The 121,896-nt window shown below is 38.5% G+C and overlaps 4 protein-coding genes across 10 annotated transcripts; 3 read left to right on the plus strand and 1 right to left on the minus strand.

Moving 5' to 3' along the window:
• Positions 1-2,029: 2,029 nt before the first annotated feature.
• On the plus strand, positions 2,030-50,902 carry Ikbkb (inhibitor of nuclear factor kappa B kinase subunit beta). Of its 5 annotated transcripts, none has more exons than XM_078031274.1 (22): positions 2,030-2,052; positions 3,119-3,241; positions 13,175-13,269; positions 14,270-14,387; positions 17,017-17,086; positions 26,470-26,558; positions 27,567-27,656; positions 29,761-29,885; positions 33,690-33,797; positions 35,145-35,274; positions 35,717-35,911; positions 37,403-37,517; positions 38,562-38,685; positions 39,268-39,419; positions 39,614-39,675; positions 40,710-40,819; positions 41,952-42,001; positions 42,105-42,204; positions 42,403-42,550; positions 45,693-45,820; positions 48,472-48,562; positions 49,571-50,902. In XM_078031274.1, the coding sequence occupies exons 2-22, from the start codon at positions 3,137-3,139 to the stop codon at positions 49,634-49,636; spliced, it is 2,271 nt and encodes a 756-aa protein (XP_077887400.1). In that variant the 5' UTR covers positions 2,030-2,052; positions 3,119-3,136; the 3' UTR covers positions 49,637-50,902. The 5 variants fall into 5 exon arrangements, with proteins under 5 accessions (XP_077887400.1, XP_005340364.2, XP_040124323.2 ...); XM_005340307.5 differs by lacking the exon at positions 2,030-2,052 and adding an exon at positions 2,359-2,516; XM_040268389.2 differs by lacking the exon at positions 2,030-2,052 and adding an exon at positions 2,696-2,717.
• A 7,804-nt stretch (positions 50,903-58,706) lies between these two features.
• On the plus strand, positions 58,707-84,568 carry Polb (DNA polymerase beta). The gene is made up of 14 exons (XM_078031276.1): positions 58,707-58,972; positions 59,322-59,379; positions 61,998-62,064; positions 65,811-65,885; positions 66,911-66,969; positions 69,083-69,132; positions 71,220-71,271; positions 73,031-73,085; positions 73,183-73,255; positions 76,959-77,029; positions 78,665-78,751; positions 82,676-82,740; positions 83,240-83,379; positions 84,326-84,568. The coding sequence occupies exons 1-14, from the start codon at positions 58,912-58,914 to the stop codon at positions 84,418-84,420; spliced, it is 1,008 nt and encodes a 335-aa protein (XP_077887402.1). The 5' UTR covers positions 58,707-58,911; the 3' UTR covers positions 84,421-84,568.
• A 1,194-nt stretch (positions 84,569-85,762) lies between these two features.
• On the minus strand, positions 85,763-90,572 carry Dkk4 (dickkopf Wnt signaling pathway inhibitor 4). The gene is made up of 4 exons (XM_005340306.4): positions 89,629-90,572; positions 88,088-88,238; positions 87,475-87,627; positions 85,763-86,428 (listed from the first exon to the last, which is right to left on the minus strand). Exons 1-4 carry the CDS (start codon positions 89,737-89,739, stop codon positions 86,178-86,180), a joined length of 666 nt encoding a protein of 221 aa, XP_005340363.1. The 5' UTR covers positions 89,740-90,572; the 3' UTR covers positions 85,763-86,177.
• Positions 90,573-100,955: 10,383 nt separating this feature from the next.
• Positions 100,956-114,224, plus strand: Vdac3 (voltage dependent anion channel 3). 3 transcript variants are annotated; one of them, XM_078031279.1, is made up of 9 exons: positions 100,956-101,179; positions 103,934-104,002; positions 104,558-104,607; positions 107,828-107,980; positions 108,935-108,987; positions 110,304-110,531; positions 112,108-112,258; positions 113,072-113,133; positions 113,696-114,224. In XM_078031279.1, exons 2-9 carry the CDS (start codon positions 103,936-103,938, stop codon positions 113,772-113,774), a joined length of 843 nt encoding a protein of 280 aa, XP_077887405.1. In that variant the 5' UTR covers positions 100,956-101,179; positions 103,934-103,935; the 3' UTR covers positions 113,775-114,224. The 3 variants fall into 3 exon arrangements, with proteins under 3 accessions (XP_077887405.1, XP_005340362.1, XP_013220653.1); XM_005340305.4 differs by having other exon boundaries at positions 100,962-101,179; positions 113,072-113,129; XM_013365199.4 differs by lacking the exon at positions 100,956-101,179 and adding an exon at positions 101,315-101,482 and having other exon boundaries at positions 113,072-113,129.
• Positions 114,225-121,896: the final 7,672 nt, after the last annotated feature.

Consider the following 121,896-nt stretch of genomic DNA (forward strand, 5'->3'; position numbering starts at 1 on the left):
ATGGCCTGATCCTCATCTCCCCACAATGGATGGCTGTCTGTGGGTCTAGTAACTCCAGGAAGATTCTGAATGCCTCTGATGCAAATTATACTGCTGGGGTCCCCTGGGGGTACACGATGCCTACAGCTGTCCCATGCTGTTCAGTGTTTCATGATAACTCTTTAGTCACAGCTAAATAGTACACTCAGATTCAAAGCATGAAGAGAAAGGAACATTTTTCTGCTGCATCTGAAAAATATCTGTCAACAGTCTGCTCACATCACCAGAGCAAGATAGAGACAAGATGCAGGCAGTGATCTGGACATGGTCTTATCTGGAGGGAAAATAGGGCTTAACATGATAAATATCTTGGAACATGATAAGTTGCAGAGGCCCCTTCCCGGCACATCATTTATTTAAAAGAAAAAAAACAAACCCAAACCTATTAATATATGACTTTATCAGAACGATTTACGTACAGCTAAAAACAAAGCTATTTTGAGCTGAACAAAATGAGAACTCTTTAATTTCAGTGATGTAGAGTAAACCTTTGGCATATTAGTAAATGTCCTGATAAGTTTCTTAGGGACACCAATTTTCAGAGATGATAGGACTAAAGAGAAACCATTTATGACATCATACAGGAAAAAGACTGCATAGTACCCAGCACACATAGGTGCTAAGTTAATATGTTTTATTTCTAAAAGTTATTTATTAAACAAATGCTATGCACTAGACTTTGCCAGGCACTACCCAAAGTGCTTTATGTCTATTAACTCCTATTTCTTCTTACTTTGAAGTTGAGTATGTAATTCACATGTGACTATAGGGTAATCAAGAAATATTATAGCTTAGTGATATAGCACATGCTTAGCCTGTATGAGATACCACAAAAGAAGAAAATAAATAAATAAACAAAAGAGCAGTCCAAGAGCCTAGCACAGCCCTAGGCACCGTCAACTCATATTTTTGAGTTAAGAAATGTTCCTATGAATTAACTTCAAGCCCTGGGCTCTATTCAGTCAGGAGAGTCCCCTGTATCAAGTGTTGCTTTTACTATTACCTCATTTCTTCCTCACAACTCTTCTGGTGCCTCTTTTTACAATTTATGTGCCCTTCAGTACTGCTGCTATTAGGCTGAACCAGATGAAATTGCTGATCTTTGTTACTGATGTCTTGATCTCTTTTTAAAGAAAAGGCAATTTCATGTAACTCAGCCTAATAATGCCTGTATTTTATTTTAAGAATGTAGGAGTGGCTAAGTAACTTGCCCTAACATCAGAGGTCATCCATAGCATTATGTAGATTCAAATTTCAGTTTTCTGCCTTCTGAATTTTTTGGCATGTTACTTTCAACCAAATATTAAAGAACATGCACCCAGAACATGCAAGCTCCTTGGGTTTGAGATTCAGTCTCAATTAGGAGCTCTGTGACTTTGGGATAAAGACTTTTTCCTGTTCCTCAGTTTTCTCAATGGCAAAATGGGGATAATAATATTAATATTATATTTTCTATTTGTAGGGTTGACTTGCAGATTAAGGAAATCTAAGTACAGAGTTTAGGATAGTGCCTGGCACAAGGTAAGCACTCTGAAAATGTCAAGTATTATCATCAGGTTTCTTTTAATATGGTTTTCCCTGCTTGAGTAAAATGTGCCAACACACACACTGCCTTTGACTGCTAATACAATGCCACAGAACGGAGAAACTCAATGGTAGAAGACCTTGTTACAATTTTAAGTAGGTAGGTGATGAACATGAATCTCAAGGCTTGAGAGTTTCCCATAATTTCCCCCGCTTTACTGAAGATGAAAATCCAAGTTAGTTTAACACTACTCGATTCTCTTTGTCTGGGACTCTTTGAGGGGGTGTCACTTTGAGGAGTACCGCTCTTATTTATCATTCTTGACATCCAGCCAAGTAGCTGCCAAACAAGGGGAGCGCTGTGGGAGGACAGGCAGGCAATTCTTGTAAACAGTCCCTAAATCAATCCCAGCGGGGGGCGGGGGCGCGGGAAATTCCACCTAGTTAAAAGCCTAGGAAGCGGTGTCAAGTTCACCCTAGGAGTGCCAGGTAAGGAAATCCCCAAGCCCCTGTCGCAGAAACCGCTGCAGGTAGAAGTCGCTCGTCTAAGAACACGGGCATATCAGTTCATTTTAGGGCCATTCTTTCATCTTAGTGAGCAGTCTCCCCGATTTCCTCCAGAGCTGTCTGGAAGCCACCTTCAAGCCCTCTCCCTGAGCCCTGGGAGTCACCTGGGCAGGGTTCTTGGGGCTGGGTAGGCTCGTGCTGCTCGGCTCGCTGGCACCGTGGCGGCCTGCCTCGCAGCCCCGCAGCCCCGCGCGGTTCCTTTAAGAGCCGGCCAGGGCCCACGTGATCGTGACGTCAGAGCAGGAAGTGTTTGAGGAAGTCGCTGGTTTAAGATTCCAACATTTTAATGTCTTCAGGGGGGTGTCAGAGCCCCCAGCTTTGCCACCCCAGCCCCTGTCTCCCCCGCCCCCGGGAGCCTGTCCCCTGTCCCGCGTCCCCGCCGACAGGTGAGTCCCTTGGGCGGGCCGGGGGCTCCAGGTGCCACCTACAACCTGGTGTCCCCTCTGCCCGGGGCGGGCTTGCCCCCGTCCCGTTTTCCTGTCCCCTCACTTCAGGCTTTGAAGACATTTCTGTGGAGTTTAAAAACCGGGGTTTTCCGGGCGCGGGAGCGTTTCTCTCTGCCCTGGCCAGGATGGCCCCAGCCCCAGGTGGGTGGTTTGGGAGACAGCCGTGATTCATTGACTTGTAAAGACACCTGTGACCGTGGGGAGGCTCAGAATGTTCTGTCTCTGCTCCCTTGGGCAGAAGGCGGGCAAGTCCAGGCGCCCCTCGCAGGAGTCAGGTGGGGGATCCCCTTTCTAGGTCGTAGCGTGTGGGGCAGCATCTCCCTGCTGGCTTCCTCGAAGACAAGGTGGGGGAAGGCGAGAAAGCCCCAAGTTGGCCACCCCAAACCAACCCCACACACTGGCTGACTTACAAACGGATTCAGTTTTTTCTTCTCTCACATGGAAAGCAGTAGTATCTCATTACTTTCTCCATCTCCTTGAGCTCACTTTTTTCACCTGAACCTTAACCTTAACTTTTGTCCTCCACCCCAAATTGCTTACAGAATTAGCAGGGCATCAATATGAGCTGGTCACCTTCCTTGCCAACCCAGACATGTGGGGCCTGGGAAATGAAAGAACGACTTGGGACAGGGGGATTTGGAAACGTCATCCGATGGCACAATCAGGTAGGGGCTTTCTGCAGCCTGAGCAGAGGTAGGGGAGGAGAGTGGGAAGATGGCCCCCTTTCTTTTTTTTTTTTTTTTCCTTCTGTTCTCACTGTTCTGAGTGGACAGAAGACCTCCCCTTTGGTGTGGTCATATGGGAGACTGAGAAAGGGGCCATGGGAGGGGGCTGCTAAGCTGACTCTCAAACCTCTGTTAACTGTATTACTTAAATAGTACAAAAAAATTAAGCGCTTAACCTCCTTTACGTATTTTACATTATATGTCTCTGAGAATATTCAAATATCAGGCACTAATCCATAACATGCTGATAAATGTTATAAGATGGACAAATTGAAAGGATGAGAATAATGAAATTTTTAATATCTTAAAAATTAAAATATTTTAAATATTTGCTAATTGTGATGTCTCTCCAGTATTATTTATAGCACAAAATACACAGACCTGCTTGAACATGAGGATGGCATATTACTGAGGGTAATGGATGAAAGTCCATATTTCAGATAATTTTTAGTTATTTGAGCTTATATCTTTTTGAATATGATAAGATCCTCATTATGTTTAGTCCTTCTAACATTAGAACTGTCAGTTCTCCCACATTTGTGTTTGTGCAGATGTTACATGCACTGAAATTTTCTGTAGGACTCTCTTTAAGCTGCTTGTTCACTGTATGAGATTTATTTTACCAAAATTGCATAATAAAATCAATAATTCTGCCCAAGTGGGGCTGTAACCTGCCCTTGTCCACCCTCCTGTTCATGGAACACCTACTTGTGTACTTTCCTGTGGTTATCTCCAGTGTCAGACATAGCACAATAAATTATCTGCGAAGAGTGCTGTGTGCAGAAGCTCAATTTTATTTTTCATTTTTTTTTAGATTTCAGTCTTGGGTAAAACTTGGAGAACATATATCCAATTTGGAGACCATTTCTCTAGGGAATCCTCATTCACCAAATAACTGAAATTAAGTTCCTGACCCCCAAATCAGACCCACTGAAATCCTTGAAGGACTGTTTTTTAGTTAATGGCTATTGAGGATCTTTTGTGACAATAGGGGATAGGAAACTACCAACCACTTCCCAGGATCCTGGCTGCAGTGAGTGAGAGGGTCATCAAGTTTGCTAGCCAGCTATGTCAGAAGGTCATTACAGATGGTCACTCTCCTGTATCATTAGTTGGAAAGCATTCCAGGCCATGCCCTGAGTCCTGTCAACTTTGAGCCAGTGGAAGGACCCCCAAGGAATGTGGGTGTCAGAGCTAGAGAGCAGAGTATTATTCCACAGGTGATAATATTCACACATCCAACTTGGAAACTAGGATTTCAGCAAACCCTATGGATAAGGGGCCCTTAGAAATATAACTGTCTCAAGTCTGGCATGGTGGCACACACTTGTAATCCCAGTGACCAGAGAGACTGAGGCAGAAGGATCAGCAGCTTAAGGCCAACCTTTTCAACTTAGACCTAAGTCTCATGCCTAGTCTGAAAATAAAAAGAGTTTTGGGGGTGGCGGTGGCTCGGTGGTAGAGGGCCTCTGGGTTCAATCCCTAGTACCAAAAAAAGGAAAAAGAAAAAGAAAGAAAGATATACAACTACCTCATATTTGTCCTGGTCAGTATAGCCAGGAGCTAGCATTAAAACAAAAGAGCCAGATCATTCTGCAGTCACATAAACCTTGACTATGTTACTTTTTTTACACAGCCTAGTACTTCTAGAGTCAGCTTAACTGGAGATATCCTGGTTTCCTTCAAAAAAAAGTTCTGTCATAATGTGCCCTGAGTCTCTTATCTCTAGCCCGGTATGACCTCTGTCTGCTCTCTGGACTTGAAAAGCTTTTGCCAGATGGAATTTATTTTTGGCTTTATAGATATGGACCTGAGAGAGAGAGAGAGAGAGAAAGAGAGAGAGAGAGAGAGAGAATACACACTCGTGCGTATTCTCTAGTATTACTGCTTCCCAGTACTTACCCTTTTCAAAAGCCTTATTTCTTTCTTTCTTTCTTTAAAAGAAAAAAAAAAAGTCTAGTCAGGTGATGTGGTGCACACTTGTAATCCCAGTGTCCCAGGAGGCTGAGATAGAAGGATTGCAAGTTCAAAGCCAGCCTCAGAAACAGCAAGACACTAAGCAACTCAGTGAGACCCTGTCTCTAAATAAAATACAAAATAGGGCTGGGGATGTGGCTCAGTAGTTGAATGCCCCTGAGTTCAATCCCTGGTACTGCCTCCAAAAAAAAAAACAAAAAAAAAAAAAACACAGAAGCTGACTCCTATTCTTGTTGTTTGAGGTTCCTCCACAGCCTGTGTACCTTGCCTTCTAGCACCTTGGCTTCCAACAGGTTAATCTGTGAGCCCTGTCTCTGGGACAAGCCTCCCTTTCCTCCTTTACATAAATTCTGCCTATTCCTCCAGGAGCAACTGTAGGCCACCTCCATCAACCCTTTTTCACAGGCTGCTTCATTCCTTGGGAATTCATTCTTCCATTGAATTCCTTATCTCCACTCATTTGGCATGCCTCTCATAGACTGACTTTTTGTCTGTGTGTAGGAGTGCCATGTCAAGATGGGTCAGTTCTGGATTTCTTTAGATTTCAGCATAGTGAAGATCTTATATATGTATTAGGTGCACAAAATCATTCACTCAGTTCATCTTTAAGTATTTATTGAATATGTGTTATGGCTTAAATGGTGGTTAAAACAGACTTTTTAAGAGAAAAAAAGAGCCGTTAATCAACTAATTATAAATGTGTATTCCTGATTGTTATAAGTGAGTCTGAAGACCCCTCATGCACTGATACCTTATACATAGGTAGGATCAGTCAGGAGGTCAGAGGGGGGCATCCCCAAGGAAATGGTGCTTCAAGTGAGTGGGACTGCAAGACCAGTGGGACTGGAAGAGGAACTTGGAGAGCAAGGTGTGCAGCAGGTAGGCAGCTAAAGGTAGAAGGTGAGAGTCAGACCCTGCAGAGATTCATAGGAAATTTAAGCCGAGAAGGTTTACTTTTGATCCAAAGTGGGGGAGAAGGACCATGGTATTGGAGGCTTATTCTGACTGTAAGGGCACATTGGATGGGATCCAGGCAGTCAGTAGTGTGCTGGGAAATTTTGTCAGTCATCAGAACAACAAAAAAACAACAAAACAAACAACAGCAACAACAAAGAAGAAAAATAAATATTCTGGTTTTTAGTGTTAACAACCATTTCGATGGGGTTACTTACTCCCAGCATGACTAATTTCAAGCCACCAACAGTTGAACACCACTGTAATAAGGTGGAGAGACCAGTTAGGAAGTCTTTGGAGTAGCCCAAGTGAGAGGTTGGACTGACTGATAGTGGTGGAGATGATGGTAAGTGGGTACATTTAACTGATATTTTAGGGGTAAAATGGACCAAACTTGGTGGTGGGACAGTGGAAGGGGTTGAGAGAGAGGGAGGAGCCAAATGTTAACAGACTTTTAGTGATGCTCACTGATGAACCTGCTCAGCCCAGAAAGCTTTCTGTCATCCTTGTGGGTGATTCCTCAGTTTGGGAAGCCCTGAGGGGCTTCAGGGTGCTCATGGGAGGCCTTCAACCACCATCTAAGATCAGAATGTGAGGAGCTGCTCTCTGTAGGATATGCTTCTATTCAAAGCCTCTTAAACAGGGTAGCTGAAACATGAGTATTGGTTATTTAACTCCAGTCAAGTATAATGCTTAACGATGTTCATTTTCCAATACTCTTGTGGTTTATGAATTGGTACTCATAGTCAGAGAAATGATGCCTGTTCATCAGGCCCACTGTTTATTGAGAATCCATCATATGCTAGCATTAGGGTAGGTATCATACATGCTTTTTTTTTGGTGGTACTGGAGATGGAACACAGGGCCTCATGCACGCCAATCGAGTGCTCTACCATTGACCCACACTCCCAGCCTTATCTCACCTGCTTTATCTCTAGTCTTCACAATAACTCTCACAGGAAGTACTACTGTCTATTGTCATTTTTAAGGCTGAGTAAACTAAAATACAGTGTGGTTAGGCTAGGCTAGTAAGTAAAGGAGCTGGAAGGTATACAGCTATTCAAATACCCGACTTTCACCACTATGGTTTCTCCAGGTAGAGCCCATGAATAGAGACACCCTGGGACCTTCCCACTATTTCATTCCTAGTACTCCTTTATTCTTCACACTCAATTCAAACCATTTTAAAGCATTAGGGGAAACACTCTTTGAAGGACAAAATATGTAAATCTTTCTGGTTAAACCAAGAGCTCCCAAAAGAGTTAAGATTGAGCAATTAAGATTGAGTATTCTTAATCCAAAATGCTCCAAGATCTAAAACATTCTGAGCACCCATATGACACCACAAGTGGAATATTCCATACCTGGTCTTGCAACAGGTCACAGTCAAAATGCAGCTGAATGCACTGAGGTTGTGGCTCAGCAGTGGAGCACTCGCCTAATGCGTGGGAGGCCCTAGGTTTGATCCTCAGCACCACATAAAAATAAATAAATAAAATGCAGCTGCCCTTAAAATACTGTATAAAGTTACCTTGAGGCTGTGTGGAAGAAGTGCATGTGAAACAAGTGGATTTGCATCCCATCCCCAGTATATCTCATTATATATATGCAGATATTTCAAAATCAGAAAAAAAATTCAAAATCTGAAACATTCTGGTCCCAAGTGTTTCAGAAAAGGGACATTCAACAGTATATCCCAATGAGGAAGGATAATAAATATCCCACCCCTGGTCTCCCAGTTTCACTGATTTTCCTACAAAGTGTGGGCCTTGATGTTCCTTGCTGTCAGTCTGCTCTTAAATCTTCAATCCAATGCTCAGCATAAACCATTTAGCAGTGTAGTTTAGATAGCCCAATAGTTCCAGTAAGACCTATTTAGCATTCAAAGGAAAAAGAAAATGCGGTAACTCTAGTAACTTCAACCTGCTGTACCTTTTGGGAAAAAGCATTCAAGAAAAAAAAGTGGCTTATAATCATATAGATATTGCTTCAAATCCTGACCCCGAAGTGTCACAGTCTTGGCTTTGGGTCACAAGTTCCCATATGCATTATGAGGTTTCTGAGATACTGATTCCCTCAGCTTTGGATCCCCAACACAGTCAGCAGGATATGGGGCAACTGCCCTCTGGGAGAATCTGAAAACATCCCAGGAAGCCTTGAAATATATTCTGTGTATACTTTGATGTAAAAGAGGCTGGGAATACTCCCTGGGGTCCTATGGGATGCTTGTGAGGATGGAAGTAATGCACTGGCTATTTGAAGGCAATAATATTAATTATCCTTCCTGTGAAATAGCACTATCCTACACTGGATAATACAGCTCACTTCTGCTTGTCTGTGTGATTTAAAGTCCTGAAGACTGATTTGGTTAGTGAGTTCACTATGAATTTACTGGGTGGGTCTAAGCTACATCAGGGATGTGGGAGCAAAAATAGATGACCCTGTCCTTGATGTTCTTATAATTGAGGTAATAAAATTGGAATATATTGAGTAAGTCTAAATACAAGCACAAAATATTGTGGAAATAATAATGACTACCATTTATCAAATGGCATGTGCCACCTGTGCTAGATGCTCTATCCACTTGTGTCTTTTGAATGCTCAGAGGCAAGGGATGACTTCTTCAAGGAAATGGAGCTTCAGCAAGATCTTGAAAGGAGGTAGATAGCCTGACAGGAAAAGAGAAGACCTTTCAAGTGAGTAGAGCAACATTTACATTGGACCAGAGAAAGGAACTGATAGTGCTATAGTTAATCCAAAGCTTACTAGGGATCAGATGCTACAGTTCCATTTAATTGGCAGCACTGGAAGGGGTACAGTCATGAATAAAAGGTAGAATCACTTATGGATAAGTAACCAGATACTTAAGTAATAGGCTCAACCATTTTTGCCTGGTGAAGGAGGAAGGAGTTACACATTTGTCTCCTGAGCCCGTGTTTCTGGCTCCTATGGGTAAGATTGGAGTCCATTGTGTCCATTAGGTGTGTCTGCTCTGCTTTAAGTACAATTGAAGGATCAAAGTCTCTGATCAATGCTGAGGAAAGAATGTTTCCCTCATCTGTTAAGTTAGAGATGAAGCTGCAGCCGGACTCTGGACCTTTTGACTCCCCAGCTTTGGTCCTGTCCACATAATCTCTCTGGGCCCAGATTTGCACCTTCTTTCCAAAACATTCATCTTGAGAGTCAGGGTCTGAGAAGGAATGAGGAGATTATTACTAATTGTCACTGTGGCCTGGTTTCATGGTTGCCATGAAAACAAGCAATGGCTTTTCTGGGCTAAGGGTCTAAATGGAGCTCTGGTTTCCTGTGAGTTTCCCCTGAGTCATTAAGGGGCTAGCTTAGAGAAGCTGGGCTAGCCCCTTTTGTTTCCTATGTAAAACTGACCTTCTGGCTCACTTCTGCTGAAGCACCTTTTGGTGGCCATCAGGTCTGTGGATGTGTCTCCCTTCACCCTTACCTTTTTTGAACTTTATATTGCACATTTATATACAATTTTTATTTTTTATTTGTTTTTTATTCCAATTAGTCAACTTTTATATTTTCATGCATTAAAGACAAAGAATTGCAAACTGTGAGGGCCTTAAAAACCAACCACATTCAATATAGATAATACTTTTGGCCCTTTTATTTATTCAGAATACAGCCAATTTTAAATTTTGTCCCACATGAGGAATCCGCTTACTAGAGAGTTTGATACTGAGATGGTTTAGGGCAAGTCTGGACTTCATAGAACTGAACTAAGACTCCATGGGTTCAAGCAAAATACAGTAAGTCATTGACTACTATCAGAATTTCCCTGCTAAGAAACAATAAACTCTCCAGGGTTTCAAAACCAGTATTCATAGTCTGTTTCTGTACCATATAATTGAATTTTGCTTTCTAGAGCAGGTATATTTTTAGTAACAAAATCATTCTGTTTGGGTTTCTGTTTTGAATGAATCATTAATCAGAAAAATGGGAATGTTTTAGAGTACTACCTAGAACCAGTGAGGGCCACTGTGTTAGGAAAAGTTTATGTATCTATTGCAGACATTCCTAGGCCTAGGAAGTTAGGATTTCCCCTACAACTGTAGGGCTAAACTGAGCTATCCATAAGTAGAAAGTTATTTTTCAACTCTGCTGTTATTCCAAGACTTGTTAGTTCACTCTTTTTAGTTTGAGTTTGGAGATTGAAGGGCAGAATCTAATCCTCAGTCTTTAATATCAACCATCATTATAAAAATCTATTCTCGGAATAGAGGTACTTTGGATTAGACAAAGGGGAATGAAGGGAAGGGAGGGGGGTTGGAAACAGGAGTGGAATGAATCTGACAAAATTTTCCTATGTTCATAAATGAATACATAACCAGTGAAACTCACCATCATGTATGTCCCCAATAAATTAACTAAAAAAAAAAAAAAAAAACTATGGATAAATGGCAGAAAGATCAATAGAGGGAAGGGAGCAGGGATTGAGGGGAGAAAGAGGTACTGGGAACTGAATTAGAACAAGATATATTTTGTGCTTTTATAATTATGTCCAAATGGATTCTACTGTCATGTATAACTAAAAAGAACCAATAAAATAAATTTTAATTCAAAAATTTAAAAAATCTTTTCTTGGCTTTAGGATTGTGCAGGTGATGTCTCTGTGTTAGATACAATGTTTATGTTTAGCAAAAGACCACAATTTTCCAATTTGTAGACTGACATATTGAATTAATTATATCTCAGTAGAACTGTTTAAAAATTAGAGTAGGTGTGGGAGATGTAGCTAAGTGGTAGAGCACTTACTTGCCTATTTTTTGTGAGGCCCTGGGTTCAATTCCCAGTACTGAAAAAACAAAAATCAAAATAGAAAGACATATAACTGCTCAGAGAGCTTGAGCAAAGCAATTTTGGACTTTATTAAAAGCAGCTTCTGAAAGAGTGCTAGAGGTGTTGTAAATATCTGTTCTTTGGCAGTGGAGCTGTAATGGTCAAATGATGTTTCCACCTTATTTCTGAAGCTTTGAGTTCTTGAATGCCAGTTTTAGAATTGGCTTATTGATTGGTGATTTAGTGATCTTTATTAGACAACTTCTGATTGTGTTTGGAGATTTGAGTGGTTCCTTTTCTTATTATTTGGCTTCTTAGTCCTGCCGAGGATCTTGGCCAGTCTGGTAAATGTGAGGTTGTGATGCAATTCAGGAATAGCAGCATGCACACTGGAAGACTTGCCACAATCCTGTGCATGTCTTTAAGTCCCCTTCAGTGCCATATGAATGTTACACTTAGAACATTTAGGATTCCTTAGTGTGCATTTTCATAAAATGAGAAACTTAGGAAAATGGTCTGACAAGACCTCCAGGATATCCTTCAAAGGGGCCAACAGTATTATCTATATAGATGTAGTTGCTTTTGAAGATCTTTATAGTTTGCAATTCTTTGCCCTTTTTACATGGAAATAAAGCTTTACATAAATAGGGTGTATTATAAAACACAAAATTTGTAGAATTTGGGTATAGTTTTGAAATATTTCCTTATTGTCACATTTATTCCACCATCCTGCAAGGCCATTGCTCCTCTCTAGGTGTGTGCTGAGAGTGAGGTTTTTGAGGGAGGTTTTTGCTGCAGATGCACAGAATGCACAGGACACTGACACAGGTCAGTTGTTCACTGGTAGTTGGATTAGCTTCCAGTCTGATGCCACTGGAGTTGCAACTGGAGACACTGCTGTCCCTTAACCATCCTGGAGGCCCCCTGGTGGAGGCCACAGCTGCTGCCAGCTCTGCAGTCTCAGAGCCCTTACTCATATGTGCCCCGCTTGGCTTTTTGGTACACCAGTGATGAGAGATGAGTTAATCCTTAGGATTAATTCCTAATCCTTAGGAACCAACCATTCAGTTGATTAGTCCCACACACACAAAATATATTGATTGCCCTCTCTTCCACTTAAGAAACCACAGTAGAGGACATTGTGCTAGTTACTAGTATAGAGGCTAAAGCCCACAGACATGGATAAGCCTATAATTTAACAAAGAAAAGAGAAAAAGCCCCATTTCCCTATATAAAATAGCTCATTAATAGATGTATGCAGCAAAGGAATTACCTGTTATAAGAATTCAGAGGAAGACAAGGTCTTCTCTGTCAGGGGCTAGCATTGCCTGTACTGTGTGATCAAGAGCACAGACGTGGAAAGCACAGACCAGGACAGGTGGTATAATTTAGCTACAATTTTGGAAGCCTGAACCATTGGAGAGTGTCAGGGTAAGCAAGTTGGAGTCAAACTTCAGAGGTTTTAAAATGAAGGAGTACCTACATTGTGATAAGTTGTCCTCTTAGTAGGGTCTTCAAACATCTCCCAGGGACAGGACACTGCTCATCTTCATGACAGCCCTGGAAGGTGGGTATCATTATTTCCATTTTATAAAGGAAGATATTGAGTCATAGCAAGTAGTGACCCCCAGGTCACATAGGTGGTAAAGACAGGTGGAATTTGGGCTGGCCTGTATCCCATCTCTTATACTCTGCTTGTATTCTCTCTGAATAGACAAAACTCTTACATGAAACAATGATAACACCCAATATGGCATGAAGTATTGGGTTGAACCAGTATGAGAGTACCATTTTTGTAGGTCAGAGTTGTCATATATTAACAGTATCACCTGGTTCAACCTATTATAGAAGCAGTCTCCAAACAGAGTTTGGAGAGAGAAATAGAAGTTTATCTGGGCAGGAATGGTCAGCAGAGATACCATAGAGGAGGTGGGAATGGAGCAAGGTCTTAAAGGGTTTGTAGATTCTACATGTAGAAGTGATGTGGGAGAAGGGCAGGCTGAAAAGTGGGAGTGGTGAGGAGAGCAGCCAGATTGAGAGGGTACCTTGAGCACTCTCCCCTGAGAGACTGTGTGGTCTCTGAGCCCCAAGAGGTAACCACATTTGGTAGTTCATTCTTCTATCCCCACTCTGCTCTTCCTATAGGAAACAGGTGAGCAGATCGCGATCAAGCAGTGCCGGCAGGAGCTCAGCCCACGGAACAGAGACCGCTGGTGCCTGGAAATCCAGATCATGAGAAGGTGAGGGTCTGGGCATTTTGAGCTGTGGGAGCTGCTACCATGGCCATGGGATGCTGAAATGAAATCTGCAGCAATGGCCATGCCTGCTGCATCTTGAAAAGAGAATCATATCTCCCTCTGTTGGGACACCTGCCAGGCTGTCCAAATAAATGACTCTCCTCTTCTAGAGACTTCTAGAGAAGTAACATATAAAGACTACTTTGGGCCTTGTGGCCAGTTTTATTTGTTACATTAAATAACTTTATATGGTTATGAAAGCATACCTGTAGTCCTAGCTGTTTGGGAGGCTGAAGTGGTAGAATCACTTGAGCCTACAAATTCACAACCAGCCTAGGCAACACAGCAAGACCCCATCTCAATAAATAAATAGCTATCATGGTGAATTTTCCTTTGTTAGCAAAAATTTCCTTCCCCTGTATTTCCAATTCTAAGGTGGCATGAGACTCTCTACTGTTGTGAGCCTACTGCTGATATTTATTCCTCCATTGTGGAGCCAGGGTCTATCACTTGCCAGGTGGATGCTGTCCCCTGAGGTAGGAAAGCATGGAGGTAGTACTGTCAGCCTGGAAGACAGCAAACAGGTGCTCCCTCTGCCAACCTTTCAAATAAAGGAAAAGGAGCAGGTGTCCACCTTGATTGTGTGCTCACATGCATGCACATGTCATCCTCTTGAATGAGCTTGAAGTCCTTCTGTTTTCTCTGCTTTTAGAAGCAGTTTTGTAATACAGTAAGGACTAGAAATGGGGCCCTCTAAAGAAAATTAAGTGACACATGATGTACTCACAGGGTGCTTGAGTTTAGGGTGCTGGAAGTAGAGCTGGGTGGATGCTAATTGACCTAGTGACTGAGGTAAGTTGCTTGTTCCTGGGTCCTTCCTCTATTTGTTTCTGAGGACCCTTGGTTACTCCAGGTCTTGGTTGGAAGGTTGATACATGGAGAGGGGAAATGGATTTGAGCTGAAGCTCAGGTTCTGCCCTCATTGTTTTCTCCTCCTTCTTAGACTGAATCACCCCAATGTGGTGGCTGCCCGTGATGTCCCTGAGGGGATGCAGAACTTGGCACCCAATGACTTGCCCCTGCTGGCCATGGAATACTGCCAAGGAGGAGATCTCCGAAAGGTGAGACTTTGAGGGTAGTGAGGTACAGAGCTCATCAAGGCAGAGCTGGGACACAGGAAAGGGAGAGAAAGGGGGACCTCTGACCAAAGTCATTACCAGGAAGCTCAAGGAGCCATGATGATTTCATTGAACTTTTTGTCCTTCTCAAATCCCCTCTCCGTGCCCACTTTGGCTGGTGTTATATGTATGTATGTGTGTGAATCAAGAGACTGAATCAGAAGCCCTTATGAGACAGTCAGGGAAGGGCCTTCTGTACATTCTTCACCGTGATTATTAAAGTAACAAGGAAAACTCATCATTAGGTCTGGAGCATGGGGAGAGACTGGATGAGTTCCAACACAAACTTTTCTTCCCTTGCATGTTAGGGCCACTTCAGTCCTTTAGGGTCAGTGTTGCTGCCAATCTTAGGAGGAGGACTCTTCTCCACAGATATGACACCACTGCACAGAGTCACAGAGCATATCAGGAAGGGTACTGGCTTAGTCATTGGGGCACTTGGTTGTGGTTCCAGACCTACTGCTGACTCACCTGCTGGGCTTTGCCTTCTTCCTTCTCTGTCCCAGAACCTACACCCGAAGGTGGATGTTGGCACCTCTTCCTCATCTCAGGGACGGTTCCATGTGTTCTATAGAACAGCACTACACAACCTGCTTTAACATGGTACCTGTTTATGGTTTTCAACAGCCTTATGATGTTTGTGCACAAGTAGGATTTCTGTGGTATAGATGGATATTATAGACCAGAGAGGTCAGGTCATCTCAGGCCTCAGGAGTGCAAGAGCTGAGCTGGGGTCACACTGCTATGAACCCAACCACAAGCTCCTCCTCATCTGTGAAACTGAGAAGTGCCTCTTAGGAAAAATAAAAGCTTGGATCTGTTCTTAGTATAGTTCTTCTCAACTCTTCACTCTAGAAAGTCCATGATTTGTGGGGATCAGAGGAAGGGTTGCACATTCATGTGGCAGTTTCCCAGACTCACATCATGTGCTATTCTCATTCTTCTGGGCATTTCTGCCTTATTTTTTTTTTAAAGGAAAGTTTCCATGAGGGTTGATCTATGTGAGGAACTTTCTCCAGCCATGGGAAGTGGGCATGCCCTGGGAATGGTGAACTGTCTGGCAGGATGTGAATACAGTCACTGGCATGGTCCAGGAGTGGCCAGTGAGAAATAGGGATGTGACAGTACTTTGATTTTTCCACCCTGTTTTTCTAACCTTTTGACAATCATCCAGTTACTAACTGCAGCTGTGTGGAGATAAAACCTTGTTGTTATAATTGAATAGAGAATTCCTAGCGGAGCTGTGGGCAGTAGGTGACTATGGCCAGATTACCAAGGACTCTTGAAGTGGAGCAGGGTATTTTTCACTGGTCTTCTAGGCAACAAAGAGCCAATGAAGGAAGAAGATGATGAAAATTCCAATATGACTCCCCTGGGTTGCAGGATGATCTCTAGGGAGGCAGAGGCCTCAGTTCTTGCTGTTACCTGGAGTGTGGCACTGTGGGGAGGGCACTGTTGCTTAGAGTTCTTGTCATCTGTTATTTCTTTTGTTCTCCAAATAAGAGCCTGTCTTTCCCTCCTCTAAAAAGTTCAAAATCTACATTCATGGACACAAACAAACTTGGACAGCCATGCCAAAGTCAGAATTGATTTAACAAGTTAAGTCAGCCAGGCATAGTGATGCACACCTGTAGTCCCAGCTAATTTAGAGGCTGAGGCAGGAGGATTACTGAGCTCAGGAGTTCCAGACCAGCCTGGGCAATATAGCAAGATTCTGCCTCAAAAAACAAAGCAAACAAACAACAACAACAACAACAAAAAAAACCCAGAAGAGTAAAGACTGTATGCCATATAGGTAAATAGTCCTTGGAATATTCAGGAATATTAATATTAATTAGTGACCATACTCCCTAGTTGGGAGGTTACTTTCTCCATTGTTTTCATTTGAGACCAACTTCCAACACACATGGAGCCCCTTGATAAGTCAAGTGGCCAGTTGGGCAAAGGGTAAGTGCTCAGGCTCAAGCACCAGGTGGCTTGCCTGCGCCTTCTAGCCCTGCCCTCTGATAGCTGCCTGAACTGATGGATATTGGAATCCTTTAGTCTCAGTGTCCTCATCTCTGAAATGGAAACTCTAGTAGTGCTTACCTAAGCAGAAGCTGTGAGGATTCAATGAGATAATGCAGGTAAAGCCTTAATGAGCTCATGTAGTAAGTGCACATTAACTATTCCCTGCTGTCGTCACCGTGTGGCAAGGCAATGTCAGGGAAGTGGTCAGAGGGTGGTTTTCAGTGAATGCCTTCCCAGCCTGGCCAGCTGAGCTGAGCTTAAATTCTGGCCTGCTTCCCTCAGGACTACAGCAACAGGTGAGACCAAAAGTTCCTCATCTTAGAATGACTCAGACACCCCACCCCACCCCCATCAGGGCCAGTGCTGTGTATGCACGAGAGCCTCTGGGGGTGTTGCCTCCTCCAGCTCCTCCTTGGACCATTCTGCCAACTTTGCTGCTCAGCCTCCCTCAAAAGCAGGTCCCCAAAGCCAAGGGCCTGGCTTTGACACTGGTATGCTACTGTGGGGCTGATTGGTAATTTGTGACCACTCACACTGACACTGCTTCTCAACTTCTTGGCAGTACCTGAACCAATTCGAGAACTGCTGTGGCCTGCGAGAAGGAGCCATCCTCACCCTGCTGAGTGACATTGGTAAATCCCTTCCCTGGAAGTCAGGCTGAGGCCTTCAGGTAGAATGTAGTACCTCTGTGAGTCCTTGCAGAGCACAGAGGGGAGACATTTCAGTTCTTTGGTTTTGATAGAGGGTTGGATGGGGTCATGGTGGGGCCCCAGTGGAATGAGGAGGTCAACAGGGACTAGTCAGGCAGGCACTGAACTCAAATAGATTTCCCTTCCTTCCTGACTAAGTCATGAAGTGAATTATGATGCATATAGAGCAACAGATTTCCTTTCCCATTAAAAAACTCCACTCCCTACTTTCCTGGAATGGTAAGGGATGGAATACGTTGTCATTTGAATGAATTTCATCCGTTGGCAATGAATTTTTCCACTCCCACATTGATAGTTTTTTGCCAGCCGCTGGCATTGGAAAAACTACCCTTGTTTAATCGTTTGGTACTGTCAGTGTCCTCAGATGAGGGTGTCTGTGGCATTCTCTGAGAAGTCCAGGCTGGCTTTGGAGACAACAGTCACCTCAGCCTGCAGAGGTCACATGCCGTCTCCCACGCCTTGGCTCTGGCCTAGGAAAACAGGCACCAGAAGTGCCACAGAGACTTTCTCAGGTCCTTTTTTAAAAATTAAAAAAAAAATTCCAACAATATCCAAGGTTGTTAGTACATATTGATAGTTTGAGATCCTAAGGATCAGAATCTATTTTTGAATATGACTTCATTTTAATTCCCCCTTTATCTCAACCTTTTGAAGCTGTAATTTTATTTGTTTTTTTTTTCTTGCAAATTGTCAAAAAAAAGAAAAGTTACAAGAGTAGTGTAGTGAAATTCACACACCCTTTCCTAGATTCACCCATCATCAGCATTTTGCCACATTGGTGAAGCTGTGTTCTTCAACCCTTGAGCTGGCTTCTTGAGCTGGCCTCTAGTCTCTATCAGTCACTTGGCCTTGCTAGTGTGAGTCCACCTCCCTTACTCTGCTTCTTTGGATAGAGGGTGAAGGGACAGTGGGGAATCAATTAATGAAGTCTGAGATCCAATAATCTGAATCCTTCTCCCTCTATATGTGGTGTCTTTTCCCTTTGGGTAGAGTTCACATGGAGGGCAAGCTGACATTATATCAGTCTTATCTGACTTGACTGGGCAGTCACCATTGGCCTCACTGATTTCTCTGTGGACCTTCGTGTGTCTGCAGGAAGGGCCCTCACTATTTACCTAGACCATCTAATCTAGAGGTCAAGGATTTCACTTGATTTATTGACTCCTTGCAGCATGGCTTGCTCATCCAGATTATTTATGTTTAGCAAGTAGTTATTTAGAAGGTCTTTAAATTATTAGCTCAAGTAGCCATATCTGTCTTCTGCCCTTTTACTTTCCTAAGTAGTTATCTACTGATATTAATAACACCTCTACTGGTTGCAGATTTTTTTTCACCTGGGTATATTTTGAATCCTCTTACCATTAACTTGTGTAGTAACTTTTGTATTATGCAATTTGCCCACACAGATGTAAGTTATATGTGAATCAGAATAATGAGGATAGGTGAGCTTTAAAGTGCTTATGTGGTACAGCTCAGCTCTCCTACATGAAATAGGGGATTTAATTCTTTAAGTCACTGATTCTCTCTTGTTTCTATTTATAACCCCAAGTTGGAAATATTTAGGCTCTGAAGAACTTCTACACTAGAATTAAACTACTTTTTGTGGGGAGTGCTGGGGATGGAACCCAAGTTCCATCCTAAGCATGTATTCTACCATTGAGCTATACACTGAGTCCTGAATTAAATTTCTTATAGGCAGAAACCTGAGTAACTGCTTTATCACCAGCTTCTAGAAGAGTATACTTTGTATATATCATCTTCTCTATCAATATTTATCAAATGAATGAAATAAACCTTAAAGGAAATTAACACAAAAAATAACTTAGTTTTGCAAAAACCTGATGCCCACATATTATCCTTAAACCAGCTCTTCCACTTACTAGCAGTATGACCTGGGGTGTGTTACTTAATTTTTCAGAATGTCTGATTTATTAGTTATCAATTAGAAATGTGACTAACTTCATTAGAATTGTTATAAGGATAAAATGAGATGGTATACCCAAAGCTCATAGCACAACATTCTTTTCCTAGCAGAATGTACAGTTAGCTGTTGCTTACTCATTTCCTTCCTACTCTGGATTTGTATTTATGGTTCCCTTTTTGAAAAATGTCAGATCCTAATTTGGGTTGTGACCTGAGTTTGGATCCAGCAAACCTGACAGGTGATTGTGTCATGAGTCTTTTTTTCCTGGAAATGGCTGACCTTCTCCAGATCCATTCCTATCTCAGTCAGCTTTTGGATGCAGTCACATCCCTTGATTTTGTGGTTACACTAATAAACTTGTAATTCATTTTTATTTGCATTTCTGATTTGTATATGGGACCCATTTGATTTATTTCATTTGCAGCGATCTCATGACTGAGTCAAAGTTCAAAAGCTTCACTTGGAGCAGCTAATCTAACATAACTCTTTTGTGTTTTGAAACATTTCCTGAGCATATTTTGTTCTAGTTTGTTCCAAGTGTTGGCCCCACATTTCCTATGTTGGAGTTGCCACTGCTGTTCCTTTCCCTGTTGACTTCAGATAAGTGTCAGAGCCACACCCTTGTCTGCAAGGTCCAGATTTATTGCCTTCTCTTCAGGGTTAAGCTTATTTGCTTCTAATTTCTTCTGTACCCCTGCCCTCCCTAGAGTAGCATCAAGATAATGGACATAGGTAGAATTTTTCCACTGAACTTTACATTGACAAGATAATACTGCAGAATACACATGAGGAAATTAGGCAAGCACATGGGAGCCTGCCACTTCCAGTGCTAGGGCAAGCTTGCTAACCATTGCCCTTACACTGGCAAGAGATGCGGGGGCAGATGTGGAGCAGCCAGGAATTATTTGGCCTTCTACACAACTTGATCCTAAAATAGATCAAGGAAGTCAAATGCAAGTGGACTGTAAATTAACATCTTACTCATTATCCTTTGGAAAACATTGGACTGTGTTTCCTTCTACCAGTGGAGGAAGAAACTGATGAGCAGTCAAAACAGAGGGTCAGACAGCAAGCACTCCCTTGTACCCGGGTTAGGAGGATCCTGCCCATGCTGAGGCCAGCTGGGCAATCTGGACCCCTTTGTGTGATTGTCATGGCCTTTTGGGTTCTTAAGTTAGGATTGGTCTCCTTGATTCTCTAGGTGGCTGACTTGCTGTGGTGACTGAATATATTAGTCAGCTTTCTATTACTGTAATGAATACCTGAGGTAATCAACTTATGAAAAGATTCATTTTGTCTCAGTTTTGCAGGTATTCAGACCATGTTTGTTTGGTCCCATTGTTTTGGGCAAGTGGGGCACATCATGGTGGGGAGCATGAGATTAGAAAAAGCTGCTCACCTCACAACCAGGATGCAAAAGAGAAAGAAGAAGAAAAAAGGGTCTGGAGTCCCACTATCCCCTTCGAAAGCACACCTCCAGTGACTGGAAGACCTGTCACTCATCCTCACTTCTTAACGGTTCCACCACCTCCTGATAGTGCAAAAGGCTGGAGACCAAGCCTTTAACATATGGATCTTTGGGGGACGTTCCAGATCCAAACTATGACACTAACCATCTTGTTCTCCGAGTCTTCAGGAATCCCACCCCACATTATTTGTGCTTCGTTCCCTGCATCACCATCTCCACTTCTGTTGGCAGCTGCTCCTAGATGGCATCCGTATTTCAGTAGTAAAGAGCAGAGAGGGTTCCAGGGAGAACACATGGCTTGAGGAAAGAGAACTCCATTAGGAATCAGAAAACTGGGTGCTCTGTTTAGTGTTTTCCTACCTGTGAATTTTCTTGCTTGTTCTATTGAATGCATCAGTCTGACTCTACTGTTGATTATAACAAAAGATGATTACTTGATCCCAGATCATCTCTATAGAAAGTGTGTTCAAAAGCAAAAATAACCAGATTAATAAATAAATATAATTACAAAAGAGAAGACAGCTGGCTCTCAGTCCTGGGTTTCTCTGCTTTACCAGCTCTTTGTCCTTGGGCAAGGCTGGAGACTTTCTGGGTCTGAGGGTCCTCAATTTTAAATGAGAGGTTTGAGTCTCTAAGTGACCTCTGAGGTCCATTACACCCCAGCTATTTCATTTCACTGCTTAGGTAGCTGATCTGCAGAATGATTTTCCCTGACTGTCCTTGAGTTGCCCTCAGCTGTCCCAGCCTGACAGCTTGCCACAGACTCATCTGCATGATCTTTTGCCAGGAGCTTTGTCTTCCTACTTTCTCCTCATTCCTGCTTCATCCCATTCATCCTTCCCCACATGGACCAGTGGCCCATTGCTTTCTAGTATTCTGTTTGCCAGGCTGTTCTTGGGTCATCTTTATTAACCATTTCTTTTCTAAAATCTGATTTCTATCCTCAGTCCATATCCATATCTACAGGAATTTCTCTTAGAGTTGATTCCAAATTGAAGTCCTAGACTTCTTCCTTAAACCAGAGCCTTTCCCAACTTCCACTTTGTTGTGTCACTAGACCCATCTTTCTGTCAGTTTCCCAACATGAGTGTCAATTTTTAATCTTGCCTCTTCTTAGAATCTTTCCCTACTCTTGCTCCGTTTTCCCTGTTACTATTGCCTCCACTAATTCAGTGTCACAGTAAATCACTGTCGTGACCTCTTGCTGGCTTCCTTATCCACATTTTGCTAATCTATCATGCCTCTGAAAAGACATTTCATTATACTATTAGCTAATGGCTAATCTTCTTAATCTAGTATTTTCCCCACCCTCAAGAGCCAGCCTACCATACACTTGACTCTCAAAATCCACTTTTTATCCTCCTGCTGACTTTTGTGCATGCTGCCCCTTATTAGGCTTCCGTTTGTATACCTCCCCAAGGGCCCTCAGCCTTTCTGTCTTTGTGGGCAGAGGTTTAGACCTGATATCGCACACACAGTGATTCTTTCACAAGATTCCTCTTCCCTTGTTCCTAACAAGAGACTACAAGTACTTGTTGAAGGACTGAGGAAATGATTTTACACTTTCCTCAGCGCTTGGTGTTGCTGCCTTGCTACCTTGCTGATTAGTCATAGAGCCTGTTTTAGCTGGGAAACCCAGCCAGACTAAATCTTTCTCCATGTGTCCACAGTTGGCCTTCCACTCTGTTTTGTTGGCAAAATCCAGGGACACAAACTGGCTGGCACATATTAGGGACAAAATAAATTTTGATTGAGTGCATGGGCATCCTATTGCCATTCTTAGTGGCAACTTGTATTTTGGTGTCTACCTTTACTTTTTTTCTTTTAATCTCTGTGTCAAGATTTTGATCCATTTGTCTTTCCATTTCTTCCCAGTGGAATGTACTTTAAATAGGTGTTCTGAAGTGAGCTTAGTTATCTCTTGAAACTTGTGGTGTGGTAAGTAGGGATTCATAGACACAACCCTTCTAAAGCTCCTTTCTACATTGAAGTCTAGTGAGTCCAGCTATTCCCTAACTTGGGTTGTTGTCCAGAAAAAATACACAGGCTGTGATTTAGAATTGTGTTTTATCAGTAAGAATCACAGGATAGTCACATTCTTCAGTTATATGTCTGTGTCTGCCTCATAAGCTAAGGGAGCACTGGGGTAAGTCTCTGTATGCCATTCCTGATAAGGATAATAGCTGCTGTTATTTGTAGAAGATTTTTCAACTGGGACTCTTCTTTCTGCAGTGTCCTTTCTAGGACATGCCACAGTGTAGTCTAGTCAACAATTGGTGTGTGTGTGTGTGTGTGTGTGTTGCTGGGGAATGGATCCAGAGCCTCACACATGCTAGGCAAGTGCTGTACCACAGAGCTACATCCCCAGCCCCTGAGGTATAACATCAAAGTTCACACAGAGCAAGCACTTCTCTTAACTTGTTTCTGCTATTAGAACATGAAAAATTAACTCTTGGCTTTTGTGCATTGGAGTGATGTAGTTCCCAATTTTTATAAATGTGTACTATCACTATTGCCAGGAGTTTAGAGTTGTTGTTGTTGTTGTTTTTTAATAAACTTCCAGATGCAACACTGTTTTTCTTAAATCTCAATATTGCATTTTTCATCCAATTTAAACTAAGGTTCTCTTGGCTTTAGACAATTTTGATTTATTTCCTGACACTGCTTTTCAGAGGCTGTTTTGTGAAATGTGACTCTGACTAAAGTAAACTCTTTGAAGACCTGTTCTGCAAGAGAAACCATTTAGGAGGTCTTGCTTGTCAGAATTTTTACTGTTTTCAGTTAGACAATGTGTAAAGAAACTACCTATAACTATACCTGTTAGATTCTTTAATTCTAGACTTTGTTAAGTGAACAGAAATATTTGAGAATAAATGACCACCCTGAAATGAGAACTAAAGTTTGTTATGTACAGTTGCTTAAGCATCAAAATAAACAGTTATTAATAGTCATCAGTAGACCCAGTTGCCATCCCTCTTCACTTAATGAGTGAAGTGTAGAGAATAACATGTTGTCTCATCTGAACTCTTTCTCCTCATCGGGGACTTTTTGAAACACTTCACCTGCTCCCACCCCATGTAATTTGCCTTAAAATGTTACACTTCTGGCTTCAGGGCCTTTGTCTTAGTCTGGCATATGTACTTCCTCAAATTACATGAGTCTCAAGTTTCACATAGTCTGCTTTGGAATAAACTAACCCACACTTTTACATACATTATATCCTGATATTCTTCAACAGCTTGTCACATACCAAAATTTTATTGAATCCATCAGTAAAATTTTAAGTTATTGTGTGATCTTGGTGCCTGCTGGCGGATAGTTCAAGTTTAATAGTAGTGCCATCTCTGACTGTAAGGTTTTGTGGGTGTGGTTATTAGAGTTTTATTATACTTCACTTTGCTTCTTTAATAAAAATAGCAAAATAAAAATGAAAGTGTTGGTAAGAAGTTTTGACTTTTAGAAATTAATGCATTTGAGCTGAGTATGTAGCTCATTGATAGAGTGCTTGCTTGGCAGCATGAGGCCCTGAGTTCTGCCCCTGGTACTGCCAAAATAAGAAAACAAAGTTGAGACCAAGATAGAGTGGAATTCTTCAGGCACATGGAAAGCAGCACAACTTTGACTTCATTTGGATGGTAATTGTACCTAATCCAATCAGGTTACTATGTCCCTTATGAAAGAAAAGAAAATCAGGAACAAGTATGAAATGTTAAAACTATGTTCAAAGACTGGATTTAAAAGGGTATATAATTAGCAACTTTGCAGTATGGCTTAATGTCCTGAGCTAAAACCCACCTAATAAAATGTAGTTCCATTGTTGAGCTCTCTCATTTTGCTTTTCAAGTGCATTTTTAGGCAATGTTCAGGTGAAAGTCCTCACAGAGCATGCTGATCACTTGGTTTTTGTGGAGGCTTTCTCCTCTCTGCACAGTACTCCCTCCTGATGCAAATAGACAGGACCAGCCACCTATCCTACAAGGCTGCCTGCTTCTCCACGGCTGCATTCTCAGTCTGACCCAAAGAGAGTTTATGTGTGTTTTTGTGTGTGTGCTTATATGGGCGTGGGAGTGTTTAAGCATGTGTGTGGTGGCATAAAGAGGGCTTGTTTTTAAACTTCTCTTAATGTTGCTGTTGCTTTTACTTTTTACTCTCATAAAAAAAAAAACAGGTCATACCATTCACTTGGCAGTACATCATTGACATCCCTCTGAGTCAGAAACTATAAACTTAAATTACTTTAAAAGAGTTGCCAGTTGTACTGTGGATCTACCATAATCAGCCATTCCCTGATTGTTGACTTTCACTTTATTTCTAGTATTTAGACTTTGTTTATAATATCTTTGTCATAAACTTTCAAAACTTTTAATGTTATTTATGCTTTTATCTTTATACCATGTAGTTTTCCTCACATAAGACTACTTTTTTGCTAATTGCAGTCCATGATGTTTTTGTTTTTGTTGCTAATGTGAAAGAGATTTTTTTTTCTCCTTTTCAACTAGATAAGCTAACAGGGAGGACAGCTATTGATTTGTATACACTTGTTTTGTTTCCAGCCAACTAGATTCTTACTAAATTCTTTCCATTTTTTTAGTCTTTTGAGTTTTCTATGCATACTTATCATATCATCTCAAATAGGGATAATTTTATCTCTTTCCGATACTCATTCCATTTTTCTCTTCCCTAGTTAGTCTCTAGTTAGCTAGGACTTCTGTTAAAGTTGATTAAACCTCTCTTACAGGTAAAAATCACTTCTTCTTGGAGTCCAAGTTACGGATAGATCTCTGTTGCTCTGTGCCATGGCCCTCCTTGTGTAGTATCCCATTTCTTCTTCTCAGCAGAAGCTGTGTGTGTCAAATGACCTCAGGCAGTTTTCAATAGGCTCGATTTCTACATAAATTCTTAGATTAAAGCTGTGTCCTTTGTTTTATCCCCTGCAGAACCTTCCAGAGAACTAGGCACAGTTTATAAATACATGCTGAACTTTCGAAATGTGTTGAAGGCATTCCTTTTCTGTTCCTCTCAGGCTTTCCAGTATCTTCTTAAAGCCAGCTTCAGCCTCATTAGACTCTAGGTCTTAATGACCATAGTATTCTTTGCCCAAATGACCTTTTTGCCCTCCCTGCAGAATTTAGATTTACATTTTCATACCTCAAGACCAGAGAAGTTCCCCTTAGATTATTTTAGTGTCATTATCAACTAGAGAACTTGTGATGCTGAGGTGAGCCTGAGAATTTAGCAGGTAATTCAGTTTGAGAATCACTGCTCTAAACTATAATTGGTGACCTCATGGGTGCAAGGCAGAATTAATATTGTCAAAATGGCCATACTACCAAAAGATTTAATGCAATTCCAATTAAAATCCCAATGACATTCCTCACAGAAATAGAAAAATCAATCACAAAATTCATTTGGAAAAATAAGATACCCAGATTAGCCAAAGCAATTCTTAGCAAGAAGAGTGAAGTAGGAGGCATCACAATCCCAGACCATAAACTATCCTGCAGAACTATAGTAACAAAAATGGCATGGTGTTGACACCAAAATAGACACGTAGACCAATGATACAGATTAGGAGACACAAAGAATTGTTTTTTTCTTAAAGTGCAGGGGAATGAATCCAAGGCTTTGTGCATGCTAGTCAAGTGCTCTACCATTGAGCTCCTCTTCAGCCCCTTGGAATTTTTGCATGAACAAGCTAAATTTTTGCGGTAGTCGTAAGTTTTGCTCATCTAGCCAGGTTATCTTCACCCTACCTGAGGAGCATCTGTCCTAGGCCCCTTCCTGCCACAGTGAGTTTGTGCACTAAAAGTTATAGAGTGCATTTCAGGGGCACATTATATAGGATAGGAGATTCTGAAATGAAAAGCATTTCTTAAACTTAATAAAAATTCATTCCCCTTTCCACTCCCTCAGCTTCTGCGCTTAGATACCTTCATGAAAACAGAATCATCCATCGGGATCTAAAACCAGAAAACATCGTTCTTCAGCAAGGAGAGCAAAGAGTGAGTGACCTTCCTGTACTCAGGAAGTCTCAGGGCTGCCTCAGGGAAGCTGCCTGGTAGAGAAGGAACATGTTTTGTAGGTTTGTTTATATTCACATTTCCTTGAGTCACACTTTGATCCTCTGGCAATACTTTTTTATTTGAAACAAAATTCAGTTCTTACTGGCAGATTGAGGCAAGTTTAAATGGCTCACATTGTTAATTGCCCAAGTTGCAGGATTCTGATAAGGAAAATACTATTTGTTGTCCTACCTCTACTCCCAAACTTTGGGGCTAGTACTTCTTAGAAGTAGACTTATTGTTTTCCATTTGTTTTAAGAGCCTTAAATTTTAATACTAAAATGGAAACCAACTGTAAAATGGTTATCAGTGTGTCTGAGAAAAGAGGCTTGGAAATGGCATTTGCCATCTCAAGCCTTGTCCAGGCTGCAGTCCCCCAGAATTCTTGTGACCCTCTTGAATGGCTGCCCTGCTTGGATATGGTGGTAACCACCATACAGGACTTGATACTGTTGTTGACTGGGCTGATGAAGGGAATACAGCAGCTCAGCTCCAGTTCACTAATCCCTCCTGGTACAACTCTGACAGCATCCTAGACCTGACCCCATGCCTATGACAGGATTCACTTTCATTCCAGGGCATATTCATTCTTGCTGGTTTTTCTAAAATTTGAGAACTAAAGTATTTCCTGAGAAGGAGCTTGCCTGATCTCTGACATTAAGAAGTCCAGGTTTAGCAATCTTGAGAGCTGGTCCATGACCAGTTAATTTTGGCCTTTTTGTGATTGGTGGCAGAATGGGGGAGAATATAGGCCTAGCATTTTTACAGTGAATGATTTCTCTACCATATTCAGTGCATTCTTCTATGTATCTGGCTTTAGGAATCTAGGATTTAATACTCTCTGGGAATTCTGTAATAATCTCTGCTGTAATGACAAATTATCTGAATCTTTGTAGAAGAACAACACATTCTGATAACCCTCAGATTTCTCCTCCATTTTTTTTTCAGTTAATACACAAAATTATTGACCTAGGATATGCCAAGGAACTGGATCAGGGCAGTCTTTGTACTTCCTTTGTGGGGACCCTGCAATACCTGGTAAGAAATGGGATTTACATGTTTACTTATCAGTTTCTCTCATGTTTGTAGGGCTCCTTTCCATCCTTACCTGCCTGAACCTAAGTCCTGCCAGATTCATGGATGTTTCCTAGATATATAGAAATTGTCTCATGAGCTCACAACCATAATCTGCTCAAGTTAGCATATTCTGCTATCAGATGCCCTCCAGAAGGATGTAGTCTTCTTTGATGTCAGAAGGGCTGAGCCAGTGTGCCTTTACACAGAACTGTAACCTCACTGTCCTTCAGTATTTTCCTTACCCATCTTTATTTTATGTGATCTGAGTTCTGAATTACTCCATTTATTCCAGAATATCGATCCAGTGCAGTCTGTGTGACAGGTGCTATGCTTAGAGCTGGTAGAAATGGGAAAGAAAATAAGCATTCCTCTGCTCTCCAGGAGCTTAAAATTTAGCAAGAAAGTAGGTGTTAACTTGATATACAGGTAACTAAGAGTTACATTGCATTGAGCCCTACAGAGGAAAACTGTAGGATATCTTGAGGGTATATAGGACCTAGCCTAGTCTGGGCCCCAGAGGATGAGTAGATAAGGGCTGGAGATTAAAGGCAAAGGTAGAGGAAGGGGAGATTTGGGCCAAAGGAACAGCACATTGGAAGACCTAAGAGCATGACTGAGACCTAGAGAAGGAAGAGGGAGTCTGAAGTTGATGCTGGGGAGGGAGAGGGAGAGGGACGACAGATCGAGGGCCTGCTAGCTGGTTAAGGGTCTTAAACTATATCCTAAACCCTCTGGAATGACATTAAAGAGCTTTACCTTGGAAAAGGAGCAGGCTTTGAAAATATTTACTTTCATTTTGGTGTAGAGAATGGATTGCACTGAACAAGAGAGATAAGCAGTAAGAAGCCTATTTCCACAGGCCCATTCAGAGCTGGTGGTAGCAGTGAGGCAGTAGAGAATAATTAGATAAAAAAGGTTGAAAAGCTAGAGGAGCTTAAATATCTTGCTGTTTTTTAAATAAGAAAGAAGCCATTTGTTCTCTTTTTGCATGTGTTAATATTTCTTTCATGTCCTACCAATTCTACTACTGAACTCTCTCCGTTTCTCACCTGCTCAGTGGAATAGAGGTTTCTTAGTGGTGACTCGTGGGGAGCTGTGATTCGGGCATTTGTATCCATAGAACGTGTACTTATATTTGTCCTGTTGAGTACCTGCAGGAGTCGTCATCAGCTCAGCAGCAGTTAGGGGGATCCTAACAACTGTGACCAGTTGTTCACCTGTGTGAGTTAAAACATCTGTTCATAACCAGAACCAGTGATTGACCCAACCATCCCCAAATCTCTTCTCCTAGCTTGGACTCCCTGACCTTTCTGTATCACATTTCTACCCACATTGTACATAGTTCTGTCTCCCTTGCTCATGAAAGTCCTTTCTGTAATGCCTATGTCTCCTGCTCATTCAATGAACCTTCTGAGGCCAGTTCTGGCCCCACCTGGGCTTTGTTGCCTTCCTGGATCACCCTAACTCTCTCACCTTTGGCAGATGTCAGGCATCTGGCTTCTTCCTGCCTGATTGAAAATATCCCATTCCATTGTGTGGCCACATGTTACTTGGTTCAGGAGATTTCAGTCAGCATTTAATGCATGCATTGTTCATTTGGTATACATAACCTGGTATTGTTTTCCTTTGTTTTATGTATTGTATCTTCGAATCTCTACAGAGCACCCATGACTGGGCCCTGCATTGTCTTAGCTTTTCAATAATCCCTTAAAAATCTGCACAGCTCTCATTTTTAAAGGGGAGAAATTAAAGCACATTGAAATGCATAATTGATTTACTCTGATCTACCAAATATAACCCCTCAAGGCCCTGACTCCTTAGCTCTTCTCTCAGCATTTAATGAGAGTGTGTGATGTATAGGAAAACCTTAGGTACCACCAGCTAGACCACCATCCTCAGATAGTTACCTCCTCACCCTTGAGTGGATGTGTTAGAACCCCTGGGATGGAGCCAGGAGAGATGGGGGTTGTGGGGGGGGCATGATTAGATGAGTTGCTTGTACCTTTTGCTGTGGCTTCTAAGAAGAGAGGGCAGCTCAGGTGTGCTTCATCTTGTGTTGTTACAGGCCCCGGAACTGCTAGAGCAGCAGAAGTACACTGTAACTGTGGACTACTGGAGCTTTGGCACCTTGGCCTTTGAGTGCATCACAGGCTTCCGGCCTTTCCTCCCTAATTGGCAGCCTGTACAGTGGTGAGTGAGAGCCTGGGCAGGGAAGGCTGCCTAGTAGATGGAGTTACCCCTGGCTCTGTTCATCTCTTTCACTTTGTCCCCAATTCACTGGTTGCCCCAGAGCTGAGCCTGAGAGGTCTGTGCTTGATCTTCTGAGAGGAAAGCCCATTAGCAAATAGCATATGGGCATTTCAGACTCCACAAATCTAGAAAAATGGGTGGTTGTTAAGAAACCTCTTTAAATTTAATACTATGTGAGTGCTACTTGTTCTGTGTTCAGCAGTAACAAGTCAGCCTCTTTGTCCACTGTTAAGTGAATGTGTGTACTTAAAATGCTATACATTAGTAAAAAATAAAGGATACCTGCACATTACATGTGAGGAAATATTTACATGAAAATTTAGTGTTGACAAATTTTAGTGCACCTTAATATACATTTTTATTTTTTTTCTTTTAAAGAGATCAAATCTCACTATGTTGCCAGACTGACCCTGAGCTCCTGGGCTCAAGTGCTCCCCTGTGTAAGCCTCCCAAGTAAATGAGACTAAAGGTGTGTACCACCATGCTTGGCCTGAATATAAACTTTTGTTTTAAAAGTATAAGAAAGTCAGGCTGAGGTTGTGGCTCAGCGGTAGAGTGCTCACCTAGCATGTGCAAGGCCCTGAGTTCAATCCTCAACACCACATAAAAATAAAGATGTTGAGTCAAACTACAACTAAAAAATAAATATTTTTTTAAAAAAGTATAAGAAAGTGGCTTTAACTGTGAAATTATTTTTTACTTATCAGTTAAAATAACTTCAAGTGCTGGAGGGAAAAGAAAAAAAAGGTTAATCATTACTAAAATACATGATTTAAAAATTAACATTCCCCCCAGTCAAGTAGCTTTCACTGAAAATTACTTCTTGGGAAGCCACACACTAATTCAAATAATGCTGTTGTTTCTCAAAAAGTTTTTATTTCAAGTTTTTTTTTTGGTTTGTTTGTTTTAAGCAGTAATAAGTTAGCATGGTTCAAACTTCAAAAGTATGAAAGAGTATGTACTCAAAAGTCATCTCATACCAGTCTCCAACCACCTGGTCCCCTCCCCATAGGCACCTGATACCACTTGGTTTTGTTTACTTCTGAGAATGTTTTTAGAACCTCTCAACCAAAGTGACTGATATTTATTTGTTCAATTTTGCATTTGCCCCCTTTTTCTGCACCACTGGTGGCATAATTTGAACACTTTCCTCTGTGTGCTTTTAAAGCATTTTACTCTGTAACAAAGTTTCCTTCAAAGCCAATTTATCTACATCTTAAAAAAATCCTTGTCTTGAGCCCAGTTTGATTACTTCAGATAAATTTTGTTTTATTTTTGTAATTTTGAAAGATACAGATACAATTTTTTAAAATAAACAACTATAATCAGACAGTCTGGGAATAACCGCTATGAACATTTGTGTATCTTCAGTGTGTGCATGTGTTTTATAATTTTAAAAAATAGGTTATTATACATACTCTGATATACCTTGCTTTTCAAACTAATATTGAACCTACTTTATATTTTTCCATGTTGTTTGAATGTCCGTTTGGTGTTCCATTGGGTGTCTGGCTGCATTGTAGTTTATTTAACTTGTGCTCTGTTGTTGGAAGCTTGGGTGGTTTATAATTTTTACTTCTTAAAATAAAACCAAGAATAACATCCTTGTAGGTAAATCCTTGCACATTCATAGTTATTTCTTTAGGATAAATTCGTAGGAATGGAATTAACAGATCAAAGAGTATGCACGTTTTAAAGGCTTTGATGTGTATTACACTGCTTGCCAAAAAGGTTATTTAAATACTTACTTCCGTCAGGAATACACAAAGCTGCCTCTTTCTCCACACCATTGCCGTTGGCTGTTGTCATCTTTCTAAATATCTTTTTGGAAGTAGTAAAGACATTAACTTTTCAAAGGACAAGTGTTTACATCATGAGAATATTTATTGATGAGAATAAAGTGTAACCTCTGAAATGAGTTCTAGAAGAGAGGTTTTTTGTGATGGCAACCCAAGTCAATTCTGTATTTGTATCCCAGACACTGGTAATGTAAAGAGGACGGAGGTGAAGTCCCTTCACTGGAGGAGTATGGCAAAGTGGCAAAACATGCCCTCCTGTGGTGACTTATGGAGAAAACTTTTTTTTTAAGCTGCATAGATTCTGGAATATTAGAGAATTTCATATCTGTAGTCACATTTTAACTGTAACCATCATGAAAAAAGTTTGAAATTATTTGTGTATCTATAGTGGTTTTAATCAATCAAGGGATTATTGCATTTCTTCAATTTAGATGTTGAACTTTTCCATTATTTATAACAAGATGAGTTAGAGTCCATTAGAACTGCAGGAACAATATTTTTTATATTTATTTTTTAGTTTTTTAGGTGGACACAATATCTTTATTTTACATTTATGTGGTGCTGAGAATCGAACCCAGTGCCTCATGCATGTTAGGCGAGCACGCTACCACTTGAGCCACATCTCCAGTCCAGGAACAAACGTTTTTGAAAATATATCTCTAACGGCTTAGCACCTTCTCAGTTAAATCTATTGTCTACAGAATCTTCTTCCTAGAACTACCCTCATCAGTACTGGAAGGCCAGGTGGCCATAGTAATTTCAGAACAGGAGCAATTTTGAAATATATTTTAGGATCTGCCTAAAACATAATTTTCCATTTAGTGTGTTCTTTTGTAATTTTCTATTGATAGACAGTTTTCTGTAGGAGGACCATCCTACTTCAATTAGAAAGAGAGAGGGCCTCTGATTTCTACCTATCATAGTTTCTGCCAGATGTGGAAACTCCCAAGACTCTGCCAGACACCAACTATTCTGGATCTCATGCATGCTCCTGATAGGCCAGTTCACTGAATTGTTCAGGACAATAGCATTTTAATTTGAATTTCTGAGGAGTTTCAGGAAAAGATGTATCTGTATATTTAGGCAAAGTATAAATTACACCAGTAATTTTCAGACCCTAATTCTGCCATTCTAGTTGTGTGACCTCAGATAGATCACTTCATCTACATCTCCTTATCACTAAGTGTTGGACTAAAAATGATATCACCACATGAGCAACTAAGGAAACAATGACAAACTACATAGTTATCTATAAAGTTGAAATATAAGGTATTCTTGTTACCATGAAGGATTGAAGCCAGTTGGTTTTAAATTTCTTTCCTTCAAATACTACTTCAGATATCCCAAGAGGTTCCATAGATTGGGAAATGTAAAAGTTCATTTCTCCATAGAAAAAGATATTTAGCAATACACATTTAAAGGGAAGTATATATGTATGTGCATGTATTGCACATCTCATGTAAATGTGACCTGCATTTGGTAATCTTGATTTGGAAGTCCTAATTTTATCCTGTATCAAACATGAGAACTTACATTGGGTGGAATGGAAAGTAGAGAAAATGAAAAGCAAGAGCCAAGAATGAGAGTTCTGCTGTCTGTAGAACTCAGGGCACAAGATGGTGAATGACCACTAGAGGCTATCCTTTAAAAACTCGCTCAGGTAGTATTGACCATTCTTGTAATGTGGTGCTGCGTATTGAAATAGGGTCTTGCACATGCATGCGGAGTACATGCTCTACCACTGAGCTACACCTCCCCTACCCTACTACTAACCATTCTTAAATGAAGAAACCAGCCTACCAGGATACCAACCATTTTTCCAAAAGATTAAATATCCATCTGGAGTTACAAGTCATCTGTATAGTTGTAAAGTGATGTTACAAATGTTAAATGGCTCTTGAGGCCACTGAGTAACTTGAGGGAAATGATAATGGCATACTTGCAGGCACTCAAAAGTCCGGCAGAAGAGTGAGATGGATATTGTTGTTAGTGAAGACTTAAATGGAGCAGTGAAGTTTTCAAGCTCATTACCCTACCCCAATAATCTTAACAGGTAAGGTACCATGGTAATTTACTACATATCTTCCTTTTTTAAGAAATATAAGTTCAAGATAACATCTGATAACTTTGAAACAGACTACCCTGTGACTAAGAACTTGACATAATCTATCTCAATCTTAAACAGGGTGAAGTCCCATCCCTCACCTCCCTCGAAATCATCTTTTCTCTTTCTTTCTTGTTCATTTCTTGTAATTATATATAAGATAAAGCTCACGAAGAACTCAATATAATTACTTCCATAGTAAGTCTTTTAAGGGGAGCAGATTAGATTGTACCTTATTTCTCTTTGCACTCCTCATCTGTCCTAATGCTGTGTTAAGAGTCAACAAATCCTTATAGTTTGAATGGCATTCCAGTCAGAATACAGCAGTTAATTAAGTTATCAGAATTGTTTCATAATATAAAGGAAAGTTACAAGGCATGGGGAATGATGACCTTGAGCATTTAGAGGTATGGTGTGCAGTAGAGTTATGTGGGGTGATTTTGGATGTGCTGGGAGGATGTATACGCTATGAACAGATGAAAAGGTTGGAGGAAAGAAGTTCAGAGGGGAGACTAGGGTGAGCAAAGGCACTTTGGGGAGGCCATGAGTAGCTGTGTGGGTCTCAGGGGAGGGCTTGAGTGCATCTAGGAAGCAGGTGCTGGGGGTCCAGGAGAAGGAGTTTGAATTTTGTCATGGACACCTACCAGATGCTAAATCCAGCAGTATGGGGGCTAGGTTGCCGGGGGGGCTAGTGATTACTTACAAACCACTCCCTCCCTGGCTGTCCAGTGCTACAGATGGAACCCAGAGCCTCATACATGGTAGGCAAGCACTGTGCCACTAAGCCACACCCAGGCCTAAAATGCATTCTTTTTAAAAGTTTTTTTTTTAGGTATAGATGGACACAATATCATTTATTTATTTATTTATTATTTATTTTAATGTGGGGCTGAAGATCGAGCTCAGTGCCTCACACATGCTAGGCAAGCGCTCTACTACTGAGCCACAACCCCAGCCCCCTAAAGTACATTTTAAAAACTTCACAGATCATTGTTCACAGGTCATTCACAGGTAGCCAGTCGGAAATGTGTACTGGTCCATGAATTGGAAATCCCTAATTTAGGGGAACTGTGTTCGCAGGTCAAGAGAGAAGGGATGACACATGAATGATTAAATTGGTTGGAAGCACTTAGTGTTTTCTCTCTCAGATTAGTCCATTTCATTTTCAACAACCATTTATTGGTTGCCACCCATGTGCATAATGACAAGACATATGCAGGGTCAAACTTTTAAATTTACACATAAAGGCAGCATGAGACTGCTGGCAGTATCTCTTCTACACTGTGCTTTTCTCAGTGTACTGGCAGAACGACTGGAGAAGTGGCTGCAGCTGATGCTTATGTGGCACGCCCGACAAAGAGGCACAGATCCCCAGTATGGTCCAAATGGCTGCTTCAAGGCCTTGGATGACATCTTAAACTTAAAGGTAAATGCGCCAGCAAGGTAGCCCTGAGGCAACTGCTGGGTCCCCTGGTGGGACATAGCAATTCTGACAAGAAAGATTTGCTGGAGGACATAGTAGGTCAGGGGCCAGCTTGCTGAAGGAGGAAATTTAGGTTTCTCTGACAGTCTTTCCACAAGAGAGGCTGACAACTGAGCTCACTGACCTTGACAGTTAAGTCCTCACTGTTTGCAAACACTGAGCTCATTGACCTTGACAGCTAAGTCCTTATGGCATACAAACAGGAATACTAAAGACTGGAATGTGGAAACCTAGCACCCAGCCTCCCTTCTTTAAGTTAGGTCTTGTCTTTGTGGGACTGGGAAATGTTGGGAAGTGGAAGATCTCTACAAATAGATGGGGATCTGCATAAAGACTGTTGTTTTTGTTTTGTTTTTTAATATATAACATCTGAGTTGTGTTGTAGCTGGTTCATATCTTGAACATGGTCACTGGCACCATTCACACCTATCCTGTGACAGAGAATGAGAGTCTACAGGACTTAAAGACTAGAATCCAGCAAGATACAGGAATTCCAGAAAAGGACCAGGAGCTACTGCAAGAGGCAGGTCTGGCGTTGATCCCCGACAAGCCTGCCATTCAGTGTATTTCAGATGGCAAGGTGAGCTCCTTGCTTCCTGAAGATTGCCCTATTTTCCCTTAACTTCGTCTCCTAGTAAACTAATCACACTTTTGGATTGCTACTTGACTGTATCAAATAGACTGTTAATCATGCATTACATATACATGCCTGCTTTTTTTTTTTATATAAGTTGGGGTATGAGATCTCCTGTGTGGCTTACTAGGAGACACACACCACTTCATGCTTGACTTGTTTCCAGACCAAATTTGCTTTCTTTTAAAAAATATTTTGTTTTTTAGTTGTAGCTGGACCCAGTACCTTTAATTTATTTTTATGTGGTGCTGAGGATCGAACCCAGTGCCCCACATGTGCTAGGCAAGCGCTCTACCAGTGAGCCACAACCCCAACCCCCCCCAGATTTGCTTTCTTTTGCCTTTATTGCCAAAATGATTCTCTAGTCTTCTGAGTAACCAAAACTATTTATGATTACCTGTGTGTATAGAGCTGTTAGGCACCTCAGTGTTAACCACCTCAATGTGAGACATGGTCCTTGCTCATAAAGAGCTTATAAACTAACTTATAATCTTTGCATAGGGAAGTATACAGTAAACTTCTAACTGGACAGGAAAGTTAATCAAAGAACAAAATAGAATGAAATGTAAATAAGGTTTAGGTTCATGTTATTTTTATGCTTGAATTCGGGACCCCCCCAAAAGACCACAAGAGACGAAGATCCATGTAAGCAGCAAGGAGGCGTTTATTGCGAGCTAGCTCCATCCTCCCCGCGCACACAGCAACTGGTGACGCTGAGAGGCCCTGGGTTTGCAGCAGTTTTATATACTCTTTGGGGAAGGCAGGGACTTTACATACATCATAGCATCTCTTAGCAAATCATCACACACCGCAGGAAAATCATAAAACAACTCTAAAACACGATTTGCACATTCACTGGCGGGAACAAGTTGGGTAAGGATGATTGGTTAGTACAAGAGGGGGATTCGTTTGAACTGATTGGTTTAAACCATGAGAGGTGTTCGTGCTGAACTACATGGTTTCCCAACATGTTATCAACCACCATAAACTACTGGGAGGGTCATCTGGCATCCCAGGTATTTTCCCTGTCTCATGCTGATTGGTGGCTGCTAGGGGGTTGCTATGGGTCCCACCTAGCCTGACTGAGTCAGGGACACCTGGTGCCAAAGATCTCTCATGTGATTTGTAGATGGACAACTCAGCAGGGTGGGTATGTGCCTAGGAGTGCTCTGTGGGTCTTTCCAAGGACAAGGGTCACGCCCCCTTCCTTGGACAGTCTTTGCTCTGAGGTAGAGGCTGGTTTCTCAATTATGAGGATAAAAGGAAAGATGAGTGTAGGCTGGAGTCAGGAAGAAAATCATCATACCTGCTGAGTACCTGGGGCTAAAGATGATGCCCTTGATGAACAATGGAAGTTGATCCAGAACCTCTCATGATTAGCTGGGAAATGGGAAGGTTGGATCCACAAGATTTCATTCTGTTCTTGCCTCTTTGCAGCTAAATGAGGGCCGCACACTGGACATGGATCTTGTTTTTCTCTTTGACAACAGTAAAATTGCCTATGAGACTCAGATCTCCCCACGACCCCAACCTGAAAGTGTCAGCTGTATCCGTAAGAACATCATTTGTTGGTTTTTTTTTTTTTTAAAAAAAGATCAGTTGTAATATATGGATGAAGGCAGAAGAGAGAGACTTGAACCAGGGAAGGGAGCTACATAAAGGAAATTCATTTACCCAGTCCTAAGGGCAGCTTTCTTAACCTAGGATGTGAAAGGAGTAACACAAGCAAAACAAGTCAAGGAGATTATCAGTTAATTTCAATATAATAGAGCTTTAAGCAGAGGACAGAATACTGCATGTTACCCATTTTAGTTATTTTTGAAGTTACATTTATATTTTAGTAACTAATGTATGTAAATGGTACCTTTAAGAAGAAATATGAAAGATTGAATATACCATGAAAAAAGAAGCCAGCCTCTCTTTCCAACTCCCCAGCTTGTGAGTTCCCCTTCCAGGAAAACTGCTGCTATCAAATTTTTGGATATCCACCCAGGGGTATCTTTTCCTCACACACCACTGGTAGTACCCTTTTCACTTAACAATTTATTATATAGATTTTTCCCCTGTTGGTACATACAGAGCTGTTTTGTTTTTTAATAGCTGTATAACATTCCATTGCATGAGCGTTTAATGAATAATTTTACTCCCATCTCCCCAACAAACATACATATACCTAGAATAAACAGACTGGCGGTCCAAGGTCTTAGAGATCTCTAGGCTTCTCGCTAGTTTAATTATCTCTAGTACTGTTAGCTGATGTGTGTTTTTATAAAACTTCGTGAACCTTAAACTTGTGAACATAAAAGAGTTTCTGTTGAAAATATGTGGGCCTCTGTACATGTGAACATGCATTTAAATGGTTCACAAAATGTATCTTCAAATCAAATCAGTAGCTGTTTATTAACCATCTGGTACATGCTTACACTGTGAATAGGCTACACAAAATATTTAAGATAATAACCAAGCATAATACCAAAAAAGTTATGTAATAGTATAATAATTATAAAAATTTTTTAAATACTAGTGATGTTTCAAAGCAGGATGTGGTTCTTTGCAGGAGAGTTATTTTCTGACAATTGTTCATCTCTTTTTCCAGTTCAAGAGCCCAAAAGGAATCTCTCGTTCTTCCAGCTGAGGAAAGTGTGGGGCCAGGTCTGGCACAGCATCCAAACTCTGAAAGAGGATTGTAACCGGCTACAGCAGGGACAGCGAGCTGCCATGTATTGTGCCAGACATTTTTTAAAAAAATTAATTTATTTAAAATTCCTTGGTGGCTTTGGCTCTAAGAGAGGTGGCTAAGGCAGGGACCCAGAAGCAACTCTTCTGAGAGACAAGAGGGAGACACTGGTTTGGATGGGTAGGCAGTGGTTGGGTGGGCTAGCTGGAGGGAAGCCCTTTTCAACCTGATGAGGTGAGTGTGGTCAGTATATGCAGCAGAATTGCAAAACTGAGGGTTGAGTTGGCTGAACTGTGGACAGAATTTGGAACTCAGGGAAGCTCATTGCAATTTGGGTTAGAAAAACTCCCCTGATTATTATGCTGGGTTACAGATGCTTTCCCCAGTTAAGAGAGTTTAGTTTATTGGCCATTTGTATATAATTCTAATTTTGGTGCAGAACCCCAGGTATTGCTAAGGGCTAGGAAATTGTCCTTATGGTTTTAAGTGGCTTCTTTAATAATAGTGATGATTATTATTATAGCAGGGACCTCCCTAGGTGTTTGAGGGGGGGTTGTTATTATACAGGAAATGGTATTTGGCTCCCAAAGATGCTCCAAGGTTCTGTTTCTTGTGGTTCCTGCAGGATGAATCTCCTCCGGAATAACAGCTGCCTCTCCAAGATGAAGAATTCCATGGCCTCTATGTCTCAGCAGCTCAAGGCCAAGTTGGATTTCTTTAAAACCAGTATTCAGATTGACCTGGAGAAGTATAGTGAGCAAACCGAGTTTGGAATCAGTGAGTGTATTCTGCAATGAGTGTAAAGAAACCCTTCCTTCCTTTCTTTCTCTCCTTTCATTCATTCATTCATTTTTTTTCCCTTAGGTTTCTTTTGTCCTTTTATAATTAAGTTGCTTACTTCTGTTTTGGTTTTGTGGTGTTTTTGTTTTTGTTTTTCATTTTTTTTTTCTTCCCAATTTTTGTTTTTCCAGCATCAGATAAACTGCTACTGGCCTGGAGGGAAATGGAACAGGCTGTGGAGCTGTGTGGGCGGGTAGGAGACTCATTTTAGGTTTCTGTTCTTGTGATATGAGTTAGGCTTTGTTCTACCATTTCCCACTTTCTCATCAAACACTGGTTGATCTTTCATGTCAGAATTCAAATTTCTTTGCCACGCCCTTTCTCCTTAACCAGACTTGTTGGAAATAAACTGATAGAGTACCCAATACAAGAAGCTCTACTGTAGGCAGACTCAAGATAGACACCAATGTTTCAGATTTAAGTAAAGAACAAAATATCAAATGTCCTTGGAGAAAAACCTAGACCTCTTGTTGTTAGGAAGGGAATTAGATGAATGATCAACACACCCTCTTGTTAAAGTTTCTGCCTGATTTTGTTGGTCCATGAAATCCATAAGGAAGGAAAGGTCTTGGCAGAAAGTTTCAGGACACTAAATCAGATGCCACTGAAAAAACAGCAATTGTGGAGTCAATGGAATGTGACTCGGTAAACCTTGCATAAATCCAAGACCCTGGGCTCCAAGGCTTTTCCTACCATCTCCACCCTGTGCACTTGGGTGAGGACTTTCACCTCTGTTCCTTGATGTCTGTTTTTAAAAACGAGTCCTGATGGGTTTAAACTTGTTTGGAAGTGAATATCATATAGACATTTCCTTATTTGGCATTCACATACATCATCTATGAAGTAAAGGAGTCCAGGCCTTCACACACATGATGGCATTGGGATGGACAGGTAGAGAGAAGACAAAGTAATGTGCATGGGGCATCTTCTTTGTGCCAGATACTGTGCATACTTTATCTTACTTAATCTCTAAAATGGCCCTACTAGAATTCTTTTTATGGAAGAGGACACTACAACTCATGGGTTAAATAACTGGTCATGGGTCACACAGAGGTAGATGTGAGATCCAAACTCTGGTTATTCTGACTCCAGAGTCCATATTCCTTCAGCCAGTCACTTGAAAGTTTCCATTGAGTTTAGAGGTTCTCCCTCTGGCAACCCAAAGCAAACCTGTTCTTCAGAATGCTTGTCTTGCATCAGTTGATATTAGTGTAGCTTTTTCATTAGGAGAATGAAGTAAAACATCTGGTGGAACGTATGATGGCACTGCAGACCGACATCGTGGATTTGCAGAGGAGCCCAATGGGCCGGAAGCAGGGGGGCACACTGGATGACCTGTGAGTGCCACCTGGGAGAGGACCAATTCTGCTCCCCCATACTGATACCCCTGCCCAGGTTTCTAGCTGTGTGTTAGTGTCGTCTCAGGAGGCTTGGTAGAATCAGCCTCCTGCAGAGCATGTTCCCCTGGTGAATCATGTCAAGATGTTCCAGAGATGAGCCAGGGGAAATCACCATCACTCTGAATTTCAGTTTCCAAATCTGTTAAATAGCAGGGAAAACTGTCTGACCTCACAAAGTTTTTGAGGATGCATTCGTGAATTGCATATAAGAAGCAATCTATAAAGATCTATAAAATGCAGGTATCCTTTACCATTGTATCAGACATCACTGCGCATCCTGCCTACCGTGGCTCAGCTGTGACTGAAAGAGCAGGAAGAAAAACAGGGAGGGAGGAGCCTGGCAAGTCTAGGAGTTTAGATCTAGACATGGTTCATTTGAATCTTCATTAAGTATTTGGCATTGGCTCCAGGAGGGGATGAGGCATACAGGCAGAGCATCCTACCTGAAGAAATAACATCTTTCCCCTGTGTGCTGACAAGAAGGTAGCAGGCAGGCAGGATCAGTGTATTAAGGACTCCATGGCTGAGCTCAGTGTATTTCCTGATGCTTTTACTAGGATTCTTGAGATGAAAAAATCTTAGCATCAGAACTTTAATTATTTGTTCCATATTTTCTCTAATTCTTTAATCCTTATTCTCTAGTTTTCAAATGAGAGTCTTCTTTTGAGAACATTGCCTAACCTTTGTTAGGGGAATGGGGTAAGAATTTGTGTCTGCCCTTGGCTCAAATATTCAAGGGTAAGCATGTTTTCTTGCTCAGATCCAGGGATAGCACCTGTAGTCACTACTGTAGAATTCAAGTGGAAGAGGAATTCAGAAGGATGGAGCCAATACTGCCTCTCTTAAGATTTGCTCTAGTGATACCTTGGGGATATTTGAATTGGATGATGAAGGCAATCATTCACTTACCACGGACATTACTAGAAATAATAGTCTTCTCCAATCCAGAAAGACATATCATCATTCTTATGTTTGTAAATCAGTAATTCTGCTGGCAGGAATTAGCAACCAAGACTTCCAGGGTTCCTATTTGGTCTTGAATCTAAACAGAGCTTCCTATATATTTCAGAGAGGAAGAAGCAAGAGAGCTTTATAGGAGACTAAGAGAAAAACCGAGAGGTAGGTGGTATGGGGGCCTATGGCTCCTTTTTATCTCATTTTGAGGCACTGGTACTCTGCCAGGCACCTGGAGCAACTATGTTACTACCCCTGTCTTTCCCAGATCAACGAACAGATGGTGACAGTCAGGAGATGGTACGGTTACTACTTCAGGCAATTCAAGGTTTTGAAAAGAAAGTGCGAATGATTTATACACAGCTCAGGTACGAGCCCCCTTACCTGCTAGAGGATGGAATATAGTGCAGCATGAAGGCCATGGGTGAGACCATTTCCCTCTCTCTGATCTGATCTCAGCAAAAGAAGCTATCCACAACTGCTAGTTGGATCTATATTATTAAGGGTGATGTTCTGCTTGCTCCAGCCCAAAGCCCACTCGAGTTTTTCACGTTTGTTCTTCACAGCAAAACTGTGGTTTGTAAGCAGAAGGCATTGGAATTGTTGCCCAAGGTGGAAGAAGTGGTGAGTCTAATGAATGAGGATGAGAAGACTGTCGTTCGGCTTCAGGAGAAGCGGCAGAAGGAGCTCTGGAACCTCTTGAAGATCGCGTGTGTGAGTCAGCCCTTGGCCTGCCAGCCACCTCCCTGCCTCTATGCCACTGACAGCATTCTGCTAGGGGAGCCACCGCGTCACCAGCAGCCCTCCTTAGTTGCCACTGCTCTGTTGTCATCTCTATGAACTGGAATGGGCAGGGAAGGGAGGACTAGGTGGGGACGTGAGAGGAAGGCTTGTGCTGGTAGTTTTTATTTATCCTAGTGACTGCCTTAATTACCACAACCCAAGTGGCTTCTAACAACAGAAATTATTCTCTCAGAGTTCCAGGGCCCCTCCAGCAGCTCCAGGGGAGGGACCTGCCTTGCCTTTTACAGCTGCTGGTGGCTCCAAGTATTCCTTGGCCTGTGGCCATGTCACTCTGGGATCTGTCTTCACATGACTCAGTGTCTCCCATCTGGATGTCCTTCTAAGGACACCTGTTACTCTGTCTGGATCACACTGAGCTAGTACAGACTGATCTCATTTGGGGGCCCTTAATTATATCCGTAAAGACCCCTTTTCCAAATAAAGTCACATTTGCAGGTTCCAGGCGTTAGGACTTGGACCCACATCTTTTAGGGCCACCAATTAAAAGCAGCCTTGTCAACCCTCATCTGGGTCTGTGGTGCTCTCAGCATTATGGCCTAGACTTTCTGTGCATACCATCTTAATGCAACTGTGATTCCATCAAATCCACTTGGGGTGAAAATATAAAAATTTAAAAGCCAGAGAAAAGAGAAGAGCCAGTGGGGATGGGGCTGTGGCTTAGTGGTGGAGTGCTTGCCTGGCACATGTGAGGCACTGGGTTTGGTCTTCAGCACCACATTAAAATAAATAAAGGCATTGTGTTCATCTACATCTAAAAAACTAATTAAAAATAAAGAAGAGCCAGGTAAAAAGTTGGTTATGGAAGCCAGAGCCACTAGGAGAGTGACCCAATCATGAAAGGCTGCAGAAAGGTTGGAAAGAATGGAAAGAGAGCAATTTGGTTGCTAATTCCTGCCAGCAGAATTACTGATTTACAAATATAAGAAGCTACTAGTAAGTAGCTTCAAGAGCAAAGGGAGGAGGAAGGGTAGATGGTTGCTTAGATGGTAGATGGAGCAAGATACAAAGATGGTGCTTTTCAAAGGTCTTAGAGAATAGAGCATATTTGTGGGCCAAGCAGAAAACAGTGTACCAGAGAGAGGTGGGGGACAGTTGATTAATCTGGTCCTGAGACCCAAAAAGAGGATCAGGAGCATTGTGATGGATTTGCCTTGGAAGGTATGAGCAGCATTTTCTCCTATCAGAAAAATGATAAAGAGAAAAGGAGGAGATGATCCAAGAAGGAGAGAGAAGTTGAGGTCTGCACAGGTGATAACTTGACCTGCCTTCTGCATTCTTTGAGTGCTACTTGCTCAGCAGTATGATGAAAACTGGAGATACAGTGGGGACAGGGCAGGACATCTGCCCTGGGGAGTTCATAATCTGGCAAAGGCCATGGACAAGGACATGAATGAGAATAATCTAGAGCAAGAAGTGCTAAAAAGCAGCTATAGCTATAGTACGCATCAGCAGTTGTGTGAATGCAGGGGAGGAAAGCCAGCTTTCATCTGAGAGGTGAGGGAGCGACAAGAAAGGCTCCTGATGAGTACATAGGAGTTAGTTGGGGGAATGGCAGTAAGGACATTCCAGTACAGTTGGATTGCTTCATTGAAAGCATAGAGGCCTGGAAGAGAGTGGTGCATTCTGGGTTGCAGAAGCAGGTTGCAGTGGTGTTGGAGAAAGGGTTTCACCAAAAATGAAATCTGGGAAGGTCAAGGGTTAGCTCAAGTAGGCCACCCTGTGTTTTCAAAGTCTAAGGAAATATAGCAGGATTTGTTCTTCCCTCATATCAAAGAACGCAAGTATGAAAACTATATGATCCTATTTGGGTTTTATGGGAATCACTCTGGTGGCAGCTGGAGTCCAGATTTGGCACTCTGTCAAACCTCAGTACTAACTATGAGGGGCCATGCAGTGGTGGGTGCACAGGAGCTAACAGGAGAATGTTAGGAGCAGATTGTGTAGAAATGATCTGCCACCCATAATTATAGACCCAGGGAAGAAATGAAGGAGTAGGTGGCTGATCAGCCTGGAAGGCACAACAGATAGATAAGAGCAAAGCTAACATACTTGAGGAACTGGGATTGTGGCTCAGAGGTTGAGCGCTTGCCTAGCATGCATGAGGCACTGGCTTTGATCCTCAGCACCACATAAATATAAAATAAAGATATTGTGTCTACCTATAACTAAAAAATAAATATTAAAAAGTTAGCATATTTGAAAGTCTGGTTAAAGACAACCTCAATGTTTAGCCAGAGAAGAGTATAAGCTTAGAAAGGTCTCCAGATTGACAGCTAGGGAGAGACTGCAGAACTGCTGCCTCCAGCGAGGGTAAGAAGCAGGGATGGCCTCCAGTGAGGGTAAGAAGCAGGGATCGTGAGTGTAGAAGGAGGAGGTATCCAGAGACTCATAGATGTGCCTGAGGTGCAGAGAAGATGACAGTAGGTCATGTTTACAATAGATCATGTCCACACTACGTCATGTTCACAGGCTGCATATTTGAAGAGGTGTAAAGAGCTGGAGCCAGAGCCACTGGCTGACCCCCTGCTTGAAAGGGAAGTGGCTGCATTGCTCCTGGGATTCAGAACAGCTGCATTTTCTTCTTAACTCTGCTGCAGATTGTGCCGTTCACACAGTTTCTTATTCTTTTTGTATGTCTCATTCTCCTTGGAAGAGTAAAAATACCTTTCTTTTGTTTAAGAGTACTCCAGGAATCAAATTAAATAAAGCCTGCAAATTCAGGTGTTCAAGTTCTCTATATTTGGAGTCCTTTTTCAAAAAGCACATATGTTGATACAGAAACACTTTTTTTTTTTTTTTTTTTTTGTGCTGGGGATTGAACCCAGGGCTTTGAGCATTCGAGGCAAGGCAAGCACTCTACCAATTGAGATGTATCCCCAGCTCAACTTTTGAGGCATAATGCAATATCCCCAGTTGTTGTCATGGATAGAGATGTTGACTGGTAGTTTCTAGGAATAGTTATGGTGTCTTGCAGCCAGTTGTCTCAAGAGGAAGTACTGTGGTGCGAATGCAGAATTTGCTTTGTTGACTGTTTTGGGGTTTTGTCCTTCAGAGCAAGGTCCGTGGTCCTGTCAGTGGAAGCCCAGATAGCATGAATGCTTCTCGACTTAGTCACCCCGGTCAGCTGATGTCTCAGCCATCCACTGCCCCTGACAGCTTACCTGAGTCATCCAAGAAAAGGTAAGTCACAGTTAACAATGCCTAGTGTCACATTCAGGACATATCAGGAGACCATGGAAATGGAAATTATGTTTATCACTGATAAACATCTACTGGTTTTGTGCATGCTTCTCTTTGTTATATATGCAAGGCCCTACAGTGACAAAGGTGATTCATATTTTACCCGCATAGTCCCTTGTAACTTGCCCACTAAGTAGTTTCCTTGTCCTAGGTGGATTACTAATTGTTTAGTGAGGACACAGTTCTAGTCAGTCACATATTGTTATATATAGTCTATCAACAATCATCTCTTCTTCAAAACCATCTTCCCTTCACACCTGGGTTGTCTGGCCTCCTCCATCCCATTCACCTACATCTGTCATAAAGCAGAGGTCAGAAAAGGACAAATAGTTTGACAGAACCTCCTTAGTCTCATGGTGGCCCATAACATTTTGAGTTAGCAAGTTACTATTTTTCTTCCCAGGGCCTCTCTTCAACTCCCATTCATCCCTTCTTTTCCTTCCTTTTTCCTGAACCACTTCAGTGGAATTCCCAAACAGAACATTTCAACCCTTTTCCTAGCAAAGCTTTCTGCTTCTGCTTCCTATCTGTTACTGCTGCCTAGACTTTTTTTTTAAAATATATTTTTTTTCAATTGTTGATGGGCCTTTTAGTTATTTACTTATTTATATGCAAAGCTGAGAATTGAACCTAGTGCCTTGTGCATTATAGACAAGAGCTCTACCACTAAGCTTCAACCCCAACCCTGCTGCCAAGTATTGACAAATACTATTCTGACCAAGTAGTTACTTTAACAGTGGCTTCACATTCTATTAACAATGGCTTTCACATTCCATTCTAGATCAGGTATGAACTTTTTCAGGCACTTGCAAGCACCTCATTGTGGCTCTTGGGCTTATCCACTATCCCTTACAAACTTCTTGCACTAGCCCAGTTCTTAAAAAATCCCATCCAGACCTGCAGCAGCAATAACATCCAGGTACTTGTTAAAACAGTAGATTCCTGGGTTCCACCAAAGCTCTGAATCAGTGGTGGTGCCTAGGAGTCTTGTGTCTTAAAAGCTGTCTGGATGATTCTGCTGCATGTGGAAGAATGAGAACTGCTGTCCTTACTGAGCAAGCTCTCATTCTTCAGGTGCCCTTCACTGTGGTCATCCTCCCACACACTGGGCACACTGTTTTTCTCTGCTTTCCACCTCCTTCAAAGCCTTGAGCATCCACACATGCCTTGCTCCCTTCTTAGGATTTGTTTTCTAGTTCAGTTCCATAGGCATTTATTTAGCACCTTCTGTGTTCTGATCCCTAGGTACTGGAGATGGTTAAATCAGTTCCTGTAGGCAAAACCGTAGGCACAGAAAATAAAGTAATGATTGCCTAGGGTTAGTGGGGAGGAGGAAAGGACTGATTGACAATGGGTACTAGGTTTCTTTTAGGGGTGAAAAAAATGTTCTAAAACCAGACATGGTAATGATTGCTCAACCCTATAAATATACTAAAGCCATGGAATTGTTCACTTTGAACAGGCACACTTTGTGGTGTATAAATTATATATCAAAATGTTTTGAAAAAATTTGTTCTTGTCCTTGGGGAGTTTGTTGCCAGTTTTGGTATTTAATCATATACAACTTTAGATTCTTCATTATATCCCCTACCTCTTGTGAACTTCTGGAGGACTGTAATCTGGTCACAGGTCATGTGACTCTCTGAGCTGATACTGAGCCTTTAACTTAGCTAGAAGTCCCGTAGATGAGCCTGAGCACAAATGTGCTGGTTCCTTCCTACCCAGGATTTTGTTCTTTCCCACCAAGTTTTACAGGGCAGAGTAAATTCCAGGGCACCATTATCTTATACTTGGTGTTTTTCCTCCAGTGGTATTCTTAAAGTTCAGAAAATTTGTACTGAGAGCACAGAGATTCTCTGGTCTCTCCATGTCATAAAGCAGAGGTCAGAAAAGGACAAATGGTTTGACAGAATCTCCTTAGTCTCATGGTAGCCCATTCATGAAAAGAAACAGGCATTTCTTACTATAGAAAAGAGAGATCAGATTCAATGAAATAATATCCCAGAACTATGCATTTCAGCAGATCAAAAAGAACTGTGGAGGGCTAGGGATGTGGCTCAAGTGGTAGCGTGCTCGCCTAGCATGCGTGAGGCACTAGGTTCGATTCTCAGCACCACATAGAAATAAAATGAAAGATATTGTGTCCACCTAAAACTAAAAAATTTTAAAAAAGAACTGTAGAAACCCAGGGGACTGCTTACTCCCCTCCCCCACCCTTTCTTTCTTTTCCATTTCAAAAACTGGGAAATAATTTACTTAAGAGGATACCTTTAGATTTTGGCAATTTGAAAAGAATTCAGTATAGCTATCTAGTAAGTCAAAAGGCTGTTTTGCTTTATTAATTAAACAGATCTATTTACTTTTTCCCATTTTGAACAGTAATACTCATGACTGGATTTGGGCTTCTACGAAGTACTTAATCAGATGAATGGACTCACTAGTCAGTGACATGGTGTTAAGACATTAAGGATCAAAATAATTGTTGTGTCATTCAAAAAATAGTGTCAAAGGTTCTTTAGCATATTTTCAACTGAAGTATTAGCTTCGTAAGATACTTATGACCCTTTCTAATAATTGATCATTATCTTTAGTGAAGAACTGGTGGCTGAAGCACATACTCTCTGCACCCAGCTAGAAAATGCTATGCAAGACACCATGAAGGAGCAGGACCAGAGTTTGATGGTAATAGCTTGTGGGAACTCTATCTTTTCATGCCATTTTTTCCTGTAGCAAAAGAGAAAACGAAAAGGCAACCCAACATTAGCCTTGGTCTCAGTATGTATTTATGATTTTCTAGTACTTTTTTGTGATTCATAATAATTAATGGCTGTTGATTATTGCATGTTTCTAAGTACATTGTGTGCATTATCCTTTTTAATCTTTACAAGACTGAATCCTGATGAGGAGGCAACATTATTCCTAGAAGATCCTGCCCCACCTTGGCTACTATTGCTAAGCAACTATGTTGGGTGCTGTGCTGGATTCTGGTGACAAAACAGCAATCTCTCATGGCTCTGTACCTTAGACACTTAGCTTAGACACTTAGTAGGCAGTACTGATATGGGGAAGCTACATGAGGAAAACCCAGCCAAGATAGAGAGGTACATTAAGACAAAACTGAAATCACTGCAAGGATCCTAAATCTTTCCCTTAGATGTTTAAATAGACTTTTTCTGCTAATATAATCATTTTCTAACTCTTCCCTAACTTCAAGAAAAATCAAAGAGGACACTACTGCCAGTTGTAGTCGTCTCTGATTTGTTCAAGTGTCCTCCTTTGTGGGAGCTTTCTGTACCTCTTATTTCTCTTCACCTCCTGGTGCTATATATATATATATTTTGATCATTTCACTGCTACTTGACCTCTGCCGGGAGAGAAGCGTTTCCCATCAGGCCATTTCCTCTTATGAGATTGGAAACTTACAGTTGAGGTGATAACTCTCAGTATTACTTACCTATAGTGAGTATGTAAGTGTTGTGAGCTACTAGTAGTACTAAAATTCTCTTTTTAGTTTTTACAGGGCTTTGAGCTGATCCAAAAATATCCTGCATGGTTTGAATATGTAGCTTAGTTCAAGAGTGCCCTGCAATAACAGGACTGTTCCTGACAGAAGGCTTTAAACTTACTTTGAAATTGCATTGGTTGCCTCCTGAAAAGGAAAGAATGTCTAACATGCGTATTGATTTGCAGGCTCTGGACTGGAGCTGGTTACAGACAGAGGACGAAGAACAGAGTGCTTTGGAGCAAGCCTCATGACTGGGGGCCTAGACCACCTGACCTGCCACTTTCCTACAGAGGCTCCTGTGGTATTGACGTCCCAGTGCTCTCCAGCATCTAGATGGAGATCTTATTTCCCTAGCATCTGTGTTTTTCAGCCCGGACCAAAGTTGTGGCCCTCAGCAAACCATGCCAGTACCTTGTCTGTACACTGGAAGTCCTCCATTATAGAAGCCCAGTAAATGTTGATACCAGTTGTAAGTTTTCAGGGAAACAGAGCCTCAGCAGCTGCTTCCTCTGCTATGAAAAGAGTGCTCAGAGTATGGTTTGCCACACAGACCACTGGACAGATGTCTAACTTGAATCTTTTAGAAATGGTACTTGGTGCCAGCCTGCCCTCTTCTGACTTCTCATGAGCTCCAGGGAGGCCTTAATCCACTGTCCCTTTTTATGTTACAGCTAAGACTTCGTCTGGATTCAGCTTCTCTTAAACAGACTTTTAAATCATAGGTTTGGCCAGAACCCATCTCTGTTCCTTTTTATTTCATTGCTGCTAAAAAAAGTGTTTTTATCCACTGCATCGTGGTCATCCCCCACTTGGTTGTAGTAATGCCAAGCCCCCCATTGTCTGCAGTCCTTTCAGCTACAGAGTGACTTCCTAGGGACAGGATGAAGAGCTACTACCTTCTTTTGAGTTCCAAAGATGACCTGGGAGTAAGTTATCCTGGAGAAGAGGGAAAGAAGAAAAGGGCATCTGTCAATGACTAGCCTACTGACCTTTTTAACCTTGTAAAAAATGTCTCTGTGTGGTGGTGGGGTAGGGGTGTTCCAGCCTCTCATATCATCTAGCAGTATTATTAAATTAGTTTATTTTATAAATAGTTTCTTTATTTTGAAACGTGACTGAAATACTTAGACTGGATTCTGCAGTCCATTTCTATAATACCTATGGTTAGAATTTCTGAACTCAACATCCAGAATAATGGAAAATTTTATAAAATTGAATATTATCTGGATCATAAACAATGTTGTAGCTCTGCTTCAGCATTTCATAAAATGATTTTATATGTAAAAGCAAGAAAAATGAATTTAGATGATCATATACAGGTATGTTTTGTTGGTTAAAAAAAAAGACTTGAAGTAGAGGAATTTCATGAAGTAATTTCCATGGAGATAGTGTGAGGCAAGTGCCTTGTCAAATAAGTTTAGGAAATTCTTCATGCTTAAACTATTTGTTGGAGATTTGCTCTGTATACTGGTAAAGTCTCGGAAAAGTCTTATAATAAAGGAACTTGCTTAACTTTAGGTAAATTCATTATTGACCAATATCATTTGATCATAGAATTTCACCCCTCCCCATGTGTGTTTAACATTAATATCCAAAGGATTTATGGTTTGAGAAAGCATGATTTTGGAAACCTTGGTTAGGGACATAGTGGGAAATAAGACAAGAAACCCTGGGACAGGAGAGAAGGCTGGGTTAAGGGCTGTGGACTTGTTTCGTAGGCAATTAGAAATCACTCAAGAATTTTGAACAAGAAAATGGCATAGCCAAAGCAGTAGTTTGAAAAGTTTGTCATGGGCCATTCTAATTAAAAAAGTGAAAACCCAAGAGTTAAGACTTCTTTTTCCAAAAAGATGAAGTAGATATGCTTTTTCTTTTTGTTAAGTACAACGAAAATCTTTGGACATTATATATGAGCAAATATAAGAAGGTAGAGGGTAAGGCAGACTGTATAGGGACCTTGGGATTTAAGGAATGACATTGGTAGTGAGTTCTTTGGGTTTTCTCTTTCATATATCCCAGATTGGGTGCTGGAGAAGCTAGCTAATGGGCACAGACAAAAAGGTCCCAAGAAAAGCATGCTCTCTTTTTTGAGTTTTCCTGGGGCTGCTATAACAAATTACTACAAATTGCCTGGCTTAAACAACAGTAATTTATTCTTACAGTTCTGAAGGCCAGAAATCTGAAATCAAGATGTAGACAGGACCATATCTCCTGTGTAGGCTCTAAAGATAAATTCTGTTCCTTGCCTCTTCCAATATCTGATGGATCCAGACAATCCTGACTTGTGGCCGCAACTCTGATTCAAGGATATGTTGCCATCGCCTCCTCCATCTAATCTCCCCTGTATATAATTTATGATAACAGTTGTCATTAGATTTAGGGCCAATTTGGAAAATGTAGGATAAATACCTCCTCTTAGGATTTTTATGCAGTCACATATTTTGCCATGTGAGTAAACATTTACAGGTTCTGGGGATTTGGATGTGATTTGGGGTCACCCTTGGATCCCCTGAATTCATGTCAGTCAAACATCCCCAAAAGTCTCTATCCATTACAGAATCAACTCTGAGACCATATTCTCACCTAGATATCAGCTTCAAAGTCCTGAATTTCATCATCTCAATCAGGTGTGGGTGAGATTCAGGCCAGTTATAATCTAGGACAAAATTTATCCATCTGTGGACCTGTGGAATTAGGAAACAAGTAATCTGCTCCCAAAATACAATGGTAGAATAGGCATATGATAGACATTCCCAAACCAATAAGGAAAAATGGAAGGAATAATGAAGTCATCAGACCCATCAATTTTGGATTTCAAGCAGGGCAAATTCCATTATGCTTCAAGTTCTGTAAATTGGTTTGTGGCTCTGCCTATTAGACCTATAGCAGCTTTGTTAAATCTTTGCATGTGTGCTCATGGTGGCACCATGGACTTCTTTATGCCCACGGTGGCTCCATAGACTTTTGATTCTGCCCACAGAAACTTACCAGGTCTGCATCCATTAGCTCCGTATCTGCTCAGCCAATGACTCTGCCCTTAAAATTATTTTTCCTTTCTTCACCCCCGCCCCACTCCAGAAAGACAGCATGCTTGCAGCCTAATAGTTTGATCAGCCCATTTCCTGCCTTTAGTTTTGGAATTTCACTAGCCTTTCCCTCCTTTCATCCCGTGTCCCTTTAAGCTGATTTCTGTTGATAACACATTCTCAAAAATAATGTAGGTCTCCTATGTATGTCATGGAGTTCCCCACCATTAGACAAGAGGGCCCTCCACATATTTTCCAGAATAATCCCATTCCTGACTTTTTTTTAATTTTTAATTTTTTTTATTGGTTGTTCACAACATTACAAAGCTCTTGACATATCATATTTCATACATTAGATTGAAGTGGGTTATGAACTCCCAATTTTACCCCAAATGCAGATTGCAGAATCACGTCGGTTATACATCCACAATTTTACATAATGCCCAATTAGTAATTGTTGTATTCTGCTGAAATGGTTGAGTGGGTCATATGCCATGAGTCATATGCCTAATCTCTTCTATGAAAGTTTGTCCAGCATACCCTTGACTTTCTCTCCAGGGGGGCGCTTTCCCAGAGTGAATTTTTAAATTTTAGTTTTGTAATCTTGGTAGGCCAAGGACATCCCAAGTAATCAACTGCTGATTCTTTTTTTTTCTTTCTTTTTAAAAAATTCTTTGTAGTTGTAGATGGATAGCATACCCTATTATTTATTTTTATGTGGTGCTAAGGATCAAACGTAGTGCCTCACACATGCTAGGCAAGTGCTCTGCCACTGAGCCCCATCAAGTTCTGGTTCTTTTTTGCTTAACAATTCTTCAATTTATCTCATTCTTTTTGCATTTTACTATAAGCAGCAAGGAGAAGCCAGGCTGTATTGTCAGTGTTTTGCTTGTGAATCTCAGGCGAATAACCAAATTCATTGCTTACAAATTCTGCTTTTCACAAATCAGAACACAATTCAGCCAGTTTACTTCTCTATATAAAAAAGATAATCTTTCCTTCAATTTCCAGTAATGTGTTTCTTATTTTTTTCTGAGTCCAACTATGTTTGTTTGTTTGTTTCTTATTTTTTTCTGAGCCCACAATAAAAGCAATGACTTAACATTTGTATTTATTTGTTATAATTGGTTATACATGACAGTAGAATGCATTATGACACACTGTACACAAATGGAACATAACTTCTCATTCCTCTGGCTGTACTGCTGAATCACACCAAGAGTATATTCATTTCTGTAAATATTTTGTTCATAGTAAATGTGTTCTTCAAGATGATAGAAACTTTCTCGACCATGCTCCTAACATCCTTCTCAGTCTTCATCTGTCTTTAACATCTGTATTTCTATCAACATTATTCAAGGCAGTCAAGACTTTTACTGTCATGTACCTTAATATTCTTCATCTTCTATTCATTATATAATTCCAAAGCTTCTTCCACCTCTTTGTGTTATAGTACATGTTATAAAGCATCCTATTCCTTAATACCAAAATCTATCACCTTTCTAGTTTTCTATAATAAATTACCTCAAGTAGGTGACTGCCTCAGCCTCTATTGTTTACTGCCTCCTATCTATCAAATATCCCCAGTGTGTCTTTTATCATGATACTTGTTAAGATGGTCCTCCCAAATCTTTTATTACAAATTTTGTTGTGTAAGATGGTATCCACTTCTTTGCTGCAAGTCACAAATTCTGAGAATTAAGATATGAACATATCATCTTGGGTACCACCATTTAAATTACTACATTAGCCATAAGACCAGGAGAAAGAATCTTAGACAATGACTACTCCAGCCAAATACCACAGCAAAAACTGCTGTTTCTGCCAGCAAAGGTCAAACAAGGAACTTTGACTTCCACACTCATCAGATTGTTATGAAGAGTCCCCACATCTCCCACAAGGGTGATGACAAAAGAAGACCAACTGAGGAGCTAGGACTTACATGTCTGCTAGATACTAACAAGTCCCCTTCCACATGGTATCAAGGGAGACTATATGGTGAATGGCACTTTTAACCACCCATTAATTGTATTAATGGAGACATAGTTAAGAGAGTAAACCCCCACATCTTTCTAAGTATCAAGGAGCTCCTGCTCCCAGTTTTTGTCAATGGAGTTTTACTGAACTCTGCTGCTCATCAATGAGTATATCCAGCAGACATTCCAGATGGCAACAGGCAGATTTCCATTTTCACTTGATAATAATTAGATGGCATTTTGTCTCCCTTGATAGAACAGTGCCAGAGGAAGCCTACTCAGAAGATTTAAATAAAATACAGAGCTACATAACACTCAAGTATCTAAATTTCATTCTAAAATCAATTTATTTTTATCATGGGTCCATATATTTATTCAGATCTTCTTGTAAAACTTTTAAATAGCTGAAGTATTTTACCCATCTAGATGTTGTACATTAAAAAAAATTAATTTCTACACACTGTACTTTTGTGACTTATGTCATTTTGTCAATATTTTTTACTTTCTATAATTTTTAATTGGTTTTTAGTGGTAGAGGGGAATAAGTTAATTTTAATAATTCAGTCATCTGGTACATTTTTATTAATTATAAATTAAACACATTGATTATGTAATTATATATTATTTTAATAGTTTATTTTAATTCTATTGTTATCTATATAAAAGTTACTCTTCATGGCAAATATGATTTTTTTTCTTTTCTAATCCCTTTGATGTTTTATTTCTCTTTCTTGTCATTGTAAGAAAATTTCTGTAAATATTTAGATCTCCAGTACTGGTTGTACAATAGTGATGATATTGGACATTTCTGTCCTCCACTGAAACCAAAATTATATTACCAAAAAGGATGATTACCATAGCCTTCTGTCAGATAGTGTTTATCAAGTGAAAGATGTTTTATCATATTCCATTTTCTGAATCCTGTTAAGATCATAAATTCACTTGAATTTTATCAAATGCTTGCTTATGATTATTTTTAAGTTAGATAATATTTAGGATTTTTACATTTATTTTTATATCTGAAAAGGGCTGACATTTTTCCATAAGCTCCAAAATAGAATGAGTTTTTTTTATAAGTTTAAGGAAAATGCTGATTTTTTCCCCTAGATTGATGCTCAGTATTTTTAACTTTATGTTGATGTTTCACAAACCTACATTTCTTTTTCTTTTTTAAACAAACCTACATTTCTACTCCTAAACTTCAAATTTCTGTATCTAGTCATACCAGTCATATTCAAATACCTCACTCAAACCTGCTATATCTGTAATTTTATTTCAGGTAATGAAATTGCCATCTCATAAGCCAGAAATGAATGATTGTGTTAGTCAGATTTCTGTCACTATAACAAATACCTGAGAAAATCAACTTATAAAGAGAAAAGGTTTATTTTGGCTCACAGTTTTGGAGGTTCCTGTCCAGGACTAACTGGCCCCATTGCTTTAGGACATGGTAAGACAGCACATTATGGCAGGAGTAGATGGCAGAGTGAAATCACTCACCTCGTGACCAGGGAACAAAGAGAAAAAAAGGAAGAGACTAGGATCCCATACTCTCCTTTGGGGGCATACCCCCAATGATCAAAAGACCTTCCATTATGCCCCCACAAAGTTTCTACCACTTCCCAAAATGCTTGCTTATGATTATTTTTAAGTTCAGTTAGTACTTCCCTGGGCTTTTGGCAAACTTTTAAGATCCATACAATAGCCGTGATCATGCTAGCCTCATTGCATTTTTCATCCTCCAATGAATATTAAGAGAAAACTGGCAAGAAATAAAGTTAGAGGGTAGGCAGGAGATGAGTCATCTTACACCTTCGGGCCACAGAAAGGAGTTTGGTTTTTATTCTAAGAACAGTGAAAGGGTATTTAAATAAATGTAAGATATTTTTGCATTATGTCTTTAAAAATCACTCTTGTCCTATTTGGTGAATAGTCTGTGGAAAGAAAAGGGCAGAAGCAGGATGTCCATTGATGACAACTATGGCAATAGTTCAAGAGACCATGCTACACCAGACTTGCATAGTAGCAGCTGAGGTGGTGAGAGGGAATCTGATTCAGAACAGGTTTCCCTTCACATTCATGGGGGATTGGTTCCAGGAACAAAGTCTCCAGATGCTCAAATCCCTTACATAAAGTGGTAAAGTATTCTTATAGAACCTATGCACATCCTCCCAAATATTTTAAATTATTTCTATATGCTATATACTCTTGTATGGTTTAAGAAATAACAAGAAATAAGTTTGTACACGTGCAGTATAGATATTTTTTTTTCAAATATGATCCATGTTTGTTTGAATCTGTGGATGTAGAATTCTCAGATACTGAGGGCCAGCTGTGTTCTAGAGACTGAACAGACAAGAACTTGCTGATAAATTGGATGTGGGATATGAAAAGAAAACAATTTAAATGATTCCTGGAGTGTTAGCCCGATGACGGAATAGATTAAAATGCCATTTACTGAGATAGGCAAAATTTAAGGAGAAGCGAGTAGGGTAAGAATCAAGAATTCTTTAGAATATTTTGTCAGTTTGATGTGTGAGCTCAAGGGAGAGGTTAGGTTAGAAATATAAATATAGATGTCTTCAAGCTACTCATAGCTGCTTAGAGAATCAAGGCCTGAGCTCCTTTCCCATTGAGGGCGGAGAGTTGAGGAGGAGCTAAGAACCAGCATGTACATACATGGCCCCTGAAAAGTGGCCAGAAAAGAGGAAGTGCTATCTTAGAAGTCAACTGAAAACTAGTTATTTCAAAAAGAAACTAGTTAAGTGAATCATATGTAGGTTGTCTAAGAAGATTGGGAATAATTTTCCTTGTATTGTCTAGTATTGATTTTTAAAAAGCAGCCATAATATTCATATAAAATTTTTTTCACACAACTCTCTACATTTGTAAATTTGGAGGTAAATAAAAATGCTTTTATTTAATGAAGGATAGTCATTCTCTCGAACAATATAGCCTGGCATATCAATATTTAATAGGAAAAAATATGAATATAGAAAAAAAACTAGTCCAAGTCTATTTACAAAATTTTGTCAAAAATATACAAAAGAAGGTAAGTAATAATATATAAGAGATCTAAAAAATTAATAGAAGACAACTACCTCCATTAGAAAAATAAGCAAAGGCTGGGGTAGTGGCTCAGCTGTAGAGCGCTTGCCTGGCACATACAAGACCCTGGGTTCGATCTTCGGCACCACATACAAAAAATAAATAAGTGAAATAAAGGTATTAAAAGAAAAATAAGCAAAGGACATGAGTAGGAAATTCACAAAAGAAGAAATACTAATGTTCAATAAGCATCACTTAACATGTACACTGATATTGCAAAAAACAAACAAAAAAAATTAACCATATGTTGCTATTTAAAGAAAAAAAATTATGTAAAGCCTTACTTTATTATTTTAAGATAATGGGGATTTTAAAGGGCAAAGATTAAAAACAAGAAATGTTATGTTACAAAATATTGATAGTAGTCAAGCTGGATAGAGAGATGATCACTAAATTTTTTTTCTCCTTTTATTCACTTATCAAATATTTCTATAGCAATTATGTATCATTTCATAATAAAAGTTTAGCTTCATACACAAAGCAATTGCCTGAATTGGTTATAAATGGACCTAGGTGTTACACTTTTAGGATAACATAGAGCTGATGTATTTCACTTCTCATGGTACAATGGAAATTTAATTGCTCACTATAGGTCTCCCTTACTTGCTTATTACATTCTCCCTTTCTTGGGGTCTTTTCATCACTTTGGCTCCTAGCACAAAAGGGGAATAAAAAGTAAAATATCTTTAACTAATAGTTGGCAGAAAAAAAGTTCTGGTGGACAGCTGCTTGTGTCCACCATTCCACGCTCCTGCAGTGCCGAGTTCAGAATTCCACTGCAGTGTGGATTGCAAGACATTCCCAGAGCCTTTGGACAATAAGTATGATGCTAGTGTTGCCTTTATCACATATGAAATCTGTCATGCATTCAATAACTATTATTGTGCACATATATGTCCACAAGACCAGTCTTCAGTCTTCTATACCCAATTCTTACCATCAAAATTGGACTTCTGTTTTTCCCTCTTTAGGGAGAGGATTCCAGAGAAACATCAGGAAAACAGAATCTCTTAGGTTAAGGTTCCAGGTCTTCCCCTAAGAAACATATCAGGATGTAATTCTGAGGTTCTCATTTCCTCCAGCAAAACTCTTTAAGCTTTGAGCCATTTGCTTCTAGGACAGCTTCCAAGACCTTCCCTTTTTTTCCTACCAGACCAAGGACACTCCTCTGTAGCCCCGCCCCGGAACCGCCCCAGCGCGTGACGTCACCACACGCGCCGCGCCGCGCCGCGCCGCGCCTCCTGTCAGAGGCAGCCATTGTTCAGCCGGTCGCGCCCGCCTTGCTGGGCTGATTTGATCCTTATCCCTTCCTCAAGTCCCCGTTCCTTCTTAAGGCTGGGGGAGGCGGGCTAGTCCCTGTCTCTCCCAGGCTCTCCCAGGCTCTGGACACCCTGGAGCCCTCGGGTGCAGGCCACCATGAGTAAACGGAAGGCGCCGCAGGAGACTCTCAACGGGGGAATCACAGACATGCTCATGGGTTAGTCCTGGGCCCGGCTCCTTTGGCTATCCCTTTCCTTTCTACCCATTGCCTTCCTTTCTCCCCATTGCCTTCCCTCCCTTCTCGCCTGCCGCTACAGTCCAGTGGGTGGGGTCAGCTCCTTGCAGCTGGTGGTCTTCCTTGGAGCTCTTCCTGAGGCACCCGTGCCGAGAGCTGATTGTCAGTTCATCCGGGGATTTCTGGGTCATCCCTTGGGCAGCCTTTGCTGCCTGTGAAGAAATGGGTAGCCACTGACCCTTAGATGCTGCCACATCCTCTTCCAGGGAACTCAGTTTTCCTGCGTTTACTCGTAATTCTTGTTCACCCAAGCCTCTTGTTGCCTTTTCAGAACTCGCAAACTTTGAGAAGAACGTGAGCCAGGCTATCCACAAGTACAATGCTTACAGGTGGGACAGTGCAGCATTCTTGGCTAGCATGCATTCTGATATACACCTGCTTTGTGTGGCACTTAACATAACCAAGGTTCCAATGGATATTTCGACCACCTGCAAGAGCAGAAAAAGCAACAAGAAGGTGGTACCTCACTTAATATTTCTGGAAGAATTTTGACAGAGCTCTATAGGATCAATTCAGATAAGTTCCCAATTATCCAACGTGATTGATTGGAAATGCAGTATAATTTTAAGCCATAATGAAAGGCAGTGGTTGCAATATGTACTCAAAACATTTGTGGTGCGACAAATCATATCTTTCCATCTGGTTGGTCTGTGGCTGATCCTGTCACCTTCGCCGGATCTAGTCCTTGTCCATTACCAGGGGCCTTTTCCTAGCCATTATTTCCACATCTACCTGTCTCAACCCCTTAGCCTATAAATGTGCCCCCAAGTTCCTCAGTTCTTAACAGCAAAATGAAAACAGTCTTAACTTCCCTCTAGCTAGTACCTTATTTTTCCTTCTTGAACAATCTATGTTTCATTTCTGGACTTCCTCATCAGTAGTCATTCCCTTATGTCATTGCAGTATAATTCCCATCTTGCCATTTCTCTGAAAATCTCTCACCTACATGTCATCTTATTGGACTCTCAGTGGCATTCTTCATAAGCTCATTCCATGAAAGTCTTTCCCTTGATTTTCACGATGATTAGTAATCCTTTCTATTCTTTCATTTTTTTCATCTGTCTTAGCTTTTAGTGTTACTAGTTTCCAGAAGTCTTCCCGTAGCCCTTTCTTTTTTTTTTTTTAAAGAGTGAGTGAGAGCGAGAGTGAGAGAGAGAGAATTTTAATATTTATTTTTTTTAGTTTTCGGTGGTCACAACATCTTTGTTTATGTGGTGCTGAGGATCAAACCCGTGCTGCACACATGCCAGGGGAGCACTATACCGCTTGAGCCACATCCCCAACCCCTGTAGCCCTTTCAATACTTTCTCTTTCTTGTCTTTGAGTACCACTTAAGTCATAGACTCCAAAACTTTGGGCTTTCACCTGAATTTTTTCCTTCACACTCAAACATATTTCAAAACTGATTATGCTTTCTTCTTATGATTTCCTATGTAAAGTAATTGTACTATCTCCCATACATTAGTGACCTAGAATTCACACAGATATTCAACCCTGTTTGGGTCACAGCAGTGTTTAATCTTGAAGGAGCTCATCAGAAGTTGAGAGGAGCAGAAATCTAGACAAAGAATACAAAATGGGGCAAGTCCTTGAGATGAAAGAATATAACATTTTCTAAAAGTCAGTAATTCAGTTGGCTTAAGGGTTATATATAGCATGAGTGGGAAATAAATCCAGAAAAGCAAATAATCCCCTACTATCCCTACGTACTACTCACATACATACTCACCCCTAGTATACATTTCTCTTGATTGTGAATGAAGTATTTTTTAAAATAATCTAGTCTTGTCGGTATTTCATATCAAATAATTCAATATTTTTTTTGATAAAGCCTAAATATATGATGGCATACAAAAGGCCTTTCATGATCTAATTTATTCCTTTCAGGCTTGGGTACCCAGTTCCAGTTATCTGGATCTACTTGCCTTTCCTTAGCTAATCCCTTCCATAAACTGCCTTAGCCTGTTGCTTCCCCTATAATTATAACCTGTCTAGAGCCATCATCAATCATATGCTAATAAATAAGCTATAATTCAAATCTAAAGACATATATGCTAGAATAGAATAAAAATCACAGGTTCAAAAGATTATTCAACATTTGTGCTTTAGATTTAGTTGTACTATTGCTTTTTATCAGCAACAATTCTAAACTACATTTAGCATTGAAATTTTAGACAGAATACCCAGTGAGCACCCAGAGTATACCTAATCTATCATCAGATTATTAAACTGAGTGTACGTAGAGGTAGGCAAGAAACACATGATCACTTCTTTATGTTAAACTGAAATGTTAACAATTTTTTTTAAAAAAGAATTGATATAAGGACATAGGGAATTGCAGTTTGAAGCCATGAATTTTATTTATTTTTTATTTTTTTTAAAGAGAGAGAGAGAATGAATTTTAATATTTATTTTTTAGTTTTCGGCGGACACAACATCCTTGTTTTTGTATGTGGTGCTGAGGATCGAACTCAGGCCGCACGCATGCCAGGCGAGCGCGCCACTGCTTGAGCCACATCCCCAGCCCCAGAAGCCATGAATTTTAAAATAGCCATCTGTAAGCAAATATGATATCTCATAGTTCTATTAGTTTGGTAGCACATTTTTAAGCAAGAATTATGAATCATCTGCAGAAACAATTAAAATATATTGTTATATGCTATTTTTTAATTATTCACAAGAAAGAAGACTGCTGGTATCCCAAATCCCTCTAGTGTTACATATACAGTTAAAATTATCCTCATCTGTGAGAAATTTCAAGAAACTTAAGAATTAGACATATAGTAGGTAATCTATCAGCTCTCTAAATTCTAAGTCTTACATGGGAATGGAAAATTAGTTATCTTGGTGAAAGTGTAAGGTAGATATTTGTGTGTGCATTCTAGTTTAAGAAAAGTTAAGATCTTGCTTGTTTTTTAATTGATTTTCCCTTTTTTTCCTCTTATAGAAAAGCAGCATCTGTTATAGCAAAGTACCCACACAAAATAAAGAGTGGAGCAGAAGCTAAGAAATTGGTAAGTTTAGTGAACACACTGGTCGAACAGTTTACACATGTACAAATTTGGGGGGTTCCCACAAAACTAAACTCATTTTTCTGAAGCTGTCTTGACCCACACAAACAGATTTCACTACTCCTAATTTTTCGGAATAAAATTAATGCCATTTAAAGCATACTCTTTCAAGCTCAAAATGTGTTTATTTGGAGATCAACAGATACATAATTATACTTTTCTTTTTCTACTCTATCACATATGCATGTACCAACTCTCACATTGAATTCCTCTGACAATGGTGGCCATTGTCCGATGGTGTACACTTGTAATCCCAGCAACTCAGGAGGCTAAGGCAAGAAGATTGCAAGTTTGGGGCCAGACTCAGCAATTTAATGAGGCTTTTAGTAACTTAGCAATACCCTCTCAAATAGAAAATTAAAAGAGCTTGGGATATAGCTTAGTGGCAAAGAATCCCTGGGTTTAATCCCCAGTACCCCACTGCCCCCCAAAAAAGACTATGGTGATGTAATGATACTATCATATCTGGTCCCTATCTATCCTTCCCTGATCCCCAGGTATAGGGACTTACATTAGTTACATTTGGGGAGAGTATTCCCCAAAGAGATTTTACCTACAAATAGGCACATGAGTAGACCTCTTTTCTAATATGGTAGTTAGCCCTATTTTTATTTCCATGAAACCCTATGTGCTAGTGTCCTAGTAATATCAGTTTCTAGAGGCTCACATCTCTTGGTAATTTATAATAATATCACTAAGAATGTCCTTGGAAGATCTCTCTATTGATAGATAATTCTCTCTTATTTAACCTTACATAAATGATTCAAATTTGCTTAAATATCTTACATTTTGTTAAAAATGCCAAACTGACATGGCTTTGATTTTTCCAGATGATAGTTATCATCTCCATTTGTTGTTCTTGTGTTTTACAAAAGTCCTCTGGAATTTTAAGTATTATATTTGATCATCCTTAATTTTTTCTAATGAGAGCCTTAAGAGTATGAACCATAAATGCCCTTTGTTCTCTCACCCTTCATAGTCACCCATGAATCTTGTGATTCTCACATTAATCATGTGCCACATCTTAACCTTGAATTTGTTAACCGATACAAATCCTACTTTGGTGCATGGGTTTTAAATCCTTTGTGCCATGAACCATTACCAGCAATAGTATATTTTTCCCAAATATAGCATCCAACTAAGTTATAAATACATTAGAGATTTACTTCTTATTCTGAATTTTTGTCTTAGTGAACTGTTGCAATGTTATCCTCAGAGACCACACCTATTCATTCTGTTCCCCTTTCATTGAAACTCCTGACCTTCCTTTTCTGTGCTGATTGCAAATAAATTTTATTAAAGGTTTTTGAAAAGCTCTGATATACTTCATCCTGAATCTGAGCTCCTGATATGGCCCTAAAAAAAAGCATGAAAGTATCCAAAACTCCTTTTCCATTAGACTGGACTTAACTAAAAATATCAACATTATTTCTTTTTACTATTACTTAAGAATCAAAGACCTATTATCTAGCCCATAGGAGTGCTTCTCAATAATTCCAGAAATCTTACATTTCCAGAATGAGTTGTTTGTCTTTTATTCCTTAATGTTAGATACAGAAAATAGCTTGGGTCTAAATTGCTTGAGGTCTATTTATTGAGTGAAATTGTTGTAGCACTATCTGTAAAGGAAAAAATAATTACCTTTTTATCATTTAATATTAGAAATGAGAAGTCTAAGCAGTTTTCCTTTTCTAATCTTCCTAAATCTTTTGTTCATTTCTACTTGGTTATTGCTTTTTCAGAACTTGAATATGCATTCAGTAGTTTTGAGACATCAAAAGTACACAAGGGTGAATTAGGGCTAAAGGTCAGTAGGAAATAACTGGCACACATGTTATTTTGCTTGTTGAATGTTTAAAAGGACCAATAAATGTGAAAAAAAAGGTTAAGTTGGAAAATAAAACAATATACCATATATTGCCTCTCAAATTATCAAACTAGTATGAAATGTAAATAAGGTTGTGAAAAAAATAAAAGAACCTTCATTTACTGCTGAAGGGTGTCTTGATTGTTACAGCCATTCTGGGGAAAATTTGCCATACTGTATATATTGACCCAACAATTCCACTTGGAGGAATTTGTTCTAAGAAAACCAGTAGAGTTATGTGTACACAAGGACTAAGCAACTTAACAACTTTTGAGCACCTATAAGCCAGGCATTAGGGATATGCAGTGAACAGATAAGATCTCTGCTGTTTTAGAGCTTACATTCTAGAGCAGTACTGTCCAATATGGCAACCATAAACCACATTTGACTATTTAGTCCTTGAAATGTGGCTAGTGTAACTGAAGAATTCTAAATTTTAATTAAATTGTCATTATGTGGCTAGTATTCTACATTGGACTTTATAGTTCTAGAGCAATGATTCTCAATGTGATACGTAGACCAGCAACAACAACAACACTGGGGAACTTAGAAGTACAAATCCTTGGCTTCTTGGCATATCCCTGATAAAATGAATCAGAAACGCTAAGGTGGGACTTGACACTGTGCTTTTTTTTTTTTTTTAATACCGACACATATTGTGTTTTTAATGAGAAAATGACTGTATACTTGCATCAAATTTCACAATCACTATAAAACCGAAGCAGGATAATAACACCGAAATGGTTACATACACAGGAAAGCCAGATACAGAGTATAATTTTCAAATATAGTATTACTACTTTTTCCCCCTCCTCCAATAAAAAAAGAAAGAAAATGTCATTTGGAAAAAGAGCAATACAAAATCAAAATTGGCAGCTCACTGAATGCTAAAAATTCAGGAAATTGGTTCTGTAACTCAAACTGGATATAATCACCATCTCTAATACTTAGGCTGTTTTTTTTTTCAATACATAGTTTAATTAAATCCATTCTTCATTTGGGAAAAAAATGTCTTCAGCGACAAAAGTCAACTGCTTTAGTGTTCATTGCTATGAGTATATATATGTGTGTGTTCATGTGGTACTGATATAGATACTGCTTCTGTGTCATTACCTAGGATGGGCAGCATGAATGGGTAATTGGCATTGTCATCCAAGTAGAACTCAACCCGACTTCTGTCACTGATAGACCCTGTTTCTATAATTTCTGGGTGAGAGAACCCAGGTGTGTCAGTAGACACTTTGCTTGTGTCCAGGTGATGCTAATGCATGCAAAAGCGTAAGCACCTCTGTTCTAAAGGGAGTTCATAATAGCATTATTATACTATCAGATAATTAGAAACCATCTAAATGTTTACATGTAGGATATTAAGTAAATTATACATCCGTAAGATGATATACTATGCAACCACTAAAGACACCATTTTATTTATTGATTGATATAAACATGTGTTCATAATGTATTAGGAAAAAGCATATATGTAAAAATGTATATTTATAAGTAAAAAAGAAATCAAATAATAATTTCCAGGGCAATGAGATTGACAAGTGATTTTAGTATTCTTTGTGTAACTTTTCTAATTTTTCTACAACAAAATTTAATTTTAAATGAGTCATTTAGACTTATTTTATAAAGATTTCTCTTTTGTCAATCATTTAAGCATTTTGCTGCTGGGAGAATTCATTACAGGGGTTCAATTTTCTGTCCATTGTTTGAAAACTTATCGCTTATGAGCATTTGTTTATCTTTTCCCACTTTATCATTTAGTAATTTGGTGAGCATTACAATTATATGATTTTTATATTTTTCATTTTTTGTGTAGCCTGGAGTAGGAACAAAAATTGCGGAAAAAATCGATGAGTATTTAGCAACTGGAAAATTGCGTAAACTGGAAAAGGTAAAATTTTAACTGATTTACTTATTTGGTTACAGTGTCTTCCTTTATGGCAACTATCATGTAGTGTCCTTACAGGGCGATTGATGTTACTCACTGTGGTGAGTAACATCACTTTACTCACTTTTCCAGAAGGAAAGAGATGAGTATAGACTTTATGACTTTACGTATTCTATTTTTTAAATATGAACATTGCTTCTATAAAATTTTCACTTATTAGTTGGGCATGGTAGTGCAACCTGTAATACCTTATGCACAGGAAGCTGAGATGGAAGGATCACTTGAACTCACAGATTTGAGACCAGCCTGGGCCACTTTGTCTCACACACACACACAAAAAAAAAAATCCCTCTTATTTTATATGACATTTAAGAGATTTTTAGCATCATGATACAGTTGGCTCTTATTTTTTTTACTATTCAGAAAAGAGATTATAAATTTTGACTAAAAGGTCATTGTCATTTAGAATTTCTGTTCTTTAATTCTTCCAAGAATTTTTATGCTTTTATTTCACTCTAATGATAATAATTATATCATTTCTCGTCTCTTATGGATAAGCCTCTTAAAAGTATTAGAAAATTGAAAAATTCAGAGACTGGATGTTAAATGTTCTTCCCATGAAAATAACTATATGAGGTGGTACATTTGTTAATTAGCAAATTTATTGGATTTTACCAGTCTACAACTTATGTATATTTCAAGACATTGTGTTGTATATGATAAATACACGCAATTTTATCTGTCAATTTAAAGTAAAAAAGTTATTTGTTTTGGGGCTGATGATTGAATTCAGAGCCTCATGCACACACTCTACCACAGTGCTATACCCCCATCCAAAAGTATTGAATAAATTAGAGATGAGACATCTTCAGCTGCTCTGTTATTCACCTGTAACTACCTAGGTTATATATGAATACTTTACTATGTGTTAACCAGGTAAATGTAAATGATTTTGGTTTTTAATAAGATCATTTAAGTTCTCAAAGCATTCTTAAATCATTGTTAGACTTTTTTTTTTTTCCTTAAAGATTCGGCAGGATGATACAAGTTCATCCATCAATTTCCTAACTCGAGTTAGTGGCATTGGGTAAGAACTATTTTTTAACAGACATAGTCATAGATTGGTTATATTTTTCATGTCAACCAAGCTAAGTTACCTGCTGTTTTTCTTCTAAACTTGTGCTTCACTACCTCTTTGCCTTTACTCATACAGTTCACCTTTTCATAGCTTATGGATCTGAAGCTGATTATTCACATGATGCCTCATTTAAAGCAAATGTTACCTTCTATCTTCTTTCCTCTAAACTCTACTAGTACTTGCTGTGTACACCTTTTGCCCTCTTCAGATTGTGTCTCTTCTGCTTCTCTAAGCATAATGTTTTTCTTTAGAACCATGAATTTGGAATAAGCACTCAGTTGTTCTTTAATGCAGGAAACTTTATCTCAGATTTGGAACTAGCACTGAAAAGGTCTTTTGACATTGGACAAAGGAAAGATTAACACTGAAATATTAAGGCCATAATGTTTTCCTTACCTCTTATCTTTAAGAAACAAGGCATTCCTTTACATTATATGATGATTATTCCTTTAAGTGACCACATTTTAGATAGAAGTTATTCTAAACTGTATTACATTCTTAAGCATAATATACTGAAAATTAGCATGACTCCTTATGGACCCAAGGCTATTTTAAAATTTTGATTAGAAGATGTTTTAGAGAGCATGTTATATTATCATCTTTTTTTAAGGAAGAAAGCTGAAACTTGAGTGTAGAAAGTACTGTGGCAGAGCCAGAATTAGAACTCTTGTCTCCTGATTCCCCGTTCAATTCTGTTTTTTGTTTGCCACATTGCCTTCCTAATATCCATGTCAATTATACCACACTATAATATCATAATGTTTGCACACTGTTCCAGAAACTATGACTCAGGCTGTTATATGCACATGAATGTGTATGTGTGCTTTTTTTTCTGATCTCTGTTCTCACTTTTACTGTAAATTGATATAAGGGAAGAGAATCAGGAAAACTGAGTACTAGTCCTGACCAACTAAATTTGTTACCTTAGCAAATTATTTTTAGTTTTTTAGATTCTGATGTCCTTCTTTATAAAATGAGATGGAGATTTGGTTAATCTCTAAGGTTCCTTCTGTCCCTGCCATTCCATAAGAGCATCCTTAGTCCTTTTTTTTTTTTTTAATATTAGTTGTCAATAGATTTTTATTTATTTATTTATTTATTTATTTATATGTGGTGCTGAGAATCGAACCAGTGCCTCACACATGCTAGGCAAGTACTCTACCACTGAGCCACAACCCCAGCCCATCCTTAGTTCTTTCTGATGTTTGGATTTATTTATGTGAACATGGCAATCACAGTGATTGTTCATTAACCCAATCAGATTTTATCACTGCTTTGCCCTGTATGCTCTAATAGCCTCCCTTTGCACTCAGAATAAAACCCAAACTTACTACCCTGGCTTTAAAAACATGATAATGTGTGGGCCCCTGTGTACTGCTCAGTGATATCTCATTCTAGCCATACTTGTTTTTCTTCTTTCTTGAACAAGCCAATCTTAAGCTAGCCTGAGGGCTTTTGACCTTCCCTTTCCCTTTCCCTTTCTCCTTGATCCCTTGTAGCGGGCTCTTTGTTATTTAAATCTCAGCCTATGTATTATCTCAGAGCCCTTTACTTACCACCCAATCTAAAGCAGAACTCAGTCATTCTGTTTTGTCTGGATTTGAATTCCTCCACCTGATATTTTTCTTGTTTGTATATGTATTTATGTATCCCCTTACTAGAATGTAAGCGGGTGATATCTAGTGCTCTTATTTATCTTATTTATGCTGTATCTTCAGCACAGTGTCTGGCATATGATATGGTCCTCAGTAAATCTTATTTGAGTGAATGAACAATTTTCAGGTGCCCATATGTTTGAACATGGATATTATGATGGCTAGCTGTTTAGGTGTTTTTTTCCCTGTCCAAGTACAGGATTATCTTCCTAATGATTGAAACTTCAAAAATTCTTACTTTGAATAAAATTGCACATTACCAAAGTAACCATTTTGGTAGGTCTTATTTAGCATAATATCAGGTCTTTATGTTTGACCTTTCCTTTTATTTTATTTTTAAATATTTGATTGTTACAGTGATCCTGAATTCCATTCGATATTGAGACAATGCATTTCTTTCTTTGTAGTCCATCTGCTGCAAGGAAGTTTGTAGATGAAGGAATTAAAACATTAGAAGGTAAGTATGACCACAGGTTGCTAATTCCGGCTTAAATATGGTCCTGAAAGACCATTAATAAATACTCTTAACAAACTAAAACCTGGAAAACCTGTTCTCAATTAATAAATACAAATAAAATTTTCTTTTTAACTCTGTAGTAGAATATAGATGTATAATTTATAGTCCCATCTTAAACATTTTTAGGTTTGTAATTTAGAAGAAAATCACAACCAGGAAGTGATTTCTTGGTTTAAAGACAATGAAAATAGTTCTCATTTGTAGATGTTTAGAATATTTAAATTACTTTTGTTTCTATAATAAAACAAAAATATTTGTTTCTATAATAAAACATTTAATCTTATATGTTAAGATTAAATGCTGAGTTATATATATTGAGAGTTGAGTGCTTATTGAAGGAATTTTTAATTTGAAGGAAGTAATAAAAATAGAGCCTAAGTCAAGTAATTTTAAAACACATAAACCTAACATAGCAATCCTTTCAATTTAATTTATCTCTTCATACTTTTCAAGGTGTATACTCTATATATATGAATTCATTATAGTACATCCATGGCATTAAGGGTTTAGTATTTGTGGGTTCAACTATTATAAGCAACACAGTGGTTAGGTGAACATGTTTTGGAGACTGACCTGGTTTGAATCCCAACTAGCCATACTTGTTTTTCTCCTTTCTTGAATAGCCAACAAACTCATGCCAGCCTGAGGGCTTTTGACTTTCCCTTTCCCTTTTCCCTTGATCCTTCATAGCTGGCTCTTTGTCATTTAAATCTCATATTATATTATATTATATTACATATTATCTCAGAGGCCTTTATGAGCATTGTGCTTCAGTTTCTTAGCTACAAAACAAATATTTCATATAATTTAATGCAGTCTGTAAAGCACTTAGCAGAGTGCTTAATACATAGTAAGTACTGAAAAATGATTAACTTACTTTTATGAAATATTGTTCACTAAACTAAGTATTACTAAACCAAGAATTTCTAGAGACTGATCTCTTTCTGTGCATCTCAGAGAGGTTATGTGCTTTTCTCCTTGTGACATATACAGTATATCTGAATAAGATGATTGGCTAAAGCACTTAAACCCACTCAAGTTTGTGGGTTTCGAGCTGGTTGCTGCTTGGGAGGCTGAGTCAGGCCAGCCTGGGCAACATAGCAAGAAACTGGGAAAAAAAAAAAGTGGGTTTCTCAAAGGTGTTTAGGTTTTATCTCTTGGTAGTGCCAAACATTTTGTTTTTATATTATTTCATAATTATGTAATGTCTATATATTTAACTTAGATATATACATATATATCACTATTTCCATTTCATTTTCAGATATATATGTTAGTATTTCCTGTGGGAGATGTTAAATGTTCCATGTGTCATAAAGATGCTTATTTTTCTCTGTTTTATATCTCCAGAGTGAATTTATGTATTTGTTAATCTAAGGGTGATCATAGGAATTGCTTTTAAACCATGCTTATTGTTTTCTTTAACGAGGTTCACTACTGTACTCATGCCTAGTAAAAGAAGAACACCTAATGGAACCCAGTCACTTTTAAGATACAATGTTAGGACGACTTTTGCAAATTAAAAAATGAAGCTAATACCTTTACTTTCAACAGGATTTTTAGTACAATGCCTGCACAAATCAGTATTCAACACTAATTCAATGGAGTGAATGAATAAATGTACACTATGAATGAACCTAGGTAATCATAAAGTCTTCAGAAATTGTGATTGCTGCTGCTATGAATAGTAAATTTAGCATTATTAGTTCTTATAAGGTTGCCTTTTATGATAGCCAGCAAAATTTGATATAATTCCTGTATATTTATCATTTCATGTAACTCTCATTCAAATTTTGAGTCAGTAAATGGAAATGATCATAAAATTAGATGTTAGGTTTTTACTGTATTGATTTGAAGAGTCATTTTTTCTAGTTCTTAATATCTAAAAATTTTTTTCTCCTTGTTTTTATCAAAACCATTTCAATGTATTTTCCCTCCAGCTAGTTCTTTGAAAAAAAGTAGCTGAGTTTAGTATTTTTCCTCCCAAAAGTGTTCAAATTAACACCTCAAACTTATCTTCTATTCAGATCTCAGAAAAAATGAAGATAAATTGAATCATCATCAACGAATTGGGCTGAAGTAAGAGCAAATTTTCTTTTGATATTTGAGATGTGAAAGTAAAAATTTTTATAGACATTCTTTTATACACCATAATAATTCCTCAAATTAGGTAAACACAAGCATTTTCCAATTTAGGAATGCTAAGATTTGTTGCAGACTCCTGTAGAGTTTATGTATATGTACATACATTTTGTTATTGTTTTATAGTTTACTTATTTTAAGAATTTCCCTCATTCACTTGACTTTAGTGGACAACTCCCTCTTAAAATACATAAAGCTTAGTGCAGTGACTTAGACAGTCATTGGGTGTTCATTCCATGATTCTGTAGTACAAAGCACTGTACTAGATCTGGGGGAAGAATACTAAAGAGATTCAGTGTAGTAGTTTATTTAGTCTGAGAAGAACATGAAACATGTGAACATCAGTTTACATGAACATGAAAAACTAAAGTTTTTTAATAAGAAGAAAAATCTCTAAACAACTAAAAGCAGTATAAATAACTAGTATGTATGTTTCTCTATCAATATCAATAATTATTTTGTGTGCTAGATATTGATTATTTACAATGATAGTGTATAAGCAGTATATGTATTTCCTCTTAAACTTATACTATTATTCTAAAATTTTGAGCCACTAAGAGACCAGGATGGTGTGATTCTTACTTTCTTTGCATTTATATAGTAAATGGAGGTATTGTGAAGAACTTGGTTATCATGAGAACTGATTTTGAAGAATTACATTATCATTCTTAGCCATATGCTTAGATATCATTTCAAACAGAGATAATATCTTTATAACTGCTTTATTGAGATATAAGTCATAAGTCATGTAATTTATCAATTTAAAGGATATAGTTCAGTGATTTTTGGTATGTACACAGAGTGGTGCAACTATTATTACAATTTTAGGACATTTTTGTTATCCTCAAAAGAACTCATCCATTAGCAGTCATTCCCCATTTATCCTCATTCAGCCCTAGGCAACCACTAATCTGCTGTTCAAATTTGCCTCTTCTGGACATTTCATATAAATGAAATCAATATGTGGTCTTTACTGATTTCTTTCACTTGCCATATTATTGTCGAAGTTCATCCATGTTTTAGGTTAATATTTTAAAAAACAACAATTTGCAGAATTTTTGTGTTATTTTTGAATTTATATTTATTTTTTAACTGATATATAATAGCACTGTACATATTTGGGGATTTCCATGTGATGTTTGATACATGTATATGCTGTTAACACATATACATGTGTTAGAGTAAACATATCTCCTTAAACATTTATCGTTACTTTATGGTGAAAACATTCAAAATCCTTTCTTCTAGCTATTTAAAATATATAGCAAATTCTCATTATCTATAGTTATCTTACAGTGCAATAGCACAACAGAATTTCTTACTCCTATTTTTGCAAGATTTAAGTGCAGTTAACTGTAACCAACCCCTTGATTTACCAGTAAAGAGCAGTACTTTGAAAACATGTCCTAACTTAAATATGTTTATTTACTATTGTAATGTGAATATTAAACTTACTTACATATAAGTTTTGATGCAGTTTCTTGAATGTTACAAAGGATGAACTTCAGGATTTTGATCCAGTTAAGAAACAGACACCCCATCTCAGTTTTGCTTTTGTCTTCTCAATAAATTCTATTCTTGATTTGTGAGAATTGTAATCTGCTGGTATAAGGACACTATGTATGGTAGGCAATTTAATTTCTAAAAAGATTTAAATTTTACAAAAATCTTTTGTGTACTTATTCTGTCTTTATAGATATTTTGAGGACTTTGAAAAAAGAATCCCTCGTGAAGAGATGTTACAAATGCAAGTAAGAATATACTGAACTGTATTTTCTGATTACTGTTGAGAACATCACTTGGTGAAAAGCTGTTTTTGGAATACTGACTTAATCTTTCTTCTATTAGGATATTGTACTAAATGAAGTTAAAAAAGTGGATTCTGAATACATTGCTACAGTCTGTGGCAGTTTCAGAAGAGGTAACATACTTCCTAATCTTGGGCTATTTCATGCCTCAATGTTAAAATTGCCTAGAATATGTGAAAAACTTGAATTAAAAATGTGTCATTTATATTACTTCTTGGATTTACTAAGACCCTATCGTATTAGCTATTTATTTGTTCATAGATGGGAATATGTATAAATAATTAGAGGAGAGTCATTCTAATTTTATTATAGAATAATATTTTTAACTGCTTTTAACAAAATTTATAAAATTATTTAGGTATAATTAAAACACTAATAGTGGGGCTGGGGTTGTAGCCAAGTGGTAGAGCACTTGCCTTACATACGTGAGGCGCTGGGTTTGATCCTCAGCACCACATAAAATAAATAAATAAAGGTATTGTGTTCATCTGCAACTAAAAAAAACTATAAGAAAAAAACACTAATAGTGGTTATCTGGTTATATGCTAATGGAGTTGTAGATAGTTTTATTTACTTTTTAAATTTTCTTCATTTTCTCTAATGAATCTAAGAATATTGTCTCAAAATCACCAGCTCAAAACCCATTCTCACAATCACCAGGTTTTTCAGGTCTTTTACTTACTATGTGAGAGCAAACAAAGTGAGAACCACACAATCCTGGTCTCTTTGGAGGCTAACATAGCTTTTTAAATTGGAATAGAAAAAATTTGTTTAAAACATTTTAGAGTAAATACCTAGATTGAATCTCTGGTCACCAGTAGAATTTTGGGTAGAAAGTAGGCAATGGGCTATCAGAAATATTCCAGATATTTTCTGTAAAAATCTAGAGTTGGATTAAATCCATATTTGCTGATAAGTGGAAAGAACATTGAATTGGGATAAAAAGACTTGGGTTCCGAGGCCAAGTCTTCTTACTACTATATGATTTTAAGTAAATCTGTCTTTGCTTTATCCTAATTTTCATATTTTCAGAATGAAAGGATTAAAGTTAACCAGTTATTTGAGTATATCTATATCAGAAATACCTGGGAATTTTAAAAATATATATATACATTGTTATACCCTGCTACAGACCTACTAAATAAAAATTACCTTAGGTGGGGACTTGGATTATCTATTTTCAAAATGTGTGTATGTGTATAGGTGCGTGTATGTGTGTAAAAAAATATGTATTTTTGTTTATATATACATATTTTATATATATATATTATATATATATATATTTTTTTTTTGTACCAGGCATTTAACCAAGGGATGCTTAATACCTGAGCCACATCCTCAGCCCTTTTTAATATTTTATTTGGAGACAGGGTCTAAGTTGCTTAGAGCATTGATAAGTTGCTGAGGCTGGCTTTTAACTCATGATCCCCCTATCTTAGTGTCCTGAGCCGCTGGGATTAAAGGCATGCACCACCACACCCAGTTCAAAATGTATATTTTGATGCAAAGCAAGCTGAAATGCACACTCTGAATATGACAAACCTTTTGGGTTTATATATTTTATTTTTATTTATGTTGTTGACTATGTTATATGGCTGTATGCTTTAATATTAAAAAAGGGGACTGGGATTTGGCTCAGTGGCAAGCGCTTGCTTCTATGTATGAGGCACTGGATTCGATCCTCAGCACCACATAAATATAAATAAATAAAGGTATTGTTCCCATCTACAATTAAAAAAAATTTTAAATATATATAAAAAATGGCATACACTGTGGAGTCTCAGTTTTACTCTGTCTCTATTCATTCTGTATACTACATGCCACCATTGTCCCATTAATAACCACTTTCTTTTGAATTCTTTTCAATGTTTCTGCCTAAAGATAACAACTAATATGAGTATACATTTTTTATTTTCTCCTCCACTTCCCTTTCCCTTTTTTTCACCAGGTAACATTATGTTTGCATAATACTATACCTTTTAATTAAAGATATATCCTGGATATTTTTCATATCAGTATACAGAGATTGTCTTTATTCTTTTTAATAGTTGCATAATATTTGCTTTTGTGGGTTTGCCATAATTTATTTATCAAGCCCTCTATTAATGGACCCTTGAGTCTATCTTTCCTTCCGGTCTTCCTTTGCTAATATGATTTTCTTTTTGTTTTTTAAAAATAATAAAGTGATTTTGGTGGTAACTGCATAGTGAAAGCATTGAACTTATAGGAGAAAGAAATGAGAACACAATAGAATTTTCTTTATTAAAATAGCTTTTGTAAATATCCTTAAATCAGTACACATTTTACCTTGTCTTTTTTATATGTAAATACAAGAATTCCCCACTTATCCATAGTTTTGCCTTCTGAGAGTTCAGTAACTCAGGACAACCACAGTCTGAAACTACTAAATGGAAAATTCCAGAAATAAACAATTTGTAGTTTTAAGTTATTATGAGTACCAAGAAGAAATCTCCCTCCATCCTGCCTGGGATGTAAATCATCCCTTTGTCCAGTATAGCCACAGTTTATTCTACCTGTCCTGCACTTCATCACTTAGCCATCTTGGCTCTCTGATCTCAGATTGACTGTTGAAATATCACAGGGTCTTATTTTACTGAATAAGGGCCTCAAAGCATAAGAGTGTGATGCTGATAATTCAAATCTGCCAAAGAACATCTATAAAGTATGTCCTTTAAGTGAAATTGGGAAAGTTCATGACTTAATAAGGAAAAGAAAAAACTTGTATGCTTAGCTTATTAAGGTCTACATTACGAACACATCTTCTACCCATGAAATTATGAAGAAGGAAAATGAAATTTATGCTAGTTTTGGTGTCACATCTCAAACTGCAAAAATTATGGCCATGGTGTGTAATAGGTACTGAGTTAATATAGAAAAGGTATTAAATTATAGGGTTTGGTCCTATCTGTGGTTTCAGGCATCCACTGAGGGAGGGCCTTAAAATCCTCTGCAGAAAAGGGGACTACTGTATCTGGTTAAAGATTGATACATAGGATGATGATCTGCATGGTCACCTAAAGTTTTGCATGTACTATACTTATCAAAATGAAAAGAGAGGAGATAGGATTATTTTATGCCGAATGAGGCACAATAGTAGATGCTTTAGTGCTTATCTAGTTGCACAGTAGCCTATGAAATAGTTTTTAGTAGTTTACAAACAAGGAAACTGAGGTTTAGAGAAATGTAAGAGTCCTCATTTGCAGTACTAAAAGTGAAAAACATCTAATTAGAGTCAAAATTTCATAGTTCAAAGTAAGGTTCAAACAGCTATGTGTAACTTGCCTGAAGTTATATGGTTATAAATATCAAAACCTGAGTCATTATAAAGTGCTGTGTTCTTATCCATGATACTATAATAATAATTTTTTACCAATATTTATTAAATGACTTCAGTCATAAGAATTAAAATAAATTACCTTTTAAAGAGAGCATATTGTTTGAGATTTTTAGATATTTAGTTGTTCATAGATGTATTCCAAAGCCATTTTCAAAAATTGTCTTTATTGTTGAGTGGTTAAGTGCATTATTAGCACATTAAATATACAAGTTGTATGCAATATGTATCTAATGCCAATTACTGTTGTTATCCCAGATTCTGCTGTCTCTATCAATAAACCTGAATTATTGGACAGAAAATTGAAATCTTTTAACTAATTCTGAATATGAAGCACAGTGAAATAGAATAATAGGCTATAAGAAGTAAGGCTCTTCTATGTATGTCATTAGTTTTGTTCTTCATTGGCCTAATTGATAGATTTACATGGAGAATACCTTCCATATTCCTTGTTACTGTAGGTGCAGAATCTAGTGGTGACATGGATGTTCTTCTGACCCATCCAAACTTTACCTCGGAATCAACCAAACAGGTACCCTAGAACTTATAATCAAATATGTTCTGTCATACAGCAGTGCAGCAGTAAATATCATTTTCTAAATTGTTTCACAACAAATCATTTGAATCTTTCTGAAAAGTCAGCTGAAGTGTTTTATACTGATTGAATTCTGTGAAAAAGCAAACGTAGGTGTGGAAAAGAATACACACTATTTTTCCTTGAGGAATTGGAAGGCAGTCTAAATGAGAGGAAATGTAATAAAGTATTTCTTTCTTTTTTTTGCCTTGCTTTATTTTCTTTCTTTTTTTAATTTGTTCTAATTAGTTATACATGACAGTAGAGTGCATGATACATAATACATAGAAATTCTTCTGGTTGTACATGATGTAGAATCCCACTAATCATATACTTATATATGTACAAAGGGTAATAATGTCTGATTCATTGTACTATCCTCCCTACCCCATACCTGCTCCCCTCCTTTCACTCCCTTCTACCTAATCCACTATAGCTGTTTCAGAAATGCTTGGTCTAATGTTCAGGTTTTCATTAAAGTAATATCTTCCTATTAAAAAATAAAGCATTGGGCTGGGGATGTGGCTCAAGCAGTAGTGCGCTTGCCTGGCATGCATGCGGCCCGGGTTTGATCCTCAGCGCCACATACAAAGATGTTGTGTCCACCGAAAACTAAAAAATAAATATTAAAAAAATTCATTCTCTCTCTCTCTCTCTCTCTCTTAAAAAAAAATTATTGAGAAACTACTTTTTTTTTTTTTTTCCTCACAGTGTGGGGATGGAACTCAGAGCCTTGCACATGCAGGCAAGTGCTTTACTACTGAGCTGCACCCCAGCCTGAAAAACTTAGTTCTATTAGAAAATCCATTAAAACAAAACTTTTTTTTAGTTGTAGATGAACAAATACCTTTATTTTTATGTGGTGCTGAGGATTGAACCCAGTCCCTTACACATGCGAGGCAAGCATTCAAACACTGAACCACAACCTCAATCCTAAAAACAAAACATTTTTTATTTTGGATGACATATATCTTTTAAAGATAAAGCAGCTAACTTTTTAATGAAACAGATAAACACAAATTGTGTTTGTTTTAGGGTATCAGGAGATTGGTGAGAAACTAGTTTCTGAAAATGTTTTATTTGATAAAATGTATTCTCTGTTTGAGGGGAAAGATACTTAATCAGAACATTAAAAAGAGTGTGGGGCTAGGATGTAGCTCAGTGGTAGATTGCTTGCCTAGCATGCTAGAGGTCCTGGGTTCAATCCCTAGCACCCCCCCCCCCCCCCCCGCAAAAAAAAATCCTCACATAAAACAAAATCATAGGGGCTGGGAATGTGGCTCAAGCGGTAGTGCGCTTGCCTGGCATGCGTGCGGCCCGGGTTCGATCCTCAGCACCACATACCAACAAAGATGTTGTGTCTGCCGAGAACTAAAAAATAAATATTAAAAATTCTCTCTCTCACTCTCTCTAAAAAAAAAAAAAATCATAGAGATTTTTCCATAAATAATCTGAAAACTCATGTTAAAATATTTTAGGTTGGGCATGTAGCTCAGTGGCCTTAGGTTCAATCCCTAGCACCAAACAAAAAGATTTTTACATATGACAGAATAATTGCTCTTTTTTTTTTATTCCCTGATTATGATTCTGCAGCCAAAGCTGTTACATCGTGTTGTGGAGCAGTTACAAAAGGTCCATTTTATTACAGATATGCTATCCAAGGGGGAAACAAAGTTCATGGTAAGTACTCATTTGAATTAACACGTGTGAAAAAAGTCCTTAGAGATTGCTTAGTAACCATTCTGAGTATGTGACTTTATTGTAACTTTGTAGTAAGGTCAACAAATAGCTGGGCATGATGGCGCTCACCTGTAATCCCAGTGGCTAGGAAGCTGAGGCAAGGAGGTTCATGAATTCAAAGCTGGCCTCAGCAATTTAGTGAGGCTCTAAGCAACTTAGTGATACCCTGTCTCCAAATAAAATATCAAAAGGTTGGGGATGTGGCTCAGTGGTTGAGTGCCCCTGGATTCAATCCCCATTACAAACCCCACCAACCCCCCCCACCCCCCGTTAAAAAAAAAAAGGATGTCCTTGAGACCTTAGAGAAAAATACTTGATACGACACCTGATTCTTATAGCTACTCTCACAATGTTTTAGATAAGAACTTTTTTCTTTCAGGGACTGGGATTTAACTCAGTGGTAGAGTGCTTGTTAGCATGCATGAGACCCTGGGTTCAGGTCCTAGCACTGTGAAAAAAACAAACAAACTAATATGGATTTTCTTTTAAACTCCCCATTTCTAAATAATATATACTGTCAAAGTAAGTAATTAGGCATAATTTGCTTTTGCATAATATCTGTAATGACTTTGACACATAGTAGGTTTCCCCCTAAAATGACAAATGGTTCTCATGTTCTCTGACTCAAAATCCTTCAATGAGTGAGGTTAGAATTGACTGAAGGGTATTTATCTATTACAACCTCAAAGAAAGAAAAAGAATCAGGGTCTGTCTTATAACATATAAAGAATGTTGTTACATGAAATGATAAACAGGGAAGCTAATAGAGGGGGACACTTGCAAAGATTTTCACAGTGAAGCCCGTTACGATGTGCTGTCTAGATGGCAAGTGGATTAAAAATAGATTAATAAATGGCCCAGTATAATAACCAATAGGAAAGCCAATAAAAATGTAGGATCAAGATTTTTCTTTCTTTAGGCTTACTTTCTTCTAATCACTTAAAGACTTCTTTGGGTCCCCTCTTCTCCATGCCCCACTTTTATGAAGTTATATGACTTAAAGGAAAGATACTGTAATGTTAGAGCCTAGACATACTATAATTTGTGAGTCTCAATAGATTTGACAGGAGTGTTATCTAAAAGTAAAAAGATGATTGAGAATGATAAAACATCATGTCATATAGAAATAGAATGGCAGTTGCCTGTCCCTGAGGAGAGGGAACATGCAGTTATTTTTAAATAGATACAGAGTTTCAGTTGGGGAAATATTCTAGAAATGGATGGTGGTGATGGTTATAAAACAATATAAATATAATACTATATACTTAAAAATGGCTAAGATGATTTTAAAAAATTAACATGGTAAATTGGATGTTATATATAATTACTGCATACACAATTATTTCATTAAGTTCCTCGTGGTGATTTTAAATGCTGTGAAAGTGTATTCAGTCAATTCGACAGTATATATTTGCTGAATGAATCTCTTATGTTTCAAGCACTGTTCTAGGATCTGAGAATAAATCAGTGAGTTTAATTAAGTAGAATTTACATTAGGACTCATGGAAGGAACTGATCATTAGTGATGAACATAATAAATAGGTAAATTATTTAATATATTAGGTTAAAATAGTGCTCAAAAATGGGGGAGTAGGTATGGAGGGTATGGGAATGCAGGAAGCAATATTAAATAGGAAGGTCAGACTGACTTAGAGCCTCAAGGTGAAGGACTTAGTCAAGCAGATACCTATCTAGAGAAAGAGTTGGCTAGACAGGAGTCAGAGCAGTAGCCTAAGTGACGGACAGTAGCAGAGACATCCAAAGAAGTGAAGGTCTCTAGGTTCTGAAAGGAAATTGGCTACAAAATGAATTCAGTTCATGAAGCTGAAAAAACTATTCTCCTGTATCTTCTTGATTCCAAAGCCTTTTATTGTTATAACCATTTACTAGTTTTAAAGATATATCTATCCAGGCTGGGGTTGTGGCTCAGCAGTAAAGTGCTTGCCTAGCACATTCGAGGCCCTGGGTTCAATCCTCAGCACCATATATAAATAAATAAAATAAAGGTATTGTGTCCAACTACAACTAAAAAATAATTTTTTTTTTAAAAAAAGACATGTCTATCCATGTGCTTGCCAAGTTATCTTCAAAACATGGATTCCTTTAAGCTAGTAGTAATCAAATTCTAGAAACTAGTCAGAGTTATTCCAGATCATCTTGTAAAATCATGGTCTTTAGACAACTGAACTGTTCTTACTGTGAATATAATAATATTTGGAAGAAAATATAGTTTCTCTACATTCTGTTAGTTTCATATTAGGTATGTACCATTCAAATTTTAGTATTTTGTGCATGTTTGGCCTTGGGTGATTTTTCTGTAGGATATCCACTTTAAGAATTCAGGGGACCATAGAAGATACCTTGACTACCCTGAGGAAATGAATGGCTTTATTTCAAACACTCATTGAAGCTATTGAATTTAAATACCAAACAATACTAATCCATTAAGTCTAATAAAGCATTTATAATAATACAGAAATATTCTTTAACATTAACACTTCAGAAAAAATTCAGGAAATAAAATTAGCCTTGAAAAGGGGAACAAAGCCGTTAGATGAAATCTTATCACTGGTATAACAAACAGCAAGATCATTGCCTATGGCATCCAGACATTTATACCCATAAGTAATACTTCATGGTAATTTCTGATGGAAGTTATTTCTGACCATTTGAAGTGGAAGTTGAGTTGGAACTTGTTAATGCCTAAGAAGGTAGGTTTCATATTTTGAAGGTAAATATGTTTTGTTAATCTTCCAACCATAGGAATGGCTAAAGAAAATACCCATTTTCAATTTTAATTTTTCTCTTTTGTTGAGTGAAAAAAATACAGCTTTTAGTGATATGTATTAACTTGACTACTTTTTTATTTAGGATAAGAAGCTTGTCACTTGTTTATTTTTCTTAGAATGTGGTATTGGGTAATTGTAATTTGAAATCTGGTGATGTGTATAGCTCTTTTTCACATATGCATGGGTTGCTGCCAAGTCCAGAAATTTTCCCATTTTTCTGGAAAGGAAAAAAAAATGACCAAATAGGCTTTGATGATTTTTGCTTGAAACTGAAGAAGTTTTCACTCACCTGTAAAGAAGGGGAAAAAAATGATCCTCTAATTTTCTTATTATTTATTGCACTCCTAAGGATTAAACCTAGGTACACTCTACCACTGAGCTATACTCCCAGCCCTTTTTATTTTTCATTTTGAGATAAGGCCTTGCTAGTTGCCCAGATTGGCCTCAAACTTGTGATCCTCCTGCCTCAGCCTCCTAAGTAGCTGGGATTATAGATGTGTGCCACTACACCCAGATTTTCTTATATTTTAAAAATTTTTCTTACCTTTCTCACATTATTTAAGAGATTTCCTCAGACCCTTCTACTTCTGCTATCACATTTAAACCAGTCCGAAATGGTTTTTTTTTTCTGTAGTATTCTGCCCTTATTCATGTGTTGAATATCTTCTATTGTCTGAGAAAAGTATAGCTTTTTTTTTTGTTATTGTAGTTTTTTTGTTTATTTTCTTATTTCTGCATGATCATTATTTCTCCCAAGTTGCTTTTGCCTGTTTGTTTTGTGCTCTTTCATATATGATGCTTTACTTGATTTATTTATTGTTTAGAGTCATATACAGGTGAAATTCTTATGGCTAGAACCTTTGTTGATTCATGTAGTTCTCAAATTATCGTAGAATGTCACAGGAAGTTCATGATAACATGTAGCTTAGAGAAGCTAGCTAATAAGTTGAAAGTGCTCAGAATTCTAAAACTGCCACCAATAAGAGCAAAACTAGCCTCACATTTAAAATTTGATTAAAATTAAGCCTTAAGTTTAAAAATATCTTTAAAAAATTCTTTAAAATATCCTTTTCAGGGTGTTTGCCAGCTTCCCAGTAAAAATGATGAAAAGGAATACCCTCACAGAAGAATTGATATCAGGTATGCTCAAACTTTGTTTCTGACATTCTTGCTTTTTCCTTTTTGAATCCTGTCTTTCTTCCCTCTGTATATCTTATTAAAGTTTACAAGTATGTATAGAAACCTCTTTTATTCTGAAGGACCATATATTCTTGCCAGATATAATGTTTAGCCTTAAGTATAAATAATAATGACTATGTACAGATTTTTTTTTTCTTCATGTGGATTTGCACATTACCATAGTGTCTTCTATAACTCAAAAGAAATTTCTGGCATGGGGAAGTGAGTTATACTCAGTGATAATGCTTTTCATTTCTCCACACCTCTTACAGAGGAAAGTTTACTGAAACCTAAACAATTGCAAGGTTGTGATTTAAATGTTCCACTTAATGATAGTCTTTTCTTCAGATTGTTAGTACACTAAGATTTATTTTAGGCGTTTTGTTCCTTGCTTAGTTAGGAGTTCTATGCTTGCTAAATTTGAGAAGTGTAATAAAAACTTTATCTGCTTTATTTTTAGGTTGATACCCAAAGATCAATATTATTGTGGGGTTCTTTATTTCACTGGGAGTGACATTTTCAATAAAAATATGAGAGCTCATGCCTTAGAAAAGGGTTTCACAATCAACGAATACACCATCCGCCCCTTGGGAGTCACTGGTGAGTATATGTGATTGCCTTAGAGATGATCCATGTTATCTGGAGAGAAAGTTATTTTCAAGGGGTTAGCAAATTTAGCTTCTCTAAAAAGCTGGTCAAATGTATTTGTATTATTAGTCCCTTAGAACAAAGGGGGCTTGAATGCTTAATGTGCTCCCAGTTCCTTAGTAATGACCATTTATCCTAATAGAGCTAGACTATTTCTAGCTCTATTAGGATAGAGTAAATCCTTCCTGTCCATCATAGTTATTAAAAAATTATATTGGTTTAAAAGAGTTTTTTTGTTTTGATGTGTGGTTCCAAAAATTCTGAGATATCATTGCTCTTAATGCCTCCCAAACTTTAAACCTATGTTTTAAAGTTTAAAGAATAAGGATTCTTAACTCTATACTTTATAGATCTTGTTAACATTTCACAACATACTGTATGATTTACTATTCCCTACTGGAGAATGAATTTTTGCCATTTTGCCCTAAAAAAGTAGGGCTTTTATTCCTAGGGCAATGCTGCTCACATTTCAGCATGCATACTGTTTACTTGAGGACTTCATGGGATGCAGATTCTAATTCCTTGGAGCTCAAGGTTCTGCATTTCTATAAGCTTCCACAGAATGCCACTGCTTCTAGTACTAAAACATTTTGAGTTGCAAAGGAACTAACTAGAGTATTTTATATAATGTGATGGCTATAATGGAGATGCAGCAGAGAGGAAAATCACAAGTTGGGGTAACTTTAGTGACAATAGTTGGAAAACTCAGGTTCTTTTTGTAGCATTGGTAATATATATGTAATAAAACTCAAGTACAAGCTGGTATGGGGAGGATTAGTAGCTTGGTTTTCCTTTTTATTATGAAAGCAAATCTCACACAGCTCTCAATCCTGAACCCTCATAACTAAATTGCTAAACTGGTTCTTAAAATAAATTTCTTTTCCCTCTCTACTTCTAGGAGTAGCTGGAGAACCCCTGCCAGTAGACAGTGAGAGGGACATCTTTGATTACATTCAGTGGAAATACCGAGAACCCAAGGATCGAAGTGAATGAGGCCTATTCTTCCTTCCAGACATAGCCCAATAGGAGTCTTAATTTATTTCTTAACCTTTGCTATGTAAGGGTCTTTGGTGTTTTTAAGTGATTATTTCTTCCCCATGCTTAGCTTGCATTAGAATCAATAAAACCTCTTGTTACTATGGATGGTGATGTTCTTATTTCTTAGCAAATGTGTATAGTTTAAATTTCATATTATGTTCACGGTCACACTTTAGTATGGGTAGAAATGAGATGATAGCATGTCTTGAATAGGAATTTCATTTTCTCTATTTTCTGTCCTATGTTATAAACCACATTACTACTTTTCCTCCTATTTCTGCATTATAAATATCTTACTAGGGAAATACATATTGAGGAAGATTTTTTTAGAAACTAGAGGTCTTCATAAATTTGATTTTCTCTTTTGTAATACAAACTTATGGCTTAAACAGAAGAACAGGTGTATGATTTATCTCTTAAGTGAATTCTGTAGCACGTGACTGGAATCCATTAGAGCTTCCTGAAGCAAGTCCTCTTCTATTATGCACATAAGACAGTCTCTTAATCTTAAAAAAACAAAAATTTCATTCCTGAGTTTTCCTCTGAAGTAACTTTGAAGTATAAGTAGTCAAAATGTATAAGTAAAAACATTTCTTGAAAGCTCTAGCTCTCAAATATAAACATTAGATAAATATAAAATGGGAAAAGTTATCAAATGGTTAGGAAAGTTATTGAAAACAGAATATGTGAAATGCTTTGTAACTTGCAAAGGACTATCCAAACAGAAGATATTATTACCTTTGAGTCTTATTTTTTTGTCATAAATTATTTTGTGGTGAAATATAATTTCCCTTTCAACAAATGAAGGGAAATAAACAATAGAATTTTTAAAGAAAATTGCTGTATTTGCTCTGATAATTTTCCCTAATAAGATATGAGAATTTGTTTAGTCAGGTACCATCACTAATTTTTCCCCTAAGATATTGTTAGGTGCCAGCCCTGCACTAGGAATTACATAAAAATTTATGGGAATGTGGTTTTTTTGTGGGGGGAGTGGGTACCAGGGATTGAACTTGGGCACTTGACCACTGAACCACATCCCCCGCCCTATTTTGTATTTTATTTAGAGACATGGTCTTACTGAGTTGCTTAGTGCCTCACTTTTTGCTGAGGCTGGCTTTGAACTCACGATCCTTGTGCCTCAGCCTCCTGAGTCCCTGGGATTATAGGCGTGCACCATTGCGCCCAGCAGAGGATATACATGTTAATTGGCTTGACTATGGTAATCAGTCATCTATGTATATAGTGTATATCAAACCATCATTCTGTGTACCTTAAGGTATACTATTTCCTTTTCTAAAAAAAATTTATTTGAACTAATTGAGTCACTAGATCAGAATTCTTTTTTTAAAAAAAATTTTAATATCTATTTTTTACATGTAAAAACACAACACAATGCCTTTACTTTTATGTGGTGCTGAGAATCGAACCTGGGTCCCACCCATGCGAGAGAAGCGCTGTACCACTGAGCCACAATCCTGGCCCCTCTTTTTTTTTTTTTTTTTTAACTTACAGAATCATGTCAGATGAAAAGCCAAAGATGGCTTCCATTCATCACAATGTATCATCTCATAGTTCTCTAGTTTCAGTCTACTTCTGTTGCTGAAAGATTTGATTTTAAGAGAGATTTGTATGGAAGCACTTTAAAATTAATGTCTGAGAATCTGCTTGAGGACAATGAAAATTCTTCATATTGAAGTGTTTACAGCTTTTTATATTTTTTGGCATATTCTTAACCGTGCATGTTGTCTATTGCCAGTCACTTGGCTTCGACATAATAGTCCAGGACCACAGTCACAGCGCTGGAAGATTTCTGGAGCCTGAGCAGTATCCTTATGTCCTCTTCTAGAGCAGACTTGTCCCTCTAATAGGACTGGTTTGCAAATTTTAGTCCAAAAATGACGAGCACAGCAAAGTCCAGAGCCACAGTCAAAGGTTCTCAGACAGCTTTCTCCCTCTTGTCCTGTAACAAGATTGATATGAACTTTAGTGGTAAGTGGGGGAAAGCTGGATGTAGGTGAATTGCTAATGGGACAAGATTAGAGATCTAGAACTGAAGGCCACAAAGTAAAAATAAGAATAGTCTTCAGGACATACAGAGTTAGATTTTCACACTAAAAGCAACAATGAAGCGGAAATCTCAGCCCATCTCAGCATTTATTGTTGTCTTATAAAGTTAAAACATTCATCAAGGGAAAACAGGATTTCTAGTCTTGAGACTAGAAAAAACATTTGGCAATGTTTTATTAAATGGGATTTATAGTGTATGAAGAGACCCTTCCTTACTTATGAAGGGGCCTACTTAATCTGAAGATACAAATAAGAATGGCCAGTTTACCGCTTTCAAACATTCTGGCTATGTTAGAGAGGAATTTAGACTATAACTTTGTTTAAAAAAAAAAAAAAAAAACTTTGTACAAGGCTGAAAAGTTAATGCATCTACTTTCATTTCTATTTTATATCCTCAGGATCTAGAAAGGGAAACTACGACTTATTAAATTACCATATAAGCAGAAGAAAGCTGTATGTTTGCCAGGCATGGTGATCCATGCCTGTAATCCCAGCAGTTTGGGATGCTGAGGCAGAAGGATTCCAAGTTAGAGGCCACCCTCAGCAATTTAGCAAATCTCTAAGGAACTTAGTGAGACCTTGTCTCAAAATAAAAAATAAGAAGGACTGAGCATGTGGCTCAGTGGGTAAAGTACCTCTGAGTTTAATCCCTGGGACCAAAAAAAAAAAAGGTGTATGTGTGTCAAACTGAACTCAATAAAAGGTTTTCTTGCTAACCAGTCTATTGTTAACAGCCATTCTCCTGTCCTCTTGGCCTACTGACTACCTTATACTGCTCCCTGCATGCTCTCTGCAACTTCTTATAGAAAGAGATTACAAACAAGACACGTTCCCTGTTTCCAAGGCAGAGAAGAATAGTCAGTTTCAGCCTTTTCTTATGAGACTGGAAGGAGAAGATCTTTTTCTTAAAACAAAAATGCCTCCATGATGCTCTCTCACCCTTACTGCCTTGTGGTTTCTTAATATTTGACTTCCTCTTGGGTTTGTTTTCCTCCATTGGATGCTCAGTTGTTCCTTTTGTGTCTGTGCCATCTTGGTCATCAGTCTGTCTTTCCAGTATTGGGGCTGCATCTTCCATTGTAGTGCAGACATCTGAGGGATAAGCAGGTGGCACTAGAGTTAATAACTTCAACAGAACAACAGACATGCTAGTTATGCTGTTATACAATTTGGCATCACTTCTGTCTTCCAGTTATGCATAACTTTCTAGATATCTGGGACATGCACTAAATATTTACATGCTGACATATGTCAAAGAAGGTTAAATAATTAATAGAATCCAAATGAAAAATAGAAAAATTTGAATGATTCTAACTTGAAGGTTTCCTTTAAAATCATCATTCCAAGGCACTGGCTACAGTTGTTTGCCAGGAAGTGAACTATTTTGTTTCATCAAGAAGAGACAGCTGTATAAATATATTTCAAGCATGACTAGGAAGCCCTTAGAGTGCCTTTCTTGGAATCTTCTAGTCTATGAGATTCCAATGCTGTCTTCAGTTTATAAATCACTTGACTGAAGCAAGGCAGTCCTGCTGGGTTTTTGATTGCTCACCGTTCATGCAGAGTGTTCCTGGGCAGCACATGGCATTTCGCTGGCACCTCCTCCGCAACCCTTGGCATGTAGCACAGAATGGCTTCTCATCACGGGGCTTGAGGCAGAATTTTCTAGTGTTGCAGTCCTTGTCAGACATGCACTGGGAACCCTGTGAAGGAAAACTTGTCACAAGGCTAGGTAATCAAACAAGAAGTAAGATGGCTTTATTTAAGGAGATGGAGGAGGCCAAATCATAGTAGCACTTTGAATGCTGTGACAAAGGCAGGGGCTGGGGTTGTGACTCAGTGGTAGAGTGCTTGCCTCGCATGTGTGAGGCACTGGGTTTAATCCTCAGCACCACATTAAAATAAATAAATAAAATAAAAGGATTTGTCCATCTACAACTAAAAGAAAAATTTTTTTAAAAAACTTAGGCAGAATTCTAATTTTTCAGTGTAGTTGGTTTTCTCCCACAAAGGGGAGATCAAATCACCTGCAACGAGACTTTAGCACTGCAAAGGTTGTTTATGTTTGAAAAATTGTCATACTTTCCAAAACTTTAATTTCCTCATTCTCTTTGTGAAAAGGAAAGAAAATGCTTTCCTATGTTTGTCTTATAGATGGCTATGAAGTATCTAATTTATATCTCAACTTTAGAGGCTGTGCTACAGTTCAGTTAAGTATAAAGTTGGCATTTGTAGCATTCTTATTTGATTTTTTACTCTAGTGAATCAGTTATTGCCTCAATGATCCTTACCCAATTTAACAGTTCTTTGATTTTTAGTGATGCCTCATTCATTTGCACAGAGAAAAAGATACTATAGATCAGGTTTTTTCATCCACAGTTGATGCTCTTTCATATACAATATATATATAGTATAGTACTATATACTATATATGTCATAATGTGTATATGTAGTATATGTATATACAGTATATCTAGTATAGTATATATTATTTGCAGGGATATACTAAACATAATATCTAATATAGAATATTGTATATGTACACATATACATACACATATGTATTTATGTATCCCTAAAACAATTCTGTGAAGTGAGATGGTGACAATAACAATGCATCATGTTACTGCATTTAAATTATACCCCTCCCCATGTTTACTGGCAATGTGGTCTTGGTTAAATTACTCAACATTTCTGAGTCTTATTTCTTCATCTATGATTGTAAATGTGAATCTCTCTCAAGTTGTGGGGATGATTAAGTGAGATGTTGTATATAAAAGCCTGGCACACGGTAGAGCTTTTTAAAAGTTAGTTTATTCCCTGAGCTGAATGTCCTGAAAAACCACTTGACTCTTTTAGTAAGTTACTGCTGAGGCAATTGGATTCTCCCTGGGAACCTTCCCAATTCCACAATCAATTCAGATAAGCTATTTCACACATTAAGATAAGCTATTTATTAAGATAAGCTATTTATTTATTTATTTATTTTAGATAAGCTATTTCACACATTAATTTGAACAACTTATTTAAGCCTGAATGCAACACCCATCACCCACCTCCAAGTGCCAGCGCTTTCACCCTAGGTGTACTCACCTTCCTAGCCCCTTGCACGTCCGCAGAGGTCTTGATGTTGTTGAAGTCCAGAACCAGAGCTCCCAGGGGTGAGCAGAACCAGCTGAGTCCCAGCAAGGCCACCAGCATCATCCTTCAGTTTCCCGGGTCTCTTTGATGTTCACAGCACTTTGCGTGTCCCCCCAAATTGGGCTGCTCCAAACCCACAGCAGAGCTTCTGCCAAGCTGGAAACTACAAGTCGCCTGTAACCTTGTTCTGAAAGAGAAGCAAATCTGCCTACGGAAGGTGTATGAAATTGAAGGAGCAGGTCTGATCAACAGGTTCTTTCTGCAACTATTTATAGCCAGATGTGCCCCCTCATCCTTCTCCTCCCTCTCTTCGCTTCCTTCCTTTTTACCCCACACAGGCTTCAACAAATCCTTTCAAATCTGTTTGATCAATAGTTCAAAACAAGGACTCGATAGAAGGAGACAAGAGGCAGGGCTGCAGCGGCTTCTCCTCCAGGGGTTGAATCCCTCTTAATTATTGCATATCAAAGTTAGTTCAAAGGGCCTGCAGGAGAGCAGGATGTCTGTATCAAAGGCAAACTATGATAATCACCTGCATTTCCGACCTTCAGTAATCCTTTGGGGAGGGGTGGGGGGAGTCTAAGATCTGTTTTCATAGCTAATTGTGCTCAAAGAAAGAATGAATCATACTGGCCAATATGCTGTAGAAGATGCCAAAAATGAATGTTACCAAATTTTCGGAGAAGCTTTAAACTGTTTCAGATAGTGTGGACAGATAGAGAAAATTGTCTTCAATTAGCTCTGGCATCTGGATGTAAAAATCTCAATAGCTTAAAAATAATTATGAACGTTAATAGTGCCTGTTCTGACTAAATGGCAATAGGGAAATTATTCTTACAATGAAAATTGAACTGCTTAAAGTCAGAGATATTTAATGAGGAAAATAATGGGGTATATAAAAATCCCATTTAAAAATATTTTTGATGGTGGAAACCACAGAAATCCCATTTTATATAGATTTATGCAGGTCATTAGAATGCTTTTGATTCATTTTATGAACAATGTATTTAATTTGTATTGCATTAGGTTAAATTAACATAAGCAGAACTGGTCTTTAAGTCTCCAGCTGATTCCAGATGAAATTTCATGCATTTCCAATTTTCCAAATTTGAATGTTTAAAAATTGTTTTAGTCTTTTTGTTGTTGATTTTAAATTCTTTCTTTTTAAAACAGGGGTCTTGCTATGTTGCCCAAGCTGAGCTTGAACTCTTTGGCTCAGGCTGTCTTCCTGCCTCAGCCACCCCAGTAGCTGCCAAGAGGTAGTGCCACCTTGCCTGGCACTATCTGATTTTTTTTTTCTAGAAAGACAGAGAAATCATGTATTGCTGCTTTGAGTACTTTAAGGGTAGAACAATCTAGATCTGGGTCAAAATTTTCCTTTTTCCTCTCTTCATTGTTTTCATTGTTCTCAGGATAAGTCCATCCCAGTACCTCAGGTAAGGTATTATTTAAAATCTAAAAAGGCAGGTTTTTTATACCATTTTTTTAAGTGGCAACCTTAGTTTTACCAGGTCTTCTTCCAGGACAACCTCACATGAGCCCCTGGTCTTGGATCTTGACATTCTGTGTAATGAAAATATTCTTGCTGTGTGTGTGTGTGTGTGTGTGTGTGTGAGAGAGAGAGAGAGAGAGAGAGAGAGAGAGAGAGAGAGAGGGAGGCGGGGGGATGGAACCCATGGCCTCATGCATGTTAGGCAAGCACTCTACCATGGAGCACTTGACCCATGCTGCATTTCTCACTTTGAGTAAGGTACGATGTGGGTCAAGAGTTGAACTGGGAAATATGCCTTTAGGTTACTTGGCTCTCTTCCTTGCGTTGGTGTTATTTGGTGCTGCTCATGTAATACATTGGGAGTTCCTTCTTTGTCAACTACTATTTTTTTAAAATCTCTTAAACTGACAACATCAAACACCCTTTGATAATGTGATAAGCCAGCAAGTAGGGATGGTACAGAATTTATTTTGAAGTTGGGCAATTATGACCAAGGATAAAGGCGAGAGCCCCAGGGTCCCCTGTCTGCTGAGTCTCTCCACTTCCTGTTGCCTAAATGCAGAAAAAATGTCAGGGTACCAAAGGCCATTGGTGCTATACAGACAAAAAGGGCTGGTAAGAGATGCTGTAACACAATACAGAATCTTAAGGATGTAGTAGAACCTGTGTTCAATGTTGGAAATGATGTATGAAAACTCTGAGTATACAGAGTCCAGACAGAAGACATATGGATGGGTGGCTTGTGTATATTATGATAAACATTAAAATAAATGCAGAGTTGGAGGACCTACCAACATATCAATACAGAGGAGGGCATGATTTAGATCTTCTGGAGAAATAAAGGAATGTGTTTACAGAACAGGTGATATTTGGGCTGTATTTTGTGGGATGAATAGAGGTTTGCTAGGTTGAGAGGCATGGATTGGTCTCACCCCCGGTCCTGACAAGTGCAGGGAAGTGTATGTAGGTTCTAGTGAGAGATTCAGTGTGGCTGGGGCAGATAATGGGAAGACAAGATGAGGCTGACTGTGCCACACCTGATAAACCATGTCAAGTAAACTGGATTTTATTCTCTTTGCCATAGAAAGTCCTTAATGATACTTGAACCTGAAAATGGCACGCCCTAATTTGCTTTCTAGGAAAATGGTGCTGGTGGTAGTGTGGAACTGAGGTTGTGGTGAATAAAAGGTGATGCAGGGAGGTCATTCAGGACTCAGCTGTGACTGTTCTATGACAATGCAGAGGTCTAATCTCTGGCAGTGACTCATGGCAATGAGAACTAAACAACAGATGGAGTTCTGAAATTGTATCTACACCATTTTGTGTAGGTGTGGGAAGTGATTGGGAGGGAGGAGCCAAGAATAAATCTGACATTTCAAATTTGGGGTCATGGGATTGGGACTGGGATTTCAGACTAGAAAGCAAGTTGGGGGAGGCAGGACAACAGTTTGCCTTGAAAAGCTCTCCAAATAATCAAGTATTTGCTGAATATGTAGTATTGAAGTATAAGATTAACTAACATCTTGCATGAATGATAGTGATCTCCATTTTGTCTCCCAGAAACAGAAGAGTTAATCTTCTCTCTGTCTCTCTCTCTCTCTCTCTCTCTGTCTCTCTCTCTCTCTCTGTCAGCACTGAAAGAGTGTTGGCTTTGGAGTCAGGCACACCTTATTTGGTCCCCATGCTTGCTTCCCTTCTTGGGCTTCCACTCCCATCCCCTGTGCCTCCGTATGCCTATCATAGCACTTATAAAACTCTCGTTATTTGTCTTTATATCTAAATGTTAAGCTCTGTGAGGGCGGGCCTGTAGCTAATTTATATTCTCATGTTTTGAGTGCTTGGCACATAATAAATGTTTTTATGTGATGCAAGAATGCATATATGAGTGGATTTAAAAAATTTGTGACCTCAAGCAAATTAGTTCACCAATCTAGAAGACTGCAATCTCTTCAATTGTACAACTAGCACTATCTAACTCAAGAAGACAATATTCTAAGGGTTCAGTGTCTGAATACATGCACAGGGCCTGGTGGGGTAACTAGCACTCATAAAACTCTAAGCAATTGTCACTCGTCAATTTTCCAGGCTAGAATATTCCATCATCATATAATCTTTAGCACCTAGCAATCAGATAGCCATATCATGGCAGGCTTTCAATAGTTGTTTTGTACAATGCTTAAAAAAAAATAAACCAACTATTTCTGTTTCTCAAAGGTCAGAGCAACTTGGAGGGGTGTAGGTAGGTGAAGTACTCCCTAGATAATGACTTTTGATATATTTTCAAATTTGCCAAGCGGCTTGCCTATTGGTAACAGTCCTCAGCTAGGATGGCAATAAACAAGATGAGATGCCCTCCTGGCAGCGTCTACTGTCACAAGCTGCATCTCAATTTTCTGGGGATTAGAGGTAATGGGAAGAGTGTGACAGAGAGGAAGAAAGGAAGAAAATGAAAGCTTTAAAAAATGTTTCTGCTTAAAAAGGTGTCTCTGCTTCTGGGTTACTCCACTGGATGCAAACTAGACCAACAGCACAACAGGGACCCCTTGAGCAGTAGGCAGCATCTTGAACTGTAGCTGTCTTTTTGAAAAAACCACTTCATTCACTGTAGAACAAGGGAAGCACTCCTGGGCAGTTTTGGCCAAGATGTTGCCATTTTGATGCCCCCTGGCAAGGATTATGGGTTAATTGAAAATCTCAAACTGATCCTTAGTTTTGTAGCGAACACCTGGACCAATGAAACACCAAAATTGAGCATTATTGAGTAAGCTTAGAGGAAACAAATATGCCCAGAAGAAATTTCCAAAGGTCCCGGTTTTAGCACTGTATGTCTGATCACACTCTGGGTGTCTCCAGACCTAGAAAAGAATTGCAGGCTTGCGTCTGACAGCTGACACCTGTATTCTCCCAAATTACAGCTGCTATGGTTCAAGTCAAAGGCAGTGTCAGAATTGATGATTTATATTCACGGAATGGAAACTTTTATTTGTTATGGCTTCAGTGTCAAAACCAGTTTGATTTCCATAAATTTACTTTTCTTAAAAGAAACATCAAAGTAACTGAAACAAGCAGATCTTTGGCAGAATCTCACAGGAAATGTTCAATAAAATCAGAGATGAGAAAGGGCATGTTGGTGGGAGCAGACAAAGACTGCAGGATATAATCACAGAGCTGATGTAATCATTACCTTTTACCTACCTGGGGTCAAGAGGTAAAGCAAACCGTGTACAAATGCTGAGGAGCAAGAGTTTGTCAGGTGTCTTGCAACAAAGTGTGGGGTTTGCACAGGATAGGTTGGAAAGCAGGGAATCTGAGAGGTCATGTCACCTCTTAATCTCAGTTCTTTCTGATTTGGGGATCTCTCCTATACCATTTTTCCAAGAGTTTAGGGTGGGGTGTGCTTTGTCTCCATGTTGCCCAGTTGCATAAGGCACTATTCTTACCATATTTTCTGTAAAAGTAACTGCCTTGGAAATGGTGTGAGATGGCATTGTTAGGGACCTTCCTTCTCTAGCATAAATGGTCTTGGTTCCTCCTCCCACACCAGGCATCTCTCTGGGAATAGCACCAGGCTCCCCAGACATTCCATCCTCAAAGATGGTTTCTGTCAACTTTTTTGGGGGGTGGGTACCAAGGGTGGAACTCAGGGTACTCAACCACTGAGCCACTTCCCCAACCCTGTTTTGTATTCTATTTAGAGACAGGGTCTCACTGAGTTGCTTAGCATCTTGCCATTGCTAAGGCTGGCTTTGAACTTGTAATCCTCCTGCCTGAGCCTCCTGAGCTGCTGGGATAACGGGTGTGCGCCATTGCACCTGGCCCATCTTTTTGTTTAAAACAGGATTTGATGCTATTTCTTGTGACTTCATAAATCCCGAATGCCTCACCCTAGTCCTGGGCACCCTCCCGTCTCTTGCTTCTCTGTGCCAAGCCAGCTGACATATGTTACACAAATTGCAATGGGAGTGACAAGAGAAGAAACTGACCCTGTCTCAATACATAGTACTTGGAAAACGTTGCTCTTCACTTGTTCAGTGAAGGAGTTGGTGATTTGAGAGGAGGACAGATGTGCATTTGAGTGGACTTGGGTTGATGCTGCTCTGACTCTGTGAGTGACATCCTGCATCGGTCTCTGTGTATCCCAGCAATATTCCACAGAGTATGCATGTACATTTTTGGTGTTTTATAAAAACCCCGAGTTATAGTTATGTTTCAAGAGTAGTTCATGGCCAAATTCTTTTTTAAAAATATTTATTTTTAAGGTTTGGTTGGACACAATATCTTTATTTTAGATTTATGTGGTGCTGAGGATTGAACCCAGTGCCTCATGCATGTTAGTTAGGTGAGCACCCTACCACTGAGCCACAACCCCAACCCAGGGCCAAATTCTTGAGGCTTCTTTCAGTCTTACAATTTTATGAAATTCTCCCATATGAAGTAACAACTTAGAAAGCAAAGCATTTTCCTGGAGTTCCCTTTGATTTATTCTCTTTATTGGCTTAAAAGCAAATACTATGCCAGGAGGTGCACATTGGAAAGAGGACAGAAACCACTCCACTAAGTGGAGCCCTCTTCCAATTTTTTCCATTTAATTCATTATCTTCCATTTCTACTGTTATCTCCTATATGTTTTTCCATCATTTGAGCCTCTTTTGCCTCATTTCTCTTCATTTCCTTAATTTTTCTTTTCATTGTATCCCTGTAACCCCACATTGTTTCCCATTTTTTCAATACAAATATTCTCTCAAATTTGATGATGTTCTGGTGGCATTTTGAGCCTAAAGGGAATGGTAAGCTGATGGTTAGTTCTGTCCCTTGTGCCCTTTGGTACCTATGTTGGGATGGTGGCCTCCTCTATGTGGGCTTGTGATTCACTGTCTCCAGGAACCTAGTCTGGAGTGGTGTCTTGTGCATAAAAGGCTAGAAGGTTTGTAGAGGTGGGCAAGGACCGTAGTAAGCTCCACAGCAACCCTGTGTGTGACTTGGGGCAGAGGCTGTCATTACCAGGTAGTCCACAAGCCCTAGGAAGACTTTTTCTTGGATGGAGTAAGCAAAGAGGGATCCTCCAGGTCTGCAGCCTCTTCCCTTTTGACAGAATATGTTCTCCCATGATGCAGACCAAACTGGGTCTATATTTTTTTCTCAAAAGTAAGTGGTGAACCCCATTGTATTAGAATACTTCAAATATGCTAGAGTCCTAAATCTGAAAAAGCAAACTTTAAAAGATTAACGTTACCCATAACCTATGTACAACATGAGCTCTGGAATCCCCCACTGGAGAAAAGAGGCTGTGTGCCTTTAATTTCCCTGGGTGTTAGTGGGTGTTACATGATTCTAATATCCCTCCCCATTACCACTCCCACTTGAGGGTGAGTCTTCACCTAATTATTCCATCTTCCTGGTGTTGTGATATATCTGAGTCACTGGGTATGATCATGGCTCCTCTGTTCCAGGCTTTCAGGTGTGGTCTAAGTCTTCCTAGGACTTTGGCCAAAGAAAGTCTGTCTGCAGCTGAAACCTCCCTCTGGGTGGGCCCCATCTTACTACGAGTTTATTCTGGGGATCTCCATTTTAAAAATGAAGACATTGAGTACAGAGAGATCAAGCAATTTGCCCGAGGTCACATGGCTTGTGAGTTACAGACCTAGGATTTAAACATTTTCTGGTTCCAAAGTATATTCTTCCCTCCATACCACATTACATAGCTCATGAGCTGAAGTCCATCACCAAACTAATCAAGTCGATTGGAACATAGGTCTATTTATTCAATAAAAAATCACAGGGAACTGTGTTGTTGTTCTTATGTTATATGTAACTGTAGGGATGTCACCTTTTTTCCCATCTTTGGGGTAAATGGTACTTCACTAGGAAGTGCTTATGATTAAATAACTCTTTGGTTGTGTCAGCCAGGGTCTACCCTAACCTGTGGTACATTGAAAACTGATTTTATCATTTGAAGCTCCTTTGGACACTCAAATTTGACTCTAACTTTGATATAAAGTCCCCAGACACACTATCCAAACCTGATTCACAACTATGAGACTCTAGAAGATCTTGAATCAGGTTTGGGGGAGTAAGAGGAAGGTTAGGGTTTTTGTCTTGACAATAGGAAACTGGCCCTTTAGGTTTAGCTTGACTTTTACCTTGTCTTCTTGCTCCCTCTTGTGGCCAAAAGTGGGCCAAACAGAAAGTCTAATATAAATTCCAGGTATGTGTGATTCCAGAAACATTTCCCAATTTCTGGGGGAAATTCCCCAAGGAACAGCACTCTCCTTCTCATAAATCTAGGTACTTCACCACCTTATGAAAGTAAGTCAAACTTTTCTAATTATAAAATAAATACATGTTTCCAAATTTTAGAAATTTTGGAAAATACAGAAAAGGGTGAAGAAAATTAAAATAACTTATGCTCTGATTCAGCAAAAATAGTTACTGTCTGCCTTTGGTAAATTTTCCCAATTTTCTTTTTTTCTATGCAGTTACGTATACATATATACATGCAGCATTTATTTAATATGCAATGTTTCATCCATCATCAGCTCCATAATTAGTCATTACTTGTGCCCATATCTCTGTGAGCACCCTCTGCCAAGTTCCACTGTTTCCCCATTGGAGGTAGACACTGATGTTTATCACTCCCTTGCTTCTTCTTAAAATGAAATCACAACACACACATACACACAGACACAGACACAGACACACACACACACACACACACACACTGATTATACTAGATATACCTTTGTTTATACCTTTGTTTCCTCCTTTTTTTTTTTTTCCCTTCGCCAAGGCTTTCTCCTGGATAATCAAATATTATCAGGCATGATTGAATCATAACCCAGAACATGGATGTAGTATACTTTATTTAATGAATCTTCTAAATGTTAGCCATTTAGAGTCTTTTAAATTTTTTGCAACTTTAAATTATTTAAGCAATTAATGATAAATCTGGGCATAAACATATGATCACTTCCTTGAGGTGCGTGGATTCTAAGGTTATGAAATAAGTCCTTGATTCTGCTCTGCCTCTGCTGTGGAAGCCATTCCCCTCTTGTCCACATGAACCATTACAAGAAGTCTTTAGTTTCCTCCCAGGTTCAAATAGGTGCTGGCACTGCTGTGTTTCTGTGCTCAGCTGCCTCCTTGTTATAAGGTGCCTTCTTCTCTTCAAAGATACCATCAGCATTAGTTCAGTAGGTAAGGGATCTTCAGGTTTCATCAGAATTTTGGAGTCCTTGAAAAGAAGCACATGGACCCTTTTTCTATAAAGAAGGAAAATTAACACCATTGGCTTTAGAATCATACAGTATTCTTAACCCTTAGAGTCATTGAGCTACCAAAGCTTCACAGTAGTACTTCTGTTCTCAGCTGTTTTTTAATATTTCTGAGAATATATCTATGCTAACTTTATGGATTTTTCATTCTAAAAGGCAACATAATCAGATCAGCAAGTTATTCTGATGATCTGAGCAGGTGACCTGGATCCTGTGAACCCATTCATAGGGTGATACCCTCTCTCTGGGCCTCTCAACCTGATGACTCTGCCACTTTGGGAAGTTTCTTCAAATATTACCTCTAAGCACAATGCCCTGTACACAGTAAATACTTAGCACATGTCTCTCAAAGGAAGGAGTCTGAAATCCCTTTCTGCTCTAAAATTCTATAATTCTATAAAAATTCCATAGGAACAGAAGATTATTTACTACGATTTGTGAGAACCAACTGCAGTTTTGAGGTAGTGAAGGCCAGAGTGTTGATATGGTCACTCTTAATCTCGATCCAGCTAACTTGACAGGGAGCAAAGGAAGGATGCCTTTCTGCAGCACTTGTCTTCTGGAATGGTTTCTTTTATTGCCTTCCTGCTTCACTTGGAGAGAGAGCAGGTCTCTCTGGATGACCTGGGACTGGTCATGTCAGGTCCTTTCAGAAGACAAAACTTTGAAAAACAGGAGACAAGGAAAGAATGCTGCTAAATTCCTAAAGTGCTCTTTTAATGCCTGCTGTACTTGACAAAGGTCAGGTCTGAGCCAAATAGGCAAATGAATAAATATGGGTTTTACTTGTACAGCTTTTAAACTCCTATTGCATATTAATTTTCATGTTATTAACTAACAAACATTTTCCATCTGCCAGGTAGATTATGAACTCTGAAAACAACATTTAATATCCATTATAATTTCACGAGGTACATATCATTTATTTCTATTTCATTGCTGTGGAAACAGATATAGAGAAGCTAAGTTGCTTGCCTAAGATCAGAGTTGGCAGAGCTGGAACACAAACTCAGCCTCTTTTGACTCTAAAGTTCATTTTCATTTAGGCTACCAGGTTATACTGCTCTGTTCTTATGACATTTATCACATTCTGTCTTATTCAGCAGATATCTGTCCAAGTCTTACCTTATGAGTCCCGTAGGGGCATTTAACTTACTTATCTCTCATTGACTGAAATGCCTTATGGCAGACAAGCAACAGTATTTGCCTATTGATTCAAGCAGCAACCTGTATTGTATAATGATAAATCCAGACTTTATGGTGTTGTTTTCTCCCTTTTATTTTAAAAATTTTAAAACTTACTGGAAAGTTTCAGTAAAATCTATCTGTCCGTCTATCTATCTATCTATCTATCTATCTATCTATCTATCTATCTCTATATATCTTCTATCTAGATTCACCATTTGTTAACATTTTGTCTCATTTGGTTTTTCTTTTTTTTTTCCTAAACGATTTGAGAGTTAGTTGCAGATATACTTTTAAATATTTCAGAATGTATCTCCTAAAAACAAGGTCACTTCTGCATAATCAAAACACATCATCCTCAAAACATTTTACATTGTTACAATACTAATATAATCTGCATTCAAATTTCTCCAATTGTACTAATAATGTTTTTCAAGAGCTGTTTCTTATCCAGGGTCCACTTAGAATCACACATTCTTTTGTCTCCTTTGATGCAGAACAGCCCACTAGCCTTTCCAAAAACAAACAAACAAACAAAACCATGAAACCGATTTTTTTTTTTTTGTAGAAATTCCCTCATTTTGGGTTTGTCTGATTCTTTCCTGATGAATAAGGACAATTACACAAGTTTGGCCAGAAAATTATCTTTTATGTTCTTCTCTGCAACACATCGCCAGGCACATAACGTCATTCTCTACCATCCATGGTGAAGTTAAGTTTGGTTATTTAGTTAAGGGTGAATTTCTTGATGTGAAGGTACCCTTTTCTCTTGGTAAGCAGGCCATGGGGCGATTCTTTGAAACCATACCAATATCCTACCCAACCATATATTGATGTTTTTTTGCCTGAATCAATTACTACTACAGTGGTTCCAAATAGGTGGTTTTCTATTTATATAATCTCTCCTACACTTTCATTACTTGGTATTCTCCTCTGAAGAGCTTTCCCTCCTCCATCTCCTCTCCCCCTCTTGAGTTATAATCTACTTCTACTTACCCTTTGGGGACCTATGTTTTCTCATCCTTAAGATGACGCAAGGGTGACATTCTTGTCACTCTGAGATGAAATTCCCAAAAAGATCTGCTAGACATCTACCAGAGAATGAGTATGGGTGTCGTGCCCGCGGGAGTATCCATCCAGATACAGCAGGGTCCGCATCTCTACGTGCCTTCCTCGCGCCCCTCTATGGCAACAGTAACTAGGTGCCTTCAGGCGTTCTCGCGAGAACGAGCCCCTACAGGGACAAAGCGAGGAGCCCTGGACTCCGCCGCACCCACGTCAACCCTCGCCCCAGCCACCTGCGCGCTGGGCCCTCCTGCGCACGCGCGCCCGAGAAGTCGGACAGTTGGTGCCCATACACCCGGGCGGCTCCTCTCAGCACCCAGACCCGAGGCGCGCGAGTGCGACAAGACACCACGGCGTAAACGCGCTCGGGGGCGTCAGGGGCGCGCAGGCGCCGCGGGGGGAGTGAGGCCGCGCAGGCGCGGACGGCGTTGGTTTGAAGAAGACCTTCAGCGTTGCCCTGGCGGAGCCGAGACAGGCCCTTAGGTTGGAGGTGAGGCGAGCTGAGGCCGCGTACCCGGAAGACCTGGGAAGGCCGGAGAGTGGGGGGACTTGATCCAGGGGAGATCGACGGAGGCGGGCCTAACAGAGGGCGGTGGAGGGAGACAGCGGTCTAACGGGGCGCGGGCCGGGCAGGCCGCGGAGGGCAGAGGGGACGCCGGCTCCTGCCAGGGACCTTGCTCCTTGGCCGCCTCAGGTGATGGAGCCGCAGCGCAGGCGGGGGCTGGTGCCGCAGCGAGCCGCGACCTTCCTACCACCCCGCGTGCGGACAGGACTTTGTAAGGCTAGAAAGGAGGTCGGTTTCTAGGGAAGTTGGGTCCTTGAACCCCAAACCACTCCCGCACCCTCGCCCTCACCTTTCTCTCTGGAATTGTTGACCAGCGGGGTCTTAACACTGCTGGCCGAAGGGAGGATGCTGTCCGTGCAACTTAAAAAGCAGAAACGAGGAACAAAAGGGGGCTCTCTACGGACTGTCAAGTTTGTGGTTGTGTAAAGCAATATTATCTAGTTAACGCCTTTTTAAACATTCCAGTCTGCGTCTAATGCAACCTCGGTACACGGTGCATGTCTATGAAGTACATTTTGTAGAGCTAATAGAAATATGTGGTTATAGCTTTACTCTCCAGCAACAGGAAATCTCCCTGACTTCTTGCTTTTTGCTTGATCATACCAGCAATGCATTTCCCGTCAGAATCATGGACCTGAAAAATAATATTAAATTAGGCAGAATTGAGATCAGTAAACTAAATCAGCTACTTGACTTTTGCAAAGTATCTGATACTGGTTTTGAAAAATGACAAAATGAAAAAGATTATAACTAGTACCTAGAGGAATATATATGGGTGCTTGTGAATATTTCAGTATATCTTTTCTCTTGTCACTAAGAAAAACTGAAAGCTTTAGACATTTCTATTTGAATATATAATTCCTGCATTTCTATACTTATCTCCCAAAATACAGGCTTCTGGCAAAATTTCAACGAATGAATACTAGCATCGATTGTGATCATAATATGAAGCTAGAATTGAGAATATGTAAAAGTCTTGAATTGATTATTGAAGTATAAGGGACTGAATTAAAAATAATTGCTCTGGAAGTGAACTACGAAACTCTGTAGCTTAGAGCACAGCTTTATTCTGGTTTGAGTCAACATATCCATACCACTCTTTTACCTTTACTACATTCTTTCCTCTTTGCTTTGTAATTTGGTGGTGGTGGGGAATTGAACTTGGGGCCTCCTGCATGCCAGGCTAGCATTCCACCACTGAGCTACATTGCTAGCTTATATTCCTCTAAACTTTCTATATGGTTTTTTATATATTGTATATGAAATTATGCATGTATGTATATAAAATACTCTGTCCTCTTAACTTTATATCATAGTGTCTGTTATATTTATAGGTTTAGATTAAGGAACAAACTTTAATGAATTCTCAGTTAAGAAGTGCATGAGGGATGGGGCTGTAGTTCAGTGGTAGAGCACTTGCCTATTCTGTGTGAGGCACTGGGTTCCATCCTCAGCACCATACAAAAATAAACAAATAAAAAAGCTATTGTGTCCAACTATAACTAAAAAAATGTTTTTTAAGTTCCTTTTTTAAAAAAATGTAGTACATGAAGCACTTCAAGTATGATGGTCAAGTATGATGGCATAGATAGAAACTTAGCAGAAGTTCAGATTAAGAGCTAGACTAAATATAAATAGCTGGACTAAATATAAATAATGCCTAAATAAATAGTTTGAATGCTGATGATTCAGGTGTAGTAATTGTAAGTGCTAGCTGAAACTCTGGATTTTTCTGGTATAATAAAAGTGTGCTTATGGAATTGGTTAAAGTGGTTCTGTAATTGGTTAGACATGGCTTTTGAATCTGAGAGAGGCACACAGCAGAACCTGCTGCAGGAAAGAACTTCCATTATAGAAAAAGGGCAAAAGAATTGTGTTGGTAGCTTTGGCGAATTTGATGTGAAGGTCATGTTGGCAGTAGACAAGTTGGGGCAAGATGTAAAGTCAAGGTAGCTTAGGTTTTCAAAGTTATAACTGCAGAGTTTACATCAACTTTGGTAAACAGATTACTGAAGGTAGAATTTATCCTATTTTAGTTAATGATAAAATTATAAACTTTAAGAAGAGCTTTGAAAAAGACCATATTCTGGATGAATTCATTTCAATTAGTATGGTAGCTTTTATTTTAAGGCTTCTTTTAAGCCTTGTTTCAGAGAAGCAAAATGTTAATCCTGAGGATTTTTTCCTGTGTGTGTGTGGTGCTGGGGATTGAACCCAGGACTTTGAGCATGTGTGCCATCACTGAACTACATCCCTAGCTCCAACTCTGAAGGTTTTGGTTACATATATTGTTACAGTTCCGTAAAAATTTTACCTTGTGGCTGTACGCAGCTCATTGGCTATATAAGGTCCAGTAAAGCTTTTTCTGAAGTAAGTTTTGAAGGTTTTGTTTTGTTTTTAGAAGAGTATCATTTAACAGAACACCCCCCTTCAGCCTGTGAGAACTTTCTTTTCTTTGAAATGTAATCAGAAAGTTATCTTCTGACTCTCATGAGAAAACCTTTTATTTTCTAGTGTTCTGGAAAGCTCTTTTTTAAAGGAGCAGAATGTCTTTTCTTAACTTTGACATTAATGATGCAAAGGAAGAAAAAACTATGCCTCACAGGAGGAAAGAGTAGAACAACTTTAGGTGAATACATACTAAATGATTACTCCTTTGTTTTCATCTTTCTTTATAAGATATGTGTAACACACCGACTTACTGTGACCTAGGAAAGGCTGCCAAGGATGTCTTCAACAAGGGATATGGTAAGGATATACTATTATAAATCTCCAGGCTTGGGTAAGGGTTAGTGTTGAATAGCTACTGTGTGTACAATAATGTGTTAGTAAAATAATGGTAAGCCAACATTAATTTACTTTACAAACTTTAAGGGGATAACTATTAACAGGCTATTACACTTCATTCTTTAGAGATAGAGTTCCTTAAAAGCATTTATTTTTAGGTTTTAAAATTTTAGGCTGTGCACATTTAATTTTTTCCTGATAATATTAATTGTATATTTCAACTTGTATATATATATTAGCATAATATTTTCCAGTAATTTTGTTTCTTAGAATAGAAAATATTCCTTTCATTCATTTTTTCTTTAACTTATATTTTAAAAGTATGTCTTTATTCATTTTGAGGGTCTTAAAAATTATACTTATTTCATTGTAATGCAGTTTCTTCTAGAATACTCACCTAATGAGAATACCATGTATTTTCCATATGGAAAGTAATCTGTGCTATTTTCATAATTTCTGAGTGAAAAAAAATGGTGTGTCACATTTTGTATATTTTGTTTTTGTTTGTGTATCTAGGGTTTGGCATGGTCAAAATAGATCTGAGAACCAAGTCTTGTAGTGGAGTGGTGAGTAGCTATTATATTTTGAATAGATGTAGCATAATTAACTTAAAAGGAACTTGCTTAAAAATAATTATTAATCTAGTTAAGTGGATTGGCATACTTTTGGAACTGTGCTCTTTCTTACAGTTTTGTTCTGCTCTTGATTTCACTAACTCAGCCAGTGAAACCTATGGACAATCAGATTGAATGTGACAGAGATACTTGTGTTTGTCATAATGAGAGTATTCTCCATCATACTCTTAGAAGATAGAGAATATGTATTTTTTACTCAAATCTTTGCATTCATGAAAATATATTACCAAAAACTTTATTGCCATTATAATGGGTTCATGTATGTTTTTAAATTAATTTCAATTTCTGTCTCTTCATGATTAGTTTAAACAAAATGTAGAAATAAAAGTATTTCTACATGTATGCACATTGGTAATTAATTCTTTAATTTTTAACTGATGATGTTCTTAACTTCCAGTCTTGTTCTCTCCCTTTCTTTTTTTTTTTTTCCCGGTGGTGCTGGGGATTCAGTTTTGAGGATTCAATTGTCTCATGCTAGACGCATTATACTACTGAGCTATGTCCCCAGCCCCAACTTGTCCTTTTTCCCCCTGGAAGTAAGAATATAGTAAAGGATGTATTGACATATTTTCAAAGCATCACTAACCAAAGTTTTTATTCAATAAATCTCAGCAAATAGGTTAACTTTTTATTAACTTCATTCTCTGATTCTCCTCATGAGCTTCATCTTTTGTTTGTATTTACCTATTTGAACCCATGCAAAGTTTATTTCTGGAAATAAAGATTTAATTATAAGGACAGAAGCATGTGGAATTCCTATGATATTTTCTTTTGGACTCTGTATAATTTTTGGTTTGTCACTATCATTCTTTTTCTGGGATTCTATAGCATAAATAAATATATTCACCTGCCCTACTAATATTGGCATATTGTATGTATGGCTATGTGAAAATAGAAAATCATACATGTTTTGAGTGGGTTTTGGAATTTGTGCAAGTTATGTTTGTGTTGTGAATGTTATCAACTAAATTTTATCTCCCCTTTCATGCTGCTGTGGTGTGATTATATTCATTCAGATGGTAAGGAAAAAAGCTTATTTGTTTTTATGGTTGCTTTTGGTCTTGGTACTTGAAATTTAGGATAAATTTCATTCACTGTTTCTTAGATTGTATCTGCATATTTTTATCATACAGCATCTATTTAACCGTGACATTTTTGTTCTGTTGCTTACTAACATGTAATATAGAGCTGTGGATGTTATATGCATGTTATAAATATATTTTTCACTTATTTGACCTAAGTATGAAATTAGACTGAAGCAGTTGTGGGTATGGAGTTCAACTTAGAACAATCTAGTCTTCTCTGAGATTTTTACCTCTAGCATTTTAGTTTCTTGACAGAGCTTCAAACTAAGAAAAGTTGACAGTAACAAGGAAGACATGTAGACTATATTACTTTAATTTTATTCATAAAATTTTTCTAACACCAAAATTAATATCTGTGTTTGCTATGCTTGACAAATTTATGAAAATGTAAAAATATTAAAACAAAACAATTGTCACATTAAAGAATTACATGGACTGTTAAACATGGCTAACATTTTCTTGCTTTTTTCCTAAGGCCTTGCTCTAAATGTGCAGCACGATAGTCTCTTTGAAAGCTTTCTGTGTGGTGCTGATAAACAGATCACAGTTTCCCAGTTGTTTCATCTGCCTGTGGAACTCGAGTTAGGGGGCAGGGTTTTGTTAAAGGGAGGATTCATATTGCAGGCAGTAAAACAGAACTGGTCAGGGTTGGCAGCCTTTTTTTTCTGTTGGCAGTATATCAGAAATGCTCCTTGCAAACAGGACCAATCAGAATGTTTTTTTCTTGACAGTTGTAGATTGTCAGTGACAGGTGTTGACTGTTTGCATGCCCCTAGAAGGAGGTCTGTTTCTAATTGCTTATTGTCATATGACTGAAAGGATACTTAAATTTGGAGGAGGATATACTTAAGGCATTTATAGTAGCTGTTGGTAGAAAGCAACTTTATAAGGTAACAGGATGGAGAAGAAGGAAAGAGGGATAAATTGTAGCATTCTACTTTATTGTGAAAAATAGGTAGATAATTTCAAGTATTGAAATTGTTTATGTTGAAAGTTTTGCGGATAGTGTTGTAGACAAAAGCAGTTAATGTTTTCACAACATTGTGAATGTACTTAATACTTCACGATAACGTGTACATTGTACCCTTGAAAACTATTAAAATGCTAAATTTTATGTTAATTGAATTTTTCCAAAATATAAATACATTAGAAAAAGTAATAGGCTGGGGGTTTAGCTCAGTGTTAGAGTGCTTGCCTAGCCATGCACAAAGCCCTGGGTTTGATTACTAGTGCTGCAAAAATCAAACAAAAAACAAAACCCAAAGCACTGATTCTATTAATGGAGAGGGGTAGTGCTTTGGGCTTTTTAAGGACCTCTAGATTTAATTAGTAGTTTGAAAGGCATTACAGAGACCTGATGATGTTTTTTAGACCATGAAAGTAAACTGTTTAAGATTCAATAATTTTGTCTTTTGGCATTTATTTTTAGTAAAGATATATTTCTTAAGGAGAGAATTATTTTTATTGTTTGCTTGTTTATTTATTTTGACACTAGGGTTTAAACCCAGGGGTACTTTACCCCTGAGCTACATCTCCAGCTTTTAAAAAAAAATTTATTATAATTACTTTATTTTATTTGTTTATTTTTATACAGAACTAAGGATCGAACCCAGTGCCTCACACATGCTAGGCAAGCAGTCTGCCACTGAGCTACAGCCCAAACTTCCATCTCTTTTTATTTTTTATTTTGAGACAGGGTTTTTCAAAAAGTTGTGTAGGGCCTCACTGAGTTTGCTGAGGATGGCTTCAAACTTGTAATCTTCCTGCCTCAGGCTCCTGAGTCACTGGTATTACAGGAGTGTGCCACCACACACAGCTTGAAGGAGAGACTTTAAGGTGCCCATTTAGGAAGAGTATATAGAACATTAAATATCAAAAAAGAAAGATGATTAATTAAGATATATATTAAGAGAGGAAAAGCAGAAGGAAAGCAGGATTGCTATAAAGTAGGGCACTGGTATAAAAGTAAATTGTATTAGTTTCTGATGCATTGAGCTCTGCTTTCTGAAATTAATGTTTTCTCTTGGATGAGATAATTTTAAAGTAATTATCTTTTTGTTTATCAGGAATTTTCTACTTCGGGTCATGCTTATACTGATACAGGGAAAGCGTCGGGCAACCTAGAGACCAAATATAAGGTCTGTAACTATGGACTTACCTTCACCCAAAAATGGAACACAGACAATACTCTTGGAACAGAAATCTCTTTGGAGAATAAGGTAAGAGAAAGCATTTGAAGTTATTTGTAGGTTCAGTTTCTCTTGAAGATTGAATGATGAACAAACCCCAAATATAATCTGAATGAGGTCTTACACCATATCTAATAGCTGTATTTTTTCTATGCATGTTTTTTTTTTTTTTGGTATGTCTTACATTTCTAGAAATAAGGCTTTGTTTGTGAGTCCTCTGATTATTACATAACATCTTTTCTGATCAGTTCTGATTATTTTGTTATATAGTTGAACTTTTTCTGAGTAGAATAAACTATTTGCAGTAGTTTAGTTTTGTAATCATTGTAAAATTGGCTCCACAAAAAAATGTTTCTAAAATTCTTTAACATTTTCAAGGAGAAATATCAGTAGACATTTGTCAAGTGCCCACTATGTACAGGGCACTGTTTTTAAAAGTGTATCTGTATGCACGATGTCATATAAACAGATTACAGCTGAATAAATTATTTAAGTTGACTTGTTATATCATTACAGTAACTTCAAGAGAATGTAGCAAGATTATTTTGTTGTATTGGAATTTATTATTTTTGTTCTATAATTTATGTTATTTGCCTTAATAGGATTTGGCCTATACATTTTAACCTCCTTTTTTGAGATGGGGTCTCACGATGTTGGCCGAGCTGGCTTTGAATTCCTGGGCTTAAGGGATCCTCCTGCCTCAGCCTCCGAAATAGCTGGGACTACAAGTACCTGCCCAGTTGGCTCAGCTTATAACCTGTTTTTTGATGGGAGAACCATGCGGAAGGCTAGGGGTGAGGGACGAGGAATAAGGGGACAGGGAAGGATGGGAGGTAATTTATTATATAATTTAATATCTGGCTTTCTTTAATGACTTCCTATTTTTGTTAAAGAGGAAGTTAAAGGAAACTTAAAAATTGGCTCTTTGAGTCAAATTAAGTATTAAAAATTACTAATTGTTCATTTAAAATCTTTGTTTTTCAGTTGGCTGACGGGTTGAAACTGACTCTTGATACCATATTTGTACCGAACACAGGGTAATTATCTAAACCCTATTTTATGAACTGTTTTTGAAGCCTTAAAGGTTTAGAAGGGAGTTGCGATGAAAGTTTAGAGGCAGAGAGAAATTAGGAGGCTCCTGTTAAGAATACTAGAGACCTTGTATATAAAAAGATAAAGAAAGATCCTTGAAGTAGGATAGCATTTTCATTTGAAAATTGAACAGATGAACAAAAATATATGTATCTATTCTAGAGAGGCATATTGTAGAAAAAAGTTTGGGAGCTAGAAGGGTCTAAGACCATAGGTATATCTTAAGCTGTTCTAAAGATTGATGGGTATGGTATTCTTCTGAGAAGTTAATTTCTGAAGCAAATAATCTTCATAATATAATATAATTTATGGACTCTAAAACTCCATAATGAATAGTTTTGCTACTGACTTGATTTCTTAGCATACTCTGTAAAGAATGTGGATGTGTTATTTCCTCTAAGTTGGTTCCCGGCTATCTGAAGGACAAAGGTGCTGCATAAATGGAAAGTAGAATTTCTTCTCAGTTGTAACTAGTATCTTTCCTATTACATGCTTAGTTACCTTTAGGACTAATATTATCATCAGAGATTTGACTGGAATAGGACATGGATTATTAAGAACTAATTTTGTCTGTTCAGTATTATTCTTCAAAATAATACATTTCTTTCCATGATAAGTTAATAATGTGTATTGGGTGTTACTTTTGTGGCATTTGCAAACTTATCAAGAGATTTAGTTCTCATATGTCTGTATACCTACATCTCCAGTATTAATTTGGCACTGAAAAATTTTATTCCTTTTTTAATAAAGTTTTAATTGACATTTTACATGTTTTATGGGTATTGTGTGGTGTTTTGATATTTGTATGCATTGTGTAATGTTCAAGTCATAATAAACGTCTCTGAACATTTATCATTTCATGGTGAAAACATCAAATCCTTTTTTCTTTTTTGAATTATATATAGTACATTATCTTTATCTATAGTAACCATACTGTGCAATAGAATGCCAAAGCTTAATATTTCCCATGTAACTTAGAATCTGTTGACCAACCTTCCCCCTTATAGTTTTATTTATGCCTTTATAAAATTAGTCATGAAGGTACCCTGTTATTTGAACTTGCAGTGAAGAATAGATAATAATAGTATGTACATTTCTAATATTAGTAAACTTACATTTGTAGAGCTAAGTAATTTGAAACATTTTAGTATCCTTATGCCATCTACCAAAACAGTATCTACTTTGGGAGAGAGAGGGTCTTAACTCTAAAGATTCCTGCGTAATAGTTGAAACTTATGTTGTTCTCATTTGTTTTTTACAGAAAGAAGAGTGGGAAATTGAAGGCCTCCTATAAACGGGATTGTTTCAGTGTTGGCAGTAATGTTGATATAGATTTTTCTGGGCCAACCATTTATGGCTGGGCTGTATTGGCTTTTGAAGGTTGGCTTGCTGGCTATCAGATGAGTTTTGACACAGCTAAATCCAAACTGTCTCAGAATAATTTCGCCCTGGGTTATAAGGCTGCAGACTTCCAATTGCACACTCATGTGTGAGTATTTATAAATTGCTTCTTCTTTAGTACTAGTGCATTTGCCCCCCAAAAGGTGATAGTTAGCATATTGAGAAGATTAGAAGTGATGGTAATATGCCGTGGAGGATACCCAGCCTTGCTGTTTTCATTCTCAGCAGAACACTGTCAGGAGGCTAGTGCACTTAGTGCATATTGCTGCACTACTGGTAGTTACTGGCCTCTCAGCCTTTACCCCAAGCTTTATTAAGCTCTAGAAACTGTAGGAGAACCACTACTAAAGAGACAACCTAGAACATGGGTTATCCTCTGGGTATAAAAAATCTTTTGGAGAGTTCTGCTTCTTCCTCTGCTACCCTGCTATCTATGCCATTTGGGCCATATCTAGAAACTAGTCTGTTTGGATTACTAAGAACATCTTCTGTTCTTCTATATTGATTGGAGCATCCTCAGTAATTCTATGGAGGTTTTCAGGTATCCTTGGTCAGAACTGCTTCTCCTATTACATTCAGAAGTAACAGAAGTCCTCAGAGCTGTCCTGGGATTCAGTTGTGTAGCCTGCACTCTGTTGGCTGAATGAATCTGTACTTGTATTTTAAGTCTTGGCCAAATGAATATTGTACTGTACCAGGACATAAAAGAAAAGGGTGATCCAGGCATGGTGGCAAACACCTATAATCCCAGCGCCCTGGGAGGCTGAGACAGGAGGATCATGAGTTCAAAGCCAGCCTCAGCAAAAGCAAGGTGCTAAGCAACTCAGTGAGACCCTGTCTCTAAATAAAATACAAAATAGGGCTGGGGCTGTGGCTCAGTGGCTGAGTGCCCCTGAGTTCAATCCCTGGTACCAAAAGAAGATAAAAAGGTAAGATAAGTGTTTTTGAAGTATTACAGATTGCTCTCCACTAGATACACTTATTCACTTATGATGGCTAAACAGAGTCAAACAGTGATATAGATAGGCATTGATACTGGTAAAATGGGAAACATGAAAGCTCATCTGTGATGCTTTAAATCTATAATTGAGGTGCTTCTCTGGTGCCCCCTTGATATCTTAGGGATATGTTTTCTCACTCTAGGGCTATGTTTTAAATAACATCCAGATTTGGCTTTCCCATATTTCTGCTTTTTTAAAATTTTCATAATCTTTATTGAACTCTACTTTGAAGTCTCTAAATTTTATGAACATCCCAAAGATCATATTTACCTGCCTTTGTGCATAATTGAATCAATCTAAGAAACTTACATTATAGCTGGGTGTGGTAGCAAATACCTATAATCCCAGCAACTAAGTAGTCTAAGCAGGAGGATCACAAGTTTGAGGCCAGCCTCAGCAATGTAGGGAGACCCTCTCTCAAAATAAACAATAGAAAGGACTAGCAATAAATGAATCAAATGTTACTGTGTTCTCTTTAGGTGATTATAAATTGCACAGCTGGATTAAGTTCCTTGTTTAATGGTTATTTATGTTAGAAATTTGCAGAAATCTTTAGTTGCAAAATAGAATCTATATTTAGATACTCTTAGAATTTGTTTCCATGTCATAATAATGAATGGTACAAACTAATATTTATGACTTTTTCTTATGCTATGAAAACAGGAATGATGGCACTGAATTTGGAGGTTCTATCTACCAGAAAGTTAATGAGAAGATTGAAACGTCAATAAATCTTGCATGGACAGCTGGTAGCAACAATACCCGTTTTGGCATTGCTGCTAAATATAAGCTGGATTGTAGAACTTCTCTATCTGTAAGAATGTGCTACTAGTTTGGATCTGCTCTTATGTTTTCATCTCAACTATAGTTGAATGTTGTGATATGATTGTAGTTTGTGCATTCTTTATTAATTTTAATGAGATAGCTCATTGTGTAGTAAAAAGATAATTGTGCCTGGGGGTAGGAATTATGGATTCTACTCCTAGCTCTTCCTCTGTTTGGCTATTGTCTGACCTTCTGAAGTAGTTTGATCTCTTTGGCCTTAGCAATTTCTTATCTGTAAACTCATGGGATAGGATTACTATTCTTGTTGTTATTGGTAGTTCTTAATAATAGTAAATCTACTCTTAGGTTTCAGGGGCTTAATGCTTAGACTTTCCATATACTATTTCATTTAATCCTTGCTACTGTATGTGATGAGTAGTGTGTCTTTATCTCTGATTTATAAATGAGAAAACTGGTCTAGAAAGGTCAAAGTCACAGTTTGTGGCAGTGTCAAGATTTGAACCCGTATCTGATTTTTCTGTCAGCAGAGTTCATGTTATAACCACTATCAGGTTGTAAACTAGCATTTCAAAGAATTCAGTTCATAGGCATATACCGTGCATTAAAAGAATTTGCTCAGGGCCTTTAAGCACACATTCTCAAAGTTGCCGCTATTCCTCTCAGCCCTATTGACTTCTTAAAAGGCTAATCTTTTTATTTATACAATTTTCAGTTTTACTAATTCTAGTTTGGCTCCAAAGTGGTTTTAGTTTTGGAAACCTGATGCATGAAGTAGTGGTTGTATTGGCTACATATTGTGAAATTGATTGTCTTCTGTTTTTATTCCATCTCTTAATCTTAGGCTAAAGTAAACAATGCCAGCTTGATTGGACTGGGTTATACTCAGACCCTTCGACCAGGTATGTAAAAGAATTAATAACAGAGGGGTTCGGGTATAAGGTGATAAAGGAACCACAAGAATAACCTATAGAAAGACATCCTACAGGGCTGGGGTTGTGGTTCAGCAGTAGAGCGCTCGCCTAACATGTGCAAGGCACTGGGTTCAATCTTCAGCGCCACATTAAAATAAATAAATAAATAAAGGTATTGTGTCCACCTACAACTAAAAGAAGGATAGCCTATAATCATTGTAGGTTGATTTCAGACCATTTTATAACATTTGATCAAGTACTTTCAGATCAAATACTTTCACATAGAAAGAGTTTATTTCTAACTATAATTTGGTCACTCTGGCTTTTTAGTTTGGTTGATCACTCATTGTTTGTAACCCTGAACTCCAAATAAAAGTTTGCTGTGATCATGCTTTATGCATGTCAGATTAGAGGATAATGGATAACCCTATTCCAATTTAGTACAGCTTATACCCAGCTTATAATTCATGCAATTGACTGTCCATTAGTTCTAGAAAACTTAGATCTGATTGTAATGTTGGCAACAACTAACTGTGGTGTTTTCTTCTTCCTAGGAGTCAAACTGACCCTGTCAGCTTTAATCGATGGAAAGAACTTCAGTGCAGGAGGGCACAAGGTTGGGTTGGGATTTGAACTGGAAGCTTAATGTGGTTTTAAGTAAAGCATCAGATTTGTTCTTGGAAGTGAAGAGAAATGAACCCACTATGTTTTGGCCTTAAAATTCTTCTGTGAAATTTCAAAAGTGTGAACTTTTTATTCTTCCAAAGAATTGTAAATCTCCCCACATGAAGTCTAGAGATTGCAAGTCCATCCTAAGGGAGGTTCTTGAAGGCATGCCTGGAAGTTGTCATGTTTGTGCCACATTTCAGTTGAGTTCTGCAGTGTTAATTTAAATTTGTTCCTCAGCGACAGTGTAGTGTCATGTTAAAGGAAATGACCTGATCCTCAAGTTTGTACATCACGTCCTGCATGTACCATACCACTTTTTCATGATGTTTTAATATATTGGTCTCTGTGCTATAGTGGAACCTTTGGTTTTGCATCAGAGTAAAATAAAATAAACCCATCACACTTGGAACACAATTGCTTATCTGATTTGCTAGTGGTGGTTTTCTTGTATTTGATGTGGTCTTTTAAAAAATACTTTCATAGATGGGATATGTATCCAAAGTAGTATTTCTAAAACGCTGTTGCCTATCCTTTCTACTTTCATTACCCTCACACTTTCATTGCTTGGGCTGAAGGATGAAAAGGTAGATTTTGTTCTTCTGGGGAGAAATACATCTGTTGAGGTATTTGCTTTCTCTTGTGGTGTGACAAGGTAGTGTCATGATAGTAGTTTCATAAGTCTCCTGAGAAAGAGGGAGGGTATGATTTGGTGAAAAGATGGAGCAAAGAAAAGAGTACAATTTGGGGAAATATCGGATGGGAAGTGATACTGGTAGAATAGTGCCAAAGCTGTAGAAGGATGCCTCTGGATCCTCTGGGGCTTCAGAAAAATATTTTTGATTAGTTTATCTAGAAAAATGATAAGCAAAGAAGGAAGTACCACTGAGTACTTCCTTCTTTGCTTATCAGAGTAGAGTTTAAGATTTTCAGGGCTTTCTAAAATCATATTATTTAAAAAAATCTATCTTCTTTTTTTTTTTTTTTTCCTCTTTTGGGACAGGTCTCTCTTTGTAGCCCAGGCTGACCTCAAATTTTCAGTCCTCTTGACTCAGTCTCCCAGGCAGCTGGGATTATAAACATATGCCACTATGCGTGGCTACCCTGTCTCTCTTTTTTTTAGTATACAAGTAATATATGCTGGTTGTAATAAATTCAAACTATTTAGAAATAAAAGTACCAATTCCCATTCCTTTTTCCAATCTTTTTTTTCACTATTACTTTTATATATATATCCTTGTAGATATTTATTGTCTATAGATTTCACAAATACCTATACATAAAATGTTAAAAATGCATATCTTAATTTGCAATATACTTTTTTTGGTGGGGGGAAGAGTGTGGCACTGGGCATTGAACCCAGGGATGCTTTACCACAGAACCACAGCCCTAGTCCTTTTTCTTTCTTTTTTTAACTTCCAACTTACAGTCCTCCTGTCTCAGCTTCCTAAGTTGCTGAGATTACAGGCATGTGCCAATTACAATTGACTGCAATATATTTTTTAATTTAACATCATACAGAGTCTGCTTTGTTCGTTCATGTCTGCTTCATATTTTTTATTTGCATGCTTTAGTGTAAATGTGACATAATTTATTCCCCCCAACACTTTTTTTTTTTTTTTTTGCTTTTTAACCAATGTAACATTGAATGTCGTCATTCACTTTTGTGAACAAAGCACAGCAGCACTGCCTGGTAGAATTTTCTGTGATGATGAAGTGATCTACATCTGTACTGCCCTATATAGTGGGCATGGTCCACAACATACCAGTGGTTTTTGAGCACTTAAGGTGAAATAAGGGCAACTCAGCAAATGAACTTCTCATTTTATTTTATTTTAGTTAATTTAAATTAAAATAGCCACATATAGCTAGTGGCTATTGGGCAGTGTAGTTCGGTAAGGGTTTTCTAACCATGAGATGGTCAAGTCAAGGTATAGGCATGTGGTAGGTAGTACAAAATGACCTTTCAAAAATTTTGTACCTATTTATATTTCTACTAATGGTGTTCAAGTGCCTATTTTATTACATCCCAAGAAACACTGAATGTTAGCAGACTTTGAAATTATTACAAGGTTTATTTATTTATTTGTTTTCGTGGTATTGGAAATTGAACCCAAGGCTTCACATATGCCAGGCAAATGTTCTACCACTAAACCACATCCCCAGCCCTTTATCACTTTTGTAGGAGAAAATATACTTGTTTTCCCCCATATTTTTATTGTATTATAGTTGTACATAGTAGTGGGATTTGTTGTTATGTGTTTGTACATACTCACAATGTAATAGTATAATTTGACTGATACCATTCCTAGTATTTCCCCTTCCTAGTATTTTCCTCTCTCCCTCTCTTTCTCCCTCCCACTGGTCCTTTTTCTTTTTTTCTCTCTCTTTTTTTTTTTTTTGTGTGTGTGTGTTTGGGTGTGTGTACTAAGGATTGAACCCAGGGGCGCTAAACCACTGAGCCGCATCCCCGGCCCTTTTTGTGTTTTGAGATAGGTTCTTACTAAGTTGCTGAGGGACCTTGTGGAGTTGCTGAGGCTGGCTTTGAACTCGCTATCCTCCTGTCTTAGCTTCCTGAGCTGCTGGGATCCTGGGCATGGGACACCACGCCTGGCCCTTTTTTCTACTGATCTTTGATTTTCATGAGATCTGCTGCCCCCCTGGTCAGTAGACACATTTGCTTTTTGAAAAATTTTTGTGCAAGTTACCCCTCAGACCACCAAAACTGTCTTAACTTTACTAGACAATATCCTTTACCCAAATTATGGGTAAATGGGTAATAACTTGATATCACTTATATGTATAATACTAATCACATCATTTTATTTTTCTAATATTATCTTTAGGGTTGAACCCTCATTACAAGTAATAAAATATAACAGGAAGGTGAGTAAGCCATAAATTAGTTCTGCTTCATTAACACCCCAATCTAATTATGTAGCTAGTGGCTATTGGGCAGTGTAGTCTTACAAGAGAGTCTTGCTTCATGTGCGTGTGTGTGGATGGGATGCTGAGGTGGGCTGACTAGAGTGCACCCAGGAATTCCATCATGGTGTGGGGTGGAGGAATGAGTCCTGCAAATTGGAGCCAGCTATAGTGTGTTTGAGAGCTTTGCTATCCAAGGGCAGTTCTTCAGTCTAGTATGATTAAAGATAATGGATAGAAATGATGGGGATGGGAACTCATAAGGATATGTGCAAGGAATTGCTGATGAGAATCACCCTTAATTATTTGTTATTTATCTCCTGAGATGGTTTGTGTTTATGGCCTAGAATGGATGAGAAGGGGATTGCTATATTTTTGTATTTTTTCCCTTTTGCTGTTTCTTTTAAATGATGTAATTGGTATTGCAGAGCTGAAACCAAATTTTGTATTAATGATACAGTCATGTAAATATAAACATAAGTTCAGCCTTTATTCAGTAATTGTATTGAGTCATGGCTGGTTAGACTGTCTGCTAAGAATCCTTATCACTGACAGAGACATTAAGTTCTAGTAGAAAGAAAAGGATATAACCTTTGTATAAGCATCATGCTGGCCTTTTTATAAGAACCAATCTAATCCTGAAAACATCTTGGAGTCCAGAAATCCAGAAAAGAACACCATGAGAGAGGTTTCCCAGAACAGAATAGTTTGTGTGGTTTCTCATGGCTTCCTTCTCTCCCCCAGGAAATGCAGGCATTGCTGCTCACCTGTGCTGCTCCCCAACCCTTCTTGCCTCCTCCCTACCCGAGCTCTGTCTCCGCCATGTCTGTTTGGCCCTCACCACAGCCTGTGCTTGGCACACAGGAGCAAAAACTAACATGATAAATATATATTTAAACATCAGTGGCCTCTTTGGTTCAGTGGCTTCACTCCTAGGAATTTACCTTGAGGAAATCATCAGAGATGCACTGATTTATGTGCAAGGTTTCTCTCTGCAGTGTTCTTTGTAAGGATGAAAAATTTATAACCAAATGTGGACCAGTAGTGCAATAGTTAAATAAATGATGGTATATTCATTAAATGGAATATTTGTCTGCCATTACATTCCATTTTTCTAAAGGAAACAGGACATTTCACAGTATAATGTTAAACAGAAAAAAATAAAAGATTAATCTCAATTTTATTTAAAAAAATCTGTATGCAAGTATGGGAGAAAATGCTCAAAATATCTGTAGTCATTATCCCAGGAAGGTAGAATTATAATTTTACTTTTTTTAATACTTTATATTTCCAGTTTTCTAAAGTGAATTTATTATTTCTGTAATAGAAAAAAGAAAAAAAAAACCCTCTACTGATTATTTGAAAAAAAGGCAGAGGTGCCTAGAGTAGCACAACAGGCAGGGTGTCTAACAAGTGATGAGTGACTTCAAGGCTGAGCACTCAGGGTCCAGAGGCATTGGCCAAGAAAAGAAATGCCATTTGTTCCTACCTGCTACCCTTTGGAAAGTTATCAAGTATTGGTGTTGCTTCTGAGAAACTAATAGGCATGAGGTTTTTATTTAAGTTTGTAATGAAAAATTAAAGTTAACCAGTAGTATTAATTGCTTCTGCAAGTGACCAGGAAATATGTCTCAGTCCATTGCTAATTTAATGTCATACTCTCAGTATCTGTTCAGGGACAGAAGAGGACAATAAATGTCTTAAAGTTTCATTTGGTTACTAAATGTCTGCTCTTGAAGATCATTGAGAACTTGGCTAGGGTTCAGGTTCTAGAACCTTGGATAGAAAGAGATCTAAGAGCGAGCTGAAGCCATTTCTGTGCCTCTCTTGTGTTGTCTTATGTGTGTCTATGTGTGAGGATTGCTGTTTTCTACACATGCAGTCCGTATTCCCTTTAAACCTGTAGCCTCTCATTCTGGATGCTTGATACTCTGTTTCCTCTGCTAGTTTTTCAGAGGACAGATCCCCCCCCTCCCCTGCTTTTGCTCTCACTTAGATGTCGGCATTCAGGATCTGTCCTCACCTTCCCTGACTCTACACACTGATTCTTAGTATATGTTGTTATATTTGTGTGAGGAGCTTTTGCTAATTACATTCACTTTTACCCAGGGGTTTCTATATACCTCTGGGACCTTCTCAGAATAAGGATAATCTATTGAAGCCCCATTCTCCCTCACCCAGGTTTTAAACAAATTGTAAATTAAGACAAATTGTTAGTAGATAGAAGTAAAAAACATCCTTGCTACTGCTGGAAGCTGGTTGATGCTCTAGCTTAGGGAGAGAGTCATAAGCTATCCAGGGCCAGGACTGACCTCCCCTCCTTCCAGGCTGGATGGCATGGACCAGGGGAATGCTTTGCTCTTAAGAGGAACTGTCTCCATCATGTCCAGTTCATTCTTCCCCAGTGGCCAGCAATGAGAGGCGTAGCTCAGATAGAGCACATATGTAGCATATTCAAGGCCCCATATTCAATTTCTAGCTCCCAGCGGGGGAAAACTCCAAACCCCAAACCAAGCCAAAGCACAACACAACAAAACATTAACTACACTTCCTTCCTCTGTTGGCCAAGGCACATGGAACTGGGAATAGTATTTTGTGTGTGCATTTTGAAGCTGTAGTTGGTTCCTACCTTTTCCTAGAAATTGATTTGTGGGAATGTGCCCAAAACTTGAGTTGCTGGGGCAAGTGCAGTGTGTTCTTTGACACATCTTCCTAGAGATTCTCATGTTCCGACTTCATTCTGCCTTTAGACACCCTTACTCCCATCTGGTTCCTGGACAGCTGGCTGCTTCCTAAAGCCAGCTAGAATTCCCTCCTGAACTCCAAATCTCCTGTCAGATATTTCTCCTTGGACATTCTGCAGGCATCCAGAACCCACTATTTCCCAAACAACCTATGCTTTCCAGGACCACTCTGCACTTGCAGTCTCTGCCAAATTTCAACCTTTTGTCTGAAAACTTCTCTGATCTCCTCAAATCACTTAGCAGCCCTTGCCCATGGCTCCTGCTCTGCCCCAAAGCCTCAGGATGGCAGCAATCCCACTGCAGTTGTGTTTAATCTGTCTCCTCTTCTGCCTGTGAACTCCTAGTGGTCTTTTCATCTTCCTATCCTGGCCAGGTCAGTACCTAGCACATGAGGCTCTCCTGGATGTTTGCTGAACGAATGAAAATAAGCCATAATAGGCGGGTGAGCCAAGTCAGACTCTCCAGTAATGAGGACTTTTGCAAGTGATCATGGTCACCTAAGACCATCAAAGGAAGCACAGATAATTTCTGGCATTTTTTTTTTCAACTCTAAATTATGATAACAATGTGTGAGACGACTTCCCTGCTGCAATTTTAAAGGGTCTGAAAAGATAGTCATAGTTGTAATTAAACTTGGCGCCACTAGGTGCCGCTCTGGTTACCTGGGTGATGCTTTCTGTCTTTGGAGTAGTTCAATCCTTGCCCCTTCCCTATCAACTCATGGTTTGGAATCTCTTAAATTCAGGGTTTAGTTTAAACTTATGCGGCAAATCTGGGGAAAGGCAAGAAAATTGTTCATTCTTCTCTGGCCAAAATCCCTTTTGCTTTTTAAGTAGGTTTAGATCTTGCCACATGGAGACCTGTTGGTTGTTCTCAATACCTTGGAGAATGCTTTACTTAAAATCATATTTAATTCCTCATATTTCCTTCATAGAAACAGGCAGAACAAACCCCTTCCTTTTCTTCCTAGACTTCCTTTTCAAGTTCTTAGTCACTGGTCAGTGTTCCTTCTCTAAATCTTCCTTCTAGATCTAGACTTTTTTGTTTGTTTACATTTTTTATCTTTGTTATAAACATGTATCCTTTAAAAATTAATAATCCTGATTTTTTAGAGCAGCTTTAGTTTTACAGAAATCTGAACAGAAAGTAACAATATTCCCACATATTTGTTCGCTTCCTCAGCCCCTTACTCTAGCCTTCCTATTATTAACAGAGTGTATTAAGATAGCACATTTGTTAAAATCAATGAACCACCAACAAATAGAGTTTGCTTTTTTGAACAGTCATCCTTTTTTATGGAGACTGCAGTGAAGGACAGTCTGACAGCCACTAAATTGGAAGAGACTGAGATAAGGGTCAGGAATCCTGGGGTCTTCTCAATCCCTGTTACCATTTGGCTACCTAAATGTTTTCTCATTCTGTGCCTTCGTTTCCCCAGTGCCTGGCCAGGTCCAGGTGTTTCAAAGACCAAATAAAATAAGGGAAATGAAAATGTTTCAAAAAGGATGGAGGTGGGATGATGGTGTAGTGGGGATTTATTTTTCTTTTTTTCATAATATGCTTCAGGTTGTTTTGTTGCTTTTTTGAGAGTAAAGGATGATATAAAAATATAAGAGGGTGAAAATTCAAGTGTAGGGTTACATTTCCTATTTATTTAACCACATTGTATAGGTCTCACCCATTTTTTTTTCCCATCAAGCAAGCAGATAACCCATACTCCACTTTCTTTTAGTCTGTAGGCAGTTTTGTCTTGTTTAGCTAGCTGTTTCCAGCACCCATTTCAGTGTTCTCAGAGGAGTTCTGGAGGGAATTGTTAAAAAAAAAATTGAAGCAGTGAGATTGGTTGTGGTGGTGCTCACAGCACTTGTAATCCCAGATATTCAGGAGGTTGAGGCAGGAGAATCTAAAGTTCAAGACTAGCCTCAGCAACTTACACCCTAAGCAACTTAGTGAGATCCTCTCTCAAAATAAAGAATATAAAGGATTGGGGATGTAGCCTAGTGGCAAAGCTCTCCTGGGTTCAATCTCTAGTACAAAAAAAAAAAAAGGTGGTGAGATCAGGTATGGAACACTCCCAGAATTCTATTCAGGAAGCTGAGGCAGGAGAGTCCACTAGTTGGAGGTCAGCCTGGGCAAGATAGACACCCTCCCATCTCAAAAAAAGAAAAAAGAAAAGTAATGAATAAAGGCTTCATGTACAAGAAAGGAAAACAAGCACTAGTTCATAGAGTCCTTGTTCTGGGCCAAGCCCTTCAATGTACAATCCTGTGAGATGGTCAATGTACACATTTTGCATATGAAACTGGAGCTAACAAGAGACTAAGGAAGTTGCCCAAAGTCACTGCAATAAGCAGGAGCTGAAATCTGAATTCAGTTTTGCCTGACTCCAGGAGCTGCTCCTCCAGAATCACTATAAGGTA

The sequence above is a fragment of the Ictidomys tridecemlineatus genome, chromosome 14 (assembly GCF_052094955.1).
Source record: "Ictidomys tridecemlineatus isolate mIctTri1 chromosome 14, mIctTri1.hap1, whole genome shotgun sequence".
NCBI lineage: Eukaryota > Metazoa > Chordata > Mammalia > Rodentia > Sciuridae > Ictidomys > Ictidomys tridecemlineatus.

Excerpts from the sequence above, each read along its gene's own strand:
- Ikbkb (XM_078031274.1), top strand. The coding sequence starts at position 3,137 with ATGAGCTGGTCACCTTCCTTGCCAACCCAGACATGTGGGGCCTGGGAA. Across the intron at positions 3,242-13,174 it reads TCATCCGATGGCACAATCAG|GAAACAGGTGAGCAGATCGC; the intron begins GTAGGGGCTTTC and ends CTCTTCCTATAG. Across the intron at positions 42,205-42,402 it reads ATGATTTATACACAGCTCAG|CAAAACTGTGGTTTGTAAGC; the intron begins GTACGAGCCCCC and ends TGTTCTTCACAG.
- Polb (XM_078031276.1), top strand. The coding sequence starts at position 58,912 with ATGAGTAAACGGAAGGCGCCGCAGGAGACTCTCAACGGGGGAATCACA. Across the intron at positions 59,380-61,997 it reads CACAAGTACAATGCTTACAG|AAAAGCAGCATCTGTTATAG; the intron begins GTGGGACAGTGC and ends TTCCTCTTATAG. Across the intron at positions 82,741-83,239 it reads CACAGAAGAATTGATATCAG|GTTGATACCCAAAGATCAAT; the intron begins GTATGCTCAAAC and ends CTTTATTTTTAG.
- Dkk4 (XM_005340306.4), bottom strand. The coding sequence starts at position 89,739 with ATGATGCTGGTGGCCTTGCTGGGACTCAGCTGGTTCTGCTCACCCCTG. Across the intron at positions 88,239-89,628 it reads ACGTGCAAGGGGCTAGGAAG|GGTTCCCAGTGCATGTCTGA; the intron begins GTGAGTACACCT and ends TTTCCTTCACAG. Across the intron at positions 86,429-87,474 it reads GAAACCACAAGGCAGTAAGG|GACAAGAGGGAGAAAGCTGT; the intron begins GTGAGAGAGCAT and ends ATCTTGTTACAG.
- Vdac3 (XM_005340305.4), top strand. The coding sequence starts at position 103,936 with ATGTGTAACACACCGACTTACTGTGACCTAGGAAAGGCTGCCAAGGAT. Across the intron at positions 112,259-113,071 it reads ATTGTAGAACTTCTCTATCT|GCTAAAGTAAACAATGCCAG; the intron begins GTAAGAATGTGC and ends TCTTAATCTTAG. Across the intron at positions 113,130-113,695 it reads TACTCAGACCCTTCGACCAG|GAGTCAAACTGACCCTGTCA; the intron begins GTATGTAAAAGA and ends TCTTCTTCCTAG.